This window comes from Oryza glaberrima, chromosome 3, assembly GCF_000147395.1.
Source record: "Oryza glaberrima chromosome 3, OglaRS2, whole genome shotgun sequence".
Taxonomy (NCBI): Eukaryota; Viridiplantae; Streptophyta; class Magnoliopsida; order Poales; family Poaceae; genus Oryza; species Oryza glaberrima.
The window spans coordinates 15,532,639-15,676,817 of NC_068328.1; the positions used below are offsets into that span (position 1 = coordinate 15,532,639).

The 144,179-nt window shown below is 42.1% G+C and overlaps 9 protein-coding genes, 1 long non-coding RNA gene and 1 pseudogene across 17 annotated transcripts; 3 read left to right on the forward strand and 8 right to left on the reverse strand.

Annotated features, from left to right (window-relative positions):
• The first annotated feature begins 8,175 nt into the window (after positions 1 to 8,175).
• LOC127767833 (horcolin-like) lies at positions 8,176 to 9,179 on the forward strand. Its single transcript, XM_052293289.1, has 2 exons — positions 8,176 to 8,364; positions 8,462 to 9,179. Exons 1-2 carry the CDS (start codon positions 8,362 to 8,364, stop codon positions 8,987 to 8,989), a joined length of 531 nt encoding a protein of 176 aa, XP_052149249.1. The 5' UTR covers positions 8,176 to 8,361; the 3' UTR covers positions 8,990 to 9,179.
• A 4,419-nt stretch (positions 9,180 to 13,598) lies between these two features.
• On the forward strand, positions 13,599 to 14,917 carry LOC127768039 (protein GOS9-like). Its single transcript, XM_052293550.1, has 3 exons — positions 13,599 to 13,705; positions 13,841 to 14,047; positions 14,175 to 14,917. Exons 1-3 carry the CDS (start codon positions 13,703 to 13,705, stop codon positions 14,415 to 14,417), a joined length of 453 nt encoding a protein of 150 aa, XP_052149510.1. The 5' UTR covers positions 13,599 to 13,702; the 3' UTR covers positions 14,418 to 14,917.
• Positions 14,918 to 16,810: 1,893 nt separating this feature from the next.
• Positions 16,811 to 17,386, reverse strand: LOC127766272 (pterocarpan synthase 1-like). Its single transcript, XM_052291362.1, has 2 exons — positions 17,067 to 17,386; positions 16,811 to 16,829 (listed from the first exon to the last, which is right to left on the reverse strand). Exons 1-2 carry the CDS (start codon positions 17,384 to 17,386, stop codon positions 16,811 to 16,813), a joined length of 339 nt encoding a protein of 112 aa, XP_052147322.1.
• Positions 17,387 to 26,702: 9,316 nt separating this feature from the next.
• On the reverse strand, positions 26,703 to 27,843 carry LOC127766273 (pterocarpan synthase 1-like). Its single transcript, XM_052291363.1, has 2 exons — positions 27,715 to 27,843; positions 26,703 to 27,125 (listed from the first exon to the last, which is right to left on the reverse strand). Exons 1-2 carry the CDS (start codon positions 27,841 to 27,843, stop codon positions 26,703 to 26,705), a joined length of 552 nt encoding a protein of 183 aa, XP_052147323.1.
• Positions 27,844 to 40,357: 12,514 nt separating this feature from the next.
• On the reverse strand, positions 40,358 to 41,775 carry LOC127766000 (late embryogenesis abundant protein Lea5-D-like). The gene is made up of 2 exons (XM_052290989.1): positions 41,626 to 41,775; positions 40,358 to 40,829 (listed from the first exon to the last, which is right to left on the reverse strand). The coding sequence occupies exons 1-2, from the start codon at positions 41,661 to 41,663 to the stop codon at positions 40,604 to 40,606; spliced, it is 264 nt and encodes an 87-aa protein (XP_052146949.1). The 5' UTR covers positions 41,664 to 41,775; the 3' UTR covers positions 40,358 to 40,603.
• Positions 41,776 to 48,459: 6,684 nt separating this feature from the next.
• LOC127766274 (pentatricopeptide repeat-containing protein At1g07740, mitochondrial-like) lies at positions 48,460 to 53,406 on the reverse strand (annotated as a pseudogene).
• Positions 53,407 to 63,972: 10,566 nt separating this feature from the next.
• On the reverse strand, positions 63,973 to 66,395 carry LOC127768308 (probable LRR receptor-like serine/threonine-protein kinase At1g74360). 2 transcript variants are annotated; one of them, XM_052293858.1, is made up of 2 exons: positions 66,304 to 66,395; positions 63,973 to 66,196 (listed from the first exon to the last, which is right to left on the reverse strand). In XM_052293858.1, the coding sequence occupies exon 2, from the start codon at positions 65,112 to 65,114 to the stop codon at positions 63,987 to 63,989; it is 1,128 nt and encodes a 375-aa protein (XP_052149818.1). In that variant the 5' UTR covers positions 65,115 to 66,196; positions 66,304 to 66,395; the 3' UTR covers positions 63,973 to 63,986. Both variants share the same exon structure in this region, with proteins under 2 accessions (XP_052149818.1, XP_052149820.1).
• Positions 66,396 to 80,603: 14,208 nt separating this feature from the next.
• On the reverse strand, positions 80,604 to 83,907 carry LOC127765694 (uncharacterized). 2 transcript variants are annotated; one of them, XR_008016145.1, is made up of 4 exons: positions 83,819 to 83,907; positions 83,265 to 83,556; positions 82,220 to 82,874; positions 80,604 to 81,835 (listed from the first exon to the last, which is right to left on the reverse strand). It is a non-coding gene; the product is annotated as an uncharacterized LOC127765694 (long non-coding RNA). The 2 variants fall into 2 exon arrangements; XR_008016144.1 differs by having other exon boundaries at positions 82,220 to 83,556.
• Positions 83,908 to 83,919: 12 nt separating this feature from the next.
• Positions 83,920 to 91,697, forward strand: LOC127765691 (uncharacterized). Of its 6 annotated transcripts, none has more exons than XR_008016143.1 (9): positions 83,920 to 84,061; positions 84,255 to 86,160; positions 86,239 to 86,316; positions 86,883 to 87,035; positions 87,471 to 87,782; positions 87,943 to 88,065; positions 88,918 to 89,005; positions 89,929 to 90,182; positions 91,256 to 91,370. XR_008016143.1 is itself a non-coding variant. In XM_052290636.1 (9 exons), the coding sequence occupies exons 2-9, from the start codon at positions 84,514 to 84,516 to the stop codon at positions 91,435 to 91,437; spliced, it is 2,514 nt and encodes an 837-aa protein (XP_052146596.1). In that variant the 5' UTR covers positions 83,922 to 84,061; positions 84,255 to 84,513; the 3' UTR covers positions 91,438 to 91,697. The 6 variants fall into 6 exon arrangements, 4 of the variants coding, with proteins under 4 accessions (XP_052146597.1, XP_052146594.1, XP_052146596.1 ...); XR_008016142.1 differs by having other exon boundaries at positions 89,955 to 90,182; XM_052290636.1 differs by lacking the exon at positions 89,929 to 90,182 and having other exon boundaries at positions 83,922 to 84,061; positions 84,255 to 85,921; positions 85,991 to 86,160; positions 91,256 to 91,697.
• Positions 91,698 to 95,095: 3,398 nt separating this feature from the next.
• LOC127765693 (uncharacterized) lies at positions 95,096 to 98,319 on the reverse strand. Its single transcript, XM_052290639.1, has 2 exons — positions 98,109 to 98,319; positions 95,096 to 97,696 (listed from the first exon to the last, which is right to left on the reverse strand). Exon 2 carries the CDS (start codon positions 97,560 to 97,562, stop codon positions 95,316 to 95,318), a length of 2,247 nt encoding a protein of 748 aa, XP_052146599.1. The 5' UTR covers positions 97,563 to 97,696; positions 98,109 to 98,319; the 3' UTR covers positions 95,096 to 95,315.
• A 4,231-nt stretch (positions 98,320 to 102,550) lies between these two features.
• On the reverse strand, positions 102,551 to 109,518 carry LOC127765692 (sucrose synthase 1). Its single transcript, XM_052290638.1, has 15 exons — positions 109,371 to 109,518; positions 107,791 to 107,930; positions 106,340 to 106,469; positions 106,092 to 106,243; positions 105,779 to 105,971; positions 105,535 to 105,653; positions 105,199 to 105,415; positions 105,020 to 105,115; positions 104,765 to 104,938; positions 104,561 to 104,677; positions 104,311 to 104,477; positions 103,982 to 104,206; positions 103,577 to 103,895; positions 103,234 to 103,478; positions 102,551 to 103,139 (listed from the first exon to the last, which is right to left on the reverse strand). The coding sequence occupies exons 2-15, from the start codon at positions 107,898 to 107,900 to the stop codon at positions 102,953 to 102,955; spliced, it is 2,451 nt and encodes an 816-aa protein (XP_052146598.1). The 5' UTR covers positions 107,901 to 107,930; positions 109,371 to 109,518; the 3' UTR covers positions 102,551 to 102,952.
• Between the last annotated feature and the right edge of the window lie 34,661 nt (positions 109,519 to 144,179).

The window sequence follows — 144,179 nt, forward strand, 5'->3', positions numbered from 1 at the left end:
GAAATAGGAGAGACAGCAGGGAGATGGGATCCCCCCTCAGACGGAAGGGATGATTTTTTTTGTCTTTTTGAAACTTACTAGAAAAAATACCCGTGCGTTGCAACGGGTAAAATTATTTTTGGATCGCTGTACATTTTTCTTTGGTTTTGGACAAATACTCATTCCTTATTTCCTTTATAGTCCTAGCCCAGTCCGCTACCTCCCTCTGCTGGGCCTACCTCTCCTGCCTCTCTAAGACCTAACCCACAAGTGTAGCTGCAATTCCAGCTCACATAGTCAACTGCCGTCTTCAACATCTAGAAGACAGTCTCATGTCCATACGATGCCAAAACCGATCCTCCCCATCAAATTCGGTCGAATCTGTCTCGATCTTCTAAAATTGGTTGAGGACTTTTGAAAGTTCAAGTGCCATTGATTTGGTTTTGATGATTAATAACAAATCCAATTTTGTGAGACTAATGTTTTTATAAGCATTTCTTTGCCTAGTCTCATGTGGATATGAAAGTGGAGTGTTGGTGGACCTAAATCACAAGGATGAAATACATGGAGATCAAGCTATATGTATCACTCTTTCTCTTCATGTACATATTGATATGTTCGTATATAATATTTCCACGTGATTGACATATGCATGTGAGACTAATGTTTTGTTTGAGTATTATCTCTTATTTAGTCTATTTACATTGAGAACGTGGAGATGATGAAGGTATGTTTTTATTTTATTGTCTATATTTGATAAATGCCTTCTATTCTTATATAGGATAAGCTCTCAATGTTTAATATCTTGTTATACATACTCTTGCTTCACACAAATATTTTGTATGCATACATTTAGGGGAAGCAAATCCTATACTTTAGTTATGCATGTAATCGATCCAAATTATTCACCTTCATTTAATTGGGATCTTTACACTTGAACATATATTTGAGTATATGACACTTGTGGTGTTGATTAATACTCATCATTTATTCATATCCTTTTATACATGCGATCGGTTGGTCAACATGTGTAGGTTGACAACCGGATCATTGGGACTAATAATTTTATTGAGTTGAATGAAAGAAATAGGTCCCAAGGATTACAAAGGTGTTGATGCTCAACTGATATCATTACATCTAACAATACCAAGAATGACAAAGTGAAGATATTGAAGATGTGTGATACGAAGTGGCTATTATGGCGAGACGGTGAAGGGCAAGCGATGCTCGGTTGCGATGGACCATGCGGCGGTGAAGAGCAAGCAAGGGGCTTGGCACCGAAGAACCAAATCCGGTGGTGAAGGGCGAGTGACGGCTTTGTCATGATGGACCGTTCGAGACCATTTAAAGCTACAAGTAACCGCATCAATCATTTGAAGAATATATGGTGAAACGGTATCGGCATTAGCGTCCCTCAAGACAATGAAAGAAAGATGAAAAAAAAGGGCATTCCTAATGGTGTAGTTCTCTTCTTATTTACATTTGAGTTTAGGAATGCCGTACTATTAAGAGGGATGCAACGTCGAGGTGTTTGTGTATGTCTCGGTGCTCAAAGTGACCTATCATAGTGCTACCTTGAGAGAAACCCAAGCTTTAACCTATCCTTTGAGTGTTTTTAGACCTTGTTTTTGGTTGAGTTGGTGTAACACCCTGAAAATTCGACCGACAAAAATCTAAACTCTAAAAATACGGATTTTCAAAAACTTTAAAAATTAATTGCATCATGCCGATCCTATTCGCTTATTTTATTTGGATTTGATCTCGAAGTTTACTAACCGTGAGTAAAGAATAGTTAATTAGGAATAAACCGTAAAAACAAGTTGATAAAATAAATATAAACTAAAATAAAGATTAGGTGTGGATAGGAATAAATAAAATATTATCGCGACCGTATTTGGATCAATTAAAATACGATGGAATAAGAGTTAACCCTAATTAAAAATTCAAATAGATTAAATAAAAATAAAATATGAGTAATATTAATCTACGGTGAATCCATTAGTTGAGATAACACAAATATTGAGTAAAATCCATATATGCAAAAATTAGGAATTGTTGAATCAAATTTATATGGAAAATACACAAAAATCGGGATAAATAGAAAAGTCACTGTTCATTGCACTCCAGGTGCTCGACACGGTCCCCCTAGCCCCGCCCCCTCCCCTGCCGCGCGCGCCGCTCGTCGCGCGCCGCCCGCCTGTGCGCCGCTCGCCCGCGCGCCGCTCGCCCGCCGCGCCGCCGTCGCCATCATCGCCGTCGCGTCGCCGTCGGCCTCGCGCCGCGTGCCGCCGCCTCGAGCCCTGTACCGCCGCCTCGCGCCCCGCGCCGCGCGCCCGCCTGCCGCCACGCGCCCATCCCGTCGCCGCGCCGCGCGCTCGTCCCGTCGCCGCGCCATCGTCCTTTCGCCGTCGCCATCCCGCGCCGCACCACCCGCCCATCGCCATCGCCGCCCACCCGTCGTGTCGCCGCCCATCGCATCCCGCCCCGAGCCGCGCGCCACCGCTGTCGCCGTCGCCATCGACGTCCCGTCGCCACGCGCGTCCCATCGCCGCTGCCGCGCCGCGCGCCGTCTCGTCGCCTCGCGCCGCGAGCCCGCCGCCTCGCGCCCCGCGCCGCCGTCGTTTCACCCTTCCCCCTCCTTCCCCTCTCTTTCTTCCCCTCTCCCCTATAAAAACCCCGGCCCAATCCCCTCCTCCACCCCACTCCATTCCCTCCTCCTCTCCCTCTTCCCCTTCTCCACGCACCGCCGTCGTCGCGCCGCCGCGCCGCCGTTGTCGTGCCGCCGCGACGCCACCTTCGAAGCCGCCGCGCCGTGCGTCGCCGCCTTGCGCCGCCGTCGCCGGCGTCGCCGCCACCGCCACCGCCGGTGAGCCGCCTTTCCCCCTTCGCGTCCACCGCCGTCGCCGCTCGGGTAAGGAGAGAGGGAGCCGAGAGGGAGAGAGACAGGGAGGAGCCGGGTGGAGGAAGAAGAAAAGAAAAGAGAGAAGAGAGAGGAAGAAGGAAGGAAAAGAGAGAAGAGAGAGGGAGAAAAGAAAAGAAGGAAGAGAAAAAGAAAAGAAAAGAAAAGGAAAAGAAAAAGGGGGAAAAGAGAAGGAAATAAGTAGGAAAAATTAGGAGAAATTTAGGACACTTAAAAAAAAATATTAGAATTTAAGTATAGGATTAACGAAAATATAGTATTTGCAAAATAATGCTATAATCATAGATGTATTTAAAAACTAAACAATTAGGTGAATTATATAGATTATTGTAGATTGTTTTTAATGATCTCTACAAATGATCAATTCGCGGTAGTAATTTAGATATAATTAATTAGATGAATTCTTATAGGCTATTATAAATTATATTTGGGTAATCTCTATAAGAAATCGATTCACGATAGAAATTCGGATTTAATCACTAGGAATTTTAGACGTATATTATATTTAATCATTTAGCCATAGACTAAATTAAATCGTATAATATTATAAGATAATTTTAGGATTCCGTCCGATGTTCAGCTCGCAATAGAAATGTCTAACCTATTATATGGATATAATGCTCGGTTAGATTAAATTAAAAACTTATGACAACAAAATATTTATACCCGCAAAATAGTTTGAATCGAAATTGGGTTTGCCTTAGTTCGCGAATAATAAAGTTAATATAAAGAAATCGACTTTCGCATTCGACCTTTATTTGGATTTATTTGGATTTTAATTGGAATTCTAACCAAATTCAAATCAATTTTCGCACGTAACTATAGAGCCCGAGGGAGTTGCGGATCCAAGCGAAGGTCAAGACCCGCAAGACATTGAGCAAGGCAAGTCATCACAATTCTTTGAACATGTTGATCCCAATTGCGAAATTATTTTGTTTACAAATAAAATTGCATGCAATGATGAACATCCTACTTGTGATTATGCCATGCCTTGATTATTGTTTACCCCTTATTCCTTCGTAACCATGTTTACGTATGAGTCCCTAGTCAATTATGACAATTGCTTAGGAATGCTATTCTAGAATTATGCATACTCATATTTATCAAATGCTATATGCTTGGGCAATTACCTTTGGGAAGGTAATTGAGATGCGGCATGTGGAGACATGAGCGCCACATTGCCATGATATTGATGACATGATTTGTGAAAGGAAAAAAATAAAACTAAACAACTATTTTCGACTGGGGCGGACGGAGGATTTGGGTGGTATCTGGAAAAGGTTAGTACCGTCCCTGGTCAATTAAGGACCGAGCCATGAAGTTAAGCATGAAACGACCCCCGTACAACCGTACTTCTCGAATGGGTATAGACCTAGCGGATTAGATAGCCGAGCGGAGGCAGTATCCCTGCATAGATGGTTCACCCCTGAGTGAGGCAGGTGCGCTACGATGGGACAGCCGTTGAGGTAGGGCCGAGAGGCGTGCCCTACATCGGTGTCGCCATTGGTAGGACTGCCATGAGTGTGTGAGAGAGAGAACTTAACTTGAACTATAATTTAATATGTGTGTGAGACTTCTCTTTCCCGGGAGCGCCAGAACTCCTCTCACTGCTAGAAACATGGACACCTAGAGTGCATGAGGATTTAAGTTCATGGAGCGGGTACTGCCAATGCGAGGTTATCGAAAAGCTTTGCCGTGACGCGTCTCATGTGTTGGGACGAGGCTCATGTGTTGGGCAGTCGCGGAGTGCGGGTAAAGTGTACATCCACTGCAGTGTGAGTAAACCAAATCTATTCGAATAGCCGTGCTCGCGGTTATTGAGCACCGGGACATGTATTACACTTGGCTAGACTCTGAATTCTTAACTTGTGTGGGATGGGATATTGCATGATGATTTTTATGCTGATGGAGCCACTTCCTGAGAGGTGGGAATGTCGACGTCTTCAGAAAACCATAACGACTCGATGGCGGGAAGCTATCCTTGGGATCACAATGGATGGTGGACAGAACCGTCGTTGTTTAATATGAACGCTGGTACTAAAATTTGGTTAGTCTGTGCTAGGTCTTAGGCTTGCGAAAAGAATTACAAAACTGGCTTTGCGCAAAGGAACCATAGCTATCCTTTGAATAACCCTATCATGTGCATTTCTTGCTGTGGTGGCTTGCTGAGTACGGTTGGTACTCACCCTTGCAAATATAAAATTAATCAGAAGTGGGAGATGAAGCTTCGGAGGATCCCTATGCCTACTACCAGGAGGGAGATGAAGACGATGGCGCTCAGTAGGTCTTAGTTACGGTCGTTGCCTGTGGCAATGGCATGCCGCTGCCTGAATTCCGCTGCCTCATCTATTTCTGCTTTTGGATGTATTCCGGACCGCTCGGTTCGATGATTTAAGAGAATGCCTGCGGGCTTATGATGTAATAATTAGCACTAGACTCTCGTGTATGTGCTTTTGGTATTTCAGCTATGAACTCGTGTGTACCAGACTACTTGATCCAGGGAAATGGTACTGTTTACACGAATGATTCCTGTTATAGAAACGGGGGTCCACAGTTGGGTAGTCCTCTGAGTGAGCTTTCCATAGAGTCCAAGTTCATCAAAAACGGACTCCCGAGCGAAAAGTTATAGTCGTTTTACTCTGTGCTTTTCGGCAAGTCCGAAAAATTATCGGAAACTCCGAAAATTTTTCGTATAACTCCGAAAATTTTCGGACATTCCGAGAATGGCTGCGAATCTGAGATTTGCTTGTGTAAGTTTTCGGACTTGTCCGAAAATGCTTTTTGGAAACTCCGAAAATTACAGTCTTGGCCTCCAACGGCTAGTTTTTGAGGGGCTCAGGTATATAAACTCCTCCACCCCTCCTTTGAGTGGCTGCTGCTCTTGGGGAGTATTAGACACATCCAAAGCCAAATAGCTATCCCCATTTCCCTACCTTTGTGGTGCCTCTTTGTAAGGGAGATTTGAGAAGGGGAGAGAGTTGGATTGAGAGAGTGAGGAGTTGAGAGCTAGTGAGCTTCACTCCATCCTTTGTGGTGCCTCTTTGTGAGAGGGATTTGAGAAGGGAAAAGAGTTGGATTGAGTGATTGAGAAGTTGAGAGCTAGTGAGCTTCACTCCATACTTTGAGCACTCGAGTTCATAGCAAGCAAATCTTCGATTGTGTTTGTTACTCTTGGGGACTAAGGTCTCCTAGACGGCTAGGCGTTGCCGGTGAGCACCCAAGGTTGTGGTGTGCCACGGAAAGTTTGTGAAGGCTTCGATTTCGCCTCCGCAAGGGAAGAAATCAAGAGTGAAACCGAGGAGTGCATTTGTGCAACCTCGTGAGGAAAGGGTTGAAATAGGCCCGGCCCTTGTGGCTCCTCAACGGAGACGTAGGATCCGTGGATCCGAACTTCGGGAAACAAATCGCGCGTCTCCCCTCTTGGTTTGCCCGTTCTTGCATTCTCTGATATTGTGCTTGAGCTTGTTTTTACCCGATCTACTTGCATGCTTATTTGATTTAGTTGGTGACCTTATATCTTGCTTAGATACCTTATTTGTCACCTTTTGATTCATATATATTTTGTTTGTTTGAGCTACAAGTTCATAGCTAGTGTTTATTCCGTTATCCGCCGAACTTTTCGATTGAGACCGGAACTTCCAATCCCATACTGGAAGTTTCGATTTGAATCAAAAGTTATCATCACTCTAATATGCTATGAAGTTGTGATAATTTTTAGGAACGCCTATTCACCCCCCCCCCTCTAGGCGACATCAAGGTCATTTCAACTTTTGATACACTCGATCTCCTCTTTTTGTTTTATCAAAATCGGAGTGAATCCGCAAAATTTGATAAAAATGACTTTCAATTAGAGATTAAATTCGGTGAATTAAAGCAGAATTGAATGTGGAAAATCATGAGAAAATGATGAGAGAGTAGTGGGGAATTGATTTTTGCAACTAATTGGATGAAGGAAAGCATGGGAAACTAATTGATTTTTGTCGATGTGACGACAGCGCTAGGGTTTGACCCAACGACGAAAAAATATGGCAGATAAAAAATCCTACCAAAAAAAAGTAAAAATAAAATAACAGATAAAAAAACGAAAAAAGAGGGAAAAGGTAAAAAAATGGAAGGAAAAAATAGACGGACGGAGAGAAACGGAAAAAAAACGGGCAGAGAAAAAGAAAGGAAAAAAGGGGCGAGAACAAATGGGAAAAAAAAAGTAGACGGAAGGAAAGGAAAAAACGGAAAACCAAAAAAAAAGGAGGAAAACGAAAAGCAAACGGATCGGAAAAAAAAAGAGGAAAACGGTGAAAAAGGAAAGGACGGACGAAATTTTTTTTACCGGAAGCTTTGCTTATTTTTTAATTAGGTATAGAAATACGTGCACAGGGAGAGGGAAACATACATATTTCTTTTCTCGAAGATAAGAACTAATAGTGAAAACTAATAATTTAATGGTCAAAAATGTTTGGTCTAATTTGAATTTAAATAATATAATTAAAAAAGGAGGGTGGACACTGGCCAAGGAACATGGGGAAGAGGACGTACTATACGTACGTGTATAGGACAATGATTTAGTTTTATTTTCTAAAAACATATTATAAATAATTGTGATTTCCATCTAACTAAAATAGCATAAAAATAGGAGAGAAAAGGAACAAAGGGGAGGGCGTACACCCGGTCAAAAAAAAAAAAAGGGGGAGGGCGTACACGGACACGTACATAAGCGACACGGGAGGGGATGTGATTTTTTTTTTGAAAAATAGATCTAATGACATATAATGTCGGGTCCACCATATAAGTGTAAATCTAATAGATGAAAATCTAAAATAGTAGGTCCACTGGTTAATTAGAGTGCCACATGACTGTTTTAGAGTACTTTTAAAAGTCCACGTGGTGGTATAGGAGCGTTTGTAGAAAGTTTCATTGACTTTTAGTATATAAGAGATAGATATAACAATTTCTTTACCTACATTTCTGTTCCCAATCACCCACAAAACTTGTACCATTTAAATTCTACACTATTTGCAACCAATTATAACATTCTTATATTTAATTTCACGATTTTTCTTAATATCCATATTCCAGCTTAAAACCATTTTACGTTCTAAGGATGAAGGCAATATCGTTCTTCCCAGCACTAATGGCCCATTGTTAGAGTATACCGAATGTACGACGTGATGATCGCAGTATGTTATGGCAGGAGGTGACGCAGAACCACATAACGTGGCACCAAAACTAGCCATGGAACTCATCTACCCCTGCCCCTTGTCCTGTCCCGTACTCCCGTCTATGCTACGCGATAGTCTCTCGATTCCGTTAGGTGCAGCTGCGCAGGTGACGAGCACGAGATAATTTTCAGATTTTGCACCCTATAAATCGAGCCCGATTTCGTGCGTGTACTCCGCGAGCCCATCCCATCTCATCTCGCCCTCTTCTTGGTTTTTCTCGTTCTGCTAGCTAGCTTCATCGACTAAATGGTCTGTGATTACACAAGCAATGCAATGTTTGCTCGATCGATCGGCGTCAATGGCGGCAGCAACTAATGAATTACAATTTGTGTGGGTGCAACTGCAGGCCGGGTCGACGGTGGCGAAGATCGGGCCGTGGGGCGGCGACTACGGCGGCCGCGACCACGACGTGACGGTGGCGCCGCGGCGGCTGCGGAGCGTGTCCCTCCGCCACGGCAAGATCATCGACTCCATCGCCTTCACCTACGACGGCGGCGACGGCGACGGCGAGCTCCACTCCGTCGGGCCGTGGGGCGGCGACGGCGCCGAGCTCCCCGAGGCGGTGGCGAGGAAGCTCGCCGCCGGGGAGCGGCCCCCCGGCGCCACGGTGGCGGAGTTCACGTTCGACGCCGGCGAGCGCGTCACGGAGGTGCACGGCACGGTGGGGCCGTTCGGCGACCGGGACAGCCTCGTCACCTCGCTCAAGCTCGTCACCGACCGCCGCACCATCGGGCCCTTCGGCTACGGCGCCGGGACGCCCTTCAGCGTCCCCGTGCGCGGCGACGGCGGCGTCGTCGGCTTCTTCGTCCGCGCCGGCGCCTACCTGGAGGCCATCGGCGTCTACGTCAACCCGTGCATCCCCTCCGAGAAATGAATTGAATTGAATTTGATCAACACCACCGATATGATATGATCCATCCAGTTACCACCCGGCCGTGCTTAATTTGAATGTGTTCTCAACTGTTTCATATTTTTTTTGATTTATGGCCTAATGTTTCTCAAACTATGGTGCATTCAAGAATAATAACAGTGCAGTATTATGTGCTCACAGAATTAAAGGGCTCTTTTGCTGCATCCCCTTGTCATTGACAATAGTTTCTTTTCTAGTAGTAATCACCATATTTTACTTAAATATTATTAATTTGGATGACTAATGGAGTAATTCCGTAAGATTTTAGGAAGACACCCAAGCATACATACAGTGGCGATTCGCGAATGTACCCTCCCTAACATATAATCCAAAGAGATGGTGAAAAATAGCGGCAACTTACAAGTCTCACTACTTTTCTATTAAAAACAAATCAGCATGTGTGAAATATTTATAGGCATCGTAATTTAAATTATGGTGGGCGGACCCTACCACATCACCGGTTCTTCCTTTTATTACTAGGAAATAGCAGATCAATGTATTAGCAGCAGCAAATTAACATGAAATCCATTTTTAACATATCCTACTTTAGGCTTGGTGACAAATATGTAGCCTTAAAAATGTTGTAGATTCATTGCAAAACACATAATTGAGAAACGATATATGGTTGTGTTCTTCCCCGCTAGTTTCTCAACTTCTATTCCCTCTTTTTCCGCACCCATGCCTTCTGAATTGCTAGACGGTGTGTGTTTTTTCTTTAAAAAAGTCTATATGAAAGTTATTTAAAAAATCATATTAATTCAGTTTTTAAGTTTTTAGAGCTAATATTTTAATTAATTATGTGCTAATGAGTCATTCCGTTTTACGTGTGGAGGGAAGAATTTCTAAACGCAGCCCGTATAAGCGGCCGCACAGACACTCTCCCAAAAACATAATTACTGTGCTATGCAAGTTTCCACAACAGCAATAGTGTGGTGACAAAGACTCATTTTAATTATCCTCATGCTTATGTGTACGATTTATTAACAATAAAAATAGTTTATGGAATAACAGTTTAGAAGCAAGTATTATAAAATAATAAAAACACAAAATTAATTTTAAAATTTAAAGTTTGATTTATAATCATAATCATAAGCAATGTGGCTTGTATACTGCCCAGGGCGCGCTCACTCTCCTTGCCGGTGCATGGTAACGAAGGAATTAAGCCGATGAATCAATCTAGCACGATGCACTAAGTTCTTGTCCACAAATGAAAACCACACGAAAGAAAAACCACGGCATATGTTCTCAGCAATTTGGTTTTACATTTAACTAGCTAGGTGTCATCACTTCATCTGTTCACCATGCTTCAACAAATAAATTAAGTATGCATTGATCCAAGCTCCTTCCGTATCAAAATAAATAAATCTAAAATAAAATAAGACATTTCCACCGTCCTAAAATATAACAACTTTTAGCCCTCTAGATTTGTCCCAAAATATAACAACTTCTCCACCAATATTCTCTTCTCAACCAATCATAACCCTCCACCATTTACTTTTCCCACATACCTCTACTGCTCATGCAATTACAACCCTCCACCATTCACTTTTACTCACTTTCTTAATAATCGTGTCTAACTCTAAATTAAACTTCTTATATTATGAGACGAGGGAGTATTATCTTATGTTAAGATTTGTTGATCTACGTAATATAATATATCCTAACCTATCTTAAACTAAATTTATTTATTTCTTGGATGGATGGAGTAGTTTGGAATAACGGTAGGTTGAGTGTCATCTGGATCAACCACCAAGTGCTGTACTCATTGTGGCTAGTACGGAGAAACAAGGAAATGATGGGCTGATGGCTACGTACATATATAACCTGTGGATGCTGCCATGAAAATATTGGCACGGGAGCTCCTACCTTCGCATCTTTCAACAGAGAGAGTACTATATCCGTTCTAAATTATTGTTTCTTCCGTTCTAAAGTATAGAAAATTTTAATCGAATGTGATACATTATAGTATTACGAATCTAGACTTTTCAGATTCGTAGTATTAGGTGATGTTCTACTATGTACTAGGTAGCAACATTTTACGATGGAAATAAGATTATACTCCCACTGTCTTGAGATAAACCAACTTAGCATATGATGTGACATATGCTAGTATTACAAATCAATTGCTACACGTACACGGCTAGCCAGCCGCTTCGCCGTGCTGGAATGTTCTGAACTGTTTCATACTCCCTTTATTTTCATATCATAGGTGGCTTTGATTTTTTTTCATCGTCAATTTTTTTAAGTTCGACTAATTCTAAAGAAAAATTTAGCAACATTTACAATATTTTACTAAAACTAATATTTAATATATTTTGATAATATGTTTGTTTTGTATTAAAAATATTGTTATATTATTATATAAGCTTGGCCAAACTTAAAAAAATTTAATTAAAAAAACAAAGTGACTTGAGTAATATTATAGAGTAAATTCCACAAAACTACATGTACTTTAGTCAAATTATCACAAAACTATATATTTAACATGATGTATCACAAAACAACATATTTAACAGTAAATTTACCATAGAACTACATATATAGGGTGCACTATCGCAAAACTATAAATTTAGTAACAAAGTTATCACAGAACTACAGGTTTTAGATCAATTTAATCACAAAACATGAATATTATAACTCAAACATAATAATCAGTGCTAAAGACTTCAACCCTAAAATCTATAGTTTTATGATAATTTTATTATTAAATATGTGGTTTTGCGATATTTAGCCTAAAACCTGTAGTTTTGTGATAAATTTATTGTTAAATATGTATTTTTTACATCATCTTAAATTTGTAGTTTTGTGATAATTTGACCAAAGTATATGTGGTTTTGTGAAATTTACTCAATATTATAATAAAACGGAGGAAGTATTTTTATGACCTCGTGAGGCTTTGTCTCGAACCTAAGTGTAGGAATAAAAAAAAGAGCTTTAAAGTTGTGTTTTATACTTCACTTTTCTCAACTTCTCCTCCTTCATTTTTCGCATGCATGCATGCTTACCGAATTGCTAAACGGTCCATTTTATGCAGAACTTTGAATGTTGTTTTTTATAAAATATTAATCTATTTATATAGTTAATTCTTATTTAATCAAACACTAATCCACTACTCTGTTTTATATATCGGAAGGAAAGGTTCTCAACATCCCCAAAAGAACATAGCCTGAGTGGATGTAAATTGTCCTATGAAATTTCTTAGGAATCATAGACATATGAAAATTTCTTATGCTAAAATCCTACAAATTACATGGATGAATAGTGTTCATTTTTATGGGAATCATGTTTCTACGTTTTTCGACCTTTTATCCTCCAAATCGTACGCCCATACTCTAGCTCCCTTCACTAACCCACAAAGAGCAACCACTCTCAGCTCATTACTGTCGGTTTGGTTAGAACCAATAGTGATGGAGTTGTAGTGCTTGTTCACTTTGTTGCCAATTTGATCTATTTTTTTTAAGTTTTGATATTATCAAATTTTTTATATCGTTAGATATATTTAGTTGACGTCTTTATAAAATTTGGTAGTATGCATGGGTGGAAGTTTCGGAACTACCAAAAGTACCACCAAAATTTAATAAGGTTGAAAGTGATGATAAAGTGAACCAACCCATATTTTTTTTTGATATGAAGCAGTTTTATGAACCTAGTAAAAACTGTAGCACAAAGTGATAGATTCGATCATTTGTATTTTCTGAAATTTACTCCACAGAATCGACAGTGTCCAGTCTAGAGGTGAAAACGGTATGGAAATTTCCCGACCGTACCGATACCGTTTCCACAAAACTAATATAATAATAATATTTTTACCGATGGTTACCGTTTTTAAAATTTAGTTTTTTTAATTTCTGTCAGCGTGGCATTGAAGTTGACACTAAATAGATAAATTCATAAATATGGAAATTTTCCGACTATTTCCGTTCTTTTTCAAAAAAATAATAAAATAATATAATACTGTTTCCGACCATTTCCTACCGATTTCATCCACTCCAGTCGACCTAAGCATCAAAATATGTTCACTACTTGTAGCAAGAAAAGAAAAAAAAAGAAAGAAAATAAAAATCAGTAGCCGTGGCCTGCAGTACGGCCGTGCAGGCATTGATGGACGAGTCACGGCGTGCCGCACCGGCGTGGCGTCACGCTGGCCACGGAACGCAGCTACCCCTGATGCAAAGGTTAGGCCGTCGGTCCTCGCACACGATCGAGTCTAGATAAATTTGCACGGATATGCAACCAATAATTTGCACACAAATCTCACTTTTGTTTGCACGGCCCACTGCAACCAAGAAGAACAGGTACAAGAATATACTATAAATCAGCCATAAACATATGTGGAGGAGATAAAAAAGAAGAGATAAGAGAAACGTGCTACATATTTGTAGCCAGCAGTACGGACTCCAAAACGCTAAAGGTTTTATTATTAATGATGTAGTATATATTTATAGTTAACTTATTATATGAATTGGCTATTAGATTAACTATAAATAATTTAAAGCTAGCAGTTAACTATACTAGCTCTAAGGAGTGCTATATAAATTGGAGGCCATATAGCTCTCTCCACCTCGCAGTTGGACACGACGACCCAAAGCAACCAAGCTAATTAAACCAGCCGCCAATCGATCTATATATCCATCTTTGTGTCGTGGTTGGGGGTTGGGTTGCAGCTGCAAACGAGAAATGGTCGGTCCATGCTTGCTCAGCATGATCCTGATCTCTTCTGCATTTGCATCCATGGCCAAATAATACACAGCTATTTGTACAGTTGTAGCTGATCTGTACTGTCTGATCGATTTGTATATATCTTTGCATGCGCAGGCCGGCTCGCTGGTGAAGCTGGGTGCGTGGGGCGGCGACCACGGCGGGAAGGAGTACGACGTGACGGTGGCGCCGCAGCGGCTGGAGGGCTTCTGGCTCCGCTACGGCAAGGTCATCGACTGCATCTCCTTCTCCTACCTCGACAAGGACAAGACCCTCCACACCGTCGGCCCCTGGGGCGGCCAAGGCGGCCTCTCCGAGGAGACCGTACGTAACTACACTCTAGGTTCAAAAAAGAATCAATATGGAACCTAACATTCTTTTTTTTAACGAAAAGAGTATATGCAAATCTGTTTTAAAATATAGCAACCTTAACTCGATTAACGTGGCGCAGATCACGTTCGAGCCATCGGAGTACGTGAAGGAGCTGCACGGCTCGGTGGGGCCCATCGGGGACTACACCCACGTCGTCACCTCGCTCAAGCTCGTCACCAGCCAACGCACCATCGGGCCGTTCGGCAACGGCGCCGGCACGCCCTTCGCCGTCCCCGTCCTCAACAACGGCAGCGTCGTCGGCTTCTTCGCCCGCGCGGGGCCCTACCTCGAGTCCATCGGCATCTACGTCCATCCATTTTGAGTTCTGATCCAGGACGAACACGCAGCATCATATCCATCTTTCGATTCGATTTCCAAATTCCAATCGATCGGTCCGCGGCATCCCAATTTCAGTAGCTGTGGGTCTGTGGTTTTCCTTTTTAATTTATATTATTGCTTTCGATTATGATTCATGGAAGGGACTTCTTCGATCGATTGTATTCTTTTGCCGTCTATTAATTTGTCATCTGAAATGCAAGAATATCGATAATTAAGGGAATTGGGGTGCGTTGCAAGTAAGTTTTCCAAGTTTACCCCTACAAGTAATCACATATTTAGGCACACTATATAATATTCTAAGGGTAGGTTAGAAACGTACAGCGTACCAGTTCTAATATTTGAAGCCTATTTTTCTTGTTAGCACTATTTTACTTACACTATTACAGTAAGTGTCGAATATATAATTTATAAGTTATTGTACATGTCTCAAGATTTCGTTTTCCTGGTTTTCATCTTTGTCTAGCACTATTCGGGGGCCATCTGTGTTATAACTTGTGGGCATCTATTACTTTCATATATTGTGAATATTTAATTCTAGTAAGTTTTATTCAAACGGTCATTATTTATTGTTTTTATAAATTTTATTAGCATAAATATATGAATATGTATTTTAAGTCTTTTTTTCTTAAATATTGTTTTCATTTTATTACCTCCCCTCTTCTCATTATACTCCCGCCGTTTAGATTTGTCCAAAGTTTTTATATAGATATATATAATTTCTAAAAAATCATGTAAATTGATAATATGTGAATTATATGTTATGAGATATTTCTTAAGGTGAATCTAAAAGTAGAAGTCTTATGATATTTCTCCTGGTACATCTCGATGAGGTGAGGTTCTATGTACGCAGTTTCATGTCCAATGCTTCTTTGAGCTACAATGAATGCAACCCTCACCATCCTGCCGAGATACTCCGCAATTTCAGTAGGACTTTCACAGTACCAGCAGTAGAACTAGAATCATGTTGATAACATGTTATAGAATAGCTACATCGATAGATCCTCAGATCCGCTCCCTTCTCTCTTGTAGAAAATAAGGCGTCGAGAAGATCCGCTCTCTTCTCTCTTAGGCCTTATTCAGTTTAGAGGGGGTTGAAGGGGATTGGAGGGGTTCTAGGGGGAATAATTTCATACTATAATAGTTGTTGAATAAATCCCCTCCAATCCCCCTCCCTCTTGGGGATTAACCGAACATAGCCTTAAAAAACATGAGGCCCTGTGAAGATCCACTCCCTTCTCTCTTGCAAAAAATAAGGCGCTGAGAGGATGTAGAAACCCGTATCTCTTCTCGAATAATCACATCACATGAGACAATGAACTCAAGATGTAGGAGTGAAGTTTTATCTTTATTATCAATGATTTTTTGTACAATGGATATTTCTGTTGCTTTATTTATAGGTAGAGAGATACTTAAAACGGATTTATCTCTAAAACTGATTCGGATTGGACCACATAAAAGAATCTTATCTCCATATATATTGTTCGCGTAACAACATCCGCATGTCTGTGGAAATGCTTCGATGGGCCCGAGAGTGGTGTTAATGTTAAAACCCATCGCAGGTGAACATAGAGGCCCGTTGCCCCGTTACAATCCCTGCCCAGCCCACACTGGCGTACAAATGTGGCTGGAGACCAGACCAATCCAGGCTGCCCGTGCCAAGTGAACTTAAAGAGCAGTACCAAAGGCTTGATTAGAATAAATAAACTCTACATTACATCATTTGCATCCTGAACTGATGGGATCATACTCCAATAATAACAGCGGGAACTGAAATACAGTACGTAAACTGATAGTTTTTCTCTAGACCACAGTCATTTGGTTCAGAGAAATCTCCATTTCCATCGATCTTCTTTCAATCCCTTTCAGTTACTATTGTAACTGCGCACAATCTACACCATCCATTTCTCAGTCAAAGGTTCAAATCGGCTGCTACAATGATACAGTTATAGTGCCAAGAAGAATATACTAGCACTGCTTAACTTACGGTCACACTAGTAACTGCATGAGTCGAATTCCTCATGTTTAGACTTTAGAGTACGTTGTATACACAAATTAGCACGACTGCTAGCAAAGAATCCAATGCTAAACCAAGTACCGGGGTATTCAAAAGAGAAAATATGATCAGGCCTACTATTATTAATAATAGGAGAGAATTCTTTATATCTATACCACTGTAACCAGGACGGTTTTCTTATTTACCACTTGAAATATTGACATTCATTTTCCCCCCTACGATGAACGGATCACAAATTCACAACCCGAGTGCAATTCATTCAATAAGATAGGCTCTATTTGTTTCAATTTAAAATTATTATAATCTAGATTATTAAATCATATTACTCTAAACTGAATTATAATAAACTGACATAAAATAATCTACGAGTTGTTTGTTTCTCTGGATTATTTGAGGCATTTAAGGGTAGTAGGTCTTTAGCCACTCAATAATCTAGAAAAAGCTCCTCTAGAGGAGATTATTGGATTATAGTAATCTGGTTTGTAGATTATAATAATCTAGCATAATAATTTATACTTGTTTTTTTCAGCTTACTTCTAATAATCTAGATTATAATAATTCTAAGCTGAATCAAACAGACCTAAACTAATTAAGCTAGCTCTAGGCCATGGCGGTGACGTAGACGTGTCCATCTCGAAGACGCCGGTGCTGGGCGTGGGGTTGCCAAACTTGGTCGTCAGGCTGTACCCCCTCGCCCGCCGGAACCTCCCCGTGCCGCCCACCATGGCGCGCTCCGCCGCGCCGCCGCCGCCGAAATCGACGCGGCCATCCAACACCAGCGTGCTCCCCTTGTAGTCCCCGTCGTCGGAGAGACCGAGAGAGAAGGCGAGGGTCAGCATGGTCCACAGCGCCGCCGGGTTCCCGAGGTCGGCCTGCACGAGGAGGCCCTCCGCGCGGCCGAGGTACTGGGACTCCGCGCCGGAGCCCTCCCGGAGCATTTATATTCTCTTTTGTTTTGTTGCATTTAGAGTTCCGTTGGAGTCTGAATTCTGGCCGGTAGAATAGCATTTTCTGTTCTAGCATATTTGCTTCCTTCTTTAATTAGCTGCGATGACTTGGCTCGGATCGAGGGATGGCGCGGTCAGTATGGTTGATCCGAGATTGTCGTGATTTTTTCCGTTATGCATGCAACAAACTCCGTGTGGAGATGAATAAATAGAAGAGAAAACCGGAAAAGCTGCACTGTATTACACAGCGCCAACTCTGTTCGTCAGTTGTTCTGTTCGACTCTGTTTTTCTGAACTTCTTCAGTTAGCTGTAGCTGCACCTACAAGTGTCAGAGTGTGTGTTTCAGAGAGACTGAGAGCCAATTCGCGTGAGTTTTTTCTGACAGTCTCGTGGATGTAGAAATGGAGGTGCGTCGTCGTGGTGCCATCGCCCGCGGCCGCCGCCACCGCCTCCGTCACCGTGGCGGTGAGGATGGCGAGGAGGCAGAGGGTCATCTTCGGCGTCGCCGTGGTCATCGTCTTGTTAGTCTCTGTACTCTGCACACCGTCAGCCAGCCAGTATATATTTTGTTGGGTTGAATTGTGGTTGTAGTTGTTGGATTGTTGGAAACTTTGGAATATGTACCAACCTCGGTACCAGTCAAATGCCAATCATACAGAGTCAACACAAGCTACAATTATTCTCAGGCCAGTCCCAAGCCAAGACCCTATACATAGTTTTCATAAACTCCATGTCACGAAGAAACTAGTACTCCCTCTGTTTCACAATGTAAGACTTTTTAGCATTGCCCACGTACATATAGATGTTAATGAATCTAAAAACATACATATGTCTAGATTCATTAACATCTAAATGAATGTGGGTAATGCTAGAAAGTCTTACATCGTGAAACCGAGGAAGTATTAGACACTACTCTTTCAATGCAAACACCCTTGTTCCATACTTAAATTTAATGCTACTTATCTCACATAATGTTTTGGATGTTGTGTTGAAACCATGTCTCACGCAAGAACTGGTTTCCTTCCCTTTCCTCATTCATTCATTTGCCACATCATTTTTCATTCTAAATGCGGCTTATTTAATGCTATGGACACCATCCTAGTAATTGGGTTGGGATTGGCCTGATATACTCCAACCATCCTAAAATACTAGCTAGAGTATGTGGATGTATTTATTAACAAAGTAGGTAAAAATAATTATGAGAAGTTGTGATTAGTTGAGAGAGAAATGTATGTTAAGAAATTAAATGAAGAATATAGTTGTAATTGGTGAGATCAAATGGTAGGTGTGTAGAGAGTTAGCTCCACTTATTTGAAACAAAGCTTGAGTGGTACAAATAGTTTTAGTTTGGAAGGGAGAGAATATTTATTTTTAGCATATAAAGTGCTCTCCAATTAAAATATTTCAAGGAATCCTCGTCAAAATATATTTGTTTTATTTTTTAAAATAGGATTGATTATTAAATAGAAGAGTTATGAAAAAAAAACTGTCAAGACAATAAGAAAGAGGGATGTACAGACAGATTATACCTGATCGGTATTTTAGGGACATACGGTACAACTCATCGAGTTAAATTTAACAATGTTGTGGGAGGCAATGGTGGATGTTCTGGTAACTGTAAGTGGATATGCTCGTGAGCACTCAAATCATGGTGGAGCTGCAGGTTTGGTAAAGAAGATGGAGCGCTTTGAATTTGTATTATATTCATCATGCATTTCTTAATATCTTTACTCAGGTCATGTTTAGCTTCTAGAAGAAAAATTTTCATGCTATCATATCGAATGTTTGGACACATATATGGAGTATTAAATGTAGTAAAAAAAATCAATTACACATATTGCGTGTAAATTGCGAGACGGATCTTTTAAGCCTAATTGCGTCATGATTTGACAATATGGTGCTACAGTAAATATTTGCTAATGAGGGATTAATTAAGCTTAGTAAATTTATCTTGTTGTTTCCTAGCAAAATCTGTAGTTTGTTTCTTTTATTAAACTATGTTTAATATTTTAAATGTGCGTCCGTATGTTCTATGTGACAACCAAATCTAAAAATTTTTCCCTAACAAGGTCTCAGCATCACAAATGAGCTATATCAAAAGCTATGCAACGGAAGGATCATGATACCGTTGAAGCTATGGGTTTGAACTTGGATGTGAAAGAGCGTTTGCAAGATATGAGATTGATGTGCCAAATATGCATGGATGATCTTATTGAGTTATGGGTTAATCTCTGTTCAGAGAAAGTACAAGGTGAGTAAGTGACTCAATATCATTATTACAATGTTAACATTTTCAATGTCGTTATTGATGCAACTAAGCCTGCTAATGGACTGAGATCCAGACCAAAACCGCCCCAGTTCACTTGTCTCTCTATAGTACACTTCTAAACCAATCCAATTCAATTCATGGTTTGCAGAAACCAAACCAATCCAATCCACTCACAGAGCAAGCCCAAACCAATCCAAACCAAGTGCAGACAAATGGATTCAACCCATTCTCAACCCATTTCCAACCCAAAGGAAATGCACAATATTACTCTGAACACCAACAGGCATCATCATCTTCTTCCTCCTCCCTCCTTCGGTCAGGTCCGGGAGGATGAGCAGCTTGCAGAGGGCATCAATGGAGGATGAGCAGCTTGCAGAGCTCGTACAGGGTCGTGGGAGCATTTGGCGCTCCCGTGCGCCACGTCGTCATTGCCGCCGCAGCGAAGGAGCCTCACCAGCGTTGGGATGCCGCGACCACCGCGAGCGCGTTCACCGACTCACCGTCACGAGGCTCGTGAGCACTACAGCCGCGACCACCGCGGCTGCACCGCCGTAGGACTTCTCCCCCAAGTCCGCACCACCGCACCACCATTGTCCGCCACAAGCCCCACGTTGCCCCGCCCTTCTCCCCCATGATGGCGGCCGCGGCCACGGCCTTCGATGCCGTCGCTGTTGCCGCGGGCAGCCAGAAGATCCGGAGCCATGGTTGATTTTTTGGGGACTTTGTGAAGGGAGAAGGTTTGCCGGAGGAGGGAGACGAAGGTAGCAAGCCATTGGCGACGAAGTCGAGCTAGCGATGGCGGCGATGTGGTTGTCGACTTCTCAGGGAGACGATGGGATTGGGGCCAATCCAGTGGATACCCATGGGTTGAATCCAATCTGGGACCAAACTTTTGCAGCCAAAACTAAACCAATCCAAACCATTTCCCATCTCCATCCAAACCAGTCCAGTCCATCAGGTGCAGCAACCCATTTCCACCCGCCCAAAGCCAGGGGCGGAATTGGGCCTAGGGCAGCTTGGGCCCAAGCCCCACTCGTGAAAAATTTTTTAGTGGACTAATACCTAGACTTTTTTCAGATTTCCCCAAATCCCCAAGGCCCAGCCCTACTCGTCTGGCCCAGCCCCACACATGGCCTGTTTCAGCCCCACATCCCTCAGCCCAATAGCAGCCCATCAGCCCAATAGATGCACAAACCCTAATCCCACCTCCTCTCTCTCGCCGTCTCGCGCATCACGCCGCATCCCGCATCACCGAGCGCTCTCAGCTCTCCTCTCGCCGTCTCATGCTCTCAGCTCTCCTCCTCTCCTCCCTGTCTCTCACATCAGTACATCACCGATTGCCGATTGGCGCAGGACGGCAGCCGGCCGGCCGGGCGGCGCATCGCAGCAGGGGCGCAGGGCGCACGGGGCAGCCGGGCAGCAGGCCAGCAGGCCAGCAGCAACAGCGAGCCAGGGAGCCAGCCGGGCAGCAGCTAGCAGCAGCAGCGAGCCAGGGCGCAGGCCGCAGGGCAGCAGCCAGCAACAGCAAGCAGCAGCGAGCCAGGCAATCGGGCAGCGGCTGGGGCGCCGGGCAGCAGCAGCGAGCCAGCAGCAAGCCAAAGCAACAAGCCAGCACCTCCCCTTTCTCAGCCACTTCTCCACAAAGACACAAAGTTTGATTCCAATTTCCCCAAATCAGTTTGATTCCAATTTCCCCAAATCAAGGTCAGTGTCGTCTCTACTCATTGATTTTGCATGTTTATTTTGCATTTGATAGCAGTTAGTCAATTAGATTTGGTTTGATTTGCTAGATGAAGAGGAGCAGAACTTTAAAATCATTCTACCAAGTCCAGTCCAGTGAGTCCACTCCAACTCTAGAAACTGATGAAACTACCCCAACCACAGAAACAGCAGGAACCGGTGCTAGTAACAACGCTCAAAATAATATTGTGCTTGCTCCGAATGTAGTTGTTGCTGACCCTGGGCTTCGCACACCAATTGAACAATTGGATGTGAACATTAGGGATGCTGCTAGAAGGGAGTATTTGTTATTGGGTCCATGTCAACAAGTTGATCATAAATATCCACAAACAAAAATAGGAGGAGTGAAGAGGAGCTTTCAGAAGTTATGGTTCCAAAGACACAAATGGTTAGAGTACAGTGTTGCCAAGGATGCAGCTTTCTGTTTTTATTGCTTTCTTTTTAAGCAACCCCGAGCTGAGAATTATGGTTTTGAATGCTACACGGGTGAAGGGTTTAGGTATTGGAAAAATGCAACTCACTCCTTTGATGCTCATGTTGGTGGTGTCAATAGTGCTCATAATCAAGCTAGAAGATATTGTGAAGCTTTTCAAAACCAGAGACAAAATGTTTCACATGTGATAGTTAGCGGACGCAAGAAAGCGGATGAAGAATACCTGGTTCGCATTGCTATAATATTAGGTGTTGTAAGATTTCTTCTATTGCAAGCTCTACCCTTTCGAGGTCATGATGAGTCTGCTAGCTCAAAAAACAAGGGAAACTTTTTAGAGATGATAGACTGGTATAAAAGCAAGGACGCAAATGCTAAGAAATTACTTGATAATGCTCCTCTAAATAATTTAATGACTTCAGGGGAGATTCAGAAGCATTTCAGCAAATGTTGTGCAGCAGAGACCCTAAAAGCTATTATGGCTGATATTGGGGATAAGAATTTTGCGGTATTAATTGATGAGGCACGAGATGCCTCTATCAAGGAGCAAATGGCTATGATTCTGAGGTTTGTTGTTGCTGCTCCATATTTCATTTCTTGCCTTTTGTGTATAGTTTGTAAGAAAAATGACTTTATGAACTGAAAGGTATATTTTTTTTCCATTTGTAGGTATGTTAACAATACAGGGCATGTGATTGAAAGGTTTATTGGGATTCGACATGTTACCGACACAACGTCAGCTTCACTTAAGGAGGCATTGGATGCTATGTTCACTGATCATGGCCTATCTATCAATAAATTGCGGGGGCAAGGATATGATGGGGCATCAAACATGAGAGGGGAGTTTCATGGGCTGCAAAGACGGGTATTGGATGAAAACCCATATGCTTTTTACATACATTGCTTTGCTCATCAGTTGCAGCTAGCTGTTGTTTCCGTTGCCAAGTGTTGTTCTTCTGTCTTGGACTTCTTTAACTACACTAATTTGATTGTCAACACCGTGAATTCCTCTTGTAAGAAACATGATCAGTTGGCCCAACAACACCATGATAATCTAGTGCATAGATTAGAGACCGGTGAAATTTTTAGTGGAAGGGGAAAAAACCAAGAAACCAATCTTGCTAGACCTGGGGATACTAGATGGGGTTCACACCACAAAACCTTGTGTCGTCTTCAACTCATGTGGGATGCAGTTTTGGAGGTATTAGAGAATATGTGTGAGGATGCAACAAAGGAAACACAAAAAACCACAGCTGCAGGTTTATTAGAAAAAATGGAGAGCTTTGAATTTGTTCTTGTATTGCATCTTATGATCAAGATATTGGGCAAAACTAATGATCTATCACAGTGCTTACAAAGGAAAGACCAAAATATTGTCCGTGCTGTAGGATTGGTTGGGACAACATTGCAAAAAATAAATGACATAAGGCAGCATGGCTGGGATGCTCTTTTTGAAGAGGCAAAGAACTTTTGTCTCAAACATAATATAGTTGTGCCAAATATGACCGATCAAATAACTAAGAGAGGTCGTTCAAGGGGTCGTGGTGGACAATTTGTAACTTACTTGCATCATTTCAGCAATGAAATATTTAATGTGGTACTTGATCAAATTATTGTTGAGTTAAACAATCGTTTTGCTGAAAGGTCTACTCAGCTATTGAGATGCATTGCTTGCCTTGATCCAAGGAATTCTTTTGCCAACTATGATGAAGATAAGCTCATTGAACTTGCTAAGATTTATGCAGATGACTTTTCTGAATATGATTGTTTAGTCCTTAGAGACCAACTTGACACATTTATCTCTGATGTGAGATCTGATTTGGATTTCTCAAGCTGCTCTGACCTTGGTAAACTTGCTGTTAAGATGGTCCAAACTGATAGACACACAGTTTTTCCACTGGTATATCGCTTAATTGAATTAGCCTTGATTTTGCCCGTTGCAACGGCAACAGTGGAAAGAGCCTTCTCAGCTATGAACATTATTAAAACTGAGCTGCGGAACAAGATGAATGATGAATGGATGAATCACTGCATGATATGCTATATTGAGCGCGATGTTTTTACTAGTATTGAAGATCGTCAAATTATAGAACATTATCATGCTTTGAGGACGCGCAAGCACAAATTACCTAGAGGTATGCCATGCATTGCTTTGTAATCTACAAATAATTAAGTTCTCGTAATTTGTATCACTTACATTATGTAATATCATTTTTCAGATTTAGCTTCAGGTTCTCTACCTTCTGTTGATGAAGAGTGAAAATTATGAAGACACGTCGGATTAGGTATTGTAATAAAATTTTAGTCTAGTCTTTTACCTTTTCTACACTTTTACTGTACTTCTATGCATATTTATATTTAGAAATTGTATTCCAGTCTTGCATTTTTTTTAGTTCTTGTACTGTACTTCCTTGTAAGAATTGACATGGATAGTTGTTAGCCTTCAATTTGAGCCCTAGGCGTATCAAGATCCTGGCTCCGCCACTGCCCAAAGCTAACCCACACTGAAATCCAACCCACTATATCTACTTAAACCCAGTCCATTAGCAGGCTTAGATGCAACTTTGCATGAAATGAATCATCACTTCAATGAAGTCTCCTCCGAGCTTGTGGTATGCATGTCTTGCCTTGATCCAAGAAACTCCTCCTCAAAATTCAATGTTAATAAGCTTGTTCCACTTGCAAAGATTTATTCTGGAGATTTCACAACATCTGACTGATTATTGCTAAGAAGTCAGCTTCAAACCTTCATTCTTATTAATGTTAGGAGAACTGATGAATTTAATGAATGTACTAATATCTCAAGCCTTGCTCAGATGACGGTTAAGACTTAAGACCACTAAGCATAGAACATTAATTTCCATTGGTGCATCGTTTCATTGAGCTTCCATTGCCCATTGGTGTATCTCTGTTGAGTGCATATTTTCAGCAATGAAAATTATCAAGACTGCAGATCTGCGCAAATAAGATATCAGATAATTGGCTTAATGGTTTGACAGTATAATATACTCCCTCCTTTCCAAATTGATCATCATATATGTTTATATACCAAGACTAAGAATAATTTAAATTACATCAATTAAGACACCATGTACACATTCTCCCACAATATATGTATCGATTAAAACACCATATCAATCACACCTTAGCATGCACACATTCTCACGTGCTGCATTAGTTTTATTATAATGAAATCTATGTACATGTGGTTATATGATAATCAATTTGAGAAATTTTAAATTTTATTATATGATGATCAATTTAGAAATGAGTGAGTACTGAGCTAGAGATATTCAAAAGTATCGATTATGATGCAATCATGAAGCAATTCTAAGCCTTGAAAACCCGCAAAGTATCTTTGTCGACCTGAAGAATAAATTGCAATGATACGTTGCTTCTTTTAGTTAATGTGTGTTTACTTCTACCATTCATGCGTTACTAAATGTGCTCATTAATATATCCAGGTGGCTGTTCACTTTGCTCTTTACCAAAGATCTAAGAAAATTAGCATCTTACTCCCTCCATCTACTTTTAATAGTAATATTTTATCTTGGCACACGGACTAAGAATAAGCAATTCTACTTATCATCCATTTAAACATCCTACTAGTTATTTCTCGTAAACAAGCGATTCATTAATATTTATATTTCTCAATGCCCATGTAGACAATTTTGTGTGGAAGAATAGAGAGTCACGCATTAAATCCGAGAAAGTCATTAAGATCTAGATTGTTGGATTGAAATGTCTATCAAAAATAAATTTTTCAGATTTAAAAATATGCCTATCAAAAGTAGATGGAGGAAGTACTTGACTACTGGTTAGTCAAGGTACTGGTTAGTCAAGGTACGTACGTCTTTTATAATTAAATATGTTTTTCTATCTAATCATGAAAGTGTTACATTTGATTTGATAATGTTATGTGTCTTATTTTAGCATTATCGACTTAGACTTTCAGTCTAGCATACCCTCCATTTTTATTCTGTATTTTTCATTGCTTAGAGAGACACACCTACTGTAGTAGCATGGTGATAGTAGCATAGGTGTGGGTACAGCTGGCCAATGGTTTTGTCGTGTGTCTGATATTTGAATACACTGTGCTAGATAGGTGAGAAGGAACACCCATAAACAGTTCCCAAGGACGTAAGATTTGGCTTAACCTCATTAACAAATACTATGGTAGTATTATACTCTGGTGTCGTCATCAAGTTTAAATCTTCTATGGTGTTATTTTGTGTTCAGCTACCGATATCGATTTCAGAGCCAGTCTTATAATAATAATTTTTTGCCGTGTTATAGTGTCTTTAACTTCAACCGTATTTAAAACTTAAAAGAATTATCGAACCAGAGGAAGAGGAAGTATACGCTAGAGGGATTGGGATCCCTTGACGTGAAGTCAGAGGGACGTGGTGACTAACATGTGGACTCCACAGCTCGTGAACCCATATATCAGTGGCAGTTCACATCAGAGGAGAGGCGTCCACACTAATTAACCAGGTGAAATCATGTAAAGAAATTTCCATGTAAACACTAACTAGCGATATCCTGTTGCCCTTAAAATGCTTCCGACCACCAACGGCAAACACTAACCAGGTGAAATCATGTAAAGAAATTTCCATCAATGGTCACACACTTTTGCTTCAACATTCTCGTTATTCTTTCGACGAAGACGAGTACTGGACGCAAAAAACAAAATCCCGAATTTTTATTTTTTCCTCAGAACACATCACAAATTCACAGCCCGCATGCAATGCAATTGCGAACTAGTTGAAAGCATCGACGGGCCAGAATGGCCGAGCTTAACGACGACTTAATTACAATCAAGATGAGTAATAAAGTAATTAAGCTGCAATGCAGCTAAGCTAGCTAGCTAGGCCATGGTGGTGACGTAGACGTCCATCTCGAAGACGCCGGTGTTGGGCGTGGGGTTGCCGAACTTGGTCATGAGGCTGTACCCCCTCGCCCGCCGGAACCTCCCCGTGCCGCCCACCACGGCGCGCTCCATGTCGCCGGCGGCGCCGAAGTCGACGCGGCCGTCCAGCACCAGCGTGCTCCCGTTGTAGTCCCCGCCGGCGAAGGCGAGGGTCAGCAGCGTCCACGCCGCCGCCGGGTTCCCCAGGTCGGCCTGCACGACGAGGCCCTCCACCCGGCCCAGGTACCGCGACGCCGCGTCCGAGCCCTCCCGGAGCTCGTCGTCCAGGGCGCCCACGCTCCCGAACGACGAGTTGCTGCCGGCGACGGCGAGCGGGGACGGCGCCAGGGAGGCCGTGGTGGCGTTGTCGCCCGCGAACGTCTCGTGGATGTAGAAGTGGAGGTGCGTCGTCGTCGTCGTGCCGTCGCCCGTGGCGGCGGCGAGGACGGCGAGGAAGGCGAGGAGGCAGATGATCGTCGTCGGCGTCGGCATCATGGAGGTTTGTGTACGTTGCGGTCGGTATAGGAGAAAACCATGTAAGTGGAGTAGTAATTAGTGCGTGAGAGTCAGTAGAAGGAGCAGTTGGGCCTCAACTATCGTGGGGACTGGTCGTGGGAATCTTTAAAGCAGGTACAGTAAGCTATTCTGACGGGTGATAATGCATCCACCGTGGATTTCTTTGGTGAGTTGGAAAAAAGATTAGAGGAGAGAGAGTGTGAGCCGGCGACTAATTTGTCGCCGACTACACACGCGCTCCAAGGCCGAGCGAATGGGAAGCTAGTGAGGAGCTATTGGACCCACAAGAACTATGCAGGAACAAAGCATGGCAGGACGCCATTGAGGCCGTGAGCTCGGGGTCGAGGAACAGTGGCCAGGAGGGGAGCTTGGTGAGTGACGCCATGGTGACTAGAGTGGCCAGCTTGAAGCCTAGCTAGCTGCCATGAAGGAGAAGTTGAGAGCGTTGGCATGCCTGATTGGAGGAGGATGAGGTAGGAGTGAAGGCTGTCACCGGCGTGGCTTGGGCACGGAGAGCGCAGTTGCTGGCATTCCGGTGACTTGGGCAGCCCGGCCCAGCGTGCTTCGTGCCAAATCGGGCCATGTCGGCCCGGCCCGGCACCACTCATCGTGCCGTGCCGTGCCAGCACGGTCTCTTCATGGACGCGGCCCAAGCACGGCCCAATAGCCTGATGGGCCTATTCGTGCCGGGCCGGCACAAGCACGGCCCAAAAGACAGGAGAATATATGTGTGTACTGTATGTGTACTGTGTACTACTAATTGCAGTCATCCATCGGTGGCTAACAGGTAGCATGGACGGAAGTTTGAAAAAAGAGGCCGTGCTGGCAGGTAATACGAAAAGGAGGAGTATGCGTGTACTGTGCTGCAGCGTGCAGGCGTGCAGCACTGCAGCCTGTAATACGAAAAAGAGGAGGGAAATTTTGGAGGGAATCTGAAAAGATGAGGGAAATCTTTTTTGGGATAGAGTAGCGAAACGATATGGCCACACTCTTTTTTCCCAGCTGGCTCTGCAATACTTGATTTACCTCGTCTAAAAAATTGGAGGAAAATAAATTTATTTCATAATAGAGATACAAAGTTGTTGCCTCATTAAAAACCTTACGCCCTAGAGTAGGGTTCCCCCAGTAAGGAAAAAAGTACAACAACTTGCTTACATTATTATAAATTACATTACTAATTTTGATTGGCACCGCCGCCATCAGTGGTGATGCCAAATTCCGCCAACGCTTCTGCTGCTGCTTGAATAATCTCTGGATCCTCTAGCCGGTGTTGCGTCCTTGCATCTGCTTCAATCCAGTCTTTAAGGCAAAAGATTGCCTCAACTATGTCAGGTGCAAGACATGACCTCCTTTCTTCGATAATTCTTCCAACCACGCTAAATGCATGCTCCGAAGAGACAGAAGAAGCCAGAACCAATAGAACGTCCCATGCAAAGTGAGCTAGCATAGGAAGAGTCCGCTCTTTCTCTTTCCACCACTCAAGTAGATCAACATCTTCACCATCCAGTGTTCGATCATGTTCGGTGTGATTGGTGTTGAGGAAATGGTTAAGCTTTGCATCTGGGTTCCAATTTGACCTGCTACCTGATGAGGAGGCTTGTTCCTTGCCCCTGATCTTTTTCCACAAATTCATTGTACTTGATTTGCTTTGCTTTTTTTGTGGGGTTTCCTCATGCACCCAACGAGCAACACTTAGCTTAGTTTGGTACAGACGGAAAACCCTGAACAACTCATCTCTAGCATGTTGATAAGCTTCAGAATAATCAAGACCCATTGCATCACCTATTGATATGAAAGCAGCCTCCATGATCTCCAACCTTTTATGAGGATCAAGTACCAAAGCAAAACAATAAAGATGTGGAATAGCAGTGAAGTACTTGAGAAATTTTCCTTCCATTGGTTGAACAACAGAAGCTAAAACTCTATCATGTCGGTTTTCTCGCAACACAAGGGACAATTTCCAAATACATTCAAGCACCAAACAAGAAGTAGGATAGTAAATCCCAGATAGTAGGGTGTCGACGTCTGATGTCGCAATTCTGGTATTTGCATGGTATGGGGATCGTTGGTGCTAGGATATACGCGAGACTGAGGTAAAAGAGACAGAGATGAGGATTTTTATACAGGTTCGGGCCCCTGAATTGTGAGGTAATAACCCTACATCCTGTTGGCCGAAGCCGGTCGTTGATCTTATTCACCATAATCACACCAGTACAATATTTGGGGTAGCCTTTCTAACTGTTGTCGACATGGCGGTCTGAAGGTCTGATTCGTAGTTGACAACAGGGTAGTCTTTCCTCCTCGAATCCGTGCCCGGCGAGATCAGAGATAGCGCTTTCGTTTCTCCTGGCAGTATCCGGAGACACCGTATGGGACTAGCCGTGCCTATCCCTGAAGTCGATATCCAGCGGCTTGTCTTGGCGTATGTTGGCTTGTATGTTGTGGCTTCTGTTGTTCCGTGTATGTTAATTGAGGTGGTCGTGTCCCCTCTCTTCCTAGGGGGTCTTGTATTTATACCCATAGGTGTCCCCTTGTCCAAGTAGAACTAGGGAAACCAATATGGATACAATCCGAATAGTCATTGTCGTTTCCATGTAGAACTCTGGTTGTCTTTCCTTATTCGAAACTCCCTCGAAGTCAGTTTCCGTATAAGACATGGTATGTGGTGAATCCTGCCGAGATTTAGTCAACTACTATTAGGTATGTGGTATCCATAACCCTGACATAGGGCTATAGCTTTATAAAAAGGCTTTAGGAATATACATAGACGTCTTGCTATGTCCCATTCTTCCTCAGTAAGAAGCAAAATTTCACATTCACCATCCTCATCAGTATCGTTACATCTAACATGCAATGAATTGATGAAAACAGAAATTATTTCCTCATACCCTTTCAGTTGACGCAGCATAAGGTATGTTGTGTTCCACCTATGTTTCACATCAATGCCAAACATCCTCATAGGTTTATCCTTTGCTTGGCAATAGTCTCAGAATCTCGCCTTCATCACTGACTGACTCCCGATGATAGAAACAGCTTGACGGATCTTGTTGAGTAAATTGGAAATAACAGTAAATCCTACATAGATAATAAATTCCTTGTCATAGATGCATTAAAGTTGATAAATTATTTGCACTAAAAATGAGTTTCAATAAATTCTCAAAGACTACTAATACCTGCTTGCACAATCAAGTTGATGATGTGGCAGATGCATCTCTGATGGATAACATAACCTCCAATGTAGCTTTGCAGATTTGGCTCCAAAATCGTCATGGCCGTTGTATTTGCTGATGCATTGTCAAGAGTAATAGAAACCACCCTAGATTTTAAATTGAATTCTTGCATTACATCTAGTAGTGTGATAGCAATGGCTTGTCCAGTATGTGACGACATCATTTTAAAGCCTATAACCCTCTTATTTAATTTGCGATTATTGTCAATATAATCCACAACAACACTAAGATAAGAGGTTCTTTGGTGCTTGGATGTCCAAATGTCAGATGTCACAGCAAAAAAAAAGCTAACAATACTGAACGAGCGTTTCAACTCATCCAACCTAGAACGATATAATGCAACAATATCGTTCTTGGTGGTTTTCCTTGAAACCTGGGTGTACTATGGACAAAAAGCATTTCGGATCATCCTCTCAAATTTTTTGTTTTCACCCATCCTAATTGGTAGGTCCTCCAAAACTATGTAACGAGCAATTTCATCTCGAGCTACTCGTGGCTCATAAGTCCATGTACTTACAGAACCGTCGGGTCTGAAGCTCAGTTGTGTCTGCCTTGCTCCTGCCGGTGCTTTATCCTTGAGGTGCGTCAAATAATGCCGGTTGAGATGTCCTATTCCTGAACTAGAAGATGCAGACAAAGTTTTTCCATAATGTTTACAGGTAGCACGTGTTACCAGTTGACCATCCACCATTACCTTGATTTTTTCGAAGTGCCGCCAACACTCCGCTCTCCCTGCAGATAGTGCAGATGGCTCAGCCTCGCCTCCTGGTGTAGACAAGTCTGTGTCGTCGTTGGCCTCGGGGATGGGCTGTTCCGTAGGATCATCCCCATCTCCCTCCAAACCATCCATATGGCGGTCATCTATCCCGTATTCGTCCATACCCGGGGATAGTTGGCGGACATCGACCGACCTACGGGAAGGATCAGGCGAGCGTCGGCGGCGCCTTTCCGGGGGTCTCGACGAGGTCGACCTCCGACAAGTATCACCCCACATTTTTGCTGCGGGAGAGAAATAACTATGTTGCTCTGTTTATTTGTGCTGCATTTTTTTTCCCCGGGAAGAAGAAGAGGAGGAATTTATAGAACAACTTGCCATGCCGAGCAGTTGTTTCTTCTTGCACTAGCACACGTCACGCCACAGTGGTACAGTACCACGCAACACGTGGTCAAAGGACTTCAGGGAGAGTGTCAAGTAGTTGGGTCCCACTATCCTTTTTTGCTTTTTTACTTTATTTTTTTCCTCTGCTTTTCTATTCCTCTCGGCATCTCCTCTTCTCTTTCTTTCTTTTTTTTTTTTTTTGACGCAGCTCTTCTCTTTCTTCGCTTCTTTCTCTCGCTTCTCTTCTTCACCACGCGCGCATGGCGATGGCAGGATAAAACCGACGGACAGCATCGAGGCACCGAGGCAGGGCAGGAGGCAGGAAGAGCCGTCATCAGCCGAGCAAGGAATCACAGGTACTACCTACTACCTAGTCCGAGCGTTTGTCCGACGGTAGATGGCAGGTCGTGCACTCGTGCCCGGCGCCGTGCGGCACCACAGTTGCGTCCGTTCGGCCGTCCGCCGTCCCCATCCCTGGTACTCAACTGCGTCCGTTCAGCCGGCCGGCGCCACTCGGCTGCGTCCGCGCGGCGCCACGGCTGCGTCCGTTCGGTTGCGCCAATGCGGAAGGGAATCGCCGGACACCGTCGCATCCTTGCAGGAGATGCTCTGAGCGTCTTGTTGCTGTGGCCTGGAACGAGATGCGAAGCGGGAGGAGGCGCCGAGCGTGCGCGACGACAGAGGCGCGGGTCACGGGCGCGACGAAGAGTCGAAGACGAAGGACGAAGCGGCGCCGCTCAGCCTTTCTCCGATGCGAGTGCGCCCTAGCGGCCAGATGGGCCATCTGGCCGTCATCGTGCTTACGGGCCATCGGGCCGTCATCGTGCTTACGGGCCATTATCGTGCCGTGCCGGCCCAAGCACGGCCCACTAGTCGTGCCGTGCCGTGCCGTGCCGCCCGTCGTGCTTGTTGTGTAGGCCCAGGCACGGGCCATGTACGGGCCATGCCGGCCCGGCCCATTTACGGGCTGTGTCGGACCGTGCTTTAGAATAAGTTCACCGGAGGTCCCTCAAGTTAACAGCGAGTTTTTCTGAGGTCCCTTAACCACAAAACCAGAAATGTACACCCCTAAACTTACTCAAATCGTTCAAAGGAGGTCCCATAGCAGTATATAGGGGTGGTTTCGCTGACGTGGCATCCTAATCAGCAAAGAGTGAATAAAAAATTTATGGGGCCCATATGTCATCCTCACTCCTCCCCTCTTTTCTCTATCCTCTCTCTTCAACAGGGCAGGTGGAGCGGCGTCGGGTGCTCCGCTGGCGCACAAAGCAGAGCGGAGAGGGGTGGCGGCAGTGGGGTGCAGAGGAGACCTAGGCAGGACGGCGAGGACGACGACGACGCGGCGGGCAACCTCCTCCCCCGGCCACCTCCGCCGTTGCTGCCCCCTCCTCCACCCACCTCCACCTGCCGGCTATGCTCCTCCTCCGGCGGGCGGCGGAGCGGAGCGGGGACGGCGGCTGGCGAAGGGTAAGGAGCCCGCCACGTCAGCTCCGGCAACGGCGACGGCATCGGCATCATGGTGAGGGGTAGGCGGCTTCGGATCGGGGGCCTCGACGACGGGCGGCTCGGGATTGGGATCGACGGAGAGGGATGGGGTGAAGAGGACCATCGCTGCTGACCCATGTGTCGCCGCTGCCGCCTTCGTCGTGGGACGCCATCGCAGCGAGGTGAGGTCTCGAGGGTCCGCTCTGCTGGCTGTGCGCTCGCGGGCCTGCTCCGGACGCACGCCGCCGCTCCGCTCCGCCGGCCGCACACTCGCCCGCCGCGCGCCCGCAAATGCTCTGCCGCCTCTTGTCCGCCTGCACCGCCGGCCGCTCTGCTCCCTCTCTCGGACCTCCTCTCCCTTCTCTCCCGCCAGCGCGGCCGGCCGCCTCTCCTCATCTGCGCCGGCGGCGGAGCTCGGCCGGGCTCGCTCGCCGGCCGCCTCGCCCCCATCTGCCGCTCTCTGCTACCCGCTCCGCACCGCCTCCATTTCGCTTTGCCGGCCGCACGCCCGCCGCCGCCACCCCACTCTACTCCGCCGGTCGCCGCCCGCTCACCGCCTACTCCAGCCGCTTGTCGCCACCCGTCACCGCTCCCCTCTCTGGCAAAGAGAAGAAAGAAAAGAGGAGAGAGGAGAGAAAGAGAAAAACAAGAATATGTGGGCCCACATTTTTTTCCATTCTCACTTACATGTGGGCCCCAAACTTTTTTTATTTTTTATTTTACTGACTAGGATGCCACGTAAGCGAAACCACCCATATATGCTGCCATGGGACCTCCTTTGAATGTTTTGAGTAAGTTTAGGGGTGTACATATCTGGTTTTGTGGTTAAGTGACCTAAAAAAATCTCGCTGTTAAGTTTAGGGACCTCCGGTGAACTTATTCCCCGTGCTTTCTACCGTGCCGGGCTGTCGTGCCTTGGGTCGGCCTGATAAAGCACGGCCTAAGTCCCAGCTCCTATGGTGGAGATGCTCGCATAGTAGCTACTGGATAGAGTAGAGAACGGGCAAGGAAGAAAGAAGAAAAGATGTGGGTCCCATTAACATATAAGATAATACTTTGGCTAAAAGTATACTATAGATCACTATTGTAAGTTGGCGGTATAGCGGGTTATAAATGACCTAGAGATGACACGTATACTACTATAGTTGACAGCTAGCGCTTCTATTAAACCTGCTCTTAGAATATTAGTATGAGAAATTACCGGTAAAATTTCAGCTCGTCAGAAAACAGATAAGCTGAAAAGAAGTCAGATTCCGACTTTTCATCTACTCCATCCGTGTTAGTTGTTACGATCAATATTTAACTATTCATCTTATTTATTTTTTATTAAATATAAAAATATTTATGTAATACTTAAAGAATATTTGATGATAAATCAAATCACAATAAAATAAATGATAATTACATAATTTTTTAAACATGACGAATTATCAAACATTGATATAAAAATCAACGGCGTCATATATTAAAATACGAATAGAGTGATTCTGTAACTATTACTTAAAATTTAAGAAAGAACTAATTTGTTTGATAAGCTTTTAAATTTGAGAGAAGTGTAGCTGTCAGCAGCTCTGTGAACAGATTCGCTCTAGTTGTTAGAATATATACTGGCCATCGCAATCAAACCTCCTCACTGGTCAGTATCAAGTGCACCAACCATGCACAGTTAACTACAACGGCAATAATAAGGTCCTCTCCAATCAGGCATTCCGAGCAACCCTTATCAAATATAATTGTTTTATCTTTTTTTTTTCGAAACTGTGTAGATTGCTTAAATAACCGGAGGAAATTACAGCATGACGATGTTATAACACAAGATATGTCAAAATATTACAAAGGAGATCCACACGCTACATAAAAAATGATTTTTGTTGGACGAGACCCTCCTTATATTGCAGACGGATCAGAATTGATCTCATCTACTAAAATCGACCTTTATTTTCGTATATAGCTCTTTAAGAGGACTGCACGTAAACATATTTTTTTTTACAGGCGGACCTATTAAGAGGCTACGCGAAAATCTATTTTTCCAGACAGACCTCTTAAGGATCCACCTAAAATCTAAGTTACCTCCTCTTTTCCCCTCCACGACATTTCAAAATTTTTCATCCTTACCTTCTCTCACTTCCTCTCCTCTCCTATCTCACTCACTGGCAGGCAACGGTGGCAGTCGGCGCGGCGCGCCGCGGTGGGCGGTAGCGGGTGCAACGCACGGTGGCAGGCAGCAGCTGGCGCGGCGCACGGCGGTGGGCGTCTGCGCCACAACGGTGGGTGGCAGCTGGCGCGGCGCACGGCGGCAGGCGGCAGCTGGCGCGGCGCACAGCAGCGGGCGCAACGCACGACGGCAGCGGGCGGCGGGCGGCAGCTGGCACGGCACACGGCAGCGGGCGGCGAGCGGCACCTTCAGCGCGGCACACGGTAGCGGCGGCGGGCGGTGAGCCCTGCGACAACAGCGGCGGGCAGCACCTCGGGTGCGGCGCACGACAGTGATGGCAGCCGGCTCAGGCTTCCTCGGTGACAGGCTCGGCTCGTGACGACCGGCGGTGTGCTGGCTCAGCGGACGGCGCTGGGCGGATCCGCCTCCGCCGGCCCTGTCAACACTAGCGCTGCGACCGCCGGATCCATGCTGCCGCCGTTGGTGTTCTAGGGTTTCAATTCTTTGATTTTTTTTCGGATTTTTATTTACGTGCAGACGACATAAGCACCCGCATAGATTTTCGAGAGCAGGTGCGCTTCCCGTACATAAAAAACAATTAGATTTTCACACATCATTTTGGGTAGATAGGCTAGCCTTCCGCACGCAAAATAGGTTTTGGGCCGCCTAGGAAAACCTACTAGTGACATATTACAACATCTTAAGAGATACAAGCACAGGATCGCAACCAAAAACATTTTCCAATTTTGGCACGCGTAATAATTGGATACCAATTTGTCATCGACATCCTGATGGACAGACAAATATTTATAGGTTTTCATTGACAATCTTAAAAAAAAAATTCATCCATTCTATAATGTTCTATAATATATGGAGTTATACCAATTTTTTTAAAAATAAGGATACAGAAAAAGTGCATGTCATGGTACAGAGGCGAATGAGGGAATAAAATAGTAGAAGAGTAGATGGGGAATTAGTATAAGAGTTCATAGGTGGAAGAATAAACTAATACATGACTTAATATAACAATTGTTTTATATTGCCACATATGGTGAGAAGCGTGCTAATCCTTAGGTCTCATTGCTTAATAAAGCTTACCATTTCTTTTAACCGGCAATTATGAAAGCTAGATAAGAAAATGGAGAAATATGCATAATATTGGCTTTGCTAATGCCACTACTAGAAAAATAAATTTTCATAGCGGTTTCCTATTTTTTCCGCTGGCGGTTATATGAGAAATCCGCTTGCGAAATTCTAACGAGGGATAGAGGGTTTAGAACCGCCAGCGGTTACTTAAGAGCACCGCTTGTAAAAACACATCTATTTTTACAAGCAACGCTCCTAAGACCCCGCTAGTAAAAATAGATTTTCAGTACCAGGGTGTAATAGCCACCGCCATAAAAAATCATGGGATTGGCATAAATCCCACATTCACACACGGTGAGACCAAGTCCAACGCATACACTCCAACCACTCCTCTCCCTTCCATCCCACTTCTCCCTCAACACCTCTCCTAGATACACCGGCCATCTCTCCTCTCCCTCAATCATGGGTGGTGTGCAGCGGCAAGGATAGCTGAGGTGGCAAAGCTCGTGGCGCGCGGCGGTGGCGCGACGGGGGCTTGCGGCAGTGGCGCGCGGGTGGCTCGCGGCCGAATCAGCCGCCACAACGACCGGGGGGGGGGGGGGGGGGGGGGCGGATCCGCCGCCGACGCCAACAAGGGTTGTCGGATCCGCCGCCGACGCCGACGGTGGAGGTTGGATCCGCCGCCGCGATGACGTGGGAGGCCGGATCCACCGCCGCGATGAAGGGGGTGGCCGACGAGGAGGGTGGGTGCGGATCCGCCGGCGTCAGTGCTCGGGCTGTCCTTCACGGCAGTGAAGGAGGTGGATCCAGCGGCGGACGATGAAGACGGCTACCGTGACGATGACAATGATGGCTACGGCTTCCTTGCGACCCTTCTTGCTCGCCGGTTCGCCACTGTACCGCCACAAGGTGCCTCAAGGGAAGCCCGCTTGCGATGATGGTGATGGTCGTCGCCACCGCCGTGTGGAAGTTCATGGCGTTCCTGAACAAGGCGGTGGCCACGGCGAGGTGTCGTGGGTGGCGGCCGAGGAGGTGGTGCAGCTGTAGCGATTGGAGGAGGACGCCGGAGTTTACGCTACGTCGAGTCCTCCATGGATTTGGGATTTTGGGATTAGTAATTGGGGATTTTGGGGGGGGGGGGGGGGGGTTGCAGGAATGTGAATTGTGGAGTAGATTTTGAAACTAGAACATGAAGTTTGAAATTTGATTTGGGATGTGAATTGTGGATTTGGAATGTGAATTGAGGAATGTGATTTTTATTTTTTTTCTCCGAAATTATTTTGGCTGGTGGGTCATCTTACTTGCCGCCAGCGAAACTAGCTTTTTGCTGGCGGCCACCCACCGTCCACCGCCAGTGAAAATATGTTTTCGCTGGTGGTCCACATAAGGCAGCCGCTAGCGAAGATTATTTTCGCTGGCGGCTGCCTTATGTGGACCGCCAGCGAAAATTGAACTTCTCTAGCGGTTTTTCACCGCCAGCGAAGATACTTCATTTTCATTGGCCTTTGCTTTGTGACGGCTCTAAATGCCGCCAGCGAAAACCCAAAATGGCCGTCACGAAAGATGGTTTTCGTAGTAATGTGCAATTCCAATATTCTTTAGCACTACTAGGAAGAATACATTAAATAAGAAAATACTACCTCCATCTATAAATAAATGTGTATCTATCAATTGAAGGACAAAATTAGTATGGTTATAGAAATTTAAATGACGGGTAGTTGAGTAGAAAAGGAATACTTTACAAATTTACTTATTTCAGATAAAATTTAAGAACTAGAAATGTATTTATTTAAGAATGAAGGTAGTAATTACAATCTCATTGGTTTTTTTCGAGCCAAGGAACACCCCCGGCCAATGCTTTTTAAAGAAAAGAAAAGATAAATAACAATGTGGAAAGGCTGCCAAAGCAGAGCATTCCACCGGATCATGAAAGCTAGTAACAACTACTCTAAGGTAGCACTCCCATTGGAAAAACACTAAAATATAATGATTGAGTGCTAACCCACTCATCAGATTTTAATTCTCGATGTCCACGGATATATTATATTTATATGAGACAATAATAATTAATTTAGTAGGATCAGGAATTTTTTTAAAATAATTTTGTAAAAATCAGGGATTTATTGGAATTCATTGCTGCTAGTTTCTGTCTCTTGATCAGTGTGTAGGACATTCATATATTACGTGTAATGTTGTCACTGATGTGCGTAATGGTGCGCACGCGTTTGCATCTTCCACGTAACTAGGGAAAAAACAAGAACTCTGAATTTTAAAGCTTCAGAAACCGTTGACTTTTTTAATACATTTGATCATTTGCCTTATTTAAAAAATTTAATATGATTATCATGTATTTTACTGTGATTTCAATTATCTTCGAATATTCTTTAAGCATGACTTAATTTTTTTTATATTTGCACAAAAATTTTAAATAAATCAAATGGCCAAATGTTATAAAAAGTCGACGATATCATCATATATTAAAAAACAGAAAGTAATTTCTTGGGCATGATACTATTACTATTGTCAATGGCATGATGACGTCGCCCTCGAACAGGTCGCTGGCCCATCATTCTACACAGCCCGCCAGCAGCGCCCAACAATTCTGCCCCGAGGTGATGAGTCCAGTGTATAAACCGACATAGAGAACCCGGAGCAATAGACGCCATCAGGCTCTTCGCCGACAACGAGTGTGTTCGGCAGTGCAAGTAGTTGGCTGCATTGCAGCCATCAGCTACAGTCCAACCACAAGAAAGATATAGGAGAAACGGCGATGCTGCGGCTGCATAGCCGCAGTTAAGCACTACCGAATAACCTCAACGTTTGTGTGATTTGTTTTTCACCCTGGGAGTGATCCAACTCCTCAGGCTATTTTTATTTTGAGGTGCACATGCTGCCCGGGCCTCGAGAGATGCTCGGGTCCAGGTACATAGAATACCCGTGTTTCCTAGCCGTGCCCGAGCCCCGGGTACGCTTCCATGCTTTACAACAGAAGATCTCATTATGTTTGATAAGCTTCTCGAATATATCGTTGGAAGAAGTTTATGATGGACATAGCTTACTAGAGTCATACCAAGTTACATATGTAGATACCTTGAAAATGTAAATCTTGTATATTTGGCTTGCGTTCTTTGTGTCCCCCCGAGTACTCGGGGGTCAATCACAGGGGAGATGTGTTACAGGTACATCCCCGAGAGACAAGTACCCTGAGCGTAGCCCTTGGGGGCTGCACCTAAAGGCAAATATGCCCCGAGCAGTAGTAGTGTCGCTTAGGGTCTAATGTGTGCCTCGGGAACTACCCTCTGGGTGCACCCTGGGGCGCTACCTCCGGTACGGCCTGTGAGGGAGATCACCTGAAGGCATATGTGCCTTGAATAGAAGCAGTCTCAATTAGAGTTCGATATTTACCTCGGGCATTGTCCACTGGATGCACTTAGGGGTTGTACTCTGGCATGACCCGCGGGTAGGGGTGCGGGGGAGGGGGGGGACACCTAGGGATATATGTACTCCGAGCAGAAAAGCTCGGGTCATCCCGGGGGTCGTGCCCGTGGATTAGTGGTGAAGATGTGATGTGTGGCCTGTAATGTGATTCTAGTTTTCATTTCTCCAACATAGTCTATTTTACTGTGTTGTCTTAAATATCAACTAACATTTACCCTAAAATAGTTTTTATTGCTGTGCTTTTTTTTTATCAACAGTATCCTAACCAATAAGCCACCCACAACTTTTGACAATTTGACCATTTCTAAAAACTAATTTTATAAATGAACGGTGGCTAAAACTTATTTTAGAAATGACCATTTTGTTCAGCGTCAAATCGTATAGTGCTGAACTTAGACAGCTCAGTGCCATGTCAACTGGCGTCGAATGCCGTGCCACCGCAGATGGGAGATTGAGTCGGTGTGCCAACGTGCATTCAGCACCATGCTATTTGGCGCTGAATAAAATAGTCATTTTTGAAATAAGTTTTGGCCATGAATCATTTATAAAATTAGTTTTTATAATTGGTCAAATTGTCAAAATTTGTGTAATCCACCGGTGTCACTGTCACTGAACACACGTATATATATAGATCATATCCAATGCTGTAACTTGCACTAGATCTTGCAGTAAATATGTTGTGGTACCATGCATGCTAGTGGCTTGCCACGTAGATGAGAGTAAATTATGCACTGGTTATTCTAAAACTAGCTCCATGCAAGTATATATGCGTAACTACGATCACTCTGATCCACCCATCGATCGATCATTAATTTGGTTTTCTCACTTTCAATTAGCTATATATATATAGTCACTTGTAGTTGAGCAGCAGGTTGCGGAGGTCGACGGCGTCCACCTCATCCACCCGGTTCTCCGGGGCCCAGCACCCCGTCTTCGGGTCCCGCATCCAGGCCACGTCTCTCTTCGCCGTCGCCGCCGTCGCCGCCGAAGCGACGTCCGTTCGCCGGCCGGCCGCCGCTGCGTCGGAGGCGCGCGTGGTCACCACCGCCCGCGCGTACACGCCGTAGCACCGCCGGCTATTCAACACAAAACACATGCAACTAATCAGTACTACCTCCGTTTTTTAATAATTGACACCGTTGACTTTTTCTCACATCTTTGACCATTCGTCTTATTCAAAAAATTTACGTAATTATAATTTATTTTGTTATGAGTTGTTTTATCACTTATAGTACTTAGACGAATGGTCAAACATGTAAGAAAAAGTCAGCGGCGTCATCTATAAAAAAACAGAGGGAGTAATTAATAAACAAACATTAAACCATGATGAGAAAATCGAGCATACAATTTTTTTATAAATGAACAGTACCTCCTCCGTTTCAGATTATAAAATGTTTTACCTTTGGTTAAAGTCAAGTCAAACTGTTTCAAGTTTAAAAAAATTTATAGACAAATATAGTAATATTTAATACTAAATTAGTTTCATCAAATCGATAATTGAATATATTTTCATAATAAATTTATCTTTGGTTGAAAATATTAATATTTTTTCTACAAACTTCTTCAAAGTTAAAATAGTTTTACTTTGATAAAAATCAAAATGTCTTATAACTTGAGACGGAGGGAGTACCAAATAGTGCGAGATGATCATATAGTGACATAGTATAGAAAAAGAAATTACAAAACTATACCAACCAATACGTCATGCCGCACGTCTACAACAGATGGCCTATTGCTGAGAGACAGACAAAAACACGGTATCCCACTACACTTAAAACCATCCATATTTTTGGTACGAGAGAAGGATGGGTTTACATGGTATACAAACCAACATTAAAATTGATGCTGGTAAAAAAGAAAAAGATCTCTCACCTGATGATGCCGGAAATGACGCTGCTAATATTGGACATTGTAAGAGCAATGTGTAATCAAGCAGCTTAGCACAGGTAGTAGTAGCCAGGAGATCAAGAAATATCACTTGGCTGTGTAGTACTACTTGTTTGTTGTGAGCCAAGGGTGTGTCTTGGAGGTGCTCATTTTATAATCAGAGTGGCATGCTAATCAAAGCCTAATTATTATTCCTATTCCTCCTGATGGAATTTGGGAAGAGGTCGAATCTTCGAAAGGTTTGGTCGGACAGCCAGAAATCCAGATATTCGGTCTGAGCCTAATATTGTATACGGATGGATTGCTACTGCTATATCATGGTTGCCATACATGGGGATATATGCTCACTACCTTTAATTGTAGCTTTTCAATAACAGAACTTTTACATGTAAATTAAACGTGATACTCGACCGTGTGTATATATGCCTGCGTGCCTTTCGGCGCATTAAGGTTAGTTTATGCGATAGGTACCTACCTTGCTGAAAAGCAGACGCAAAGAGTAATTGGATATGCTGCGCACAAGGTTAGTTTGTCTAAATCACCAAGAACAGTAAGTCCTCTGTTTTTTTTTCTTCTTTCCTTTTAACTAGGAACAAAGCCCGCACATATGCGCAGGAATCTTGTTGATTGTTTTATAAAAAAAATGTTAAAAATGATCGTATTTCATCATTTCTACTTAAATGATAAGAGTATTTCTTATATTTAAATAAAACACTTTGACCGAGTACCATATAAATTACTACTTCTTATTATGTTTTGAAAGCTGAGTAATAGATGAAACTGCATATGTACCATAAAATAAGCATAATATATCTTTAATACACTAAAACATCCGCTACTTAGATTTCATATCTCACTTATTTGTAAATCCATATATAAATATTGTAACAATACCGCTACTCTAATGGATAAGGCTGATCGTAGCCGCCACGACTTTGGTGAAGGAGAGCCTGGCTGAAGAGGTAGCCACCAACGTAGATGAGAGATCGTTGCCAGAGAAGTGGAGCCAGCCGTCGTTGCGGCAGTTGGAGAGGTCGGTGGTGAAGATACGGGCAGTGACACCTCGTCGAGGAAGGAGATGAGCGCCTTCCGTGTGGCGTTGGAGGCCATCACGCCTTCTGAGTCAACAACGTTGGCGGCGGTGGACGGATCGACGTCATGGCGGGCGGAAGGTTGGAACGCCTCGCGCACGGCGTCAGCGATGGCGGCGGAGGCAGTGTTGACCGCAGCCAAAGGGGAGAGAGAACCGTCGGCCATGGCGTGGGGAAGAGAGGGGCATGGCACGCAGCGAAGGGGTTAGGGTTAGGGTTTGTGGCAGAAGCGGATATATATCATCTAATACAAGGACAAAGTATGTGAGTCAACATGATAATTAGATTAATCATGGACACTAGTACATATAGAGATCGTGCATCCTTATCTCTATAACCGACTTAGAGAAATAGAATCGGGAGAGATCAAGGGAAACTGAATGCAGTACAACTATATGTCTATCATTTAGAGTGTTTATAGAAGTACCGCGTGACGGTTTTAGAGTGTTTATAATGAGTTCAATGGACCTTTTAAGTATATAATAGATTAGTTTATAGACTGGTTGTCCGGTAAAATATCTCTCCTACTTAAAAAGTTGAAGATGTTTCCATCGTCCGTCCGATATAAAATAAAGAGTGAAAAAAATCGAATCTGTTTATATGCGAGATGCTGGAAAGGGTGAAAAAAAATCGAATCCGATTATATGCGATGCGGGAAAAAAAAACAGTCCGTCGATAATCTGATTTGGTTAGCAATAGCGATGGAAAAAAATGCAAAAAAAACCACCCACGGATTCACATCCGATTCATCACAGATTCACCTCGTCGGGCAACCAATTCATCACAAGATTCAATCATAAAGAAGGTGAAAATCGAATCAAAAAGAGAAAAAAAAAGTGCAAAAAGAAATCTCTTTCAAACATTCATCACAAAAAGAAATTCACGAGGGGGATGGAGGAGCCCCAGCTAGCGTGCCCACCACCGCCACCCGCGACTGCGCTCGTCGCCGTCGTGTCCGCTACCGCGCTAGCTCTAACCGCCGCCTGCTACTACGCCCAACGCCGGAAGAGGGGGATGGAGGAGGAGGCCGTCGCTGCTACCGGCGAAGGGAATCGCCGCAACATGGAGAGGAGGATGGGATGGAGCGGGTGGCCGATCGGAGCAGCTCCCGTGCGATTCGCCCACCATCTGCATCTCCACCGACGCCACCGCCACCGCTCGTGGTGGGGGAAGGCGTCGTCGCTGCTGCTGGTGGTGAGGGACAGCTCCGCCACTGTCGCTGCTAGTGGTGGGGGAGGGCGGCGCCACCACCACCGCCGGTTGTGGGGGAGGGCGCCGCCGCTGCCGCTAGCGTGGGGGAAGGGCACCACCACTGCTGCTTGGTGGGGGAGGGTGGCGCCGCCGCCGCCGCTGCTTGGGGGAACGTCGTCGCCACCGCCACCGCAGTTTTTTGAGAGAGAGGATGGGGGGAGAGGGGGAATGAATTTTAGGGTTAGGGTTAGTATTAATGTAGTTTGGGGTCAATCTGGACCGTTCATTCGATTGGACGGCCCCGGCTTCACCCGCGTCAGGCCGTCGGACTATTGGGCCGCACGTACCTAGCACAGAAGAAGGCCGCGGGTTTGGGTTGGGTTAAAATTAGTGTTCTCTCTCTCAGTAATTTTAAGCAACTTTCTACTTTTAGAAATAGCATTAGTACCATTTTAATTGTTTATGACTGCTTATTAATTTAATTCTAGCTAAATTGAACAAACTAAAAATTTGGCTAGATTTTTCTCATGATATGGATTTGTTTTCCGACTAACGTTGATTATAAATTCGTATAAATTTCATTTATGTTCATGTTTCTTAATTATTTACGCCAACAGTGATGTAATTCAGGAATTATTTTTTTTGAGCTATGTAATTAATTGATACAACACAAATTAATTATTCATGTTCATCCATAGGTTTCTAGTATTTTGGTCGAGTAGAACTGATCAGATCAGACGTTGTATTTCAATTAATTACTATTTAATATGTTTTAATTCAATTTTCTTGTTTTTCTTCCCGTTGCAACGCACGGGCACTTTTGCTAGTAAAAAGAAAAATTCAAAACCTATTGTCAGTTCTGTTTGATGCCTAAAATACATACCAAATTTTGATAATGCTAAATTTTAGCATTACAAATTTTCGATGAGGTGAAGGTGTGTGGTGGTTTGTTTGGTATAAAACTTTATCAAAAAAGTTATTGTACCAAATTCTTGAGTATATAATTTGGTAAGGCCAGAAATTAAAAAAAATCAAACCAGACAAGCTTCTAAAATTTTCAGATTTTAATTTTGGTTTTTTTTAGAATCTTTCGTTACAGCTTTTTTGATTTTTGAGAAGTACAAATTATTTTGAGTTCCTTCTCAGGCTTTTCATTTTATTTGAATTTAAAATCTAAATTCCGAATAGGTTGATGGACATGGTGGTGCATGCAAATTTCTCTGTATTTTCTTCTCAATCAAAAGTAAACTTTTATCTGCTTCAGTGACCTAGAAGTAAATTGTCATCAAATAAGTGCCTCAAAGACAAATATCGATATTACCGGTGTAAACAAACAAATACAACATTAGGCACAGCGGCGGAGCCAGGATTTCAAAGTTGGGTATTCCCGTCTAAGCGCTGAGCCGTTGGCCGCTTTTGCCCCTCGCGGCCGCCGGCCACCCAACCGGCCTGATTGCCTGAGCTTGGCGGAGTGGCGAGCGCCGCCCACCGCAGCAATAGCCTCTCCCTCCGCGGTAGCACGGTCCAGCTCTCGCCGCCAGTGGCCGCCTCGCCGCGCCGCCGCCTAGGGTTTGGAAATGTGGAGCGGCGCGAGGGAGCCGAGCCAGGGAGGGATGGGTCATGGAGGGAGAGCGAGAGGAGGCCGTCTGGAAGAGTGTGTTGGAAATATGGTCATATATCGGCATATTTTAATCCAAAATGTTAAGACAATAATCATGGCATAAACAGTGTGGAGTGATCTAGTGACAACATGTAGCATTACCAGTAGCATGCTAATATCAAGAACATCAGGAACAGGAACATAGAAATAACGCAATTGACTGGCATCATGAACATCAGGAACAGGAACATAGCAATAACGCAATTGACTGGCATCATGAACATCAGGAACAGGAACATAGCAATAACGCAATTGACTTGCGACTAACAGGATCAGCGCTAACAACAGGGGGAGAAGGATATACCCCGAGAATGGCCCTCCGCTGGATTGTGAGGCAGAATTGCCTCCGTTGGTGTTGACGTTCCCGGCACCGGCTCCAGCTCCAGGCGCAGACATGGTGGACGAGGACGAGCAGTCGTGCGGGAAGCACTCCCCAAAAACCTGATCACCCGCCTACCCGGTGCAGATCTCAGGCGAAGGTGTGGTTCCGGAGGCCCTGCTCCTTCCGATCTCTCGTGCGCGCAAGCGATCAGAAGCGAGGAGGCAAGAACAGTACAGGCGCGGAGGAGGAGGAACTAACACCCGAAAAAGAAGCAAGCCGATCGTTATGATCGGACTCGCGGCCTCCTTATCTATCAGGAGAGAGGCAGTCGTGGGAACGTGGGTTCGTGGTTGCAAAAGAATAGCGACGTGACGCACGCATGCCAGCCTCGCCTCGCCCCGGCGCGCGCGCGCGTGTGGCTTTCCGACCCCCACCTCAACCAGTCAACAGGGAGCCTCCAATCACTCCCTATTTAGGTTGAGATATTCCTCGCTTAAATCCTGAGGTGGTATTATTATCCTTAACACTTATTATGGGCCTTTGAGATTTAATAGGATAAATTGGGCCTAGCCCAATTATTCTAACAGAGTGGTGGCTAAGTGGATCAACTGATGTCTGATGGGTCATGATGGAGTGGGTCGGGTTGGTAGGAGGCGTCGCAAGAGGCCGGTTCGGTTGTGTTTGGATCGAAGAATTGAGGATTCAGGTGCACTAATATGTGTACATGTGTATAGGGCTGTGTTTGGATCGAATAATTGAGGATTTAGATGCACTAATATATGTACATGTGTATATATTATAAGTATACTTGTTTTTCGATAAAAAAAATTGGGTATTCCCGGAAATATCGGGAATCATGGTAGCTCCGCCCATGATTAGGCGTTCTCCTATGGACAATCCAGTCCACATATGTGGACATCCGATCCATATACGGGTAGTACCTGGTTTTATGCACATCTAGACCAAGCTCAACTGCATGCGTATGTCCAATTGACATTTTGCACGTTTGATTCGATTCTGCCAGCAACTCGACTTTTAGGCAAACACAGAATGCGATGCTGCATTCCGCTACGAAATATCTAGCGTTCATCTCCTAAAAAGATATCTTCAAATTTTTGTGTTGAGTAAGAGATAGCACCAAGAGAAAGTGCTGATTTCTGTTCGATCTTATTTCTGCACCAGACTGAAAGTCATATTTCGCTGTGTGGGTGTGTATGTGTTCTAGGTCGATCGGTGCATTTATGCAGAGGCCGGGAGTATTATTAGTAGGATATCAACTTTGATGTTATTGTCTGAGATTAATAAAAGCTTTATTTATCTTAAAAGAAAGGACTAAAAGTCATGTTTCACAATTACCAGACGCCTGGCGAAATTACTATGTGTTCTCTTAGACGCATGTAGGACTAAATTGACGGTTATTTACCCTTTCTTTTTCAAGCTAAATTGGGCTCATTCGTTTTGGAGGAAAAAAATGAAGGGAAAACATAGGAACAACTATTTATCCATTTGTTTTGTAGGATTTGAGCAAAGGAAAAGAATATGAAATTTTCCTTTGGTTATTATTCATAAGAAGTTCCATAGGAAAATTATCATCCACTTGGAACTCTTTTTTCTATTCATATGCGTAGGATCGAGGCAAAACACTGGATATTGATACGAATATAGGTGCAAAACAGAGGATTGAAAAATATAAGAAAAACATAGGAACGATCGTTGTTGAACCGCAGGAAAAGGCATGAATCAGATGAGAGAGAGACTCAGAGGAATTTTTCCAAGAGGTTGAACCTCTTGCTAAATTTTCTCCAAAACATATATAGAATGAGCCATTCCATAGGAATTATATAAGATTTGGAAAACTCCAATCCTTTGAATCAAAGGGTCAAATAGGAAAATTTCTTATAGGATTTCAATCCTATGAAATTCCTCAAAGGAGCCCTAATTGTTCTATGTATTTAGCCTCAAGTTGCATAGATAAATCATTCCAGCATTGATCATGTTAACTTAATACTAAGCATTACTATATTTTCCCTACCAACCATCCAAAAGATTAATCCTACATTTTCCCAATCTTTTTTTTTTGCAATTCCTATGCAATTCCTATGTTTTTCCTATTTCTATGATTTGGAAATCCTGTAAACCGAACGAGCCCAGGAAGCAGCCAAAATGCCAAGAGCCTGGATTTTTCTTCTTTTTTTGTAAAAAAAAAAGAGGCTTGGATGCTGTCTTATGTTTTTTTTTTGTTAAAACACACAGTAAAATCATGATATAGTTCAAGTTTTTTTTTATATATAGAGTTTTGGTGTGGTTTTAATCTTCAATCTCCCCCATTGGGCTTTCCATGGATGGATGTAATTAACAATTTTTACCTTCGTAGTTTACCTAAAATAACACATGGCCATGTCATTGGAAGTAGACCAATTAAAATATGAAATAGTTTCTAAACTCATAAGCTTTGACATTCTAAATTTCTGACCATTAGTTTTTAAGCAGTACATGAGCGAATTAAAATGTAGAATGTTTGCATAGTATTTTTTTTTTGGTTGCAAATCTAAAAATGGAGCTTTCATGTTACATAAATAATTTAGAAACTACCAATAGTCAAAACTCACTAAGGCAAAGTTAAAGCTGATAAATATTTGCGAATGGAAAGGCATCTTGTTGTATGCGGGCCCTTAATTTCTCAATCACCATATTTGAGACATCACCAGATTCTGATGCAACTTCGGCTTCAGGGAATATGAACCTGAAAAAATTAGGCCACAAAAGAGACTCCATTGTTTAATTACTTGGAGACTATCCACATTGTGCCTCCTAATGTTGAATTCTAACTCAAATTGTAAGGTATATTACCTACATTTTTCGAAACATGACAAATTATAAGGTCTTACATTTCGCATTGAGATTACAACTTCAATATCATATTTTATTAATTTACCTCTGTAAATTAATAAGGTTAATCATGATTGTAGGGACATGCAAACTAGAGAGTTCGATAGCTCGCCCTTAACAACTATCAAGTAAAACAAAACTAACTTGCAGCAAGACTCTGGAGAAGCGTGTGTTTGTGTTCTTCCATTCGTTTTTGTTCTTTTTAGAGTGTTCAGATGGAGCACACGAAGCATACCTGTCTTTCCTTACGTCTTGCTGAAAGAATGATATCACACACGCACTCTGTAAGTTCATCAATGATTACAGGTGTGATACCAGGATGAATCTCCTTCCCATCAGGACCAATTTCATGATCACTTGTAGCTTCACCTGCTTGCTCAGCTTCATACGCCTCTTTGGCCCACTTCACCAAACAGAACAATACTCGAGCTGTCTTAAGCCTAAGTTCACGGGCCCTGTATATTTCATTATAGTCTATCAACCAAGACACCTTCAAGATCTTATCTTTATATTTAGGTGCATCATCTCTAAACCACTCCAGTTGTAGTCTTGTAAACAGCTGGAAGAAGCACACTGGCATTAGCTGAATGAGAAATTTCCATCATATGCGGACGCATTCACAAAATTATTATGGCTTACTCATTCTTCAGGTTCATTTTTTTCTCCAGGGCAGCATATCACCTTGAACGCTGCCGCAACTTTCATTAAATCCCAACTCTGTGTGTCAATGCGAGATATTTTCTTAATGTGCTCAGCAGCACTGCGCAGGGGGTCATTATGTTGGTTCACACAACGATCACACTCGAACATGACACCTGCCTTCTCAATAATAAGTTTAATAACCTGGATACAAGGAGCATTGTTATGTCAATAATGCAGAAACCACAATAATACAGAAAAAAAAACACGCGTATGCAAAATTCTGGAAACAATTCATATATTGCATGAAAATACTTTGGTCAGTGAAAAATCAGAAAACACTTCAATGTCAGACATACAAAGGGGGTAATGGGCTCACCAACATATCTGGATGGACTACAAACTTATGACGATTCAGGAGAAATGTCATTCCTACACTCATCGGAAAGCGATCCTCTTTAATCAGCTCTGAATTTCTCCGGGCACTAAACACCGCATCTGAATCTTCAAGCCCCACATTAACTCATCCACATGAGGACCACTCATGCAGGGTATATGCTGAAATAATCCACAGAAAAGCTGGTGCTCAAAATTATTCATAGACGTGAAAAACAAAGGAGCTTTAATACTAACCAAGCGCTTTTCAATGATATCTCTATAATTATCATTTCCGACAGGTAGTTTCTGCAGAGGGGCCGTATACTTCTGGATCATCGAAGCAAGCGCTTCACTGACACCAGTTTCATGATTAATGGCAGCCAACTTGTCCTCAAAAGTTTTAAACTCTTTCAGCGCAACAGCCTATTAAACAAACGAATGATGACAAACATATGTTAAGGGGAGGAAACACTATTAGTGCAAAATTATTCCACACCTCAGCATGATAAATGCTTGTTCAAGTCCTCAATTATTTCAGTGTAAATCATAACGAGAATAAGTCCATGTGTTAAACTAAGCGTTCTTTGTTAGTAATACCATCATCTTGCCAGGTCTCAAATCATCCCTAACTAGCAAGTCAAACAATTGGCACACATGCAATGGGTATCACCAACCTATGCCCATCTATTTTTCGGATATTTCTTCACACCCATAATGACCATAACAAAATCATGCTACATGCTTCCCAATTTGCTTTTATGGAAAACAAAAGAAGGGCTGTGGAATTTGTTAAATTAGTAAACAGCTAATGAACAAATGAGCTGATGCTCATATTTGTTCATTCAATGCAAAGAATAAATCAAAGTGGTAAACATGAAACATGCAAGATCGCTGCTCAGGTGGTTAAATTGAACAGTACAAGCATCGTAGTGAAAAAATTAGAAGCAGGGGAGAAAGGGGTACTAACTCTTTTTGCCACATATTCGCTGACGAAGTCTGCCCAGATATCCTGCATGGCACAAAGAATTTAGAAAAAAATAGGTAGATGACACAAAGACTGCCAATAGAGAGCAAATTAACAGACAGGCAGATGAGTAAATAAATCAAATCAAACTTTGCATGGCATCTTAAACATAATCAAACTGGAAGGAAATAATCAAAGAAACAATGCAAGTACCTGCATGGCATTTGGTTTAAGGAGCTTGATCCCATCATAAGCGAATATTGCAAAGCCAGAGGGCGTCTCAAATAGAACGTTGATACACCCACCATGCCCCAACTGGGCAGCTGGTTGTTGGTAAAACAGATACTCCAGAATTCAAGCAAATTCAGGCAAATCAAGCAGAATTACAAGGAAGAAAAACATAACTTGACTAATCGACTAGAGATCGATATATCAATCAAAATGCTGAACTCAACTAGTTAGTGGCTGGCCAAAGGCTCTCTAGCTAGCCCTCGCCAGCTGATCCGCCAACAAATCCTAATCCCTGGGGTGGATTGGGAAACGAAAAATATCAATTTGACAACACTAACTCATTGACAAGCTTGATCTCACTTGCCTGGGTGCTGCGGCTGCTGCGAACGCAGGTGACAACAGCTTGCCACCCATCTGCATCCAAGCTCATCTCCCTCCTCTTCATCTGCTCCAAGACGAAGCACGCCTCCTCCACCTTGCCGTCCTCGCCGAGCCCTCTCGCAAGGTGCCTGAAGGTGCGAGGTTGAGGACAGTGTCCGCTCGCCAACATCGCGTTGAAAACCCGTAGACCCAGCTCGAAGTCGCGAGCCCTGCAGCACCCGTCGACGAGGACGCGGTACGTTGGCGGCGCCCGGCACGGTGCCCTTGAGCTGCATGTCAAGCAGCGCCCTGTGCGCCTCGTCGACCCTGCTGGCGTCGCACGGGCACTTGATCAGGACGTTGTAGCTCGCGTCGTCGGGCTTGAGCTTCCGCTTGCGCATGGCGGAGAAGAGCTCCCTGACGCCGTCGACGTCGCCGCGCCTCGCGCGGGAGCTCATCAGCACGCCGTAGTTCACCACCTCGGCCTGGCAGCCACGGTACTCCATGTCAAACATCAGCTTCTCGGCGTCGGCGTGGCGGTCGGCGTCGCAGAGCCCCTGCATCAGCAGGGAGTAGGTGGCCGCATTTGGCGCCACGCCCCGGCGCACCATCTCGTCGATGAGCCGCTCCGCCGCGCCCAGCTCACCCTCACGGACGCCGAGCTTCGGGGCGAGCTGGAGCATGTCCCTGGCGGCATCCGCGCGGCCATTGGAGACAAGGGCGTTGAGGAGCGAATGGAATGTGGCGGCGGAGTGGGAGCAGAAGGCCGGGACGGCGCGGAAGACGAGGACCGCGGCGTCGGGGCGGGAGGCGGCGACGAGCACGGAGGGACGGAGCGGCGCGCCGCGGGAGTGCAGCGTGGCGAGGAGCGGGGGCACGAGCGGGAATAGGCGCGCGCGGGCGAGGCGGTAGAGCACGCAGGCGGCGAAGGGGTGGTCGTGGAGGCGCGTCGGCGCGGAGAGGAGCGCGGCCGCAGCGGCGACGGGGGACGGGAGCGACTTGAGGTGGAGGAGGAATGGGCGCGGCGGCAGCGGAGGGCTCGGTAGGGCGAGGTGTGGAGCTCCTGTACCTTGCTCCTCCCGCCTACCCCTCCTCCCAAGTCCCGAGTCCAGGACGCCGCACCGGCGAGAGAGACGACGGCGCCGCGCGTCGATAGCGAAAACCGCGTGCGAGAGGATCAGAGGAGCGAACGAGGCCAACTAATTAGGCCCATTGGGCTTGTTTTTTTGTGTAAATGGTTCCCCAATTTTCCATTGGAATAAGTTCATCTGAGGTCCCTTAACTTGTCAACAAATCCGATTTTCATCCTCCAAACGCAAAACCAGATACAATGGGTCCCTCAACTGTCAAAACCGGTGCAATATAGGTCCTAATGCGGTTTGGGTGGCGGTTTTTGCTAAAGTGGCGTCTACGTAGTTAATTTGACTCGGCCTTCATCTGACGTGGCATTGACGTGGCGCTTACGTGGCAATTTGATTTAGAAAATAATAAAAAACATGGGCCCACGTGTCAGATGCACAAAAAAAAATTAAAAAATGGTGGAGCCTAACTGGGCCCCACATGTCATTCTCATCCCACCTTTCATCCTCTTCTCTCCCCATCTCCCATATCCTCTCTCTTCTCCTCTGTCCAGGCCGTGCCGAGCCCGCCCAAGACCAGACCCGGGGAGGCACAGGCGGTGGCGAGGGCGCCGGCGGCAGTGGAGGCGGGGGCGGGCTTGACGAGCGTTCGGCGAACGACTTCCTCCCGCCGCCGACCTTCAATCTAACGACTTCCTCCTGCCGCCGACCTCCAATCTATCCGGCCTCACCGCCAGCTTCTTCGCCGCTAAGGGGCTCGGCGTCGGCGACCTCGTCGTGCTCTCCGGCGCGCACTCCATCGGCAGGTTACACTGCGCCTCCTTCTCCGACCGCCTCAACTCGTCGGGTTCCGACATCAACCCAGTGCTTGCCGCCTCCCTGACGCAGCAATGCAGCGCGAACGCGAGCAGCGCCGCCGCCGGCGACCCCACCATGACACGGGACGCCGTGACGCCCGACATGCTCAACAGCGCACAACCATCTATCAATTAAACCGATGTGCACTCGTCAAAGAAAATATAAGCACAACCATATGCACATGCCCACACTAAATCATCCAGTTAAGTGGGAAGCACAAATTAGCAAACGGTGCAGTGTAAATGAAGTACACATTGATCATAGCTTCAATGGCCAAGAGATTTCTACTAGAAAAAGGTGTTCTGGAGCTCCCTCCAAATGTACCGAACCACGTCGCCATCGGATCTGGAGCAGGGATCCTTGACAAAGAGCATCGTCCGGCCGTCCAGCGAGGGCGCATCGCCGTCGTAGTCTTCCTCCGGCTGTGCCATCCGGAACACCTTGAACGCCGACGTGAACTCTCCAGGATGAAGACGCTGAGCCCCTTGGCGGCGAAGCTGGCGGTGAGGCCGGAGAGGTTGGAGGTCGGCGGCGGGAGGAAGTCGGGCGCCGAGCGACCGTCGAGCTCACCCTCGCCTCCACTGCCGCCGGCGCCCTCACCACCGCCCGTGCCTCCCCCGGGTCCGGTCTCGGGCGGGCTCGGCAATCGGCACGGCCTGGAGAGAGGAGGAGGAAGGGTGGGATGAGAATGACATGTGGGGCCCAGGTAGGCTCCACCATTTTTTTAATTATTTTTTTTTGTATCTGACACGTGGGCTCATGTTTTTTATTATTTTCTAAATCAAATTGCCACGTAAGCGCCACGTCAATGCCACGTCAGATGAAGGCCGAGTCAAATTAACCACGTAGGTGCTATAACAGCAAAAACCGCCACCCAAACCGCCTTGGGACCTATATTACACCGGTTTTGACAGTCGAGAGACCCGTTGTATCTGGTTTTGTGATTGAAGGACGAATTTCCGAATCTCAGATGAACTTATTCCTTTTCCATTCTCCAATCCCCCAATCCCCAAGGAATCATCTCCCCATCCGGCCGAGCAGTCGAGCGGCGGCGCTGCGGGCGACAGCCGACGGGGCGAGCGGCGGCGCTGTGGTGGTGGGCCTGCTCGAGGAGGGGCGCGGCAGGGCGGGGTAGCGGCGCGGCGGCGCAGGGAAGCGGCGCGGCAGCCAAGTGGCCTAGGCAAGCAGGCGGCAGGCCGCACATCGCAGGGAGCCAGCTTAGCCAGGGAGCAGAGCAACCGAAGCAGGCTAGAGGAGAATAGATTACAAGAAGCTCGGCAGAAGACAAGCGATCAGCACAAAATGCATAAATATTTTATGTTTGGTATGCTTTGTTATGTAAATAGATGTACAACGGAACACGAATTTTTACGTGGAAAACCCTTGCGGGAAAAAACCATGGGTGCCGACCGGCAATGATCACTATAGAGGAGATGATTACAAACGTAGGGGAATCACAATGGGAACGTCACCCCTTCCCGTATGGCTTATAAGAGTATATATAGGGGATAAAAGAAAGACACCTAATAGGACTCCTACTAGGAAACTAATCCGAATATATTGTGGGCCCAAAATTCGGATCACATATTTAACAATCTCCACCTTGAGACGAATTTCCTCTTGTAGCATAAAAACATCAATCACCAAAAAATACCTCATGTAGGTAAAATCACCGCGCGCCAAATAGTCTCTAGGACTATACTGTAACACCAACCAAGCTTGAGCAAAGCTCAAATTTAGTAGCAGGAATTGGCTTTGTCATCATATTAGCTGGGTTATCATGAGTACTTATCTTACATACCTTGACATCACCTTCGGCAATCACACCTCAAATAAAGTGATATCTCACATCAATGTGCTTTGTTCTCTCATGGAACATCTGATCCTTTGTAAGGCATATTGCACTTTGACTATCACAAAATATATTAATGCAAGACGTAACTCCTCAAAGTTCAGTGTACAAACCTCTAAGCCAAATAGCTTCTTTACAAGCTTCAGAAATAGCCATGTACTCTGCTTCAGTAGTAGATAAGGCAACAGTTGCTTGTAAACTTGCCTTCCAACTAACAGCACATCCTCCAATAGTGAAAACATAACCTGTGAGCAATCTTCTCCTATCCAAATCTCCAGCAAAATCTGAATCCACATAACCAACAAGTCCATCTCTAGATCTCCCAAACTGCAAACAAGCACTAGATGTACCACGTAGGTATCTGAAAATCCATTGAACAGCTTTCCAATGCTCTTTGCCAGGATTAGCCATGTATCTACTGACAACACTTAATGCATGTGATAAGTCAGGACGAGAACATACCATGGCATACATAAGTGAACCAACTGCACCTGAATAAGGAACTCTAGATATGTACTCAATATCATAATCTGACTGTGGACATAAATCTGAAGATAATCTGAAATGTGCAGCTAAAGGAGTACTCACTGGTTTTGCATCATGCATATTGAAACGACGAAGAACTTTTTCAATATAACCTTTCTGACTAAGATATAACTTGCCAGAATGTCTTTGTCTAGTAATTTCCATACCGAGAATTTTTTTCGCTGCACCCAAATCCTTCATCTCAAATTCACTACTCAATTGTGCTTTCAACTTTGCTATCTCTGATTTGTCTTTTGCAGCAATCAACATATCATCGACATAAAGAAGCAAATATATAGCTGAACCATCAACAACTTTAAGATAAACACAGCTATCATAATTGGATCTTCTAAACTTCTGAGAAAGCATGAAAAAGTCAAATCTCTTATACCACTGTCTAGGTGACTGCTTCAACCCATAAAGAGATTTCTTCAACCTACAGGCTAGGTTCTCTTTTCCAGGAACAACAAAACCTTCAGGTTGTTCCATATAAATGTCCTCTTCTAACTCCCCATGTAAAAATGCAGTCTTAACATCCATTTGCTCTAGTTCATAATCATGCATTGCAACAATACTAAGTAAAGTGTGAATTGAACTATACTTCACAACAGGGGAAAAGACATCATTGAAATCAATACCTGGAATCTGGCTATAACCTTTAGCAACTAACCTTGCTTTGTACCTTGCCTCATCACTTGGAGACATACCTTCCTTTCTTTTGAAGATCCACTTGCAACGGATAGGTTTCTTCTCCTTTGGCAACTTCACCAATTCCCAAGTATGATTCTTTTCAAGTGACTCCATCTCATCATGCATAGCAGTTATCCATCTATTGCAATCATCAGAAACAATAGCCTCAGAATATGTAGAAGGTTCGGCATTACCTTCAATTTCTTCTGCCACACTCAAAGCATAAGCAACTATGTTCGCTTCTTCAATATATCTTCGAGGAGGTTTAATATTTCTTTTGGGCTTATCTTTTGCAATAGAACGTTTTGGAGACTGATGAACATTAGAAGAATCTGAATCTTCAATAACAGGTGCATCTTGGTTAATAGCAACATTTTCTTTTTCTGGTGCATGCCCTGAACTGATCAAGTGCTCCACCTGCACACTTACTTTCTCCTGACTCTCAACAGGAACATTAGTAGAAAGTTTGTCATGTAACATAACTGATTCATGGAAGACAACATTTCTACTAATCACAACCTTTTTGGTTTCAGGACACCATAACTTATAGCCTTTCACACCATACGGATAACCAAGAAAAATGCACTTAATAGCTCTAGGCTCCAATTTACCATTATCAACATGAGCATAAGCAGTACAACCAAATACTCTGAAGTCTGAATAATTTGCTGGGGAACCAGACCATACCTCAATTGGAGTCTTCTTATCAATGACATAACTGGGTGATCGATTGATAAGATAACAAGCAGTGGAAACAGCTTCCGCCCAAAACTGTTTAGGCAAACCTGCATTAGACAACATACAACGGGCCTTTGATATAATTGTCCTGTTCATACGCTCAGCTACGCCGTTTTGTTGAGGTGTGTGAGGAACGGTGTAGTGACGCACAATGCCTTCAGTCTTGCAATATGATTTAAATATCTTAGAACAGAACTCCATCCCATTGTCAGTACGAAGGATTTTCACCTTTCTTTCAGTTTGTCTTTCAACCATAGTTTTCCACTCTTTAAACACATCAAAAGCTTGATATTTGTGTTTCAAGAAATAAGGCCAAACTTTTCGCGAAGAATCATCAACGATAGTCATCATGTAACGAGCACCTCCAAAAGATGTCTTACGAGCAGGCCCCCATAAATCAGAATGCACATAATCAAGAATACCTTCAGTAGTATGTGTAGATGTGTTGAACTTCACCCTCTTATGCTTGCCAAAGATGCAATGCTCACAAAATTTGAGCTTCCTGATACTTTGTCCATCTAGCAATCCTCGCTTGCTCAATTCTGCCAAACCAATTTCACTCATATGCCCAAGACGCATATGCCAAAGATTAGTAGCATCGGAATTCGAGAATGAATCAGAAACTGCAGCAACATTACCTAATATAGTTGTACCTCGCAGATGGTACAGGTTGGCAGATTTAATATCAGCTTTCATCACAACAAGAGAGCCTTTAGTTACCTTCAAAATTCCGTCTCCACCGGAATATTTGTACCCTTTACGATCAAGAGTACATAAAAAGATGAGACTTCTCTTAAAATTTGGAATATGCCGCACATCTGACAATGTTCTGATACAGCCATCAAACATCTTGATCTGAACTGTTCCAATACCTGCAACCTCGCATGGTGTATCATCACCCATCAAAATAGTACCACCTTGCAAAGCTTCATAGGTGGCAAACCAATCCCTATTCGGGCACATGTGATAGGTGCATGCAGTATCAAGAATCCATTGGTCACTAGTTTGTGCACAACCAGCATAAGCAACAAGCAATTCTGCATCAGACTTCTCATCAGTAACAACTGCGGCTTTACCTTCCTCTTCTTTCTACCTTTTGGTATATTTTTTCCGGTTCTCTTGTCTTTATCCTGTAGCTTCCAACACTCAGAGATATCATATCCATCTCTCTTGCAGTATTTGCATGACTTATACCTGCCTCTGGACTTTGATCTCCCACGGTAGCTACTTGAACTTTTATCTCTTGTTTGGTTCTTTGTGTTCTTCTCCTGTTGCCTGCCCCGAACAACCAAGCCTTCTGCTTGTGAATTTGAACCTTCAGAGGGTACCATCTTCTTCATCTTTTCTTTGGTATGCAAAGCATCATAAACTTCTTTCAAAGTTAGAGTATCACGACTATAAAGAATAGTATCCCTGAAGTTTGCATATGAGCTAAGCAATGAACACAATAAAATAAGGCCTAAATCCTCTTCATCATACTTTACCTCTATAGACTCAATGTCAGCAACAATTTCCTTGAAAGCGGAGAGATGGTCCATTACAGACCCATCATCTTGCAACTTGTGCAAAAATAATTTTTGCTTCAGGTGCATCTTACTGGTCAGATCCTTAGTCATGCATATCTGTTCCAGCTTCAACCACAGCCCAGCGGCTGTCTCCTCCTTAAGCACCTCCTGCAAAATATTGTTAGATAGATGAAGATGAATATATGACATAGCCTTACGATCCCTTTTCTTCTCATTAACAGACCAATCCTGTGTCCTCTTATCAAATCCAGAAAGCGCATCATCGAGGTCTTGTTGTGCAAGAACGGCTCGCATCTTCACTTGCCAAAATGAGAATCTTGTGTCTCGGTCCAGGAGCGGTAGATCATACTTCAAACTCGCCATGGGAATTAATCCTGAATTTGCTAGTAAGAAATTAGGGTAAACTAGCAAAAAACACGAACTATGGTACACCTCCTGTGTGCACCAAGCGAAGTACTGTAAATCTCCTGGTAGATTGGCTGTGTGCGCGTAGAAATTCACCGTGAGTTTGGACTTCACGTGAACAGGGCCAACAGGCGGCTGCTGCCCTAATTTCCCTCGGTATGCGTGCGCTTTGTGATGGATGGATTTTCCTGTGCCGCTCGGCTGCTTGCTGCCGATGGCTTCTGCTGCGCCTGCGCTGCTCCTCTAACACGCGCGCGGCAGGAAGGACGACGTCGACTCAGAGTTGACGGTGACTCCGCTTTGGATTGGATTTCGCCAAACAGAATTTCGACGGAACGACGAACACGACGACGCGTACCGCCGATTTGATCGATTTCTTCGATCGGAAAAAATCGCCGGTGGCTGGGACTGCAGTAGATCGATCTTCAAAGCTCTGATACCACTTGTTATGTAAATAGATGCACAACGGAGACACGAATTTTTACGTGGAAAACCCTTGCGGGAAAAAACCACGGGCGCCGACCGGCAATGATCACTATAGAGGAGATGATTACAAACGTAGGGGAATCACAATGGGAACGTCACCCCTTCCCGTACGGCTTACAAGAGTATATATAGGGGATAAAAGAAAGACACCTAATAGGACTCCTACTAGGAAACTAATCCGAATATATTGTGGGCCCAAAATTCGGATCACATATTTAACATGCTTTCACATTTTATTCCACTCATTGCTCTTTATCTTATCAATCTCAAGTATATACTACCTCCGTTTCACGTTACAAGACTTTCTAGCATTGCCCACGTTCATATAGATGTTAATAAATCTAGGCACACATGTATCTATCTATCCTAGAAAATCTTATAACATGAAACTGGGAAAGTACTATGCAAGTATACTAATCAATCTTTGCTATTTGTTTTGCAGGTTTTACATGTCTATCTATCCTCACTACTAGTTCTTATATGTGATGTATTGCTGACAGCTGGAATCTTGAGGTATTTTTCAGTGCCTCTTCTATTTACACTCTTGGCAAATAGATGATAAATTGTGAACTTATAACTAATGCTTGTTGCCATGCTTGAGATTGTGTCATGATGGGATCATGGGATAGTGTTGCGTCATATAGTATGTTGCATTGAGATATTTATTTTTCCTTTCTTGTTCTGTTCTAATTCTCGCGCTAGTCCATGGGCCACACCGCCACACCTATTTTTTTTCCGTCCTCCGCCACCGGCGGGAGTGGCTTCCTGTGGTGGCGGGCATCGGAGTTTTGAAGGCAACAGCCACTTGCAGCTACCGAATTTGTGGCCGCCTCGTTTGTAGGTCGGTATTTTAAAGGAGCCGGTAAGTTTAAAGGATGAGCGGAGCGTAGGCAAAGGAGGCCCAAAACCATATACCTGCACGGAGTAAGTTCACTCTAGGTCCATTGACATCCACTTCGAAATTTGTCCTTAAACAACGATACAGACGGTACCAAATATAACATGTCCTTCAACTTATAATACCACTATAGTTTATGTCCCAACCAATATAGTCTCCGGTTTTGGCTGATGTGACAGCTAACTCAATATGAAACCCACGTGAGCCCCACATTTCAGCGGCCCAAACTTTTTCCGTTCTATCCCTCTCTAACCATTTCTCTCTCTCTCTCTCCATGCCTCCACACTCCACGGCTCTCGGGTTGAGGGAGAGGCAGCCGGTGACGAGCGGCACGCGGTGACCAGCGGTAAGCGGTGTGTTCCGGCGAACGGCGGTGTGATGGAGCGAGCAGGCAACACCAACGACTAGAGAGGGGAACGAGGAAGAGGATGAGCGGCGCGGGTTCGTCTGGAGGAGGACGATGGCGGCTACCGCAAATATCACCGGGATGTCAAATTGGTCGCGCTTGGCCAAACCAATGCGCAATTGCAACGCGTCCGCAGGGGCGTGGGGTTCAATGGTCACCAGAGATGCTTGCGTGGCGACGCTATTTGTAGCAGCCCACTTTTGTTCTTTGGTGCACAAAAACTTTTTTTTCATGTGCATTGTAGAGCTTGTCGTGCATGAAAATCTCAGTCGAGCAGATTAATATTTGTACAATCGCTCTAAAAGGCTCCCACCGCCCTAACCGATTCTCAGTTTTCAATCTTCTCCAAAAGTTTTGGATAAATTCCTAAAAATTCCATACATTACTAACAGCCTTGCCTCCAAGTTACATTCGGATTGAAGCACGTTTGCCCATCTAACCATCTAGTCAAACCCTATGTTGAAATTGGAAAATTTAGAGCACTGTTCACCCAACAGGGATCCCTTCTCTCTTCCTCTCGTTTTCTCTTATTTCATGACATGTTGATCCAATATATTTACTTGGCAAGGTAGGCAACTCTGTGTGACATATTCTTTATGTTGGTCCCAACCTCCAATTCGGTCCCCACAGCCTAGCCAAATGCGAGTCGTTTCATGCCGTGTGAGGCAGGATAGCCCTGTAGATGGCCATATGGCCCGTGGCCCGGCCCATGGCACTGTGCTTTGGCACAACCTGACTGGTGTCGGGCCCGTGCTGGCCTAGCCCGACAGTTGGGTTGTGCCTGGGCCACTACCTTGGCAGTTGTCACGGTGGGCCAGCACGGCACGGCACTATGTTCAAGGAGACGAATAAGACTTATTTTCAGCCATATGTATGGCAAGACCCCAAGAAGAGTGAGGAAAAATAGACTTACTTTAGCCATATATAAGACACGGCCCAAAGAGGAGGGACAGAAAATAGACTTATTTAGCTATGTATCAAAGAGGAGAGAGGCGAAATAGACTTGTATCAAAGAAAGCACGATAGGTTGTCGTGCCTGGGCCGTAGGTGGAGCACGTGGGCTGGTACGGCCCGGCCAGGCCATTGAGCGAGCTGTGTCGGCCCGACCGATCTCGGGCCATGCAAGGCCGGGTTGCCCATTCGACCATCTATAGCTAGCCCTTGCGTGCGACCGCACTTCTTAGCCCAGCCGCGTCCCAGCTGACCACCCTGGCGACCCTATGCCACATCGCAGCTCCTCCCCAATGCCCTGTCGTGCCATCATAGCGCTCTGTCGCGCCATCCAATCGCCCTATACACACGCTAGGCAGTAGACCAATCTGTCTCTCGCCCTCCCTCACCTTAAGCCGCGTCTCCTCCTCTCCTCAAGCCTCCCTGACCTCCAATGACCAAAGCTATGGGTCTGTTTGGGGAGCTTTCAGCTACTGTAGCTTCTCCCAGAATCAGAAGCTCCCCTAAACAGTCTAGCTTTTAGTTTAAATTCTGAGAAGCTGTAGTAAAATCTAGAAAATGAACTAGTCCAGTTAGAAGCTAGAAGCTGGGAAACCCAACTTTTCCAAATTCTCAGAAGCTAGCTACCAACCAGTTGCTTAATCTAGTTCCTACCATGTAACCTCTCGTCCCTTCACCCACTGATTCCGTTTTTGCGATTAGTTAACGCCGAGCACTACCGCAGTGTCGTCCTGTCCTCCAACGCCACTATGATCTAGCAAGTGCTAAACTTTATCCCTGGTGAGTATCTTGATATCTAAGCAGCCTCACCATGTGTTTCTCCCCCCACCTTAATCCGTTTTCCTCGTCCTCCATGGTAGAACTTGCTGCTGCCTGCTCTTCTTCGTGCCGACCAAACCCGTCGGTGCACTTGATTTGGGAACTTTCACCTTGGTAAGTTCCAGTCCAATTTCTTCCCATGGAAGCATCTCTATAGTCTATACCCTGCTAAGTTCATTACTATGTGTGATTTCAGTCTACGACCGCCACTGGACAACTTCTTCCATCCGCTGCCACCTTGCCGATAGCCTCAACCGGTGAGCTTCTGTTTATGCATGTGCTTTCCTTATTTTGTTCCTGGCAACTAGTGCCCTCCACATTCTTGTTCAGAGTAGTATGTTCGCTGTGATTTGGGGGAAAAGAACAAGGTGAATTACCGCCCCATTTCTGACTTGTTGTTTGGAAAGGTTGCTTCGAATGCCGATTGATAGTTGTTCTCTATTCAATTTCCTACTAGTTGAAATGCTGGGGATTTAGTTGATACATGTCACTGAGCAGCAGTGAAGTATTTTGTTAGTAACAGGCAAGCAATGCTGCTCTCCTCTCTTCTCTGTATCTTGTGCTCTAGTTCTTGAATTTTTTCAGATTCTCGATATGTTCGATGAAATGCTAATATGGCTAGGTATATGTGATTGGTGAATGCTGTGACATTTTCTTTTCTTGTGAATTGTATAGTGAGCTGCATTATTTTTTAATAATTCACTAGTACGTCACTATAAAGTTCAGCTAGAAAAGGTTAATACTCAATGTTCAGATTGCTGTATTTTTAAATCTACCTTCTATTTGTTTTGACTTCAACCTTTTCTTTTTATGATCCTTCTGGATGATTTCTGCCGTGCAAACAGCGACCAGGGCCATCACCCACCTGTGACTGCTCTTACTCCTATTATCCCATAAAACGCTGGACACTGGGGAAGGACCCAATGTCAAATTTATTAAGAAAGAGGGTGAGCGCGTCCGGCCGGAGTCGAACGCGGGTCGCGGAGAGCACAACGGCTGCACCATGCCATCTGCGCTACGCGCAGTCTCTATTATCCCATATGCTCTTACATGTTTGCATTTTTCATGAACTGTGTGAGAATTTCTGTAATGGCAAGGCAGAGATTATATATATATATGCTCCCAGTTGCAGTAATCTGATGGTAGTGCTAATTGGGTGTTATACTTCTTTTTTGTCCTTACGATCCTTCTCTCATGTCATCATTTATTGCTTCTGTTTGATTTTTGTACATCTGCCAACTGCAATGTACTAGAAGTTTGTTTCAAGGTCATAATTGAAGTGAACTAGAAAGCCATAGATGATTTGCAATAATAGAGAAAGAGACGCAGATGTAATTCCATGGTAATACGCATTTATTTTTATAAGGTGTAACATGTAGCTATAATTTCTACTGCAAAGGCGTCCTATGGTCGGTGAGTTTATACATAATAATGTTGTACAAAAAGATAATGATCTGAAGTTCTCTAATTACAAAGGTAACAGAGAAGAAGACAAGAAATGCAATTACTGACACACTGCTATCTTCTTTTGTAGGATACTCAGTGCCATTAAAGAAGAACCCAGTGCCATTTTTAGGACGAGGATGACCTGCAGCTGAACGCCATGACAGTAGTGGATCACCAAGAAAAGATAGCTCACTGAAAGTGGAGAGCTGACAACTGCTTGGAACCTCGCCCGTGAGAAGAGGATTGTATGACACGTTGAATTGACTCAGTTTAGAGAGCTTTTCAAGGCTCGACGGTAGTGAGCCAGAGAAATTATTGCATGACAAATCGAGGCTCTCAATGGAACCCAAATTGCCTATCTCGAACGGAATCTCACCCGAAATAGAATTGTTCGATGCATTCAAAGAAACCAGTTGAAGAGAGCCAATCTCTGATGGTAGGTGCCCAGAGAGGCGGTTGCCATCGAGAAGGAGCAAGCTGATGTTCTTCATGGCACCGATTGCAGAGGGTATCTGCCCAGACAGCAGATTACCTGACAACTGAACATACCCTAATGCTGTTCGTAATGGAGAAGATGCTGGAAGTATGTCATACCCCATCAACAGTCGGTTCCATATGGTGCGGCAGTTCTTGTGTGAGAACATCATCGATTGGACATAGTCAAACTCTGGGTAACTTGATGGGACCCAACGGTATACAGCAAGGCATTTGCTGGTGACAGATTTCATCAGTGAAGGGTTCTTCTGATTCTTGGCAAAGGTTGAGCTGGGGTTCCTCCCCATTCCTGCCATCTCTGGTGGGATCTGTCCAGATAGCCGGTTTCCGACAAGGTTGAGCCAAAGAAGGCTAGTGCAGTTTCCAATCTCCCTAGGGATTTCTCCTGAAAGTTGATTCCCAGCAAGCATCAACAAGAGAAGCGATGTCAAATTACCGATGCTTGGTGGAATCTCACCGGAGAGGCTATTGTATGACAAGTCCAATGCTTGGAGATTCACAAGCTGACCATATGATGGAGGGATTGTACCAGAGAAGTTATTCTCCGCGAGCATCAGGGCCTTGATGCTACCCATACTAGCGATCTCAGTAGGCAACTTGCCATTGAAATTGTTAAAGCTGAGGTCAAGGAGGGCCAACTTTGGCAACCCTAGTATACCAGAGGAGACAATGCCTCCACTGTAATTATTCTCTTGTAGCACAAGATTTGTCAGGCTTGTCAATTTTCCAAGAACTTATTGCACCTCCCCTCCAAAGTTGTTGTCACTGATGTCCAAATATTTCAAGCTGGTGCAGTTCATCAGCTCAAGTGGTATCTCACGATCGAAGTGGTTGCTCGTGAGAACGAGTTCCTCAAGCCCATGGATTGAGCCAATTCCTGGTGGTATAGATCCATTGAAGTGATTGTCCCATATCGACAGGTATGTCAAACCGGCGCAATTTGCGATTGAACTCGGGAAATTGCCATAGAAATGATTACTGGAGAGATCTAGTAACTGGAGCTTGCACCCCGTGGAAAAAGTTCTTGAAGAGATGCTCCCAGCGAAGTTGTTCTTTCCAGCCTTGAACTGTCTAAGCCTTGCAATTCCATTCCAGACGTTGCCAGTGAAGCTGTTCCAGCTGAGATCAACATCCTGGAGCTTCAAGCAGTTGTTGAACAATCCACTTATACTTCCTGTCAGGTTATTGCTGGACAAGTTGATAGCACTTAGGTTGCGGCAGATTGCTGGGAAGTTTGCGCTAATGCCGCCTTCGAACCGATTTTGGGACACATCTAGTGTCTGCAGGTTGGCGAGGCTGGAGACGTCGAGAATACCACTGATGAGATTGTAAGATAAGTTTAGGTACTGGAGATGCAGGCAATTCTTGAGATCATCATGCAGCTCCCCAGTGATGCTGTTTGCTGAGAGGTCCAAGTGTGTGAGCCCACTGAGGCGTGACAGGTTTTGGAAGGCTGGACCAGATATATTTGAGTTTGAAAGATCGAGAAAATTAACCCTGCCAGAGGCATCACAACCAACACCTTGCCAATGGCATGGTGAGGTCCCTGACTCTGGCCAACTGTTATACCCACCATGGTTTATCGGGTTCTGAAACTGTAAAAAGTTCTTGAGCTCAAGAAGAACTTCCCTATCACTCTGTCCAAGAATTACCTCAGCTGTTGAAGAAACACAGCAACTAAACTCAGAAGATATCAAGAACAAGAAGAAGAAATAACTAGATAATCATGCTTGAAGTGTTTTAGAGTTGAGTGCAGGAACATACCAATGATAAGTGCATGGAAGAATGTTTTAAGGATCTGATGAAAAAGGGGCATGGCTCAAGGACGAGTGTAGCTAGTTTGCACTGGGAATAGGATTGCTATGGAATACCCATTTGCAAGCTTGTACAGCTTTTATCGACCAGAAGAATAGCACTATCGACGGCGTGTGTGTGTTGTATTAGTCAAGTGATTTAGTCCTTTTCATAATTTTGTTTCTTAGAGATCATGGAACCAGTCAACCCGTCTGTTGTAGAGTATCGCATTTTGCCATTATCACCCTTTTTTCCACATTCATTTAACATTAATCTTTCAGTTTGCACTACAGTTATTAGATCACTCTTATATCAAAGATAGAAATGAATCTCTCCAGATAACTATCCACTCCATTTTTCAAACAACTTTTTATCTAAACCTATAAAAGTTATTTCATATATCTAAATAATTGACGATGCACAAAAGTTTGCTTAATTTGTGTTCTTTTTTGTCAGATTTCCATCAGATCCATTAACTTATGGTAGAGCTCCATCCCCAAGTACGAGTGGTTTAAGTTTTTTTTGCATAGTCTATCTCTAACATTATACTTTGATCATTAATTTATTTTATAATATATTATCAGCAACTATAAAATTAGCATTATGTAAAAGTAGTTTCAAAATATAAATCTAATGATATTGTATGCATGATCCACAGCTAATGCCAAATATAGAGTAGTGGTTGGTCTAGAAAAAAAATTTATGGGGTAGTGTTTTTTGGACGAAAATAGTGATTTTTCTCCTGTAGTGAACGATCGAACAACAAATACGTGGTATATCCTCTATAAAAGTATTCCCTCCTATCAAATATTTGATAACATAAATATTTACTCAGAATTTTAAAACTTTAACATCAATAATCAAAAGCTTAATTTAAAAATAAACTAAATAAAAAAATGTTGTGTAAATTTGCCTTGATAACTATTATCATGGTATGATGAACTTGTTAGCAGATTTTAGAAACCCAATAGAGTACTTTAAACAACCGCTGTTTATGTAATCTTTTCACGTCATGTTTAGAGGACATAGATAATACATCCAACATATCGTTTGTTTTGTTTATTCCAAATAGATTAATTAATGATTTAATTCTAGAGACGAACTATAGAATATAGACAATGTAAATGATATCAATGGTGTTAAGCTACCTGTCCATCTTGTCTCCTCTTTCTCTTTCCTCCACTTCAGAAAAAAAAAATCTAATTCCTCCATACCAAAAAAAGTTTATTTTTCATCCATTCCACATATACCAATATACTACCTCCGTTCCAAAATATAACAAATTTTGGCTATGAATCTGGACACACAGTTGCCCAGATTCATAGCTAAAAATGCTTATATTTTGAGACGGAGGGAGTAACAACAAAGGACTAGAATATACAATTGTTTCCTACTTTCTCTTTTCCAATGCAATTATCTCTTACTTTTACAAACGCCGATATAATGATTATTTAAAAATAAACTTATCTATTATCTACTAAAAGTCCATTAAACATACTACAAATGCTCTCGTAACGCCATATGGCATTCCTATAAACGCTCCTAAATTGCCACGTGGCGTTCTAATATATAAACGCTCCTAAATTTTCACATGGCGTTCTAATATATTAGAAATATCTGGCCATCGATTTTCATTTAAATTGGTGGATCCATTAATTTAGACCATTAGATTAAAAACAGAATTTAATCCCTCTCCTCTCCCTCACATGTAGGTGAACCACATACGTATACACACGTACCGTAGGTACCCAACTCCTCCTTTTTCTCCTCATTCACCTTCTTTTTTTATTTCCATCATAAGATATTTATATTACCTCTGGTCTTTACACACTGGTGGAGAACCCATCTTCACTTCCGGTTTACAACCCCTTTAGTTCCGAGTTGCAAACCAGGACTATGAATCCGGGACTAAAGATCTATATTTAGTCCTGATTACCGGGACCAAGTTTTTTTTTTCATTTTTTTTTCTATTTTGCATATCTCGCACCCGATATCCCAACAACGAAATATCATCTCCCGACATCCCAAATCATCCACAACAACATAATCATCTCAAATCATCCACAACAACATAATCATTCTCAAATCACAGATCGAATGAACAAATTATCCTCAACAAATAATTATTCACAAATTAAGAGGGAAAAAAAGAAAAAAAAAACATCCCCACGGCGACCACCACGGCTGCCCTCCGGGCCGGCCGCTGCCCTCCTCGCGTGACGGCCCTGCCGGTCACTGCCGCCTACCACCGCCCGCGACGTAGAGGGAGAGAGGAAGGGGAGGAGAAGGAGGGAGAGGGGAAGAGGAGGAGTGGAGGAGAGAGGAGGACTGTGGATAGACACTATAAGCATCATATGTACGATTATATAATCTCATTGTACTTAATTTATGGCCAGTGCAGTCTAGCTAAACAAAATATTTGTAGAGAGGTTGGTTTCAAGTACATAATTTCTAATATTTAATTATAAATTCATATAATCATGGAAACAATCATAAAAAAATCATATTGACAAAATAATAATGCCTTCGTAGTTATATTCATGTTCTTGCTAGGCTATGTAGAGCTTCGCATACTTGAAAAAAAATAATCCTATATGGGTTGTCTCCTACACTGTGCAATATAAATTGGATCTACAAGCATGTGTATTTAACATAGTCTTGAGCCATCCTAATCCGTCTAACATATTTTAGAATTAGTTATTTATTAGAAAATATATTCATTTTTTTAGAATATGGTTGACAAATAAGGTGTAACGCTCTGTCACTATTTTGTCATCTCACAAAATATGAACTTAAAAATAAGATTGTATGAAACAAAATAAAAAATACAAAAGGGAGAAAAGTGAACTAAGTATAGAAAAACTTAGAATATTCTTAGAGAAAAATAGGTTCTTAGCTTTCACTCAAACTAGAATACCTATTACCATAAACATTGCATAGTTTTTGAGTGCTTAAGTATGTTGTAAGCATGCACGAACCAAATAAAGGGCGATAGCTTTGATTGTACAAATAAAACATGTCTATTAAATAATAATGGTTTTAAGATTTGTTAAAAAATAAAGCCCCTAATAAATCAATTATAAAAAAACCTTGATTTTAGTTTATACTTAAATTGTGAAACATGTTTCGAAAACAAACTAAGCATTCATTCTTCTTTTAAATATGATTAAGCTTATAGTGATAAATTAAATTTATATAATATAGGTACAACAAATAATTTGGAAGAAAATTTAAGCAATACCGGTGAAGAATGTTTTTGGGAATCATATTTTTTAACACAGCACGAATAAATCAATTGATATTTTTCTCAAATAGTTTCTAATTCAACTTAAGATGTATGCATGCGTATTTGCACGGGCCACCTTTCTAATTTTAGGATAAAAGAAGGTAAAGATGACGGAGGGAGTACATGCTATCTTCTCTAAGACACTAACATCTCACCATTATCCATGTCCTAAATAAGGGATCCAATTAGTGTAATAGAAATAGGAATAATAGGTCAAATATGAAATGCTAAGTAAAAAGAATGACAGTTAAAAAAAAGAAAAAAAATGTGCTGCCCCAGTGGACCGGTTCAAGAACAGCGGTGATGCTCCTACACTAACTGATAGTGTGTGGACTTGGAGAACGATGACGCTGAGGGTCATAGACGGTCGCTGGCTGGCAGTGCCACTTGTTAAAGGAGCTTGATGACATTGGGCCCAGCTCTCTTTCAGTGGCCGGGTCATAGGGATTTGGATCAGGTGCAGTTGGTACTATGAGTGCAACTTGAATGTGAGAGAAATGGACAATGCCAGCTTGCATAACTCACTTTCAAGAAAAATTCTTTCCCAGCCTCTTAAATTTTACCCAATCTTTTTTATTCCTCCGAGTTTTCTCCACTTCTTTTATGTCCCTGAATTTTAGTTTTGATCACATTTTGTTATTTAATTGTTTTGTATGAAAAGAACCAATTTGCGTAAAAGAAACATATAAATTTATAGACTACATCATAAGTTTGTTACATAAGACTATTAGATTCATGATTTTATTTTATGAGGTATTATTTATGGAAAAGTTTATTTTTATAAGGAATTCCTTTTTATAATGACAGAAAAAATTTAATATTTTATTTTTTAAAATAATATATATAGCATATTTTTATGGTAATTCAACAGATTTATCCCATATTGTATGTATTATATAAAAGGTAAGCTATCCAAAACTATGTTTACCCTTTTAAATTAAAATAATATTATACTAACTTTTTAATATATATTAAAATTGGACACACCTATACAGTGCAATCGCTGGCTTGGTTAAACCAACTAGCACTTCATCCAACATGACGAGAGGAACAAAGGTACCGATTTTGGAACCAGAACCTTTGAGGGTCCATGAATAAAAAAAGAGAGAAAAAGTTGGCTCGATGCATCGATCATCGAGCAGCTCTTGATCACCCCTAAGATCATCATCATCATCCTCATCATAGAATCAACATCTGATGCCGTCCCCAAAGTGAGTCCACACAGAAAGAAGATCAACATCAACAAAATCACACATAGAGGAGAATACATAGTGGAGGCCACCGTCGTCGCCGCTGTTGTCGTCGTCGAGCGGTCAGCCCCTATGGTCATGGTGGTGGATCCGGTCGCCCATGAGCGCACGATGGCAGATCCGGGCACCCCCGAGCACCTATTGGGGAGGGGCGGAGAGGAGGAGGGGCAGTCGGCTAGACATGCGTCGGCGCTGAGCCCGACACGGCCTAGCACCGCTCGAGCGACAACACAGCGTCGGACCAGTCCTGCCCGTAGGCGGGGAGTGCAAGGCCGCATCAGCGAAGGAGGAAGAGGCGGACGGCGCGAGGCTGTCATTGGGCATGGCAGGAGGGGAGGAGGTGGAGGAGGTTAGTGGTGGGGTTGGGACAGCGCGGGTGGTGGGCAAGAGAGAGGTGTGAGAAAGCGATGAGAGGGAGTTGGAGAGGATAAGGGAGAGATGGAGCTAAGAGAGCTAGAGATAAGAAAAAGGATGAGACTCAGGGAGCGTTGGTTCCCTTGCCTAGCTAGCCTTGCTAGGCAAAGGCAAACCAACTCATTGCCTGCTTGCTGGGTTTGCCGTACCCGTCCGTTTGGTTCATTTGCTATCTGTGGCTTGGAATGGTAGCAGGCTAGCTAGCAGCTCGTATCGTATGCATTCATCCATAACTGGAAAGATGGAGTGATTTAACAAGAAGATGGCAGCGAAATAGATACACGATCTGCTAGCCCTATAGTTCGGCAAGAATGGAGCCTGGTTGTTGAAGAAAGTCGCACGCGAGAAGTTTGCCGTCGGAGGCGAGCCGATTTGGCTCTCCCTCGTGAGCCAGTTTTTTCTCGCCCCTGCAAGCTAGTTCGCCCTCAAAAGTTAGGATTTTTTTACGATTCCAAATGCCTGGTCTTGCCTAGCTAGGCTAGGCTTGATCTAGCCTTGGATCCAAACGCACCCTCAATGGCTCGGCTTGGCTCCTCATATGTGTTGTTTTTTACAAAAAAAAAACCAGCACATATAACCCTATTATAAGTGCCGGTTTATTAAAAAGACCGGCACTAGTAATATTGGTGCAGGTTTGTTTGTAAACCGACACTTACGAGGGATCAAAGGTATCGTTTTTAACTTTAGACATGTCCGAGGGGGTAGGAAGGTGTGGCCCCCCGGTTTTTAACACTGGAAACCCCATGTGTCTTACAATATCACTCCTTGTATCAGTAGGTAGTACACACATGGCATAGTCGAATATCACAAGCTGACATTGTTATACATGTATTATACTACATTAATTCTACAAGGGTAGCCCAAATGGAACCCAAATAGACCAAGCATGGTCATATACATTATAGACTACCAAAAGAAATTTACAAGATAGCAGGAGCGAAGCAGCGGCGATCCATCTAATTCCACAGGCATCGACTGATGAACCTAGGTCCCTATTCCATCGTCTTCGACATCTTCTCAACAGAATAGCACACATGTGGTCGACTCCGACTCCTTTCTAAAACATTTAAATTAAGCAAGGGTGAGTACAAACGTACTCAGCAAGCCACCACTATAGAATGCATGTAGTTCACACAAGGCTTTAAGGATGGCTTGGTTATTTGCGTGAAGCTAGTTTTCACAATTCATTTCATAGACCACATGGAGTGATCTCACATCCATAATCATATAACACAAGTATGGGTGTACAATCGTCTATAATGGCAATGCTAAGCAATGTCAATAATTGACTACATATAAATAAATAGACTCGGGCAACAATGGATGAATGTATAAGCATAAGGATAACAATATCAAGGAGGGGTCATTCAAGTGTAGGTACGCAGTTTTACAAATAGCATGCAGTTTTATTTGCAATTAACACATTTATAAATATAGGTTCAATATGTTCAAGGAGGGGAGAGTAGTGACTTGCCTTGCTTTTAAAATCCTATATCTTCGAGAAATATAGGTTCTGCCCGAAGGTTAGATGAAGGACGTTATACAGACTTCTAAACAGGAATTAACGAGGAATTAATCTCTCGAGTTTAGCCAAGGAAATATAGGAACGTAGCATAGACTTTTGTAAGGAATCGAGGGTTGGTTTGGTTTGTGGCCTAAATAGACCTTACCAAATTTTGTCAATGCCAAATTTTGGTAAGTTTTGGCATGACTAATTTTGGTAAGGTAAAGTTATGTTTAGATTGAAACCAAAATAACCTAAGTTCACTATTGAAATGGCCTATTTTCTTAGTCATGCTAAAATTTGGCTTCAAACCAAATAGATATTAAACACTATTGAAATTACCAAATATTGTTAAGGCTAATTTAGATCTCAAACCAAACCAGCCCTGATCTCTTGGGCTTGGACAGGGAAGTAGAGTGAGTCGAAAACTCGAAATAGACTTTTGGAGGGGGAGAGAGTTCTGGGAGGAAGTCTCTAGAGTGTGGGTCCCACTAGTGGGCCCCACTTATTTTCTTTCTCTTTCTCTTTTCTTCTCTCTCGGTCTCGCCTCCTTCTGCTCTCTCTCGCTTTCTCCTCCTCACGCGCAAGAGAGGGAGGGCGAAAGGCGCTGGCGGCGACCGAGCGCGGCGGTGGGGATGGAGGGGAGGCCGGCGGTGGGGGAATGGAGAGGAGGCTGGCGGTCTGGAAGGGGAGGAGCTCGGTGGCGGCGGGGATGGAGGGGAGAGGTCGTCGCGGGCGGTCGCGCGCGAGGCGGCCGGTCCGCGACGGTGGCGTAGCGGCGCTGTGTCGGGCAGAGGAGGGAGGCGGCGCGAAGGAGAGGTGGAGGGAGGTCGCCGCGGGGACGGTGGCGCGGCTCAGGCGGAGGGGGGCGGTGCGGCGCGGTGGCTAGGCCGCGCGCGCACGGGAGGGAGGCGATGTCGAGGGGAGGAGAGGAGGAAGGGAGTGGCGGGTCTGGGAAGGAGGAGGTCAGGGCGTCGGCCAGCGATGCCGCGCGCACGTACGGCGTGGGTGACGCGCGCAAGGCGGCGACGGCGCGGCCGGGCTCGACGCTGCCACGGGCGTCGATGCTCGGCTCGGTTCGTCCTCGCGTGCCAAGTGCTCGACCGAGGTCCTCAGAGGTTCGTTTTCAATATATTTTAGTTTGGTTACGTCCACTGTTCGAGTTCGAATGCTAGTTTCTGTTACGTTCAATCGTTCATGTGTTCAGATGTTCAAAGGTTCGATCGTTCTCACGTTCGTTCGTTTGATCGTGCAAGGGAGTTCGCGGAACGGCGCGGCGGCCAACTCCAACCTGCCTCTTGCCCAACCGAGGCTCGGCTCGTGGCCAGCCGCGGCGGAGCAAGCGGCGAATGCGCTGGATAGAGGAGTGCAGAGCATGGAGGTGGAGGGGAAGGAAAAAATGGGGAGTAGGGAGAGGAGGGGAAGGAAGGAATGGATTTTTTGTGCCGATCCGCGAATTTACTTATAGGTCAAATAGATGATAACTAATGAATTTTTGTGTCGTGGTCCAGTTTATCGCATCTAGAGATACAAGTGGGTGAATCTATAAACTCATTTATAAGTCAAATTAATAGGTAATCCGCGAGTCAAACCCGCAGATTACCCACTCATTTTGCCTATAGGCGGGTTTGCGGACAAGCCCGCTTGCAACCTTAAATTGTGGTGGCCGGAATGTAGGAGGCAGGTATGCATGGCTCCCTGGACTTGGCGTTGTTTCTCGGTGTGGACTATCCCTCATTGTTGCTTGTGGTTTGGGGATGTTTTTGGTGGGCTGGGAGCATGGGTGCATGGGTGGTTGCTGGGGAGGGGACCCTACTGAGTTGAAGGCTGGCGAATCTTGGTTCAAATAAGTGTTGTGGCGAGGATGGATTTTAATCTCTCATGTGGACATTTACCTGTTTCTTATATCCCACCTAAATGATTATGAAAAAATCGAAAAAAAATTACAAGATAGGTTAATATGTAATATATCACTTCACAAACATGCAAGTTCAAATTCGACTTGTATAAGTTATAAAATTTGTTGTTTTTGTTACAACTTATAGAAGTCGAATTTGAACTTGCGTGTTTGTGAAGTGATATATTACATATTAACCTATCATGTCAATTTTTTTAAAAATTTTTCATAACTATTTAGATGACATGCAAAAAACGGGTGGACATTTACCTAAGTGTTTAAAACAGTTTCCCGTGTTGTGGCTTGTAGGCAATTCATCGAACACACTCTATGCATGCATGCTGGCTGTGGCCTGTGGCAAAGAAGAGGGAGGGAATGTGGACTTCAGGCCGAGAGAGGGCTGCTAGGTCGGCTGTAGTTTTGAGAATATGGAGGGGAAACAGACTTGCTGTGGGGGATGAGTTGGGCTGGCAGGGAAGGGAAGTCCCACTTGAATGGAAACATATCTTGTAATATGGAGGGGAAACAGACTTGCTGTGGGGGATGAGTTGCGCTGGCAGGGAAGGGAAGTCCCACTTGAATGGAAACATATCTTGTAATTTGCTAGAGTTTGTAATTTGGAATCTGCACTGTATAAGTTGGACATTTAATTTGGCTCTGTCCAATTGGACTGTTAACTTGGACATTTGAATTCGTTGCAATAGACCCGTCGGTTGTAGACCCTAGCTAAGTATATTTGGACATTTGAATTCGTCCCTAGCTAAGTATATTATTTGTTCCTTGCAATAGACCCGTCGGTTGTAGTTTTAGGTCTCAAGCATCTAGGCCTCCGTCGTTGATTTTGGTAATTAATGACAAGCACTAATTGTGGACTAACTATTCTCTTGAGTTATACATTTTGAGATAGACCACATGATGTGTATGCCATGGATGATTGCCGAGGATTAAAATCGATGGCACAAAGCAAAAGGAATGAAAACAGTAAAACTAGCGGTTTTATTTTAAATTGATCAAGGAGTTTGGGCAATCAAATTTGCTAGATTATTTATAGCTTTGCCGTACTATCAAGAGGGGTAATGACCTAAACAAAGAGATGATCAAAATGCCACATTAGGTCATATGCATGGAAACTTGGTTCGATTGTTTTTCTCTTGGATTCTCTATCTGACCAGGGCCGGTCTAACCGAGGCCCCATTGCCGATCTGACCGGTGGGTGTTGGGCCGGTCTGACCAGTGGGTGTCGGCTGGTCTGACCGGGCCGAGCTCGGTCTGACAGGGCGCCTTTGAGCCAGATGGTTGGCCTCTTGGCAAACAATACAGAGCCACTAGAGCCGCGGCCGGTCTGACCGAGCCCCTGGCAGTCTGACCAGCCGGCTTATGGCGATTAGACTGGCAGCCTAGTGTCAGTGCATTTAATTCACTGTAATGGCTATAAAACTTGTCATTACAATTGTCAGGGTTATGGATAAGGTATAGCCTCTATCCTTGGATGTACGTTGTATACCGATACGGTATACCTGCGCGTATACGGATGTTTCCTATATACGTTAAGGAAATCTATCACGTGATAGAAACAGAATCCACAGATGGGAGGAGTCCTACTCGGACAAGACTAGGTCGTTACTATATCGTGAGGGGTCCGGTACTTCCGAGTCCTACTTGTAGATCGGCTAACCTAGAAACAGAATCCACAGATGGGAGGAGTCCTACTCGAACAAGACTAGGTCGTTACTATATCGTGAGGGGTCCGGTACTTCCGAGTCCTACTTGTAGATCGGCTAACTCGCGATATAAAAGGGACCCCCCGGAGGACCTAAGGCATCGAATCTTACCGCCAACACATCCACCACAGCCTACGAAGTCGGAGCCTACAGGAGCCAACTCGTCGGGTGATCTAGTCGAACCAACTCGACTACGATCTCGTCGGTATCATCGAGTTCCGTTATTCCCTTTGTAATCTGTGACTTCCATCATATAATCCCATACCAACTGGATTAGGGCTATTACCTATTAAGGGGCCTGAACCAGTATAATCATTGTCTTCTATTTGCTTGATGTCGTATTACGTAGATCCTCGTACCAGCGTACCCCAATACCCTTTATATCCGGTCTACGGGTATCCCCCGTCGACAACAATGTAGACCAGTCTAAGCGACAGGCAACAGAGTTAGGGATTTCGACCCCAATGGCTACTTTTTGAGGGTTGGGATATAAATACTCCCCAACCAGCAGCAAGGGGGCTCTCTTGACACTTGCTTCATTTGCATACGCCCCTTGGAACTACTCTCACACTCTCTAGTGCTTATGTTCATCCATTTGGTGTGTTTGATCAAGAGCCAAGAGTCAAGTGCATTGCTTCTTTGTTGAGCTAATGTGGCACTTGATCATCTTCGAGCCAGGTCATCGCTTGTTGCTCTTAGAGATTTCCGCCTCCTAGACGGCCTGTGGAGGTGTTGCCCAGTGACCTCTCCAAGGAGATTGTGGAGAAGGCCCGGTACTGGTTTGTGAGTGGTTTGGAGTTCACCACCTTCGGAGCGAAGGAAGAACTACCCCTAGTGATCGAGGCTTGGGTAGTCCACTTCATGGGCCGGCTCCCACCTTGGCCACCCCTTGACGAAGGGGGCTTCGGTGGCTTCGTGGTTTTGAGCGGTGAAGTTGGGCTCGCCTCAACGGGGATTAGGAAACCGACGAGTTTCCGAACCTCGGGTGAAAAATTTCGTGTCTCTTATCTTATTTACTTATTGCATTTACATTTGGGCAATTTAATTTCATAGAGACATATTTGAACCCATATCACCCTACGATTGTAAAACATAACTTAGTTGCTTAGTTAAGTTTATCCATCACCAAGCCTAGCAATTTAGGTTAGTTTTGATTAGGTATAATTTAATTTTAATCGTCTATTCACCCCCCTCCCCCACCCTCTAGTCGACATCTCGATCATACAAGGTCATTGTTGTTGACATTGGGTTAGTGTGGGTATGGTTATTGTCCATACCTCTCGTTGCCTTGACAATGTGTTCAAAGGTTTACCTGCACATCGTTTGAGCCTCGGGCCTTGGAGGGCACTCCTCTGCTTCTGGATGTATCATGAAGTGGATATTGCAAGGGCCGGTAGTGGAAAAGCTTTGTCATGTTGGAATGAGCCTCCGCCCTCCTGTGTGGTAGCTCAGGTTTAACGTGTCATGTGGGTACGGTTGTGCACACTCTGCAGAGTTAAAATCTATTCGGATAGCCGTGCCCACGGTCATGGACGACTCAGTGAAACCTCCTCCATATTGTCTTTTAGTTTTACAATATTTAAGGCAAAAACCCGGCAGAAACTGTCGGTTGGCATTCTGGTTATAGCTGAGAATTGGCAGGCCTTGGCAGGGAGCTGGGAGGGCTTGGAACACACGGGAATGAGGTCTAAAGGTTTACTTTATGTTGCTGCAATCTTTTATGAAATTTTTGTTGCAAAAGTTTACTTTGTTTTTGCTATATATGCTATGTTTTATGCAAATTGCAGAACCTGAACCATTCCTTGTTATCCTTGCATTATTATGGATTACCATTGGATACACTAAAAGTCTTGCGGAGTACGTATTGTACTCACACACGCTTGTGTGACCTCCTTTTTTTTAGAGATGATTGAGGAGGTTTTGAATATGACAATGACGGTGCTTACTAGGACTTATCGGTCGGTTGCCTGTGGGAGAGAAGAGGCACACTTGCTGGTTTTTGATGCCTTTGTATTATGTTTCCGCTGTGTTGTACTCTCATATGTTCTCTTGGATTTGTCCGGTCGGCCCGTGATATAATCGTTAAAGTCTAGACCGTTTATTTACTTAACTTTGGGCTCCTATGTGTGTGCTAGCAATTGATCGTGGGACTAGCACGGCATACACATAGGATTTGGGGTCAAACCCAGGTCCCACAAAGTTGTTATCAGAGTCATACTGACCAAGGTTTAGTCATAGTAAGCCATGTCGTCGGCTAGGTTTTTGCTTTGAAAAACTTCCATTCAAAATTCTCATCCATCTTCTAAAACTTTCTAAGTATCCATCCTATTTAGGGTCTCATTTTACTCTACTTAACTCCCTCGGCCAATAGTTTTTGTCTTAAACTTAGGCTTCATTTAAAAAAAACTGTAGTGGCTGCCTTTTTTTAAAAAAACCTTGCCCATGAAAATGGTTTCAAGTACTTCTGAAAATATGTTCTAAATGGTTCTTGAAGTTACTAAAAAAAATCTAAATGGTTTATTGAAAAGCTGCAGCAAAATGCTTGCAAAATATTTTTCAATTTTCAGCTTGATTTGAAAGAATTCTCAACTAGAGCAAAATCTAAACCTTTATATCCTTACCTACTGTCTTTTGGTTTCAAAATGATCTTTTTGCAGCACATTAGACATTAGTAATAATAATATTATAGGATAAGGACTTAAGGGGTAGTTGTATCGGGATGGGAAAACGTTGTATCTTCCATTTGTTCTTGTTGTTTGTGTGTTGTGGGTTGTACGATATAGTTGCTATATTCATTACATCCACATTTGCCGTAATTTTGACAAATTGACCCTTCTATAAAACTTATTTTTAAAATAGATCGTGCCAAAAACTAATTTTAAGAATAGGTCGTCACCTCAGCACCAATCACGATGGCACTGAGCTAAAACGTCTCAGCGCCACCCTAATTGGCGCTGAGATATGTCTGATCGTGGAACACATTAGCCACGTAAGAAGAGCTCTGAGCTGGCACTGATATCTCAAGTTTAAAAAGCTTTGCGGGCAACAATAGACACAAATTGAAGCTAGCTTGGTGGTTGGTTGTTGCGGCTGCAAGTAAAAGGTCCAGTGTTCGATTCTCACCCTTGCATTCAACTCATATTTATTCTATCGCTCCTTGCTCCTAAATTAAACTCATTTTAATTATAAACTCAGTAAGAACAAATTTACTTTTATCGCTCCTTGCTCCTAAAACTCATTTTATTTATTCATTTTTTTTCTATCGCTCCTTGCTCCTAAATTAAACTCATTTTATTTATAAACTCAGTAAGAACAAATTTACTTTTATCGCTCCTTGCTCCTAAAACTCATTTTATTTATAAACTCGATAAGAACAAATCTGATAACCTAAATTATACATCACAAGTTTTAAAATACAAAATTATAATCATTGAGCTTAATATTTTAATTAATGTTTCAAACTTGTTTATTCCAAATTGAACATAAAATAATCCCCTGTAAAGGAGAAACATAAAAATAAATCTACAAACAAAATATGTGATTGTTTGAAAAAAATTCAATTGAACAAGATTTAAGGAGAATATATAAGAAAGAAAAATCCTGAAAAAGAGCCATCCTTGGTTCGAACTAGGGACCTGTGAGTTGGAGCAAAAGACCCCTACCACCAAGCTAGCAGCACACACAGTCTTTTGGTTGTTCTAAGATGTCAGGGCCAGCTCATACACTGCTGAGCTCTTCTTACGTGGCTAATGTGTTCCACGTCGGACATGATCCGCTGAGACGTTCTGGCTCAGCGCCATTGAGGTTGGCGCTGAGGTAATGGCCTATTCTTAGAATTAGTTTTTGGCATGGTCTATTTTGAAAATAAGTTTTATAGAAGGGTCAATTTGTCAAAATACGGTCCACATTTGTTTGTAACCTTAAAACCTAATTTCTAAAACTTGTGGAAACTAAGGGATATAATATATATTACTCGCCTCATTTAGTTTTTACTTCTAACCATCCCGCGTTTCATTTCTTTTTCTTCAACCTTGATTTTTATTGTTGCTAACTTCTAATCCCCGTAACTAAGTACCATAAGGCCTTTGTGTTCATGTTGTGGTTTAATGCATCTCCATGTGGTTCTTTTTACCTTTCATTTTGGAGTTATTTCTCAATTCTTGGGCTGTTTAGATTGAATCCTATTGATAGCCTAGTTATCACCAATTTATATGCCCTTATGCTTATAGTAATCGGAAGATTGTTGAACAGAATGATAGGACCCCGAACTCGGCACGAGTGGCTGAGGAAGTAGAGCCCTCTCAACCCCATAGCCATGGTCAGCCCCAACAACAACATGGTGCGTAGGGTGGTCAAGATCAGCCCCTGCCCCGTGCACACACCGGTGAACAACCAGCCGGTCCTACCTTGGCCAAAGTACTCATGTTGGACGAGCAAAACAGCATGGCGCAAACCCAGTTACTTGAGAAGATTGAAAGGAACATCGATTCAATACACTTGCCAACTTTTGCATGAATCAAATCTCATACTATAAGAGGCTGCCAACTTTTGCATGAATCAAATCTCATACTATAAGAGGTATAGTAGATGTCTTGTCCAAAGGTTCCTTTAGAGATTGCAATCTCTTGCATCATAAGATTGATCACGTGAAATATATGTCCTTGCATAATGGCATCAACCACATGCCAAGCCACTCCCCAAATGTCATCGTTATTTCCACAATGGGGAAGAATAGTGGCCCTCACAATCCGATTCACCACACTTGGGAGGGTCCTCAAACCGACAACTTTTCCATAAGTATGCCTCCCACCATCCTCATACTCTCATAGAACTGAGCTAATTCATCAATAAAAACAGATTGTGGGCATGCACTTCATGAAGATTGTCACCATTGCCAAACAGGATGTTCAAAAGGCTCTTGAACTCCCTTCTGTCGATAGAACACTGAACGGTTCCCAACATCCATTTCAAAGCATCAAAATCACCGGGCACCCACACAGTGGCATAAAATTGTCTAATAAACTCTTCATCATAATCTTGCCTCAAGGTCACAATGCGATAAATTCCAACCTACTCAAACAGATTTTGCAATACTTCAAACTCTGGTGTTTTATTGATATTCCTCCATGAAATCCACTTATGTTCAGCAAACGCCTTGCCCGGCTTGTAGATGGTCTCAAATATAGCTTTCTGGAACAAGGTGTGAAATCAAGGATCATCGGAGTCATTGGTTCTTCGGAATTGATCATGGTGCCTAATGATGGTGTACTAGGTGGGGTTTCTTAGGTATAGAAAGAACTGGATCAACAGATCAACTTCCATCTCATCATCACTTTCCTCCTCATCCTCATCATCATCGTTGCCATCATCACTGGACTCCTCTTGCTCACTCTCAGACACGATGACCACGACGAGTCCGAGGTGCCATCACTGGATACAAGGAGCAAGGAAAAGGATATTAGTGAATATTTAAACACTTGTTTAGGTGTGAAGAAAAAATTGCTAACTTCCTGTCAGGGGCGGTCAGACGCTGGCAATAGGCCGGTCAGACCGCCAACCTGCGATCGGTCAGACCGACGGCACAACCGCCGTTAGACCGCCAATGGCACTGGTCAAACCACCACTAACAGAGGAGCACAAGCACAAAATTTCTCCACCTCTACTCAAATGATCAACATGCTAGAACAATATTCACATGTTCATTAAGAAAAGTGTGTATTTCATCAAGATTGAACTAGAAGGAGAAAACTACCCTTAACCCTAATAGTGAAATAGATTGAATTGAGATGAAGCACAAGAGAGAAGTTGATTTACCGGATTGAAGAGATGAATCACACCAAGAAACTACCCCTATTGGTGCAAAACAAAGAACACCACTTCCATGCCATGGATCAATAAATCAACCAAAAGAGTAAATAATCCATAGAATAGAGAGAGGATTTGGTGGATGGATGAAGCTAGGGTTTGATAGAGGAGAGAGATGAAGAGTGTTCAGGTTGGGGACGAGAGGGGAGGAGAGAGATGAAGAGTTTTCAGGTTGGGGACGAGAGGAACTGAATGGGGAGGAGATAGGTTCAGGTAGAACCAGAAAGGAGAATTTCATGGGCCCACCATGTCTAGCTGGTCAGACCAGCCCTATGCGACCGATCAGACTGGCCTATATGGCCGGTCAAACCGCCTGTCCCCTGTCGGCCGTGCACAACCCTTGCACAACCAACACCCCCACACACAAAAACACCAAATAAAATTTTATTTTGGAGCATTTTAAGATGTATGAGTTGAAATATAGTCTTGAGCATGCAGGCGCTATTACTACATGCATATAAATGTCTTTCTGGCGAGTTGACTTGAGTCAATGACCAGCATATATTCTCAATCAGTACAATGTACAAAAGATATGCTTTAGTTGGGGAGGGGGATAGCATTTTCCATGCCGTCTTCTTTGGAAGAGGAGTTGATTCCTTGCTTACTGGGAAAATAGGAATTAATAGTTAAACTCCTGGATAGAGATAGGAAGGTCGCACTCTAATTACAGATAGATATACTGTACATAAAACAGTAGTGATACAGCTATTGTAAAATGTTTCAAGACTTCAAAGGAATATGTTGAGAAAAGTTTATGACTGTGTTATCTGTGTTCTAAACTTGCGTTCTTACTCTTCTATATACATACCCAACATAATACACAATAAGCAAAATATAATATGCAAATGCCTTGGGAGTGAAATGAGCAAATACTTGGTAACAGTGAAAAAAAATTGGTGGGCTGAAAATGATGCATAGCTGCTTTGTGCAAGACTAGTGCCACAGTTTCAGCATTGGGATGCCTATGCACGACACATTGACAGCCACCACTCACCTGCTGATAACCAGACGCTAAATTGGCAATTGTAAATGGCAACACCTGGAAGCTATATTGCTTCAGCGATGGGCTCCAGTTGAAAGCAACATATTCCAATAGGACCATGGACGGCCTTATAATATAGAGTTCAGTCCAATTTTGAGAAATTCTGGATCACACAAAAGTTGACAATCACAGATTAATATCACGCAAACATCAGAAAATGATGGCCATGGTATTAAAAATTGCCGCCCCTTGCCCCAGGTTAAGTGACAACTGAGGTTGGGATCTTCTTGAGCAGGCGCATGATCTGCATGACAAATGGCGTTAATTAGTCCACAAATAATATATACTCCATTATCAGAATGTTCATCCTTAAAACCACATTTGGATACCCAAAAAGAAAAGATTGGTCCACAAATTTGGTAGCAACAGAGATCATTTATATATTGATCATGCAAAGTAATAATAAACATCTTATAAATGATGAAACTATCCTTAATTATTTGCACGTACAATAATTTGCAAATTAGGTAGTTGTACCGTTGGTAGAAAATGGAGTAGCAGTGTACCTTTTATTTAAATTATGTAGCGTGCCATAATTGCATAATTTAAACTATTGCATACGTGACATCCATTGCTGCTTTCAGCTGAGTCACCAACTCCTATCCATGCTCTCCAAAACTATCATTCTGAAGCCGACTCCACTCATCTACCTATATTAGTAACCGAACAATAGTCAAGCAGACAATGAGAACCAATTGGCAAACTTGATGTGAGCTCCAGTAGTAGCTCAGAAGCTGAAACCCCCAGAGGTCAGTAACTCTTTCCTGCTTTCTACACTTGTTCCCTTTTGATTCAGCTTCTGTGATGCTTATATTATTATTGTTTAAATTTTAGCAACCCAAAACTCATGAAAAGAAAAACAGAAGGCCTTTAGTCATTTATTGATCTTTGTTACCTTTTTGTATTTCTAAGAATTGATTATTCATTGCCATGTTCTTGTAGTAAAGTACATATGGCTGCCTTTTTATCATGACTTGACCTGATAATTCAAAGGTTCCAACAATCTTCCATACCAAGTCTGATGAACGCCCAAATCATACGAATCCAGAGATTTTGTGAGAAGCAAGCAACATATAACTAAATTACTAGTCAGACTAGCGAGGGATTGCCTATTCAATTTATGCAGCTTTGCAAATACAACGAACCCTTCAGTTCCAACCATCTCGAGAGAAAAGCCTACAGACATAACTAAACCAGTTCCATGGACTGGAGGGAACCAGCTAACATCTGTGAACAGAAACTACCAACAAAACGGCCATATCCTTCACTCAGTGACACCAGCAGTGAGGGATCATGCAATCGGTACCCCCGAAATCATTATGATGATACACCAATGAGAATTAAGTTTATTTGTAATTTTGGTGGTAGATTCTTACCAAGGCCGAGTGATGGTCAGCTCCGGTATGTCGGAGGTGAGAGGCACTTGATTAAAATTAGCCGGGACATTTCATGGAAAGAGCTCATCTGCAAGACATCAAAGTTAATAAGGCGAGCTCATATGATCAAATACCACCTACCAGGGGAGCCAATGAACATGCTCATTTCCATCACCTGTGATGATGACCTCCGGAATATGATTGATGAGTGCATTGTTCTAGAACGAACCAAAGTATTGTTGACCGTTTACCTCTTTGCTGATAATGATGATGAGCGCCATGTGCATTTCGTATTAGGAAGCTCATCCAGTACAGACAAGGAAGCGCAGTTCATTGCTCTTGTCAATGGGCTCGTCAGACCAGGTGAGGAATTGAAAAAGCAGAGGCTTAGAAACACCTCAGCCAATGACCTAGATCAACTTATGTTTGACATCAATGAAGAAGGGTTGTTAGCCAGGACAGACAAAGCTTCACCAAACGTCCAAAGTAAGCTCTCACCAAGTATCGTCAAGCTACCGCTGAAGACATCAAGGGAGCAGCTGGAGAACATGCCTCCAAGTTCCCAACTAGCTGTGACCAACCAAGATTACAAGGCACCAAGAAATGAAGATAACCCACTGTGTACCGCCAGAAAGACAAATAATGCTCACCTTGGCTCCTCTGTACCTTCTGAATCCACGTGCATAGGTAAGGTGGAAGCTGGGGCTCATGCTGTCTCCAGGCATCATCCAGGACAGAGAAATACTGCTACAAACATGACCAGAAAGAGCAACCAAGCAACAGAAGATCAGGTAAAAGGATCACCAAGAAAACAGCTTCCGATACAAGTAGACAGCAGAGGTGTGAATGTAGTGTCATCAAATTCAAACAACAATAGCCTAACGATGCATATACGTCTACCTGTTTATGAAAAGGTTGCATCCTTATCAGGGGGTTCAGAGAAAACAGTCAACCAGCCAACCTCCCATGATAACAAGATGAAACTAAAAACATATAGCACCCAAGAAGAAGCTGTGTCTCACTCAGCATCCCATAATAAGACGGAGATGCATAAACGTAGTCTTGACTTTCCTACTCCACCACGATGCCATGATGATACGTACAACAGTACGAACAGTACAAACCTGCATATTCTGGAGAAGTCAATTACAACTAACAACAAGCAGAAGCAACAGCCTGCAGTCATGTGCATTGACATTTTGAAGAAAAACCATCCTCCTGAACCGACCAAAGGTGAAACAGTACTTTCCTGTTCTTATCTATCTTCAGACAAGACAACTGAGCTGCAGAAAAATATTCTAGTCAGATCTTCAAGTGAGCGACAAGAACGACCCAACAGTCCAAAACCAGATGAACATTTATCAACAACAGCCCGTTCTCGATCAGTTGGTGCAGATAGAATTAGCCCTCAGATCAGAACTCCATCGCAAGAATCTAAAGATAATGTTGCACCATTTATCGAAGAGTCTGAGGTACATCTATAATCTAGTTTCTTGTTACAATTGAAAAGTTATAATTTACTGTACAAATTCTGAACAATCTTTTGGCAGGCATGTGAGACCAAGAACAGTGAGGAAGCTTTATCTGCAAACACAGTAATGGGGAGAGAACTTATAAGTAATGTCCAGGTTGTAGTGAAATCCTTATCTAATGCTACATTCAGTCACAAAAAATTGACCAATGAAATTCTACTATAATATATCAGAAAATGCTATACTCCACAAGACTAGAAGTGTAATATTATGCAAAGCATACTTTATAACGGACTTGCACATCATTTTATATATATCCAAGTTTTGTGTCGTAAACATTAGCTTTAGTTTAAAAAAAACACGGCCAGCATTCTTGGGCGTTATAAAATATACAATGTTTGGGACAAGATTTGGTCAACTTTTTAAAATTTTGACCATCAATAATTTTTGAAGTTCTTAGGTTACAAACAAAAAAATTGGTGTGTAGATTTGCCTCGAAAAGTACCATCATAATATCATAAGCTTATTAGATTTTATAAACTTACTTTAATATAACATCGAAAGTCAGGATTTTAAAATTTTGACCAAATCGTATCCAAAATGTCATATAATTTTGGCAGTGGATGCCATACAAATGACACATATTCCCAAATTTCTACCATTAAATGGGAACTAGAGTTTAAAAAAACTTATTCCTACAGTGGATGTCATACAAATGACAGGTAATAAACAATGGGGACCTTGAAGATCTCCGTGAGATAGGCTCTGGTTCATTTGGGACTGTTTTCCATGGAAGATGGAAGGGGACAGATGTTGCCATTAAGCGCATAAAGAACAGCTGTTTTATGTACCCATCGTCTCAGGCAGATAAACTGGTAAGCCTATATGAACTCACCCAGATGATTTGAGGTTGCAATAGCTAGTTAGCTACTGAGGTCTTGTACTCCAGTAATCCAACTTTTAAAAGATCCTCATGATTGTGCATGCCTATCACATGTAGTCATATTAATTTTATCTTACTCTTTGAATTGAAAAAAGAAATAAAACTATAGATCAACAATCCCACCAATATGTCCTATAAACCAACTACATTGGCCAATATCGGACCCAGACCAGGGAGCTCCTCACCAGGTGAGAACAGCTGGTATGGAATACGACCAAGAGCTGCAGTGGCCAACTGGTTCCAGAAATAAGACACCTCTATGGCTCTGAAATCCTAGTATAGAAATTCAGTATTAACTAAAATTTAGCACTATAAAAAAAATGTGCTGCAAATATTACTGTGTTGCCCATCATGTATTGTCATGCAGATCACAGAATTTTGGAGAGAGGCTGCTATAATCTCAAAACTTCACCATCCAAATGTTCTAGCACTTTATGGTATTGTAAATAATGGACCTGGGGGAACATTAGCTACTGTAACAGAATTCATGATCAATGGATCCCTCAAGAAAGTCCTCCTTCACAAAAACAAATATCTTGATTGGCGCAAGCGCATAATGGTTGCAAAGGATGCAGCCATTGGAATGGAATACTTGCACTCCAAGGACATTGTCCACTTTGATCTGAAATGTGATAACTTGTTGGTGAATATTAAGGATCCCTCTCGTCCCATATGCAAGGTATGTTCACTTAACGTTACAGTAGCATAGATTATGACAAAATTATCTTGTACATGCAAATGTGTGGATAAATATGTTTCACACCTTAGATTTGTTATATAAACTGAAGGATATTGTGTATAAAACTGGGGGCCGTAACAGACAAATAATGGTGCAACAGGTTGCTGATTTTGGTTTGTCGAAGATGAAACAAGCGACTCTTGTTTCTGGTGGAATGAGAGGAACTCTTCCTTGGATGGCTCCAGAATTGCTGACAATGAGTGGCACAAAAGTATCCGAAAAGGTAAAGTTCTGATTTCCAATTTGCATATTTGCATGTGAAAAAGGGAAAGATAGACAGTACCTGTTGTGTTTTTATAAATTCGAAATTTGGAGATCCCCTGGAAAAACAGCTTTATAGCGTTAATATTATCATTATTAGTTAAAAAATGGATGTTGTAGAGTTTGACATGCACCCCCCATAGCCGAAGGAGAAAGATTTCACATATCAAACTGACAGTTTATTACTTGATGTTATTAGATAGCATATATGTAACAAAAGAAAGGTGGGCTTTACATTTTATAAATAAATGAGATACTGGTGTACTTGGCATTTACTCATCAGACCACCAAACCGTATCGGTATGATCAAGATATGTATCTTGATGTGCTCACTAGCAGTTATCTATTACGATCAACCACCACTGATTTCTGCCCTATAAAAGACAACGACTGACTTTTGTCCTAAAAAAGCAACCACTGACTTCTAACAAGAACTAAACTACTGAAGGATATAATTTTTTTTTCGCCGGGACGGTAAAGGAATGTCGGCTGTAGTATATTAAGAAAAGGAGAGAATGTACAGTGTAGCGAGGCTTTGCAGCCCGCGCCTATTTACTGAAGGATATAATCATTAGCGGTTCATGAAAACATAGGAGCACAGAAACTAAGCCATACTTATTTTCTTTTTCAAAGACAATGTAGGGGAGGCCCCCACAGTTAGATTTTATTAAAAGATATTATGTACAAAGATTACAACAGATAATTCACGCATTCATCAAAGAATTAAGGTGTGCCATGAAAAAGAGAACCGCACTGTCTTTCTTGGAATTTTATATTTTCTAGCCTGAAACACATGGTTTTTATGCTAATACAGATTGATGTATATTCATTTGGCATTGTGATGTGGGAAATTCTGACTGGTGAGGATCCATATGACGGCATGCACTATGGAGGAGTCATAGGTATGCATTTAATACAGATACTCTGGAAAAAAAATAAACTCGTTTGCTGAGTTGCATGTTCTGTTGCTTTGATCCTAAACTCGATAATTAACCCTCTAGGTCTGCAAAATTGATAATAAGGCAAGGCAGGACAAACCCAGGCTTAGACTAGTGATTAATTCCTTGTGTCCCAACACACATATTACAGTATTAGCAAAATTCCTTTGCCTCACTGACAAGTCACAACCATAGCTCAGTGAAATAACCGATTGTCACATAAAGGAAGGGGTGAACATTCAGTTGCATATAAGAAATTCACCTTAAATTAGTAATTATAGTGATGATAGTGCAAACCAATTTTGTTTTTTAAGTTTTCTGGAAAAAAAAAAGTCAAGTCAAAATTTGAGAACATTCTTGCAAAGTAAAATCTGTCCAAAGATATACAAGAGTTTGATTTATATCCATAATAATCAATTATCCATTCATCTCACATGATAATGTCAAAAATAAAATAAGTTATACTCCCTCTGGTCATAAATATTTGGCGTTTATAACTAGATTTGGTTTGTCGTGTGTGAGGTAGGGGCACTCACACAAGTGGTGACCTAAATGTAGTTTGTCATGTCATCGTACAAGGGTTACATTTTATTCAACTCCAAAGTTTGAAATATTGTATATGCATTCACTGTCTACAGAGATCGTGTACTCCCTCCGTCTCAATATAAGTGCAACCTAGTACAGATGTGGCATATCCTAAGACTACGAATCTGAACAGCTATCTGTCCAGATTCATAGTCCTAGGATATGTCACACCTATTAGGTTGCGCTTATATAGAGACCGAGGGAGTAGTTTTCAGGCTGTCACTAAGGAAGCCATTCAAGTATTCAAAATATACAGCAACTATAGATGTTAAATTTGAACATCTTCCTATATGTATCATCAGAAATGATAAACAGGCAATAAAACCAGGTTCACAAAATCAGAAGTCACCACTGGTAACCAAGATTAGGTGAGATATCAGTTTACTTTCAAGTAAATTGCACCCACGGTACAACAACTTGGCAAGTGGGTGCGATATAGCGCAAGAACTTGAGAATTGAACGTCCGAGTGCAACAACTTGACAAGTGGGTGCGTTCTAGTACAAGAACTTGACAATTTAGTATTTTGGTGAATCAATTTGGCTAAGCATATGCTAGGTGAGGTTTTTCACGATGTCGATATGCCAATACACAGTAATCCTATGGATATTACCTTATAATATTGAATTTAATCTTTAAGAATTATATTGCACATACAATTTACATTCAGTTACCTTTAAGAATTTTTTGTTTTCTTCACCTTCTCAAATATTAACCGAAATATAATAATTTCTACATCCAGTTTAATTGACTTTCAGTTATTAGTTATTAGAGTTATTAGTTATTAGGATAAAAATATAAATATGTTTATACGAATCCACGCTAGTATATTGTCAAGTACTTAAAATTTTGAATTTATATAAAAAATGCTCCAAATAATTAAGTTGTCACAACTTCTTAATTTATTGTATCAAAATCGTACCTACCTTGCAAGTTGTTGCATTTATACGATCACTTATAAAGTTCTTATACTAAATTACACCTTCTTGCCAAGTTGTTGCACTAGAACGCTCATTTTTCAAGTTATTACACCAAATTGCACCCACCTGCCAAGTTGTTGCACCGTGGGTGCAATTTACTCTTTAATTTCCATGCTTGTCCTAGCTTGTTAGAGACCATTCCAGGTGATTGTGTCTGAACAGTGGCTAAATTAGGTAGATCCTGGCTGAATTTATCCTGTTTGCAAGCAATCCATGATTTACTAAGGCTGTTTACAGCAAGTCATTTTCCCAACTACCACTCCCTCATTTTCCACGTGCATGCTTACCAAATTGCTAAATGGTGCATTTTTTGCAAAAAAAAAAAAAGGATAGAAAAGTTGCTTTAAAAGATCATATTAATCCATTTTTCAAGTTTATTTTAGCTAAAGCTTAATTAATCATACACTAATCGATTGCTCCGTTTTGTGTGTGGGGAGGTGGAGTTCCTAACCTCCGTCTCCGAACACAGCCTAACAGAGTTTAGAGACTAGCAATTCTTAGCCAGTTTTTGAAAACTACTTCACTGAGGGAGGTCACTGCATTCTGCAAAGTTGATTGAGACATTATAATGCTCTGCATATAATTTTCATTAATTATAGCGTAGAAATGCAAGATTCATATGCTAATAAAATGGCATACCAAAAAATGCAGGGGGCATTTTGAGTAACACACTGAGGCCACCAGTGCCAACTTCATGTAACCTGGAATGGAGGAAACTGATGGAGCAGTGCTGGTCAACTGAACCTGAGCGACGACCTTCCTTCGCTGAAGTTGCAACCCGTCTTCGCTCCATGCTAGAAGCAAGCCAAAGTGTGACTCTGAGAGTTAATTAGCATCACTCTCTGTCTGTATATCTATCATTTAGGTGCATGCTACAGAATTGCAAATATGAATGTTTCTTCTTATATTGAGTATCGCTTATAAGTATGCAATTGTATAACTCCTGCAGACCAAAGCTGACTATCGGGTGCCCCCTGTCTTGTATTGTACATGCATGTATCCACAGCATGAAACTGTAGGGGAAAAAGTAAACAGAAGCTCCCTTATCTATGTGAAGATCTTTACACTTTAGTGGGGATACTTTAAAGTTATCCAGATTCTGCATTCCGATTGTTTTATTCAAAAGGAACGCCTAGAGATGCATAACTTATAGTATCGGCCCTCAGATATGCATGCAGCACGCTCTATACCTACACACTAACTATTGTTTTAGGTGCAGCACATGTTTGGCACATTACCTATGTGAATGCATCATATCAGAGTTCATGTGTTGAAAATCAACAAGAGGTTACTACTGAGTTACCTTTGTGTCTCTTCGGATCTTCAGAGCTTGGTTCAGAAAATCTCTCGATCAGACAGTTGACTAAACATTGTTGCCAGTGCTTAACCAAAGCTACAAAGATACACGCAACATTGAATTCGACTTCCAAACTACATGGGGCCCTTCAGTTGTGACCTATGACCTGGCAGCGACACCTGCCACAAACATAGTACTGTTATACATTTGGTTAATCTTTTGATTACAAACAAGTCTGAATTACCATATACAACAAGTTACCGAAGGTTATTCATCCAGAGATCATGCACATGTAAACTAAGGAAATAAGACAGTAGATTTAACAACTTGATATTTCCTAGAAGTCCAGTTCAAAATGAGTGTACCTAGATTATAGAACTTCCAGAAACTGTTTTGACAATTTATGGTAACAAAATACCGAACCGCCAAACAACTCAGCAAGCATATAACTAGTGTTTTGTTTGAAGGAAACAAGGCCCAAAAAGGTCTGCAGCTCTAGATTATATCAGAAAGTGCAGTAAAGACCCAGCTGTTAGAGAAGGGACCATGGTGAAATAGTTCTGCAAAGATGCATCAGAATTGAAGTCTTGAACCATGCTTGATTGTTCATTGCTCACTACAAGAAATGTGGATCAAGCACACTGAATCGCTGGTTCATTAATCATCATTTAGTTTCTGCCTACCTTGTTCTGTTGGGAGCAAGATGCATTTGTACACCACAGCAATGAGGGCCAGAAAGATGTATCTAATGCAAATAACTAAATAAGCACACAAAGCCAGCTTATTTTCCTGACAATCCTGGCACAGGTAACATATTCAAATATCAGTAGTTTTAGGGTTATGTTATTGATGAAACTGAGTAGAGATTAGCCATTAGCCATGTTATTTTTATTAATAATTTTAATATTAAATTGGAATTGTAAATCACAACCCAAACCAGATACTCCCTCCATTTCATATTATAAGTCATTTGACTTTTTTTCTAGTCAAACTTAAGTTTGACCAAATTTATAAAAAAATATAGTATTATTTTCAACACAAAACAAGAATATTATCAAACTATATTCAATGTTAGATTTAATGAAACTAATTTTATATTTTAGATGTTAAATTTTTTCTATAAACTTGGTCAAACTTAACAAAGTTTGACTAAGAAAAAAATCAAACGACTTATAATATGAAATGGAGGAAGTACTAATCAAGGGTATTGACCTCAATACATGTCAAAACTGATCAAAGGCCACTAGCAGAAATTTGTTCTGAGCTTGAGCAATTTAAAATGCTCTTGAGTAAGAGTAACAAGTACATAGCTATCAAGAAACATTACCTTTCTTCAGCCTTATGCACAGGATAAGACACCAAACAGCTTCACATAGAAGATTGATTCCTTGTATGTCAAGGAAATTTTGTAGAAGCCCTCGTCATCTCTAACGACAAGGTGTATCTACGCCCACACATTATTTGAGACAGTAAGGGCCCTAAGGTGTAAGCTGATACAGTAAAGTTTTAAATGGTACACAAGGAAATAACAAACTTTCACAAGATAACAGATACAAATAGCTACTTGACATTGAATGTAACTATCCATATTAGACTGTGTTGTTGAATATTATCATCTACTCCCTCTGCTCCTTTTTACTTGTTTAGGACATCAGAATAGTCTACAATGCACATGTTTTATTATTGCCTTTTCTAATCATATATCATGAAAATTACAGAAACAAAATAAAAGTATTTTCATGACAAAACTAATAATATCATTCTTACATATATAATAGTGAACAGAGAGGGGTGCTAATTTGTTGGATGAGAAAACATGCCATTGAAATTTACAAGATGTCCACACTGGAGGATTCATAAGAATTTTGCATTTATCTGCTTGTTGATATATCAACGTGACCTCTTCATTAGAACTTTAGACAAAACATCACATATTTTTACTAGAATTGATTAATATGTTCTGTAACTAGATTCCATGTACATAAATGCTGCTGACCCTTAATCCTAATCCTGCAACAAATATTGCATGATTATAATCTGATAATTCATTGACTTCCGCTTTAAAGCTAGCAAACTTTGCCCTGTCCTGAAAGCTGATTTAAAATCTCCATTGCTAATACATAATATAATCTAAAAAAAGTTATTTGCAAAATTCAAGCTTATAACATCCATCAACAGTTTTAATCCATAAGTCAACTTCCACTAGCTTGAGCTTCACATATAAGTAGGATTTACAAATTACATATAACTTCAGATTATTGGGTGAGATACAAAAATACACCAAATGCTCTTACTTAGTGGTGGTTTGCATTTTGGGCATCATATTTTCATTGCATACTGATAGTAAAAGGTAACCAATTAAGGAACATTTGACAAATACTCCAGCTATTTATCTTCGGCTCAAATAAATAAACAATTAACATTTTCCTACCTCGCTTCTCCACTGTGCAAACAACAGCAGGCATTCAAGTCATACAGACCAAAACGCCAATGGCATTTTCAGATTATGCCCTTACCTTTTATACCATGGAACTTGTTTTCTCAAATATTTTGGTATGGCCCAAGCATGTCAGATGGGACTAGTACTAACCAATACAGACCAAGCAGGCTTTCAGCATCAAAGATGAAAATGCCTACTCTGTTTACTATTATAAGAAAAATATGATGATGCAACAATCTTTGAGGCGAGGACAAAATGCAGGGTTCTGTTTCATCTTCAAGTTTGAATATGTACATACCTCCCATATGATGTTTACAAGCATTTACTATATTGGACAACATTGTACACAACAGCATCTATTATGCATGAACAAAATCAAATTAGAAATGAAAGATTCCACTGACCTGTAAACCAATTAAGAATACATAAATAATTTTAGTTATTAATAAGGTCCAGCAAAGATATCCGGAAAAGGTGTCACTTATAAATAGGATTGACACATGGAAGTGACCTGCTGTCATGATTACCATATTTTAGTCACACACAATCAATGATTCTTTTGAATTGATAAAGTAATAACACATTGATATGAACCACTATTCAGATTAGCATATCCATAAGATAAACATGAGGTTCACTCAAGAAAAACAGAAGTCAACAGTGACCATAAATCTCCTAAAAGCTTCCACTGACAAACTGCCACATGAGCTTCTAATTAGTACTTCATCTTCTAGAGTTGCTTAATAGTATAGTTATAACGACAAATTCATGTCAGAACACCCCACAGTTACAACAGAAGCTATCCCCCTATTCCCCTGAATGATTAGCTCAAACTATCCTAGTGCGCAAAGGTAATGGTCAAAACTCAAAAGTAATAAAAGGCAGGAAACTATAGAACCTAGCGTTGTCTACATATTTATAGCTTCAAAATGGGAGGTGAACAGAGGCATCTTGGAAGCAATCAACTGTTTTACTCAGCATTCAGAAGTTGCCTTTGACGATTCCACCGTTTCTGTGATCTCCTGAAGAAGTTCTTTAGAAATAGCAGCTGGGTCGAGCTCATAGCTATCTTTAGGGACATTTGGAGCTTCTTCCCCTGACATCCTATAAAAGGGCACCTGATGTGAAAACCTAAACATCTCTTCTTTGGGAATTTTCTTGATGGCATTCAGGTCCTGATTTCGCTGAAATACTGTTCGAAACCCAGCAACCTTGACCAAGGGAATGACAGAAATGCCAAGATCCTCGTCATAATCATCCAGTACCTCAACTACATCATAGGCATGGAGAACTTTATCTGGAGTATCTTCATCCCAGTCAGGGGACCAATTTCGATACACAGCCCAGATGTTACCTTTCTGTGGATAAATTTTTATAACCCCACGTGGGCCTTTCTCCCATTTAATCTGGTGAGAGAACATGTTGAGTATATCACAGGTTTCATATCTACAAATCCGGAAATCACCACATGTCTTTGTGAAGCCAGACGAGACCCAGTTCAAAGAACCAAATTCACTGTTTGTCCTTGATGTGAGAAAGCTAATTTTGAGCTGGAATGGCTCCAAGGAGAGAACTTTCTGAATAAATGCATAATAACGAGGCATACCATCTTCATCATCATATGTAGCCCAAATTTGATCACTCTGAAAACATTCTTCAGTACGATCCTTATCGAAGTCATGGAAATCAGGATCAGGAACATTATAAGATAAAGGATCATCATTTTCATCATCAGCATCTGTGCTATTAACAGAAGCATTGTCCTCTGGATCAACATGTGCAGCTTGACGTGCAGTAGAATCATCTGATGCAAGAGATTCATCATCCCCACCACTTTCTTTAAACATGTTTTTCTTATTCTTTTTTCCATTAGCAGCAACCTGTGATCTTTTAGTCTGCATCTCCTTTAGCTTGTCCTTTAAATCGCTCTTTGCTTTTTCCATCAAAATACCTCTAACATCAAACTGCGTGAAGGTCTTGACTAAGCTGATGCGAGTAGGAGGTCTGGGTTTCCAACTGAATCCACCATTAACACCTTGAAAATGATGTGCTCCACTGTTGGTAGAAAATGATATATTTCCACCTGGAACTCCAAAATAATTGGCCCCTGAACCTGATAGAATGGATGAAGAACCAATTCCAACATCGTTACCCGTAGTTCTCATCTTCTTAGATGAGTTGCCACCTGTTCCAAGGTTAAGATTCTCTGAGATATTCACTTGCCTTTTTGGTGGATTGTACTTCCTCCGAAGAGCTTCTTCCCTTCTAGCAGCTGCTTGTGCCTCCTCCCTCTCTCTCCTAACTTTCTCATATGTGTGATGAACCACATTCGCGGCTTGAGCAGCAGCAGCAGATGATGCGGTAGCACTAGCTGCGCCAGCTGTCCTTGAGAACGGACCCCATTGGAAATTTCTACTACCATTTGTGTTTTGATTTGCACCACTGATGTTTGGATCATGTACAGCATGAACACTCTCGGTGGGTGGCATTGGTACCTCTTTTGCTAGGAATGGCTCACGGCAGGTAGGGCAGAGAAGATTGTGATTTAGATACACTTTCAGGTATTCATAATTCATCTTGCATTTGTTGCATGAGGTCCAAAATGTAGGTGGCTTTGCTGGAGGTGGAGCAGGAGCCTGACGGGGAGGGGGAGGGGGAGGGGGTGGGCGCTGGCGCACTGAAGATGTTGCTGGTCCTGCCTTTTGCTTGTTTCCTCTTGTCACCTTGGAAGTAGCAGCATTGGCTGCAAAATTATAAAAGCCATTGGATGCACCAGGAGCTGCACTTGCTTTATTTGTTTGAGATGTATTCCGTTTCAGAACCATTAGTTTCCTTTTTTGGTCATACAGAGCTCTCTTTGTTTTATCCGACAGCACAGTCCACGCCTCTTGGACCATCTTGAAAGCACCCTCAGCACCCACCGACTTGTTCTTGTCAGGATGGAGCTGAAGGACCAACTTCCTGTACTGCTTCTTTAGAGTCTCATCATCAGCAGAAGTCTCCACGGAAAGGATAGAGTACCAATCCTTCTCCCCAGAAATTAGCACCTCTGAAGCAAGATAGAGATCCAAGGTGGTGATCATCTGAACAATGCCCTCAAGCCCAGGAAAGAGAGCCTGCGCCTTCAGGGCGAACTTCTTGGCCCCCTGCAGGTCCTTCGATTCAAACTTCCTCTCTGCAATCTCCTTCGCCCTAAGAGCCTCATCCTTATTGCACTCCATTCCGTCGTATCCCGAAAAGCTACCAAGAAAAACAAGCCCTCACAGCAGATTCACAAAACAGTCCAACCCCAAAGTACCACAAAGCTGTTTCTTCTAATCCGAATTGAGCGAGCACGTGTGATGCTCCCGGTTACCTACAAAAATGAAACAAATGTATCCAATAACTATTAAGCGTATGCAGTGGCGGATCTAACACGTGTGATGCTCTCGGTTACCTACAAAAATGAAACAAATGTATCCAATAACTAACTATTAAGCGTATGCAGTGGCGGATCTAACATGGGGCATGGGGGGGTTCAGTTGATCTGAACCCCCAAACTTTTTGGGAACCATCAACTTGTTATCAGTATTTTCTAAGGTTAAGGCAGATTTCTAGAACAGGAGCTAGGGTTAACGCCAATTTCGAGAAAAAGTGCGTGGGGAGAGAGAGATGGGACAGAGGATGTGCGTAACGGATGCGGCGGGAGCAGCAGGACGAACGACGGCGACCCTGCTCGCTCGCGCGCGCCATGGATGGGGATCGGCGGTGGCGGAGGATGTGCTCACCAGGATGGATGCGGCGGAAGCAGCAGGACGAACGACGGCGACCCTGCTCGCTCGCGCGCGCGCGCGATGGGTGGGGATCGGCGCGGGCGGCGGTGGCGGAGGATGTGCCCGCCAGGATGCGGCGGAAGCAGCAGGACGAACGACGGCGCCCCCTGCTCGCTCGCGCGCGTGATGGATGGGGATCGACGGCGGCGGCGGCGGCGGCGGGCGGACAAACTGACGAGGAGGGGTCAGGATAACTCAGCACGACTATACATCAAAAATGGCGAGGGTAATTTAGTAATTTCGCCTAGCACCAGGATTGCACATCCCATCCCCACAGCTACTCACTAATGCTATTTCCTCCGTCCCAAAATGCTGCTACTACAATGGGCACGAATCTGAGTCCAAATTTGTTGTTCTAGGATGGATCAAATCTCATCCATCCCATCCTAGGTAACAACATTTTAGGACGGAGGAAATATTCTCAAATGTGTGGGTTCCGCCTAAATACCACTTCAAATAAGGGTTTCGATAAAATATCACTCATAATAGCATCCATGCTAGAATACTGTTTCGGACAAAATTGTCCTTAGCCTCTTTTTCTTCCTCTCTCTTCTGCAGCTTCTTTCTTCAACACCTCGGGCGAAAAGGAGGGATGCTTGTGCTACGTCGCCTTTTCATGACGATAGGCGTGGGCTATGAGAGCCTCGCCTGCAAAGCCTCTAGGGCTAGGACCACTCGACGTGGAGACCAAGCGGCAACGTTGTGCGAGGAGAAGGGGAAGAGGCAGCGATGTGCGTCGTGGTCGTTGTCGCCGTCATTGAAGGCCGCCAGGAGACATCGTCATCACTGATGGTCAAGGGTGATTCGGACGCCGCCGCTGGTGAAAAAAAAAGAAGAGGCGGCCGTCCTTGTGAAGCACGAGCACCTGGGCCGCGTCGTCAACGTCGCAGTCGTGGACAAAGAGGATCAAGCACTCGATTCGCCGCCGCCCCCATCGATCTGCCGCCACCAGCGCCACCGGTCACCCTTGGCTTATTATCTTTTAGGTCGCCGGGGCTAGGAGGAGAGACGTCGGCGGAGGGGAGAAGGTGGAAGAAGGGTAGAGACGAGGGCATTTTTCTCTGATCAGGTATTTTAGCGTGTAGCCATCACTTGATAGTGCCATTTTATTGAAGCTCATTCTCAAGATGGCATTTGAGCGAAACCCACTCTTCAAGATGGCATAATCTCAATTTTCTTATCCCCACCCTATCCAAAACGGTGAAAATCTAAAAGATGAAAATAATATCCAATAGTCCTAATCCTATTTTTTGAACGGAGACCTTTTGAGACGGTGGATTTTTATTTTAATTTTTTTTTAGATTTGAGGTGGTGGATAATACATATTAGGTACGATCGGCACTTCCCAGTTAGGCACGGCTCATCAAACGGGTTGTGTCGTGTTTGCCCACGTGCTGAGGCTGGAGCCAGGCATGGCCTAATGAGATATCAGGTTGTGTCATGTTGGCCTTGCACAATCAGGGTACATGAGCCGTGTCAAGGCTCGTTAACCAAAATTTGATATATACCAAGAAAAAAATGTGAATAGAGTCCATTTGATCATCATGCACAAAACTCTGGTGAAGCTTTGGCAAGGTTCTTCGCTCACTGATAGCACATTCCTTTTCCTCCTCGTCAAGCATCGTCGTGGCCCTTCACTTCCTACTTTCTCCGCTGAGACTGTGAGCCCCCAACGCCTGACCTGCTTAGTGGATGTGCTTGCAAATGGGGTTGGTTGCGCCACCACGCTGATCGTGCAGGGCCACGTCAATGAGCACCCACCATCGCTTCCTCTGCTCCAAGCCACTGCCTTCCTCGATTCTTTCGTTCTCCTTTCGTCCTAGATCCTACTCAGATGGTAGTTGCTCGATTAGCGACTGTTCACCAGTCGTCAGTCGTCATTGTGCCACACGGGCCAGGGTGTGTCATGCCATTCCTGGCCCATATTGTGCTAGTTCGCTACATGCACTTGTGTTGGCACGCTGGGTCGGGTAGCATCCCAAGCACGGTATGGCTAGATAGGTCGTGCCACAGCCAAAACGGCTCATGTTGTTCCTAGGCCGTGAACTGCACATGCGAGCCTGAGCGGACACGAAAAGACCAAGCCCATTTGACAACTTATAGGATGATTTGACAAGCTCATAGTCATTCTTATGTTTATATAAATGAGATCAATTAAGATACCTCTGACACACTTAATGTCGAATTAAAGGGAAACTATTTATTTTAATATGTTCCTTTCCATAATAGCGATTACACTCTAGCCGACACAAAAACAATAACACATTTTTTTCCCAAAATAACATGCAAGCACTATATACTCTAGAAAACTTATCCATTTTGTTTTTTATTAGATCAACTCCAAGTAGCGTTGTCTGAGACAAAATTTATTTCAATATGCAGAATGAGGATAAACCGATCTCATGGAGATATACACATATGTATTGCTTATCTCATTGGTGAAAATGAAAATATTTTCTCACTAAATCAACACTGATTGGAGAGTATTATTTATGAGAAATTAATCTCGACTTGTAGAAACATAGGGATATGGTAGACATTATTTCAACTACAATGTGTGGTTTTCGCAGCAACTCTAGGGAATCCACACCACACAAGGAGTTGGAGTTGACGCTGAGTAGATGGGGAAATAGCCTCAAGGCACCCAACACGACGATTTTCTCTTCCTTCTTAGACACAATCACGCAGCGATACTTGGCCACCTGGGAATACGAGATATTGATACTTTTTCTAACCTTTTTCATTGTTTTTATCCCTTTTACTTATATGTTATTTAAACTAATATTTTTAATCAAATAGATAATTAAATTTTTTTACCCAAAACAAACATATTATCAAAATATATTAAATGTTAATTGTAAGGAAACTAATTTTGTGTGGTAGATATTAAATATATTTTAATATAGACTGGTCAAAATTAAGTAAATTTGGCTAGGAAAAATGTCCAAACGACTTATAACATAAAATGGAGGGAGTAGTAATTATCATGACATATTAATAATATTAGTTAGTAGTAATTTTTACACGAGTTATTAGTAATTACTGTGAGTTACTAGTAACATTATATATTACTAAAAATATTTGCAATTTTATTAGAAAAACATTTGAGAGTGGCATTTGTTATGAATCCGATGGACATAATGCACTAAATATTTTTATGAGTGACCTACCATATCTACAAATGTGTTGCTTAAAAAGGTATGAGTATTTATTTCCTACTTTTTTATATAAATAAATGTAAGAAAAAAATATATCGTTAATGTATATGTCTATCTAAAAAGTAATTTCATCACATTAAAACATTTAATAAATTTTGTGGTACTGTCATATTCTATCTAATCTAGTTTTAAGTCGTTAACACATATGTAAATAGTTTTACATGTAAATTAGTTTTTATTCCCTAATGGGCAACCGATGAGTCTCTTATTATCTACTTTCATAGCAGACTCTTCAGCCATAAATACTCAAATACTCGTCATATTCAATACTAATATATTGTCGGTCTTAAAAGGTATGAGTATAGTTTAACTCCATAGTGTTGCCACAAATATTCGTCATAATAATGGTATTACTTTCGATGATAAAATGTATGTATATTTTTTATTCACCTTATCTAAATATCCAATAAGTATTTAGGACCATTTGTAAGAATCCTAGGTTATAGGACAAGTGTTTCCAAGAAAACCTTTTTTTTTTGGTGGAAAACATGGATATGTTCAAGTATTAATCACTAAACATTGGCTTAAGTATATATCCTTCGTGGATATAGATATCAGATTAATAAAAATCCATTATCTAGAAAAATGAACCACTAAACCATCCATTTTCCTGAAAGTTTTGTGCAAATAACAGTAGGTTGAACTATGGCAATGGCTAAATAGATGTTCGTGAGAAGTACTTCCTTCCTTTACAAATATAAGAGATTTTGGGTTTATATTTTTATCCACAGGATTCTACTAACCACCACTCATTATTTAATTCACTTAATTTTACATCACTACCCTCATCATTTAATAAGAAGTATTATAGTCTTTTTCCCCTTCATTTTTACTCATTTCTTCGAAAAATTCTCAACATAAAATAGAATGTGGTCTATTGCCTGGACAAAGGCACTACAAATTTAAACAAACATTTGTTCATATATGTTGTATTAGGCTATTTCATATCCTGTCGTAGTCTTTAAAAACAAACCTAGAAAGGCCATAATTAAGGGGGTGCCCAAACACCCCCTAACCTAACATGTCTGTACCATCATCACCATGGTACTACAGTATTATCTAGCAAGACAATGACTAGGACGTGTCAAAAAAAAAAAAAGACAATGACTAGACCAAGAACAAATGAAAAAAAAAATCTAGGAAATCATATGTTTTATAGTCAAAGAGGCACAGTAAGGATTTCGATTGGTGAAACATAAATAAATAGTAAGATAACCCCAAGGAGAAGTGAGCATTTCAGTGACAATTTTTTCTTGGAAACAAGGATGCTACAATATATTATTGCAGAAACGGCACCAAGGCCGTTTCTATTATTCATAGGTAACATCCCAGCAACAAGAGGAGACAGAGCACCAACCACACACCACATTCCACTGAACTCACCCCCAACTAAATCAAACTAGAAAACTCCCAAATTCAATCGACCGTACTTTCTTAAGGAAAAAGAGCAGTGCCTAGGAATGCAAAGCATCCTGAAATATCTCTCTTCTCTTTTCATCTCTGAAACCAGAGAATGGAAACAAAGCAAAGAAACTCCAATGCTCTCCTCTTTCAGAGTCTCAGCCTGAGATGTTGGCCAGCTCACTTGTTCGATGGCTCGCCCTCGACGGCCAACGGGACGGTGCTAGCCATGGTGCGGTACTTGAGGGCATACAGCATCTCAAGGTAGCGGCGGGTTTCGCGCCTCTCCAGGTTCGAGACGTACTTCCAGAATCCGTAGACGCCGGTGAGGGTCATCAGCCTCTCAGAGTAGAGCTTCCAGGTGTATCTGAAACAAAGGTTGGAGAAACATAATGTTAGCACTGCAAGAAAGACGAAATGCGTATTCAGAAACACAGATTACTGGGATGTGTTTTGCATACTTCTCCTCGATACGCTGAAGACCGCCCTGCGAGATCTTGGTCCAGTGGCTGGGGTCTTCCTGGCACTTCTCAAAGAACTCAACGAGCAGCGCCGAGGCCTTGTCACCCTGGTATGGGTCAATGTGGAAGCCAGACACTCCGTTCACGATGATCTCAGCTGGACCACCATAGGCGGTTGCGAATGTCGGGAGACCACAGGTCATGGACTCAACAACAGTGAGACCGAATGCCTCGTAGAAAGCGGGCTGGAAACGCAAGACAAGATAAATTTGAGAACTGTTAGATTTACAATTCAAGTATTCAACCATGATATTTTTGCAATGAGAGAACATCATTTAGTTACCTGCACAAAAGCACCCTTGGTGTCGCAGATGTAACGGTAGAGCTCACCATTGCGGACACGGTTCATCTGGGCGGAGATCCAGCGGATGTGGCCATTCAAGTTGTATTGCTCAATAAGGTCAAACATCTTCTTGAACTCAGCCTGCTCCTCCTTGTCCTTAGATGGGTTGCCATGGTCACCACAGACAACCACAAGGTTAACCAGCTCTTGCAGGCGAGGGTTGCGACCATACAGCTCAACCAGACCAGTCAAGTTCTTGACACGGTCAAGACGAGCCATGGAGAAGATGATTGGCTTGTTCCTGTCCTTCAGCATAAACCTGTTGCAGAGAGTATTCTAGTCAGATAACGAGGGCGACATGCATCAGATGAATGTAGATCAAGCTATGTAAAAACCGCTTCTTACTTGTGCTCGTTGTTGTCAACTTCGCTGTAGAGCAACTCCTCAATCTCTGGGTGGAGGGAGGTGAGCCTCTTACGAGACTCAGAGTAAGGGAAGTAGATGGACATGTCCGCACCAGGCGAGACAATGTTAAACTTCGGGTCAAAAACATCAATACCGTGGACAACACGGTACAGACCAGGCATGGTGAATGCCATGTGAGACTCATACTGACCAACAGTGTCCTTGCTGAAAAACCAGAAAATGCCATTAGATCATGGAAAGGTAATTGCATTTTTACGACATAACTGACGGATGTGACCCAGAAAACTTTAGTTGTATAGAAATATTACTTTCCGGCAATCTCTTGGAAGGTACTGGTGATGATGAAGTCAGCGTGGTTCATCGCAATCAAGTCAGTTGTGAACTGGCATGAGAAGTGGTAGTGATCCTCAAACTTCTTCCAGTAGAGGTCAGAGTTGGGGTACTTGGTTTTCTCAAGCGCATGGGCAATGGTACACTGCATATCATGGAACAAGGCAACATGAGCATGAGCAAATATGTAGTTAAAACACTTCTGATCAGAGTAGTCAAAATGCGTACATGGGTAACACCCATCTTGTGTGCAAGCAAGCATGCAACAAGGTTTCCGTCACTGTAGTTTCCGATGATCAAGTCAGGATTGGCCTGGAGCTCTCCAGCAATTTCGTGCGCGACATCCTGACATCCATGGGAAAGAGTCAATATGAAGTTTATCTTTAATAAATGAATAACCAAGAAGGTGTGACAGCGAGGTTAGGTATCTACATCAGTGAATGTTTCCAGGTACGGCCAGACTTCAAAACGTGAGATCCACTTGCGAACAATTCCATTTTCAGTTCTGAATGGCACACGAAGGATGTGGGTGTGCTCTGTGCCAAGGACCTTCTCAAGACGCTGACCGCAGGTGGTGCCAGTTGCATCAGGGAGCAACCTGGTGACCTGTTCAAGACCAAAGAAGGCTAACTATCATATTGCTATAGCTGACAAGTTGTATTGCACCATATCAGGTATCCCACTTACAATAAGGATGCGTGGTGTAATGTTGAGACCTTGCTGCTTGATCCTCAGCAGCATCTCGTTCTCCATAGCACGGACTTGGTCCAAAATGTAGACAACCTTTCAGTAATCATAGCACAAAGAATAATGAGAACAGGTTTAATTTTTGAAGTATGAACAAATGTCAAAATTAAGAATTCTACCTGCCCTCCAGTGTCAGGGTAACCCAAGACATTGGCTTGCGCGAAGTAACCGTGTGGGGACATAATGACAACATTGAACACCATTGGGATTGTTCCAAGGAACTTCTCGAGGGTGGACGGATCAGGGGCCTCAAGAAGGTCCAAAAGGAGGTGAATGGTCTCCTGGGAACGCTTGGCACAGTCACCCCAACCCTTCTCCAGACCAAGTTCCTGGAACCTGTATTTTCCAATCAAATGGTCATTTTTAGTCATAACAATACTGGCAAAATATCTTCGGTGGTTTCATATCAAAATATATTCTAGAGTTCATAATATGTAAAAAATAATTATAAGTACCTGTGGTGGAATTCTGAGTAAGGGGTGTCTGCTGAAAGACCAGAAAGATGCTCCTCAGCCTTCCTCAGAGCACCTTGGAGAGCACTGAGACTGCGGATTCTGTCATTCAACATCATGGTCTGCAGAAAAAATATATATTCCATCAATTCAGAATTTATACTTCCATCTCAAAATCAATTCAATTCATGTTGATATGCCATACTACAAAAATGTGAGATGAGGAAATAGTATGAAGTTGCCTTACCATGCCCTTGTAGTTGTGTGCACGAAGGAAGTTGAGCAGTGGGTACATGCTCTCCTTGTCATGGAAGAGCTTCGATGACAGATGCCTGTTGAGGAACTGCACACCGTTGCCAATGGACTTCGACAGAGAAGGACGAGGGAAGGAGGCATTGAATGGCTCGAAATCCAGCTCAAGCACAAAGTTGTTGTTGGTGCTGAAATATACATCAGAGATATTACAATGACATATATATCGATAAAAGAAAAATAATAAAATTAAGTTTTAAATTTTAAGAATATATGTTTTTAGTATCCCAATTATGCAGATTTCATACCCTTCTTCCACAAGCTGTTCCTTGAACTGCAAGTACTCGGGGACTGTCAGCAACTCAACAGCGAGCTCGCTCACATTGACCCTCACATACTCCCAGACACCGGGCCTCGGGCGGATGGCAAGGGCAACCCATGGGGAGATAACAATCCCCTCCTGCATGATAAAAAAACAATTACAAGTTAAGTTAGAGCAAGCGGTAGAGTAAAGATGGATCTCTGTGATGCAATGAAATCTGAATCTGATTCAAACCTGTGCACTCCTCAGGACATCCTCAAAAGCACCGTCCTTCAGCTTCTCACGATCAGCCTCAGAGATTGCGTTGTTGTACTCAGCAATGATCTGGTGGGCCTGAAGCATTCCCTTTCCGAGGTTAACCAGCCTGTGCAAATAACAGTGGCAACAAAATATCAGGCCAGATCTATCAATTCAGCCTATAAATATCTCAATAAGATAATTTTAGCACTTGAGCATTTGCGCATAATAAGAAAATTGCTATTAGCCACTTAAAAAGACCATATTTAATCTGTTTGCATTGAGATGAATTAAAAATTTCATTGTAGATATGAAATGATTAGTTTTGACCATTTAATTGGACTTAATGAAATATGCGCGATAATCAGATCTACGCGCTTGCGCAAATAGATCTAGTAAGATGTAGGATTATTTTTTTTTTGTGAAACTTTGCTACCACAACAAGCACATGTACCAGTGCAGAATCCATTACTTGTATTCAGTTTGTAAACCGTATATATAATATAAATAACATGCACATGCAGTCAGATCTAGCACTACCAGTCCACAGTAATCCAAAACTACATTTGTATATTTCATCATTATTCAGTAGTACTAGGGTGCAGATCCCCTGGAGTTGGCTTCCAACTCCAACCGGTGAATTTGGACCAATCTGACCCCTTACTTTGTTTCTATGGGCTAGATGTAGCCATGTCACCTCTTTCTAATTACACATTTACAACAGATATAATCCTATCTACTTTTATTTTTTTGTGTTGTCCGTCCATTCAGATCAATAGTCTCGGAAGAGCATTATACATCATGGAGTAAAAAATAATTATCTTTTAAACTTTTTTAACTGAGTTGTTATGAAATTAACGGTATTGAGACCTGTATCGAACTCATTCATCCTAATAATCGACAGAACAAGAAGCTTCTATCGGTGCAATGTTTTTGTTTTGTTTGTTCTTATCTAATTGTTGCCAGAAAGTTTCAAGGTAACATGTTCTCTACTATACTAGATAACATTTTTTTATAGACTCTACATTGTAGTATTTCTTTTGAAAGAAAATGGGCTAGTAGTAACCAGGGGAAAAGGGATTGGATTTAATCTAATCCATCAAATTAAAGGGATGGCTTGGATTAAGTAAATCCACCGTGTGGATTTGGAGACAACTCCAGGGGATCCACACCCGTAGTACTAGGTTTGTACAAAATCTTGGCTGCAGAAGGACGCACTTAAATATTCATTCTAATCAGAAACTGAAAAAAAAATGACTACAAAACGATTGCATCCAATTCAGCAAATATGAGCCATTCCTGGCCAGATCTAACAATCTCCAGAACAACAAAGATCCTATATGAGCATCTCCTTCTAAAAGAAAATACAGTAACATCTGAAGGCAGTAGACTAGAAACCAAAAAAAAAAAAAATCTAATGCTGGGAAAATCACTAAATCAGCACGAACCTGGTGAAGACGGCGACGAGCTCATTGGGGTGGGCGGAGAGGGAGTCGCCGATGCGCTCCCTGACGCTGTGGAGGCGGCTCAGGACGCGGTCGCCGGCAGCTTCCCCCATTGCTCTCCTCCTCCTCTTGGCTCCTCAAGCCTGCGTGCACAACCAACCACCATCATCAGATACATCCAGATCCAGTCAACACAATCACTCCAGGAGAAAAAAAAGTCAGGCCATAAACCCCAACCAAAAACCACGCCTTTGACAAACACTGGAAGAAAAAGAAAATCGCAGCTTTTTCACAAGCAATCTAGAAGAAAAGAAAAAGAAAAGACTACATAGCAGCTATAATTGACTGAGAAGCATACAGGAATCAAACAATGGAGAAGGGGAGGGAGGAAGAACAATGATGCTCCAGGCTGAGGACCGAGGAACTGGGTGAAGCGGGGTAGGCGCGTATTTATGCAGATCTGAGGAGAGAAACCACCAAAACAATCCGATGGTTTCAACGAAAAAGATCGTCGCTTCTTGCTGCACCAGCTCACCCATAGCCGTTGAGATCGAAGCTAAGCTAGCAGCAGCAAAGCTGGAACGAAGAGTGACGCATTCGAGCTCCTCTCCTCTCCTCTCCTCCGGAGCACGAGGCCAGCATGGGATGGATTGGGGTTTCTTGTTGGCCATGGCAAAGGAGGAGGTCATTAACGTTGACACGGCGTAATTTAATTAAATCTTATCTTAAAATATGATTTAAGTGGTAGTAACAAGGAAGATTAATACTATGAAGGTAAATAAATTTAACCCCTGCCATTAGCAGCAGGACCCAAAACTGTCAGACTGTCTGTCGCCGAGCTCCGAGACAGAGGCACATGCAGAGGAACGGATAAAGACAATGAACTTGTCAGCCGAGAGAGAGAGAGAGAGAAATCATCAAAAATGCTTTTAAAAATTCAGGTGAAAGAGAAACAATCATAGGACATTACTAGATCTAGCATTCTATCCACTTCAATCTGATGAAAAAAGAAAAATAAAAGAAACCTTAAACCCAGGTGAGAATTTCAGGCTTGCTGAACTAAACCCCCAGATCCAGAAGTAACATCATCACCACTAGATCTCACCATGTCGTTATCGATGATCATGTTCGCTAAACCCCCCAAATATTCACTAGATCTCGGCTTATTATTATCCCCTAACGCAAGAACGAGCATGAAGAGAGAGAAAAAAAGGAAGCAGAGTTTCTTTTTCTTTTTTCTGTTTCAGGTGCACTCAATTGCATTCAGAGGCAGCACCTCCCCCTCTGAATCCGATGAACCCGGAGAAAAATTTTGGCATGACCTCCCCCCATGATCGAATCACTCGCGAGTCCAAGAAAAATTCCGTCATCGTGTTCCTTCCGGCAGCATGCATGAGCATGAGCGCTCATATTATCATCGCCATTACCGGCATTTCGGTATGCAGCAGCACCACCGACAGTTCTAGGTGAGCAAGAACACTGAACACACACACCCAAGAACAGAACAGAGACGAGAAAAGGAAATGCAGAGCTCCCATTGATCTATCTATCCATGGAGGAAGGAGGAGGCTCTTTTTTATTACCTTCCTAGGAAGAGGAAGGAAGTGCCTTCCCAAGAAACGAAGTAAACGCAAATAAAACGAACGGGGTTAACGGAGGTGGAATGGATTGGTGCGAGGATTGCCATGGCCGGTGCCCTTATTTATACACGAGGAAGGGGGCCGAGGTGGCTCCGGCTCGCCGGTGGGGCTACCCCCATCCGCCATTGCCGATATAAAAATGGTTGGTGAGCTCAAGCAGATAATTTTTCTTTTGATTTCGTGCCGGTTTCTGGATAGATTTATTTGCATGTATATGTTGGATTGTTGGCGTCATGTACTAGCAAGGGAGCGGCTGCATCGTATGATTCTTGCCTGTTCTTTTTTTTCCCTTTTTTTTAAAGAAAGATCATGCCTTTTGTTTTGGTAAAATTTGCTACCGGATATAAAAAATGTGTAATTAGCTAAGAGACACCGTAACGCGTTTCTGCTGTAGGGCACCGTGAAAAACTAGTAATTAGTTGCTGGACACTAGAGAGAAACGGCAGTGTAAGTACGGTTTCTACCCTTTGATTTTCTTTTTCTTTTTCTTTCTTATCCTTTTCTCCCTCTCTCATTCTTTCTCAACAGCCGCCTTCAACCTCGCCCGCTGCCGCCGCACCTCTTCCTGCGCTCGCCCGTCGTCGCCGCTCCGCCCGTCGCGCTCACCCACTATCGTCACTCCTACTCCTCTCAGGTTCGCCCGCCGCCGTCGCTCCTCCCAGACTCGCTCACCACCGCTACTCCTCCTAAGCTCGCCTGTCAGCGCCGCTACTAATTACCGCAAAAAAATAGTAATTAGTTGCTGGACACCCACGAGATTATTTTATTATATCTGGGAGAATTAGAGAGAGAAACGGCTGTGTAAGTACGGTTCTACCCTTTGATTTTTTTTTCTTTTTTCTTCCTTATCCTTTTCACCTTCTCTCATTCTTTCTCTCTTCTCTCTCTACTCTTAACCGCCGCCTTCAACCTCGCCCGCCGCCGGTGCCACTTTACCTGTCATCGTCGCGCTCGCTTGCCGTCGCTCCTCCTTCTCTCGCCCGCCTTCACTGCTGCCGCTTGTCCCAGGCTCGCCCACTGCCGACGCTCCTCCTACGCTCGCCCGTTGTCGCCGCTCCGCCCGCCGCGCTCACCCGCCGCCGCCGCTCCTACTCCTCCCAAGTTCGCCTGCCGCCGTCGCTCCTCCCAAGCTCGCTCGCCACCACTGCTCCTCCTAAGCTCGCCCGTTATCACCGCTCCGCCCTCCGCGCTCGCCCACCGCGACCGCTCCTCCTAAGCTTGCCCGTCATCACCGCTCCACCGGCCGCCACCACTCTCAGACTCACCCACTGTATTCCCCCTTGCACTAAGATGGATGCAGGGATTTTTCTTTTTAGAAAAAGGAAGGTGCATTTGGAGCTACTTGATTGGTTATGTAAGAATAATATTGTGCTTTTTAGCCAGGCATATGAGTGGAATTGGGTTCTCTGTTATTTAGGATTGGTATAATTTAAATGTGTATTTCATATTATTGATTGATAGACACGGAAGGAGAATACATCGGAGTTTAGCCACATACGTTGGGATCGGTTTTATAATACCACTTGGATTTATATTTCTAAGTGAATTATTTTGTGCAAGTCAAAGTGACACATCTCAACATGAATTAAATAGGATACGATGCAATTTTCAACTTGAATTCCTCAATTAGTATTTATGTCATTCTAGGCACTGTGGCAAAACTTGCCACATAATATACATATCAAAACCAACCTATGCATTATTTTGTACATGGCAGTCATAAACATCAGTAAAAAAAAATCCCACTTTAAATACCTGCAAGCATGATCACTTGATTTTGTTCATTCAAAACACTTTTACTAATAAACCACGCAATACAAAATTCAAATAGAAATAACAAAATTAAGAAAAAAAAACGTAAAATTTGCCAACTGAAAAATTATCGAGTTTTTTCTTTTTACCGAAAGTGCCTCTTTTAAACAAACAAAAAGGAAAATACAGTCGTCCTACATGAACACTGCTGTATCCTCGTAGTTTCTGACGCTGCCAGCTAGGACCGTAGTATGTCGAAACAGGGTGAGCTCACAAAACCACCGGTCCCCAATGTTTCTGACGCAACCACCATTTCGCTACGCGCACACCAGCCTTTTTTTTTTCTTTTCTATTCCCCTTCATCATTCACAACGGAGAAAAAATTCGTCAGCTTTTCCGTACTCGAGGGGACGCGGCTCCCGTCAAAAAGGGACGCGAAAATTGTAGGAGAGTATTTATTGTATTTGCTTTATTATTACAGTGCCACTTTTTTTTTTACACAGGGAATGAGATGATTATACTGCATGTTTGGGAGGCTGATCGGATCCGGGTTTTTGCGTGGGTTAGAAGCAAAGGTGGGTGAGGTGTGGGGCTCATTCTTCTGTAGGTGGTGGATCTACTCGGGATCCAACCCGATTATTTTTTAGCCTTTTTTGTTAATCTTTCAGCACAAGTTAGTTACTTCAACTTTTGGCCCAAGTAAGAATCTCTGAATATACTGGCTGAGACTCTGTTTAGATGTGACTAAAATTTTTAAGTCCCTATCACATTGGATGTTTGGACACTAATTATAAATATTAAACGTAGACTATTAATAAAACACATCCATAATCTTGGACTAATTCGCGAGACGAATCTATTGAATCTAATTAATCTATGATTAGCCTATGTGATGCTATAGTAAACATTCTCTAATTATGGATTAATTAGGCTTAAAAAATTTATCTTGCAAATTAGCTTTTATTTATGTAATTAGTTTTGTAAGTAGTCTATATTTAATAGTCTAAATTAGTGTCTAAATACAGAGACTAAAGTTAAGTCCCTGGATCCAAACACCACTCGAGTTTGAGGAGAGGAATAGAGAAGATTGAGAAGATATGTAAAATGAGGTGAGCCGTTAGCGCATGATTAATTGAGTATTAACTATTTTAAACTTTTAAAATGGATTAATATGATTAAAGCCAATTCCATATAGAATTTTTTTTTTGCAAAAAAAGCACACCGTTTAGTAGTTTGGGAAGCTACGCATGGAAAACGAAACAAACAAACTCACTTTCACCTCCCCTAGAACGCAGATATTAAGGGCCCTTGAACGGTATGATTGAGAAAATGTAGAAATAGGAAAAACGTATGTTTTTGATAGGAATGTAAGGGTAAAAATAGATGATTGTAAAACGCAGGTAAAACACAAGAATGACTGTTTGATTGAACCGTAGGTAAAACGTAGGAATTGGATGAGAGATAGACTCAAAGGAAAGTTACCAGGAGATTGAAGCTCTTGTTAAATTTCTTCCAAAATCTTTATAGGATTGTCCATTTCATAGGAATTTCAAAGAATTGGATAGGATTCAATCATTTGTTTTAGTTTTTTTTAAAGAACTGAAACATTCCTTCGCTATTTTCTGAGACATTGTTTTTTATGTAGGGTGAAACAACGTTCAATTTTTTTAGAAACCGTTATTTCATATGTTGTAGCAAAATGTTTCATGGGGTGATTTGATTGTATTTCAGCTTTTTAAAAAATTAAAACATTTTTAATCTACTTGGTGAAACAACGCCCGATTTTTAGAAAAAAAACAGACACCCAATTTGTAGGCACGTTTGATCTTTCTGACTCTACCGTTGACGACGATTGGTATGGTTATCTCCTATTCGATGTAGCTCAGGTCAATAACATTACAAGCAAAACAAAATCCCTTATTTTTCCCTTTTCCAACAGATCGTAAAGCATAAGTGGATAGCCAAAACATTGGTCCTGTGCACGAAATCCGTGCTCTCGTTCATGACCGTTCATCACCAAACAACAACAACAACAAAAAAAAAAAAAAAAACTGCCGACAGAGAAGTAAAAAACGGGTGAGATGTGTACTACAGTAAAGAAACATCCATCCATCTGGACCCGGCTCCGACAAGGAATCCAAACCGTTAGCGGGAAGCGAATGGATTGGGTGGGCGATGCTGAGCTGGCGTGCACGAGCGGGGACCGGGGTAGCTAGTAAAATGGTGGATTTTGGTGGGGCCCACCGTCCAGGGCACGTGCTCCCCCTCGCTCCCTGACGGCATTGCCGGATCTCATGCAGGAGGCTAAACCCTGTGGTCCTCTGCCCTGTTTCGCTTTAAGCCTTTACTGTACCATTTTGTTGCAAAAATATTTCCACCCCTTTTGGAGAAGGACCATAGCTTCTTTTTATCCAGTTTTGAAGGTCTTGGTTATGGTGTGCCCCTCAGTTTTTTTCCCTAAATCGATATGGTATGGAGTACAATATATCTTGAGGATATATTTATGGACGGTAACACACTCTTTGCAACAGAGGAGTAAAGAAGATGCCGGAAAAGGTAAAAATCATGGGCGGTGTAGTGTTCTATTGTTTATCTGTGTAGTTACATAAAAATTGTACTATCTTCGTGAACCTTAATACCTTACTAATTCACTGATTTGTTATATAAATCTGCACACCATTTTCAATACCTATATAATTACAGGTATATTGGCACTATCACAAACTCCACCCATTTGACAAAAGTGCGTATAAATAAGCGACAACATCGTATTAATGGGAGGCATTATTTGTTTCATACGAGGGCACATGCATGAGATCAACATTGTACAAGCAACATGTTTACATGACATGCCCCACCTAGCTTTAGTTTGATGGAGAAGTCGAGGGTCCTACATTTTCTATATTCGAGTCAACAAAAACTTTGTTCACTATGCTACAGAAAATTAATGAATCTCCACCCATGTAAAAAAACAAAACCACAATAATATGTAATATAGCTTTGTTTTCATGCAAATGAGTCCATAAAAAATGAAAAACAAAAATTTATTTCCAAAAAGTTAAACATAGAAAACACAAAATGAAATGAATGGAGAAAGAAACAGGGTTATCAAGAGAGAGAAGGAGGAGGAGGAGGAAGGAGAAGCAGGGCATAACTAGGGCATCTCACCACATAAGATCCGGATCTGCCATAATTACCACGTGGAGTGGGAGACACGACCCCCTTTTACTACTACTCCTACCTCCCAGTTTTTGCTTTAGGCCCTGTTTAGTCTCACATAAAAATTTTACTGCATCCTATTACATCGAACGTTTAACACCTATTAAATATAAGCTTAAAAATAATTAATTATACAGATTACGACTAATTTATGATATGAATCTTTTAAGCCAAATTTCTCTATCATTTGTTAATGTGGTGATACAGTAAATATTTGCTAATAATGAATTAATTAGACTTAATAAATTTATCTCGCGGTTTACTAACGAATTCTGTAATTAGTTTTTTATGAGTGTCCGAACATTCCATATAATACTCTATATAATATCCGATATAACACGTAAAAACTTTACCGCCCTGGTCTAAACACGACCTTAGTTTATTGGTCTACTCAGCCTGGACGACGAAGGAGGAGAATACTGCTGTCTGTTAGTAGTAATGCAGAGTCGCAGGAATCCGTCGACTAAATCCGTGGTTTCGATTGACAAAACCAACTTTTGCAGCCTAAACGGCGACGGCCGGTGTTCCCATACCTGGAGCACACACAGGTTTTGTTCTCTCAACGGCGGATTTCCCTTAAAAAAAAAACTCGCGTTTGAATTTGATACGGCCCGCATGTGCGGTGCAGATGCAAGCTGTACTATACTATATATATTTCTGAATTTTAGGAGACAAAAGTTTCGTTTCGTGCATGTGTTCAGTGGATGGGATCGGTCGCCGCGTAACATCATTGATTCCTCTCGCCCCGTTTCTTGAGGGACAAGATGCAGTAGTCTTGGATGCAGGCTGCAACGGATGATGGATGATTGGAAAAAGAGAAAAAAAAATGAAGAAGAGGGTGTTTAGATAAAGGCCGTGTCGTATCGGATATTACATAGGGTATCGTATGGGTTGTTCGGGCACTAATAAAAAAACTAATTACAGAATCCGTCAGTAAACCACGAGACAAATTTATTAAGGCTAATTAATCCATCATTAGTAAATGTTTACTGTAGTATTACATTATCAAATCATGGAACAATTAGTTTTCAAAAGATTCGTCTCGCAATCTGTGCAATTGGTTATTTTTAGAGTATATTTAATACTTTATATAGGTGTTCAAACGTTTGATGTGACAGGGTATAAATTTTTTGTGTGGGATCTAAACAGCGTCGATATACCATTGATAAATGTCAAATATTAAGAAATACCATCCTATAATTGACTATTGTCGTTAGGTTTCTGTTGGAAAAAAAAAGGGTTTCTGTTGGCTAGTGCTATATGACGAACAATGTATTTAAATGTGGAATTGACAGAACCATAACAAGGATGATATTTTTAAGATAAACTAGCTGGGTGACCCGCGCAATTACGTGGCTAGCACATAAACAAAATCATAGATTTTTCAGTATGATTTTACTTAAAATTTATTAAATAGTTATCTCGTTGTTTTAAGATTTAGAAAGACCAAACCTTATCATCCCCGTATTTCTAATTATATAGTTTTAAAAGTCACACCAGCTGCTATCCCTTACTTCTATCATATCCGTCTTTATTTGCTTGCTCAATCTACCACTATTTCTATCTATTATCCTTGAAACCTTCGAAAATTGGATCTTATAGTTTTTAGAGTTTATTATCTCATTGGGTTTTTATAATTCATAGAAGTCTCATCAAACGCTGTCATTATACTCCTCTACGGCCCGTCCACTATCTTCTCTTTATTGTCATTGGGATTTTAAAAATCGAACATTAAAATTATCGTTCGGGGTTCATTTTTTACTTTCTAGAAGTCTCGCCAAACCATCAGCGGCTTTGTCATTGTACTCCTTTATGGCTAGCCCGCTGCCTCCATTCTTTATTGTCATTGAGATTTTAAAATCGAACATGATTATCATTGGTTTTTTTAATTTTTAGAAGTTCGAAACCTTTAAAAATTGGACATATTCCTGGTTGAAATTTTATTTTTCTTTTTCTAATTTCAGAATTTATTTTATTTTTCGTATTGTGTTCTTTTGATATTTTTATTTTTTATGTTCAATCTCAGTTGTTTCAAAATTGTATTCCTACTTGAACTCTCTTTTAATTTTTCTAATTTTGGATATTATTTTATTTTTTATTCTGAATTTTAATTAATCTCGTATTGGGTCCTTATGTGTACTCTTCTTTTAATATTGCTTATTTTTAATTCTGAATTTTTAGCTAATTTTAAATTGTATTCCTATTTGGACTCTTCTTTTATCTTTTTGCTTTTGCTAATTTCAGATTTTATTTTTTTATTCTAAATTCTAATTAATCTCGTATTGGGTTCTCATATGGAAACTTCTTTCAATATTGCTTATTTTTAATTTCGAATTTCAGATATTTTTAAATTGTATTCCTACTTAGACTATCTTTTTTTTTTCTTTCTAATTTTGGATTTTATTTTATTTTTATTTCGAATTTTGATTAATCTCGTATTGGGTTTTATATGAAAACTTTTTTTCAATATTGCTTGTTTTCAATTCCGAATTTCAGATATTTTTAAATTGTATTTCTACTTGGACTCTTCTTTTTTTCTTTTTAATTTTTCTCCGATTAATGTGGGAATTTCTAACCCCCACAGCGAACGTGATGCCTTCTTTCAAAGCTATTTTAATAATATAATAGATAGATTGTTTGTTTAATGGTATTTATGATACTCACGTTTATCGATGATATTTTTTTAATTTTTTGATTTTCTCTTGGAAATAAGTTTGGTTGGGAGGTCTCCTTCCGTTGATTTGTAATTTAGTACTACCTCTATATTTTAATGTATGATGCTGTTGACTTTTTATCCAACGTTTGACCATTCGTCTTATTCAAAAAATTTATACAATTATCATTTATTTTATTGTGACTCGATTCATCATCAAATGTTCTTTAAGCATGATATAAATTCTTTCATATTTGCACGAAAATTTTGAATAAAACGAATGGTCAAACGTTGGTCGAAATGTTAACGGCGTCATACATTTTAAAATACGGAGGGAGTACTTGCGGTGTTCTGGATGGTGTACGCCATTTTGCTGGCAAAAATGACAAGATAGGGAGCGCCGACACTACCATAGTTTGGGTCAGGGTCACTACCATTGTTTGGGTGCTCCAGTTTACCGGTGTATAGTACCCTTTTCTCTTCCACTGTTTTTTTCCCTTTCTTTACATGTCCTCCCCTCTTTTCGTTGACTCATGTTATGTTATATGGGGTCAAATAAAAATTAATAATTCTATATATAACAAGTTTCTTATCTTCTTTTCTTCAAGAACTAAGAAGATTTTAACATGTGCCGTGCAAACATTAACACTTTTCTGATTTTTCATTTACATGCCAAGCTCGAAGCGGTACGTTTGGTAAAAACAATACTAAAAAGTTTTCCTAGAATATACTTTTCTAAAGTAACATTTAAGCATTGCACTAGTTAATTCATTCATTTATATCTTGAAATAACTATATGCAATAATCAAATTGTCTATAAATATACTGTTTTCAACTGTATCAAACTAGGCCTTAATATACTCTACATCTTGTTTCACAAGCTCCACCTCCCACCTAGGGATGGGCAGAAAAAGACCGAACCGAAAAGACCAAGACTGAAACCGAAAAGACCGAGACTGAGACCGAAAAGACCGAGACCGAGAAATTCGGTCCTAGACAGTGAAAGACCGAATTTTGTTCGGTCAATTCGGTTAGTCTCCTCGGTTAACTGAATTAGACCGAAAAGACTGAATTATCAAAATAATGTCTAAATGCAACCTACAATCCACCATGATTAATAGGATTAAACTCTAATTTTCACATCCCTACTTCTTGTAGGCATGCAACCTAATTAGAGCCTTTACTCATAAGTGCTTACGAATTTTTTTTTGTTATTTTTGTGATGAAAATTTCCATTATTTCTTTGCATATATGAAAATTTTGTTGAATTTCGGTCAGGACCGAGACTGAGACCGAAAAGACCAAGGTCAAATTTGTCGGTTCTGACATTTTTGCGTTAAATTTCGGTCTTCAGTTTTCAAAGACCGAAAAGACCGAAGACCGAGACCGAAATTTTTGGTCTGACCGAATGCCCACCCCTACTCCCACTACTTCATTGGGGGGTGGTACTATGTAGCATATATGTCCAGTTTTTACCCTAGCAACTCTTTAATTTGCCATTCTTTTAATTTTTGGGTTTGGTTGTCACATCGGATATACGGACACACATTTGAAGTATTAAACGTAGTCTAATAACAAAACAAATTATAGATTCCGCAAGGAAATTGTGAGATGAATTTTTTAAGCCTAATTAATCTGTCATTAGTAAATGTTTACTGTAGCATCATATTATCAAATCATGGCGCAATTAGACTTAAAAGATTTTGTCTCGTAATTTACACGGAATCTATGTAATTGATTTTTTTTCTACATTTAATACTCCATACATGTGTCCAAACATTCGATGTAACAGAATGAAAATTGCCTAAGAACTTTTTGGACCACCTGCTTCCCTCTTCCTTGGCAGCTCCTACCACCGAATCCGTCATCGGTCATCTTATTTAGCGTTTGTTAGCTCACATCGTCCTGTTAAGCTGCCGCCCTCGTCCACCCTGTGCGGCACTAGTTGTGCTGTAGGGTGTGTTTAGTTGGGGAAAAGGAAATTTTTGAGTGTCACATCGAACGTTTGACTGGACGTTGGAAGGGATTTTCGGATACGAATGAAAAAACTAATTTCAGAACTTGCCTGGAAACCGCGAGACGAATCTTTTGAGACTAATTAAGCCATCATTAGCACATGTGGGTTACTGTAGCACTTATGGCTAATCACGAACTAATTAGGTTTAAAAAATTTGTCTCGCGATTTCTCCCATAATTGTGCAATTAGTTTTTCTTTTTATCTATATTTAATGCTTCATGCATGTGTCCAAAGATTCGATGTGATGTTTTTGGGAAAAAAATTTAGGAACTAAACGGGCCCGTAGTCGTCCTCATATCCCATCATCGAGTTGCCGCTACATCGCCTCCCTTGCACATTAGGGCTGAGTTCTTTGGTTGATATTGGGAGCTAACCTTTAGCACACGTAAGACAGAGTTACTCATTAGTACATAATTAATTAAATTTAGCTATTGTTTTAAAAAAGATTAATATAAAATAACTTTTGTATAGAAAATTAAATTTTAAAATATATACTGTTTAACAGTTTAAAAAACGTGCGCATGAAAAACATGGAAGATGAGTTAAGAAAGTGAACAATTAAACTCAGCTTAGATAAGGCTCGTCACTTTTAACTCTAATCGTGGTTGCTGCCATTAATTGGTTGTAGCTTTTCTACAGCGAAGATCGGAATGTTATATTCCATTTTCTAAAAGAAATATTGAGAAGACCATAACACCAAGTTATACCACTATGTTCTATGAGTAAAATTGACTAGGTTTTTCCATAAAAAATTCAGTCGATGAATACCAAAACAAAGTGATATATATATATATATATATATATATATATATATATATATATATAACTATTCTACACTTGGGTATAGAATAGTTATTCTATACCCCCTCCCTCCAACCCACCTCCCCTCTCTCCAAGAGGGCAAACCCCCTCTCCCACATCGGTCAAAGGTCCCTCAAGTTGGTCAAACTCGCATGTGACTTTCCCCACCACCTCCACTCTTCTCAGCTCTCGTCTCCAAACAACGAAGTAACGTGATGTTCATCATGCAGTAACACTTTGTATTACTGGTAGTAACAATATTAAAATGTAGTCATAATATAGTCATGTCGGATTTACTTTTGATAAGTACTTTTTTTCTAACATCATGGTGCAAACGGTTTTTAAAAGTAGTATATGATGTGAGAGATATTACCCTTTAAAGATTGTTTTTTCTTAAATTTAACTCTCTACCAGCAGTAATACTATATCATATGTATTACTATTGTCTACTATGTGTTACTGCAATCACATCATACCATTACTACATGATGTAGTAACGATTATAAGTTTCACAGTAACATGTTACTGCAATTTCTTGATAACGTTACTGCAAGAATGTGTATAGTAAGAAAAGAAGTGCAGTAATATGGAGAGAGGGAAATTGGCTCGGTTTAACGCGCAGTAACATTCTATATGTTCTATAGTAACAAAGTGTTTTACTGCAGTTCTTGGATAGTGTTACTACATAAACATGTGGTAATGTGTAACTGTCATGTGGTAATGTGTGTAAGTCGTGCGGTAACACTTCTACTTTCGTGCAGTAGCAAGTATATGGTTAGCATGTGAGACTTTGAACCCATATATTTTTTGTTTCAATTCCTGATTTACTGCAATTCACTAGAATATTTCTGTCAAAAGTGCAGTAACGTCATATACATTCATGCAATAACACTATATTGGAGGGAGAAGACCGGTTTTCTTAAGAAGAGGGAGGAATAACAGTTTCTTGAGGAGGGGAGTATGTAGATGCATTTCGAAGTTCTACCCTCCACATGCAGTAACACTATAGTATCATTGTGAAAACGGTTTTAAAAAATAATACTTATCTTGTGAGATATTGCTTTTTAAATATTGGCATTTTAAACTTTAACCCTCCACATGCAGTAACAGAATATGTAATTTGCAGTAACAAGGGCATATACATGCAGTAACTTAATTTTACCAAATATATAAATTTATTCAAAACACTTCTACATCAATCAGACCTTGCTCAAAGCCACCTACAGATTTTACCTATAGCCCACCTATTTGATCTTCATTTCGTAAAAATGATATAGTAAAACTACAATTATCATGCAGTAACATAGCTACTTGGAAGTGGTAACATGCACCTATTATGTAGTAACACTTCTACTTTTGTGCAGTAACAAGTATATGGTTAGCATGTGAGGCTTTAACCAATATATTTTTGTTTCAATTCCTGATCTACTACAATTTTACCACGATGTTACTGCTAGAAGTGCAATAACGTCCTATGTGTTCTATAGTAACGTGACGTGTTACTGCACTTTTACAATAATGTTACTATTGGAGTATAGTAAGATGTTATGAGTTTCATAGTAACGTATCTTTGTTTTTGTTTTACAGTGGTAGAGAAAGATATTAGAATTGATAATCATATTACTTTCTGACAAAATTATTGAAACAAATAGCATTATTAGATGAATTGGTTAGAAGAATGTGCTTTGAACTATAACATTATGGGTTCAAGTCTTGAATTCAGCAATTTATTTTTTATTTTCCTAGAAAAGAGAAAAAAGAATGTTTCAGGGAGAAAAAAGAGAGGATCGGGAGGGGGAATCAAGAGTCTTGAATTCAGCAATTTATTTTTTATTTTTCTAAAAAAGAGAAAAAAGAATGTTTCAGGGAGAAAAAAGAGAGGATCGGGAGGGGGAAGCAAGAGGAGGGAGGGAGGGAGGGGGTATAGAATAACTATTCTATACCCCAGGTGTGTGTGTCTATATATATACATCATATATATGTATATATATGTATGTATGTATATGTATGTTTGTATGTATGCATATATATATACATATATACATACATACATACATATATATATATATATATATATATATATATATATATATATATATATATATATATATATATATATATATATATATATATATATATATATATATATATATATATATATATATATACACACACACATACATACATACATACATACATACATACATACATACATACATACATACATATATATATATATATATATATATATATATATATATATATATATATATATATATATATATATATATATACATACATACATACACACATCAATGTCACTACCCAGTTCCGCATCATTTCCTAAAATGATATATATATATATACACACACATATACATATATATATATATATATATATATATATATATATATATGGACCAGCATAAAATAATTAGGCTAAACACGAAGCGTGATGATTAAACGAAAGAAAGGGGACTGTCCTTGCGCTTCACTTTTTATCCAGCAGTACGTTAAATACCGTACGGTGAGATGAGAATTGTACTCTCTCATCTAAAATAAACCAATCTCTTATATGATATAATATATTCTAATACAATGAATCTAAACATAATATATATTTATATTTATTATACCAGGATATGTTACATTATACAGGAGGATGATGATTTATTTTGGTACGGAGGGATTATGATCCAATTAACGTAGGATAGAGTTGCCAATTAAGATGCCCATGTGGCTGGGTTCCAATTGAAATGGTTGCTTGAACTTGGAGAATCGAAAGTGACACTTTGGATCTCGATTGAATCCCCTTAATTGCCTCCTCATATAGTACAGCCCTCGACAAATAATGCTGCAAATATCTGCACCAACCGAGCTGTATCAATTGGGCTTGGACAGCGACAGACCGAGAGAAAGAAATTAGAGCCCAGGTAAACTTAATTATAGCTTAAGCTAGTACTCACCACTGGAAAAACGATTTTTCATGATGGTATCTTTTTTTTTTCTGGCGGTCATATGAGAAATCTGCTTGTAAAATTCAAATGAGGGACAGAGGGTTTAGAACCGCCAGTGAAAATCCATTTTCGCTGGCAGTGAATTAAGGACCGTCAACAAAAATTCATTTTTGTTGGTCGTAGATTAAGAAGTCCGCTTGCAAAATAACCCTATTTTTGCTGGCGGGCCTCTTAACCTACCACTAGTAAAAATCGGATTTTCGCTGGCGGGTACTAAAGAGCGCCACCGTTGAAAAAGAATCACACGCTTAAAAATATCACAGCCCATTAAAAAATCACCACCCACAACTCCTTTTCCACCTACCCATCCTTATCCTCTCATTCCTCCTCCTCCCTCTCCACAGGCGGCAGCTGCTCCGGTGGCAGCGCCGGTGGCGATTCTGGTCCTCGGGCGGTGGCGCGCGGCGGCTCAAGCAGCTGTGCGTGGCGGCGACGGCGACGGAAGACGAGCGTGCGGCAGCGACGGTGATGGAAGACGAGCACGCGGCGGCTCTCGGGCTGCGGCGCGTGGTCCTTCCGCCTCCCACCTCTCGCCGCCTCTCTCTCTCGTCCCTTCTCTCTCCACCGCCGCTAGTCTTCCTGCACTCTCCACCAATGTGCGGGGAAGGGGGCGGTGGCGCGGGGAAGGAGGTGCGGCCGCGGCGCAGGAAGGGCGTGCCGGTGGTTCTTGGTGGCAGCGACGCGGCAGAGGGGGCGACGAGGTGCGGATCTGGCGCCGGTCCTTGGAGCAGCGCATGGGAGGGGGCAGTGGCATGCGCTCGGTGACATCGGCGCATGGGGGGGGGGAGTAGGGAGTAGAGGTAGCGCCGGCGAGCCCCGGGAGAGCGGATCCGCCGCCCTCCCTCGGACAGCTGCCAGAATTTTTGTACTCGATCTGTGATGTGGAATTTTTGTACTCGATCTGTAATGTGGAATTTGTAGAATTTGTGATGTGATGTGAATGTAGCATTTTTCGTGGAATTTGTGCTTGTTGTGGATTTGGGATTTGAGATTTGGGGATGTGGATTTGGGAATGCATGTAGGCAGCAGCATGTGGGCAGCAACATTTTTGCTGGCGGCTAGAGGGCAGGTGCATGGCGTTTTTTTGCCCCAAAATCGATTATCTCTGGCGGCCGGTATAATGCAGCCGCCGGCGAAAATCGATTATCTCTAGCGGTTGGTATAGCATAACCTCCAGTGAAAACAATTATCGCTAGCGGTTGAAGTTCCACTTGTGAAAACCTTAGATTTTTACTGGCCTTTATACGCTGGCGGTTAGCCTAATCGCCAGGAAAAACATTTTTTGATTGCTAGAAAAGACCTTTTTTCTAGTAGTGAATACCTCCTTCCTCAAATATTTAACGCTGATTAATTCAATTTTAAGCTAATCAAAGTAAAAAAAAATTAAAGTTGTATTTGTTACACAGATTATATCATCAATCCTTCATATTACATAAAATTAGAATATCCACCAATAAGCCCGCAGGGTGACAACCTGGAGATAACTGGGCGTTGGATCTGCCAATGGGTTGGATTTCTATTATCCTTGTTTTTATGTTTAGGGCGGGGCTTAAAGGGCAAGATCAGTTGTGCAACCGTCTAATGCCCATGCCGGTGGGGACCCATCACCAACTAACCCAGCGAGTAGGATGTCATCGTCTGCCCTACTCCTACACGATCTCATCTTACCTCACGGTGGGTTAAGGTTTAGGGTGAGGTCTTGTGTTCTTCTTATCTTCTTATTTATATCTATTTAGTCTGAAAATTATGATGTGATTTATTTTTGTTCCTGTTGTTTAATTTACTTCATAATTTCAGGTGCTGGTGTTTTTTTTTATCACTTTAGACTATACATATACGTTACACCAAGTGTATTAAGTTTTAAGGGCCGAGTTCGGTTACGACCCTCGAAAATATAGAGCCGGCAGTGAAAAAGATGTTCTATTATCGAAGGAAAAAAACATTCAAGTTCTGTACGAAATAATTTTCACTGGAATTTTACTTTTGTGCGTTGCACGGTATGTGTATCATCGGAACAATGGCAACGGTACGTACTCTCCCATCCCAGGAAACAGTTCAAGCGCTAAATTAGACCATTATGGTAACCTGTACTTCATAGTTGTGATTAAATTGAGTGGCGTTTTTCTACGCTAATAATAATGGAAAGAAGTTGACAACGATGTCATCCCAATAGCTCACGTGAAGTCACCCAAAGTTTGTACTAGTATTAATTACTAGTTAATATAAGCAGAGAACTAATAGTGCTTTTCGCTTTTGAGAAAAGGATGGAACTATTGAATATTGAGTACGAGCACATATTAATTACATACACACAAACAGCATGTACAACATATAATATGTTCATTCTCCTATCCATTCTGAAGCCACCTTTCACGCTTAATTTGTCCCCTAGCAATTTTTTTCACTTATATTTAAGGTGCATCATGATATGGAGCTCCACTTTGGTAATCTGACCCTCTTTTATTCACCTTTAGTTCCCTGACGTCCAACTATATGAATTTAAATTGGAATTTGACAAGAAAAAAAAATCATCTTCATCTCTTGAACAAGAAAGGGTCCATATCGTCTCGCTTAGGGTCAGGCCAGTCCTTGCAATTTGGAGGCATTTGAGCGAGATAAAAGTGAAGGCCCTCTCTCTTTTATAAAGAAAACTTGGAAATGGCTTTTGTTACAAAAGATTGAATCCTATCATTTTCTTTAAAATTCCTATGAAATAGATAATAAGCATATAGAAACTTTTTAGAGGAAAGTTAGCAAGAGCTTTTAAAATATTTCTTTTAGTCTATTTTTCTCATTCGATTTCTATTTTTTTTTCCTATTGCCTATTCAAACGATTATTAATCCTGTGTTTTTTTTTGCAGTGTTTTGCATTTATATTCATATCAAAATCTTGTACTTTTCTTATTCCTTCAACTTTTTAATCATGTGTTTCAAAGGAGAACTAAATAATGACGCTATACCTTGATTATTCAATCCTCTTCTCTTAGCTCTTTCTAATATCGTCGGTCTAGCTTGACAAAAATAAGGGCATGTTTAGATTGTAGCTAAACTAAACCTTACCAAAATTTGACAATGTATACATTTTGGCAGGATTTCTTTTGTATTTACCAAATTTGGCAACAAACTAAACACAAATATTTTTTAGCAACTTTGCCAAAAAAAAATGGTATGGTTGAAAATCGCATCAATCTGAACAGCCCCTAAATATATCTTTATTTCTTTTATAAAACCTAAACAACATTACTTGCACCAATTATTCCATGGTATTAATTTAACAGTGAAACAAGGGGATACATTCGATTAACAGTAGGCTCTGTAACACAATAAATTAATGATACAAACCTAGTGCCTAGAGAAAAAAAATGTGAAATAAACATTGTTCCACCTCTTTTTTTTTTTTAAAAAGTAAGCATTTAGAGACAAAAAAAAGGGTTCTTCTGGCTTAGTCTTCCATTGTTCTCCTTCAATTCCCTTATATCTCCTAAGTTTTTTATGTGCGGCCTTTATTCTCCTAAGTTAGTAGCCCCCTTTTATCATTCAATTGTGATATATACTCCGTCCAATCTTAAATATTAATTTGATGTTTAGCATTAATTATGTCAATTCCATCCATCAATTTTATATTAGAATAAGTTTAGAAAATTAAATGAGTTTATGATATCATGACAATACTTTTTGAGCAAATCTAGGTATACCATTTTTTTCGAAAGTACGCATCTGAATAATTGTTGGCTGTCAGGATTTCAAAAGTTTGACAAAATTTTATTCTAACCTTCAAATATTTATAACATACTCCCTCCGTCCCAAAAGAAGTGCAGTTTTAACACTGTTCATATTCAACGTTTGACCGTTCGTCTTATTTGAAAAAAAGATTATGATTAGTATTTTTATTGTTATTAGATGATAAAACATGAATAATACTTTATGTGTGACTAATTTTTTTAATATTTTTAATAAATTTTTCAAATAAGACGAATGTTCAAAGCGCTAAACACGGATATCTATGGCTGAACTTATTTTGGGACGGAGGTAGCAAGAGAGTATACACTAGTTGTACACATAGGTGGGTCCACCAGCGTTCATGAACCTACGTGATCGCCTTTCTTAGCTTTACCCTGTAATAGCCCTAACTTAGCGCCACACCTAATCTTCCGATTAAAAAACATTATAGTTCACACATTGTATTATGCTTGAGTTTAATTTGTATCTATTTTTTGTTATATAGCAAAATAAAATAGGAATTGCTTTTGGTTAAGTGCACATCACAAGTGTTTTGGGTATATCTAGTTAAAGTACATCGACCATAAGCCAATCTATGATCTCAGACATGAGATTTTGCACAACAAATTAAATATATTTGAGAGTGCAATGGATATGACATAAGGATATATCAACTCCACAATTAGTAAGGGTCGATCAACACGTACCCATCTCTTTTTTTTTTTTCTGTGTGTTTTCGAAGTCATAGGAAAGAGCTCTACCATTTATTACTTATTTTAAGCAGAATTAAGAGGTGTGGACTAACCCTGCCAAGCCTGGGGCTACAACACAGGAAAAAAGGCCCCAAATATGAAAATCCTACCAACCAACACCACACAAAAGCGAAAAGTTCAAGGAGAAATGCCTCACTACCAAATGACAAGATGAGGCACTAGAGGAGGTAGATATAATTAGTCTAAAATAGATCAATCATTTTTGGCAGCTGCCCTCTCCCCCCTCCTCTAAACTCAATGTTAGCATTTCGTCTAGCTCTCAACAAGACAGTTCAAATTTTACTATTCCCTCCGTCCCATAATATAAAGGATTTTAAGTTTTTGTTTGTACTGTTTGACCACTTATCTTATTAAAAAAATTGTGCAAATAAAAAAAACGAAAAGTTTTGCTTAAAATATTTTGGATAATAAAGTAAGTCACACAAAAAATAAATAATAACTCCAATTTTTTTGAATAAGATGAAGTGGTCAAACAGTATAAGTAAAAACTCAAAATCCTTTATATTATAGGACGGAGGGTAGTTTGTAAAAAAAATGCGCTAAGTTTATTGAACGTTAACATTAATTGCACAACAATTTGGGGGCTAATCATACTTTCAACTAGAGGTCAAGAATCCACCAACTGGCAGACAACTATATATGTTTGATGGCAGACGGTGGTTGCCAAATCAGTAGTGGTCGAGACCGTCATTAGATCAAACATCTAATGCATGCTGGGAAAGTACTAGTGCGGTGGAGTGATAATCCATCTAACATGGTTTAAATCCTAATGTGTATAAATATTACTTCGTCCATCCCAAAATAAATATAATTTTGCATTTTCATGTCCAACGTTTAACCGTTCGTTTTTTTTAAAAAAATATGATTAGTATTTTTATCGTTATCAGATGATAAAACATAAATAGTACTTTATGTGTGACTATTTTTTTTTAATTTTATCATAAAATTTTTAAATAAGACTGATGGTCAAACGTTGAATATAAATGTCCACGGCTGCACTTATTTTGGAACAGAGGTAGTACATAAACATGTATTTTTTACAAAACAAATTTAGTGTTTGTGGATGCGTGCATCTCATATGAGTGTATAGTGATACTAATTTGCACTTATATATGCGTCTTGCTTGTAAATTGTAATTGGATAAGAGATCAATGAAAGTACAACTACTCCAAACAGAAATAAACTCATGCAAGAGAAGTAGTACTTGAAGGGAGGGCCCCTTGCAATGCAGGCAATATTTCTTGGCAGAACGGTTAGAACTTATCATATCATCGGTTGTAGCCTCCCACTAATCACGGAGTACTACGATATTGCTTCTTTACAAACGCAGATGCCCTTTCCTTTAGCTTTAACCTCAAGGAAACGTACCCTAGCTGCTGCATGAGAAAAAAATATCTTCTACTATCAGGGGCCCAGCCATGATTGAAGAACTAATAGCTCAATTGCATCTAACTAATTAAACCCCCATTAATGTTGCTGTCAAGGCACCAACTAATTAATTGACCTCTAGATCTAAAAAAGGTGAGAAGCAGCTCAAGGCTTTCAAGGTACAGGAGTGAGCTAAGAGTGGGCAATTAGGGTCCCAAGAACTGATTTTAATCCCTTAACTACATTGTGCTTTGAGTGGGGAACCAAATGCCCCCAATGTAAAGAGTCTCACTACGATACTCTCTAATGAAAGTAGAAGGCAATCTCAATCGTTGATCTCATTTAATAGAATTGTTTAGATCTAATTGTATTACCGCCCCGGTTAACAGTGTAGTAGAAACATTAAGATGTATTACTATTAAAAAAAATTGGTGCGGAGAGGTATAATCGTCATTTAGCAATGACTAAACTTTTTTCTTTTTTTTTTATTTTTTCGTTTTATGATGGAACATGAGCGATGCCTACATAACGGATGACCATAGATCGTTCTAGCCGAAAAAACATAAATGACAAAGTTACCCCTTATCACATATTTACTCACATTTTTATTTCCTTTTATTTGTTTCTTAAACTCTGTACCTTGCATCACTCACTGGTTTAATTTAGTGAAACAATGAACCAATACTTTCACCAACAAGATTCAGATCATGAGTCCCTTTCTTCTGGTGAACAGATCGATCGTAGATCTGAACCATGGAAGGGAGTAATTAAAATTGTCATGTCATTCTTACTAGTAGTCCAAAGGAACGGCTCTATTTTTCTCTTGGGGTGAACAAGACAGGTTGTACCGAGAGCTATACTGATCAACAACCAGATTGGTCCCCTTCAACGAGAAGAGTATCTTCTTCTTCTCCCTTAATTAGCTCTACCCCTTTGCAAAATAAAAGCAAAGGCAAAGGCAAATAGTAGATCTGACATTTGCATGCATGCACTTACCTCTCTTAAATTTGTTTACTGCATGAGTGTGTGTGCAAATGCAGTGCTGACTGTCAATCCTTATCCGATTAGGCTAGCAGATGATGATGGTTTGTTTGTTTATGGTTTCGTCTTGATCATCATCAAGTCTTTGGTAGCTTTTTTGTGTTGGTCTGAATAAATATGTACGGAGGATGGAAGAACCACAGCTAGGTAGCTGTTGGACTCATCTGGTGATCTCTCATGACCTTATATATATACAAGTGCTCGTATGTGCATATGAATTGTGGGTTATGTGTACGTATGGCTCAGTAAATTAGGTCTCACTGCTAATATATATATGCAGTGGATAGATTTATTTAGTTTGAATTTGTTGGGTTTAATTTCAGAGTAGGACTCGATTCGTTGAATAGACTTGTGGGAAATATTAGAGGCCAGGGTAGTGCAGAGTTGATCAGAATTCGGACCATTTGGGGATACACAGATTAGTTGGATTGCTACACGCGAACACCAAGGCCGAGTTTAGTTTCAAACTTTTTTTTTAAACTTCTAACTTTTCCATCACATCAAAACTTTTCTAAATACACAAACTTTCAACTTTTCCGTCACATTGTTTCAATTTCAACCAAACTTCTAATTTTAGCGTGAACTAAACACACCCCAAGTTCTTTCACACTAGGGCTCGCTGCAGGCGTCACAAGAATTTCATCTACCAGCTCAAGGATGGTGATCGTGTGATCGATACGCACGATGATACACAAGCTCTTGCCCACCTTCCAAAATACATGGCACGTGTTTAGTTTGGATGAGTGGAATTCATCTTGTTTTTCGAGATGGGATGATCCTTTTTTTTAAGGGATGGCCTATGTGTCAGTGAGAAAAAAAAAGTGGGTCGGATTGGTTTGCTGGTTTTTGAGAGATAAGGCCAATTCGGATCTAAGAGGAATATTTCCTATTAGGGACTATCCCATCACATCTATCCCAAACCAAACACTTTACAAAATGGGTTCAATTCAACCCACCCAATCCATCCCAACCATTGAACCAAACGCATGCCTATAGGATTGTGGTCCAAGGTGAGCAGGCAATAAATCTCGACTTCCTTAGCCTCGATTTCTTTCCGCTCAATGACCTAGAGGCACGGTTCACGGAGAAGGAAGTGTGGTAGATCATCAAGGACTTGCCTGCCAACAAGGCCCTGGGTTTGGACGGCTTCACATGAGATTTCTACTTTAACTATTAGCATGGCCTATCATAAAATGCAAGCTCATAGCTACCCTTCATGTCCTCTTACTCACAAATAGTTGGCAGTTCCATCTTCTAAATCATGTGCTCATTGCTCTTCTTCCGAAAATAGAAAAAGCCTTAAACATTTGTGATCATCGGCTAGTCAGCTTGATCGCCATGCTAGGCTGAGCCGATGTGGCCTCGGATTGTCAATCTTGGGTCTAGAACTGGTGACCAAACGGACGGTGTTGACTTCCGAGGGATCATTTTCGTCCCTTTCATTCTCTCATTCTATTGATTTCCTGGCTGCTACAGAAGAAGCACAATGTGTGTATCTTCAATGATGTTCTGTCGCCACCCATCATTGTCGAAAGGAACGAGAAAGAAGGGGAGCTATATATGGGTGGTAGCCGGCGTATCTCAGTTAGGAGGCTTCTTGGGAGGATAAGTTTATGCTTCTTTTTTTCCCCTCTTGCTTTGGGACCCAATCATGTAAATAGCATCTTCTTGTGTGTCTAGCTAGCCACCCTTGCGGGTTCCCCAAACGCTTTGCATTGTATACAAACTTGTTTTTGTCTAAATGAAATATGTGTAATCTTTTTACGTATTCGTGAAGAAAAAATGGATTGCTAGCTGCTATCAAAATTTTGGTAAGATATATAATTCACTAAACAATGAACTTCAGGCTAGATCCTCTTTATATCCCGATGAATCGTGCCCTTTACCCTGTTCGTTTACTTTAAACCTTTTTCTTATCTTTCTTTTTTTTTCAGATTGGACCTGCTTAATTTTACTCATTTTCCTCGAGCTTAGACTCGATGTGCAACAGTGATCGATTTTCTCACTGGCCATGCTCCTCTTGCCTTCACCACTGTGCTAACGTTCTCCACCTTTCCGTATATGGCAGCTTTTCGAGAAAAAAAGAGGTCTAAAACGAAATAAAAGGGAAGATAAAAAAAGGCCCAAAGTGAAAATGTGAGCTTAAGGGGAACCAATGTGAAATTTTAACTGGAAAACGGGGTCCATATTGAGATTGACTCTAAATTGAAGTACCTAAAGAATTGTTCCTTATCAAAAACTATTGAAAAAAAGTACGAATAACCCCCCTCCGAACTATCGCAGTCAACCGAATTATTCCCCTAAATCCGTAAACCAGACACCGCTCACCATACCAGACAAATTAACCCCTTGACCCAATCCAGAGCGGTTTTGTCTTACGTGGCATATACGTGACAATCCAGTCAGCAATCCTTTAGAAAAATTCAATGGGGGCTAACTTGTCTACCTCTCTCCTCTCTCTACCTCTCGCTATTGCCGGCCACTGCTTGGCCTCCGCGTAGCTTCCTCCTTTTGACGCCGCAGCCAGATGGCCTCCCTTGTCCGCCATGGCTGGCAAGGCAGGGTGGGGCGGCGCCACGGCCGCCGAGGACAGGGAGGAGGGGAGAAGTGGCAGAGGTTAGGGGACAAGATGAGCGATGGTCGCCGAGGTCAAGGAGGAGGGAAAGAGGCCGAGGATGGAAGAGAGCGGTGGCGATCTGGTTGGAGGACAAGGCCAAGAAAATGTTGCCGAGGGATCACAAGACGGCGGTGGGCATTGTTGCTTCCTTTCCGCGAGCTCCGGCTCCGCCGCCGCTGCAGTCGCCTACACGCAAGACTCCGCTGGCCACCGGCTCTATCGCCAAGAAGGAACACAGCATTAGCAGGAGAGGGCGACGCCCCGTATCCCCCTGCTGCCTCGCTGCCCTCCATAGTATCGATGGAAGCCGAGGCCACGTCCTGTCTTGCCGCCCTCGTCTCGCGTGCCACCTGCTGCTTCTCTCCTCCCATGACGAAGACCCGCCGCCGCGTGGCTGCTAAAGCCGAAATCACCGCCGGCACTGCCCCTACTCCTCCCTCCATCTGCGCCGCCGCAGGGGTCCCCTCCCGGCGGCGTCGGGATCCACTAGCGCCGAAGAGCGTCCTTTCCTTCCCGCCCTCCACCATCGCCCGCGCTAACGCCGCCCTCCCAACCGGTACCAAGCCCTTCTCCTTCCAGTCGCTCGCCGCCCACATCTTGTGCGCTGTCTCCCGCGCCCGCGACCTCGGCCCCTCTGACATCACCGTCTTCCTAACTGTCGCGTCCCCTCTCAACTGCCCGCCGTGCGTCGCCGCCCACCACCTGCCCTAGCGCGTCGCCGTGCGCGCCAACCGACCGCTGCCATGTGCGCCAAGAGAGGGAGAGAGACAGAGTGGAAGAGGGGAATATGTGAAAGAGGAGGTAGATAGTATATATGATAGGTGGGCCCACCATTTTTTAAAAAAAGAAAATGCTGACTGCATTGCCATGCGTACGTCACGTAGAATAAAACCACTCTGGATTGGGTCAAGGGGGTAATTCATCTGTTATTGAAAGTTTAGGATGAGTGATGTCTGGTTTTTGGGTTTAGGGGGGTAATTTGGTCGACCGCGATAGTTCGGGGGGAGTGGGGGGGGGGGGGTAATTCGCATTATTTTTTCCAAAACTATTTGGATAGTGCCTGCCTATCAATTGCATATATCCATGAGATCCTTATTCCTGTCATCGAGCCATTGAACTTGTACCGCTATGTCATCCCAGTCCCTAAACTTGTATCGCTATGTCATCCTGGTCCCTAAACTCACAAATCGACTGTTCAGGTCCTCAAACTTGTTCGACTGTGTCATTATAGTCCCTAAACTTGCAGATCACCCGTTTAGGTCCTCCAACTTGTTCAGTTGTGTCACCCCGGTCCCTAAACTTGGATTTGAATATCATCTGGGTCAAATAGGACGGTCTAAAGACTTTATATTTAAAAATAATTCATAACTTTTTCATGTGAACTCTAATGAAGACAAACTTTATATCAAACTTGTAGCCCTCGACGCGATCTACAATTTTGTAGTTGAATTTTTTTACTTTAAGACATTTTTTGTCCCAAAATGTAGTTTTAAAATTAAAATTTCAAAATCTGTAAACATGCAACAATATTTTGGGACCCTAAACAGTTTTAATTCAAAAACGTTTCAACTACAAAGTTGTAGGTCGCGTCGAGGGATACAATTTTGATATAAAGTTTGTCTTCATTAGAGTTCAGATGAAAAAGTTATGAATTATTTTTTGATATAAATTTTTTAGACCGTCCTATTTAGGGACCGGGGTGACACAACTTAACAAGTTAGAGGACCTAAACGAGTGATATGAAAGTTTAGGGACCGGGATGACACAGTCGAACAAGTTTGAGGACCTAAACGATCGATTTGCGAGTTTAGGGACCTTGGATGACACAACGGTACAAGTTTAGAGACCGGTGATGGACTTTACTCTTTATTGATAATTGATACATAACGCCCTTAACTTTTAAAATAAAGTTTGATAATTTATCTTATTTATGAAAATATTATTGTAGATATGCTAAGTATAGCTCATACTTAAAATTTCTTTAGTTATAAAACATGTCACAACAAAATAAATAATATTTATATAAATTATTTGAATATAATGAACGGTCAAATCTTATGTTAAACATTAACGGCGTTATCTTTGAAAAAAAAAGGGGAGTATAAATGTTGGTGATGACAAACTTAATTATCCTAGTTTTGATGAACTACTAGTAAAACTTTAGCAAATTAGCATCAGACTATATAATAACCGTAGTAGTTACATCGCCATGATGCTAGGCGCCACTTGGACTTGAATACAAAGACCGGCCTGCCGGATCCTTTTTTTTTTTTTTGACAAATGGACCCTTTTCAAAAACTTATTTTGAAACTAACCCTTGCCAAAAACTTTAACTAAAAATAGGCCGTCGGCTCAGCGCCAATGACATTGGCGCTTAGGTTGGTCGTGTCAGCGCCAACGGACCTGGTGTTGATATCGTGCCACCGTGGCGGCCGAGCCAATCCCCCAGCCGACGTGGCAGGCATGTCAGTGCCAACCGCTTCGGCGCTGAGATGGCCAACCTCAGCGCCAAAGCAGTTGGCGCTAAGTTTAGGTACTTAGAGCCCACCCGGGCAAGCAGTAGCCCACCTGGGGGGCCTCAGCGCCAGCCGAAATGGTGCTGATCCTGGGGACGTCAGCGCCAAGGGTTCTGGTGCTGAGGTGGAACTTAGCCGTTTTCGGCCGAGTCCCGCCCTGGCAAGCCTTCTGTCTGGCTGGGCGGGGGGGGGGGGGGGGGGAAACACAGCGCCAGAGCACGTGGCGCTGCTCTGGCGCTGAGGTTCGACTTAGCCGTTTTTTGGCTGAGTCCCGCCCCAGCAAACCTTCTGTCTGGCTGGCTGGGGGGACCTCAGCGCCACTTTCCCTGGCGCTGAGCCTGGGGACATCCGCGCCAATGTCTCTGGCGCTGAGGTGGAACTTAGCCATTTCGGCTGAGTCCCGCCCAAGCAGGTCTTCTGTCTAGCTGTCCCGCCCCAACCAGCCTAGGTTCAATCCACTGCTTATCATAGCCTTCTCACAATCCTGTCGGCTATACAATTTTGTCCTAACCAACTCCCTAAAGCCCATACTTACATCCTTAGCATTAGCTTTTACATCAGATAACTCCTCATCCTCTCCTACCTCCCGACCATCCTCAACATGTCCTTCTGCTCTTACCTCTACATCCTCTTCACCATTTACTCTCTCTCTTACCTCCTCTACATTTACTTCCTCCCTTAACGGCACATTGTCCTCAGCATGTACTTCCTCCCTTAACGGCACATTCTCCTCTACACATACTTCCTCCCTTACCGGCACATTCTCCTCTCCATGTACTTCCTCCCTCACCTCCACATCCTCCCCATCATGTACTCCCTCACCCACATCCACGTCTTCCTCAAATAATTCATCCTTCCGATTACACGCATTCGAGTGTTCTTAAGAACTAATGGGTGATTCTATGAGTGGACTTTGATTCATGTCTATAAGTTCTTTCTTCCTTATCCTACCATCTTTCTTCCATGCAAACACCTCAAGAGATTTGAAATGTGACCCCAATACTATATCTATATATGTTTGCCATTCGATCTCTCCATTCAAGTCTAACATAAACTTATGTGACATGACACCGCCGCCCACATCGTATCTCCCTTGCATACCAACCGACTCATCGCTCCAATCCAATTCATGCTTGATGCGAGACATTAACTCCTCAAAGGTAGGCTTCGCAAAAAACACTAATTATCTAACAGTCATTCCCTCAAATTGGCTTCCATGTGTACTTTCATCTACCACACAACCACCATAATAAAGCCGGACCAATCTATCCATCTACAATTTTTAACCCATACATAAACATTAATTACTTGAAAATAATATGTAATTACCATTGCAATACCAATACTTCAAAAGCTAACAACATGTCAATTTTTTTCAATAAATAAATACCTTACTCAAATACTACACATTATTGATAAAAAAAATCCCTACTCCTACAAATTACCTACCCATCACCACACATCAACCCCTTTCAAACCCTCTCAATCACCACAAATCCATCCCACACCCTAGGCCATCACCACACATCCATCTCCCATCAAACCGTAGTGCATCACCAAACATCCATCCCAAATATATTTTCTCAAATGTATCAACAACAACCAAATGGATAAAGATATGCCACCTCCACACTTCATCCCCACCCACATTATCCATTTAATAATCCATCCCTAGCCAACTATTATCAAACCACGTCTACAACCAAAACAATGCAAAATATTCAGTAAATCTTTGCGGAACTTAGGGTTTACAGAGGGGTTTACCTTCTCTATCGATCCCTAACTCAATGCCGCACAAATCACCTTCGATTAGAGAGGTTTTTAGGGGAGATTCGGCGAGGAGAACGCGGTGGCGACCGAACCCTAGGCGGGCGGCTGGGGAAGAATAGAGGGAGAACTGGCTGGGGCGGCCTCGGTCGGGCTCTAAGTACCCAATGTTAGCGCCAACTATTTTGGCACTGAGGTTAGGCACCTCAGCGCCGAAGCGGTTGGCGCTGAGGTACCTGCCACGTCGGCGGAGGGATCGGCTCAGCCGCCACGGTGGCACGAGGTCAGCGCCAGGCCCGTTGGCGCTGATACGTCCAGCTTGGCGCTGAGCCGACGGCTTATTTTTGGTTAAAGTTTTTGGTAGGGGTTAGTTTCGAAATAAGTTTTTGAAAAGGGTCAATTTGTCAAAAAAAAAAAAAAAAAAAAAGGGCCGGCCGGACATCTATCGTTCGTTCCAAAGGAATATTCCTGTAGCTCCTGTTGGCATCTAGCTACTTAAAACCTGATAAATACTCCACTTAATTATCAGTCGAGAGAGACAAAGCATTAAGCCCCAAGAGGCCTGTCACTTACCCATACTTTAGCTCTTTGTTGCATTCGCCTTTAATTAATCTTTGAGGGAAAAAGTCATGTCAAGACAACAAAACTTAAGGGAAAACTAGCATCTTATAGCTAATTAAGCCACAAATTTTGACAATTTGACCCTTTACAAAAACTATTTTTACAAATAAACTGCTGCCAAAACTTATTTTAAATCTGACCCTTTTGCTCAACACCAAATCGTGTGGCGCTGAATTTAGACACCTCAGCGCTAAATAGCATGGTGCTGAATGTACGTTGGCATGCTGACTTAGTCTCCCATCCGCCGTGGCACGGCATTCAGCGCCAGTTGACGTGACGCTGAGGTGTCTAATTAAGTTCAGCGCCACATGATTTGACGTTGAGCAAAAGGGTCAGATTTGAAATAAGTTTTGGCAGCGGTTCATTTGTAAAAATAGTTTTTGTAAATGGTCAAATTGTCAAAATTTGTGTAATTAAGCACCGTTTATATATATGCCAGTCTCGATCGTTGCATGTGATGTATAAGTGCATGAGTACGTACATCCGTCAGCAGGCATATTTCGTCTTTTTTTCTCCAGGAATTATATATGGGCAAATTAACTTGAACCGCAGACGTTGGACGGCCCTGATTTTGTTTTACTTTTTTTTTCGATGACATCATTTTTTTTTACGGAGGAGGCAACGCAGCCGACGAGGGCCACCAGCCAGCGAACTGGGATCAGGTTCACAATTTCGGATCGAAATTTCCAAAATTTCGGTTCTATCGGACCCCCGATACGATATAATTTCGACCAAAATTTTTATTTTTTTCATTTTTTTCGTAAATTTGGTACTGTTTTGTTCGAATTTAATCAAATTTTATTTAAAAATTTATAAAATTTCAGACCGAAATTTTAGAAATTTTGGTATTTCGGCCACACCGATACAAATCAGCAAACCAAAACATTGAACCCTGGCTGGGATCAATCTGCCATCGAGCATAGGGAATTTATCACTCGCTGTCTATGACATGTGGGCCCTCATGTGTCTATGACATGTGGGTACAGTGGCAAATCCTTTAGAACCACTTATAAAAGTGGCAAATAGTTAATTATTCTAGTAGTATGGTAGAGGACGCCCCTAGAGCTGACGAGGGCCCTCCGACCCTCTCACATTCCGTTGGTGTCCGTCACCGCTAGCGCGATACACCAAGAGCCATATATAGGGGTTGTTTGGTTGGTGGTCGTGGTTTGCTACACCAGACGTTAGATGCGCCACAATTTTTTAGGTTTGTGTTTGGTTGAGTGTCACAGTTAAGTCAAGCCATTTTATTAGCACGCCGACTCATGCGTTATATTTTAATTTTCTAGTCAAAGTTTACTAAATTAGCCTCCATTCAAACAGCCCCGTAACGTTTTTGACTCCGCCGTCACCCTTGCTTGCCGCTATGGCGGATTGCTCGGTGGTAGCGAGGATGAAAATGGGCGGCAACAAGGATTTCTGTGTGGTTGGCCAGTAGCGTTTGTGTGGTACGGCTCTCACACATGTACACACTTAATTAATTATATGCAAATGTATAATTAGAGTGTCCTGGAACAATTAACGTCATAAAGGGTGCCCTTATGCAAGTTAATTTTGTCATAATAAAAGGATCGAAGCTGTCCAAACGATTATCGGTGTGGCATGCATCTATACATCAACATCACGCGTTGCTATATACAGTACTACATGGTACGTCAAGGTACATGTAGGGTGTGTTTGGTTCACGGTCCAGGTAGGATGAGATATGATGGTACATATTTTGCTGGATATGACGATCCAGTTTTTTGTTTGGTAGAGTGGATATGACGATCCAGTTTATTGTTTGTTTGTAGGGATGAAGATGGATTTGGTGATCCAATTTTCTATTTGGTTGGAGGGAGTAGGTTGGATTTGTAGGTGTGGTCACCTCTCGCTTAGAGATGGTGAATATACCCCATCAAATTAATGCATAATGCATTTTATAAATTCTCTAGCAATTTTACACCACTGCATGTCCATATTATAAATGCATATAGAAAAAAAGAAAAAAAAGAAAAAAGAAAAAAAATTAGATCTGGGGCTCTTCCTCCTCACTGCCGCCGCCGCCTCCTCCCGCCGCCGGCTGCTGCTCGCCTCCTCCTGCCACCACCTCCTCCCACCGGCCGCAGGCGCCGCCGCCTCCCGCTGACGCGACTCTCAGCGCTCACACCGTCGACGTCGTCGACAGGTCCGCGTCGTCGTCGTCACCGGTAGGCGTCTCCGAGCTCGCGCCTCCTCCTGCCAGCGGCCGCCTACTCCCGCTGGCCGCCTCCTCCCGCCAGCCGCCGCCTCCCGCCGACGCGGCTATCACCGCCCGCACCGTTGTCGTCGTCGTCGGGTTCGCATCGTCGTTGTCGCCGGTTCGCATCATCGTCTCCGCCAGCATCTCCGAGCTCGTCGCCTCCTCCCGTTGCCATCGACCCTCTTCCCGTTGCCGCGCCAGCGCCGGCCGCCGCGCCCGCATCCCGCTCGCAACCGCCTCCCTCCCTCGCTCGCCCGGGGTGACGCGAGTCACGCAACCGCCTCCCTCGCTCGCCCGGGCGCTCGCGGCTGGATCCAGGCAAATCGGCCGGATCCCCCCATCCAGCATCTGGGGGAATATTCCTCCCCGGACCGCCCCATCCCACCCCTGTCCAACAACCAAACACCTAAAAAAATGGCGGTCATGTCCTATCCACCTATATCCCTCCATCCAAACACACCCGTAGGTGAGTGAGATAGCATCGGTTGATGCGTGCCGCATTGGTCTTATATACAGACCGGCTCTAAAATGGTCCTAGGTGATCCATCGTTTCGTAATATAGATCACGAGACTAAATATACTTTTACTTATAATATATACTTTTATAAATCATATATCATAAAAAATAAAGCGAATAAACATTATAAACACCTAAAATTACAATGTAAATTAATCAACAAGAACAAAACAATATACTAGCCTAATTTTTTCATTAAATAGATGCAAATGAGAATATCACATGACCTCGACTTGATCGCTAGCCACGATGAAATAAGATGTAGCCGTGTAAGAGTTGGACGTGAGGACCGACAACGACATCCTGCTAGCTAGGCGTTGGTTGGTGATGGATCCCGTACCGACTTGGGTCGTAGGCAGTCGCACAGCCGTCCTGGACCCTGATACGGCCCTGCATATGTATCGCTAGCTAGGCGTTTCCCAATCAAATGGACGGACGGCCATGGCTCTCGCGGAGGTAATTAAGCAACTCAACTGTGGCCTGTGGTTGTCACTGTCATCCTTGCTAAGCATGTGTATGAGTATATATGTACTAGAGCCAAACTAACAAGTTACTCCCTCCATTTCTAAATATTTGGCACCGTTGATTTTTCTAAAATATGTTTGACCGTTCATCTTATTCTAAAATTTTAAGTAATTATTATTTTTTTCTATCATTTGATTCATTGTTAAATATTCTTATGTGTATACATATAGTTTTACATATTTCACAAAAGTTTTTAAATAAGATGAACGGTTAAGCATGTGTTAAAAAGTCAACGGTGTCAAATATTTAGAAACGGAGGGAGTAATAAAAGCCACGGTGATAAAATTGGCCAACGACTACCTCAAGGGACACGATCAACAAATCGATATCGTCGACTGCATCTGCTTGCTGTGTGCTTGTTCATCGCCAAGAAAATAGTAATAGTAGCAGAGGAGAGAGAAACACTCAACACATCATCCAAGAAGAAGAAGAAAAAGAAATTAAGAGAGCAGACATGCATCCACCGTTAGTTGACGGACAGTGGACAAGTACACTGGCACTGTGGCACAGCCGTCCTGTGTGATTTGTGTTAGGGCGCCATAGCCAACGCAAGGAGCACCCTCACCATCCACGTGAGCAAAAGTGATTAAAGACCCAGCTAGCTAAGGATATCTTTTATATAGTGCAAGCCATACCTCCATCTTATTTTTACAATACTGTGCATTTAAACTCTTAGGTTATTTTTATTCGCATATAAGTCCAATATTTGCGTATGCCTCCTAAAACTCACAAACATATATAAAGGCCCACCCCTTCTCTTTTCTTCCGCCTTTCCCCTTCCCCTCTTCCTTCCCGGCAGCACTGCCCCTCCCCTCTCTTTCTTCACTGGCCAGAGGATCGACGCGGAGGCGGCGGGGATTGATGCGGCGGCGGCGGATCGACGTGCCAGAGGCGGGGATCAATGCGGCGGCAGCAGATCCACGCGGCGGCGGTGGGGATTGACGCGCCGGAGGTAGGGATCGACGCGATGGCAACGGCGGCGGATCGACGCGCCGGAGGTGGGAATCGACGCGACGGTGGCGGGGATTGAGGCGGCGGCGGCGGATCGACGCGCCGGAGGTGGGGATCGACGCGATGGAGGCGGGGATTGAGGCGACGGCGGTGGGGATTGATGCAGCGGCAGTGGATCCACACGGTAAAAACTCCAAATTTAAAGTCGAAAATTTAAATTTTAGCCAATAAGCATAAGCATAGGCATAAGCTTTTTTTTATATTGTTTGTCGGAATCGCCAGCTGCGTTAAACATGACCAATATATATAGCTAATTTAGCAGACTGATCCATAGAGAATATTCTTTTCAATACAAAATGGCATATCCATTCCACCACTCTCCCATCTCACCCAACAGTTCCCAGGTCCTAATTCAACTCTGATATGCTTACCTTCTCTTACACATGCAGAGGAATTGTTCTTACGCCCTTACTATCTCGTTCTAAATTATAAGTGATTTTATTCATATAGTTATATAGGTGTAAAAACTCTTTATATATTTTAAAACGAATAAAAACTACTATGTGGATGATGCCACAGGCAGCTGGAGAAGCTAGCAAATATAGCTGCGCAGGCTGGGCCACTTTTCAGGCTCATCTCACGCGATGCAAAAGGGGAAATGTCAGGCCAACATTTCACTGATCGATGTACACACACATGCACGGCCTCTCCTCTCCTTTGCGTGCATCATCGTCAATGTTTGTGCGTACGTGCACCTGTCTTCGGATCGGATCCATTGTGCCCTCGCTTTACTGCCTTACTGGACGACCAGATCGATCGAGCTGGTACATGTACATATTTTTCCACGGAGAGTACACGGGAATTAATAGGTAGACTAAGAGTACGTTGCTTTGTCACTTGTAGGCCGTGTTTAGTCAGGGAAAATTTTAAGATATAGTTGTCACATCGGATATGCGGAAATACATTTGAAGTATTAAACGTAGTCTAATAACAAAACAAATTACATATTCCGTCAGAAAACTGCGAGACAAATTTATTAAGCTTAATTAATTCATCATTAACAAATATTTATTGTAGCACCACATTGTCAAATCATGACGCAATTAGACTTAAAAGATTTGTCTTGCAATTCATAGGCAAACTGTCCAATTGTTTTTTTTCACATTTAATACTCCATGCATGTGTCCAAACATTTGATCTAATGGATGAAAATTTTTTGTTTTGGTAACTAAATAGGGCCTTAGTCGAAGTAGGAAGAAAAGCTCACATAGATGGGCGGACAATTTATTTATTCTTTATAAAAAATTACTAAAGAAGTCATATCTCACCATATTCACTATAAGAACAATAAATTACCTTATAATCATAAAATAAAGAAGTATTTATATCATTAAAAAACATAGATTTTGATATATTATCTTGGTTATACGTAAACTCACTATCACCATCCTTCGGAAACATATGAGGAAATATATGAGTCGTCAAAATTATTTGTGCTAATTGTTAACACCGTTCAGATGAGAATGACGTAACTAGAAGAGATACAATGTGATTCTATGTGACATTTTGGATTGTACGTATGTATGTTTTTTTGGCGAATAGTAGTATCTAGTACGTAGGTACTTTTTTTTTCTTTTTTTCTAAAATATGCCAATATTTTTCTCTCAAGGTAGATGTACTTATGTGTATCCTATCTTATTATAAAGTTATAAGTCACTAATTCTAAAGCTCAACATACAAACATATCATCTCATCATTCACTAGCAATAATTACATATAAAACTTATACAAGCATGCAGCATCATCTATAATTCATTGAATTCTACAAATCAACATCCAATCATCTTCCTTCACATTATTTTTCACAATATTTTTAATATATATGTATATGTATATCCATCATTTTTATAATACTTAACATATATTTATCCATATAATCAAAGTGCGGGATATCATATTTCATCTGCAATCTCATACAGAGACTACTAAATGCATTTCTCTCTAAACATAGTTTGACAAACCAGTTTTATTTGTTGTTAATAACTAATATAATTTTTACTTTTACCCTAATTATTTAAAAAATATTAAAAGTTACTTAGAAATTTCTGCAGCAAAACACGGGGAATCACCTGGTTTATATCATATTTCATCTTAGAGCTGGAGTTATACCAAATTGGTCCCTAAGTTTGTTGTATGCCTCAGAGTGTAAAGGGGTGCTACCAACAACTTTCATATATGTTGCCGACAAGAGGACAGTGAGATTACGGGAACACCGGCATTGAAGCCCGCGGGCGATTGCCTGATCAACTCGGAAGGTGGCTCCACTGCTGTTGCTGGTATTTCTAGTTCTATAAATCTTTCTTAGTAGAGAGAAGATCAATCAACTACTGATCCGGTGAAAAAAAAAATTAAGTGAAACTTGATGTTAGCATTGATATATAATCTAAAATATAATCTAAATTTATGGTTATTTTCTTAAACCCGCTATTGGATCTTAGTGTCCCGTAATAGCGTCCGCTATCCGTAACCCGCTGCTATACACTATTTATTACTCCCTCCGTCCTAAAAAAAGGCAAACCCTGGATTTCCGTGTCCAACTTTGACTGTCCATCTTATATGAAATTTTTTTATAATTTGTATTTTTATTGTTGTTAGA

Excerpts from the sequence above, each read along its gene's own strand:
- LOC127765691 (XM_052290634.1), top strand. The coding sequence starts at position 84,514 with ATGGACTGGAGGGAACCAGCTAACATCTGTGAACAGAAACTACCAACA. Across the intron at positions 86,317-86,882 it reads AACTTATAAGTAATGTCCAG|GTAATAAACAATGGGGACCT; the intron begins GTTGTAGTGAAA and ends TACAAATGACAG. Across the intron at positions 89,006-91,255 it reads GCACTATGGAGGAGTCATAG|GGGGCATTTTGAGTAACACA; the intron begins GTATGCATTTAA and ends CAAAAAATGCAG.
- LOC127768308 (XM_052293858.1), bottom strand. The coding sequence starts at position 65,114 with ATGGGTAGCATCAAGGCCCTGATGCTCGCGGAGAATAACTTCTCTGGT.
- LOC127765693 (XM_052290639.1), bottom strand. The coding sequence starts at position 97,562 with ATGGAGTGCAATAAGGATGAGGCTCTTAGGGCGAAGGAGATTGCAGAG.
- LOC127765692 (XM_052290638.1), bottom strand. The coding sequence starts at position 107,900 with ATGGGGGAAGCTGCCGGCGACCGCGTCCTGAGCCGCCTCCACAGCGTC. Across the intron at positions 104,207-104,310 it reads TTCCAAGAGATTGCCGGAAA|CAAGGACACTGTTGGTCAGT; the intron begins GTAATATTTCTA and ends CTGGTTTTTCAG. Across the intron at positions 103,896-103,981 it reads GTTGACAACAACGAGCACAA|GTTTATGCTGAAGGACAGGA; the intron begins GTAAGAAGCGGT and ends TCTCTGCAACAG.
- LOC127766272 (XM_052291362.1), bottom strand. The coding sequence starts at position 17,386 with ATGCTCCGGGAGGGCTCCGGCGCGGAGTCCCAGTACCTCGGCCGCGCG.
- LOC127766273 (XM_052291363.1), bottom strand. The coding sequence starts at position 27,843 with ATGGCCCGATTTGGCACGAAGCACGCTGGGCCGGGCTGCCCAAGTCAC. Across the intron at positions 27,126-27,714 it reads CCTCATCCTCCTCCAATCAG|ACGTTCGCGGGCGACAACGC; the intron begins GCATGCCAACGC and ends TACATCCACGAG.
- LOC127768039 (XM_052293550.1), top strand. Across the intron at positions 14,048-14,174 it reads GCGGCCTCTCCGAGGAGACC|ATCACGTTCGAGCCATCGGA; the intron begins GTACGTAACTAC and ends AACGTGGCGCAG.
- LOC127766000 (XM_052290989.1), bottom strand. The coding sequence starts at position 41,663 with ATGTCCAATATTAGCAGCGTCATTTCCGGCATCATCAG. Across the intron at positions 40,830-41,625 it reads GTCATTTCCGGCATCATCAG|CCGGCGGTGCTACGGCGTGT; the intron begins GTGAGAGATCTT and ends TGTGTTGAATAG.